The sequence below is a fragment of the Ahaetulla prasina genome, chromosome 1 (assembly GCF_028640845.1).
Source record: "Ahaetulla prasina isolate Xishuangbanna chromosome 1, ASM2864084v1, whole genome shotgun sequence".
NCBI classification, from domain to species: domain Eukaryota; kingdom Metazoa; phylum Chordata; class Lepidosauria; order Squamata; family Colubridae; genus Ahaetulla; species Ahaetulla prasina.
The window spans coordinates 770514-909366 of NC_080539.1; the positions used below are offsets into that span (position 1 = coordinate 770514).

The window sequence follows — 138853 nt, forward strand, 5'->3', positions numbered from 1 at the left end:
AGCTACTAGCTAAAAACTCTGTATGGGCTGGGGGCAGGGGTGAGGCTAAGGCATTTGAAGGCGTTAAGAGACTTTTGTCCAGCGACAGCCTTTTAATACAGTATAATGGGACAATGCCATTAGTATTGGTGTGTGATGCCTCACCCTACGGGGTAGGAGCTGTTCTCAGCCACAAGTTACCGAATGGTTCAGAAGCCCCTATTGCATATTTTTCCCGCACGATGTCAGCAACTGAAAGGAACTATAGCCAACTAGACCGGGAAACGCTTGCCATAGTCTCTGGGGTAAAGAAATTCCACGAGTATCTGTTTGGGCGGCGATTTGAAATAGTCACAGACCACAGACCTTTATTGGGACTCTTGGCGGGGGACCGTCCAACACCGGTTGCATTATCGCCCAGGCTGACCCATTGGACTATTTTCCTGGCAGCATACTCGTACCAACTGTCTCACCGACCGGGCAAGGACTTGGGACATGCGGACGCTTTAAGTAGATGCCCATTGCCAGAGACTATTGAAGACCCAACCCCAGGGACACCTGTATTGCTCATTGACTCTCTGGACTCTGGCCCGGTCACATCCACAGAAGTGACTAGGGCATCCTACAAAGATATTAGGACTGTAATTGGCTGGGTGCAGAGGGGATGGCCAACTGCACCGGGAGAACGATTTAAGGAGTTTACCAAAAAGCGTTCAGAACTGTCGGTACAAGGGGGTTGTTTGTTATGGGGGGATAGAGTGGTTATTCCAGAGAAATTACGAGGGCATGTGTTGGAACTATTGCATGTGGGCCACCCAGGGATTGTGAGGATGAAAAGTCTAGCGAGAAGCTATGTGTGGTGGCCACAAATGGACAAAGACATTAGCGACCGGGTGGGGAAATGCCAAGCTTGCCAAGAATCAAGACCACTACCCCCCACAGCCCCCATAAGGGAATGGGAAAAACCCCAAGGACCTTGGTCTAGGATCCACATAGATTTTGCCGGGCCTTTCCATGGGCAAACCTTTTTGATTGTGGTAGATGCCTACTCGAAGTGGTTGGAAATTATACTCATCAAAACCACAACAGGTGAGGCCGTAATAACAGTTTTGCGGCGACTATTTGTGACACATGGGTTGCCCGACACCATAGTGTCTGATAACGGCCCACAATTCACGGCCACCCAGTTTGAGGGATACTTGGCCGGAGAGGGCATCCGACATGCCCTCTTGGCACCTTTCCATCCGGCGACGAATGGACTTGCAGAACGCTTCGTGTGCAGTGCCAAGGAAGCGCTATCCAGAATTAGCCCAGGAGATTGGCAATCCAAAATCGACACCTTCCTGGCAGTCCAACATAGAACACCCTGTGTGGCCACTGGCCGCAGCCCATCGGAGTTATTAATGGGGAGGAGACTCCGGTGCCCCTTAGATTGGTTAAACCCAACATACTCCCCTGATGGGTACCAGAATACGTGGGACAAAACTAGAACAATGACCACGGACGACCTGGTATGGACACATGACTACAGTGAGGGTCCAGCATGGCTAAAGGGAACAATTGTGGGAGTGACAGGCCCAAAATCTTATTTAGTGGACATGGGGGATGGCCGAGTGTGGAAACGCCACATAGATCAATTGCGAAAAAGAGTGAAAAACAATCCAGAGACCAAACAGCCAGACCCTGACTACCAAATATTTGAACCAACAGCTAGCTCAATCCCGAGGCGATTGGAGGACTTAGCTGAATCAGAGGAAGTCCAGCGACGCCAACCGGCTCTTCCAGAGGACAGCAGGGACAACTCTGCCAATAATCCAGGGCCGGAGGGCCCAGAGGAGGAGCTGGGAGGAACAAACAGTCCCTCTGACCAGCTCGACTCCCTCCCAGGGAATGATTTGCGCAGGTCAGAAAGAGAGACGCCCTGTCTACCTGCGTGACTATGTGGAGAAATAACATGCAAATTTTATGTAAATAATGGGCTAAATGCGTTCTAGGAGGGGAGGAGTGTAATGTATTTTATACCCGCAGCTGACTGTTGGGGGCGAGTTAGTGGCCCCAAAGGAGGTGGTTCGCAACTTGGGCGTCCTCCTGGATGGCCGGCTGTCCTTTGAGGAACATCTGGCGGCCGTCACCAGGAGGGCTTTTTACCAAGTCCGCTTGGTTCGCCAGTTGCGTCCCTTCCTTGACCGGGATGCCTTATGCACAGTCACTCACGCTCTGGTTACGTCTCGGCTAGATTATTGCAATGCTCTCTACATGGGGCTGCCCTTGAGGTGCACCCGGAGGCTGCAGTTAGTCCAGAATGCAGCTGCGCGAGTGGTAACGGGAGCCGTTCGAGGCTCCCACGTAACACCACTGCTCCGTAGTTTGCACTGGCTTCCTGTGGTCTTTCGGGTGCGCTTCAAGATCCTGGTTACCACCTTTAAAGCGCTCCATGGCTTAGGACCCGGGTACTTACGGGACCGCCTGCTGTTACCGTATGCCTCCCATCGACCCGTACGCTCTCACAGAGAGGGCCTTCTCAGGGTGCCGTCCGCCAAACAATGTCGGCTGGCGGCTCCCAGGGGTAGGGCCTTCTCTGTGGGAGCACCGACGCTCTGGAACGAACTCCTCCCTGGCTTACGTCAAGTGTCTGATCTTCGGACCTTTCGTCGTGAGCTAAAAACATACTTATTCACTCAAGCAGGACTGGCATAAATAGTTGATTTTAAATTGGGGTTTTAGAGATTTTAAATATTTGTAAATTTTTAAACTATCGGCCATTTATTAATAGTCTCTTTTAATTTCTTTTAATTGTATATACTCTGTATTTTATTTCGGCTGTACACCGCCCTGAGTCCTTCGGGAGAAGGGCGGTATAAAAATCTAATAAAATAAATAAATAAATAAATAAATGTATTTGAAATTTTGGGGGGAAATTTAGGTGGGAAAATACACGTTGCTGATTGGCTGGTGCCTCAGCCAAAATACTATATAAAGAGAGATGTTTGCCTGTTGTCTTTGCTGGGTTTCACAATAAACTAAAGAGCTGTTGTCACTTGCATCATCTCCTGCCTCTTCATTGCCCAAACTTAACAATTAGGGCAGACAGTTGTATGGATATATCATTGGTTCAGGTTTTCTTAGGCCTCACAGCCGGGAGAACTTGACTTGACTTTTTTCAGTGCTACATGACAGACATGATTAATAGTACCCATAGTTTTGTTTTCCCTGAATTAGGTTTCTATTCCGCTGAACATTCCCTGAGTTAGATGCATAGTTATGCATAGTTTTGTTTTCCCTGAATTAGGCCCCTAACTTTCCCTGCTTTCCCTGAGTTAGGTTTCTATTCAGGTAAAATGTATAATTTCCTGAAAAACACGTGGTATTTTGCTAATACGTATACTCTAAACGCTCGCTGATTGGTAGTATTAACTTTCTATATGCTAATTCCCTCCTTGCTGTAGTTACCCCTCCCTGCTAAAACTGCATAATAAAAGAGACTGTTGCGATCTAAAGGGGACGATTCCTTTTACAACCCCTTTCTTCGTGCTCTCTCATCTTGAAAAACTCCTGGTGTGGTGTCTTTTATTTGGCTTCTTTCGTCCTTGCGAGGACCCACTAAATTGTCTCAGCGAGGGCTGAGACCCGTTCCTGCGGGAACCCAGGACAACATCAACAGGGAACCTTGGACTACAAATAAGTGTTGCAGACCAACAGCAACATCTGGGGGATCGTCCGGTCCTGTTGTGTTGTCCAGAGGCGCGATCGTTGTCTAGCGGTGCGTCACCTTCACCCTCATTGCTTACCCGTCGGGACGCGACACGTGCACACGTAAGTAATGGGCTCCTCGAACTCGAAAGTCTCATCATTGCATTGGATGAGCTTTACTCTCTGGTGAAGAAGGCTAATTGTTTGCAAAAGGTTAATGACACCACTGTCTATCCTCTTTCCAAGAAATCTCTTACCTCTTTTCTAGTCTCCTACTGTCTCTGTAGCTGCCTCTGCTCCCCCAGCAGACACAGCTCTTTCTCCTGCAGCGTCTCCCCCTCCACCGGAGGATACAGACACGGCTGCAGGCACTCTTTCTGCCTTGGTTGCCTTTTCTTCTCTTTCTCTAAGAACTGAACCCCCGATATCGGCTTACCCTTTAAGCCTCAATCCAGCAGGAGGGGGACAGCCGATACATGAGAACATCAATGTACGGGTGCTTAAAAATTTAAAAGACGCTGTACTTCCTACGGCATTTACTTTCCGTTCCTTCAGTTCCTATGCCTGCTCATTCCTTTCCCTCCTCCTCCCTTTCCCCCCACTCTGAACCTTCAAAGCATATTGAGCTAGAAAGCGTATTGTACCAAATGCCTGTTTCTTCCATCCCTGCTTTGAAAACTGCCTCCTTTCCCCTGCCTGCCTCCCTTCCCCCAGAGCACCCCTTCCTTTCCCCCATGGGTGCGATCGCTCAGACTAAGAGAGCATATGCACCAAGACAAATTCCTCAGCGACTACATGGGAAACATTGGGAACTTTTTTCCATGAAAGTCCAAGAGCCCCTGTAAAAATTCTGTACATCTGGCACATGATCCTTGAATGCCTCATTTTACTTGCAGACGTCACTTAGATCAAAAATGACTTAAAAGGATCCACAATCACAGTCATGATTTAAACTGCTGAGTTTTCTCAGACAAGTTCCCCAGGTCTGTAAATGTTGTTTGATGATGTGTGTGCTTGTGTATGTATGTATGTGATCATTTTCAGACCTGCATAAGAATTGTAGAGATAATTGTGATGCTTGATTTGCATGGAATGTGTGTATGTGCAAAACTCATTGAGAAGGTGTGAAATTTCTGTGTTGTCTTTTGGATTTGCAAGAAATGTGTGCATGTGTGAGAAATTGTCTCTGCATGTGTGTGTGTGTGTCTGTGTGTGTATCTGTCTGCATAAATTCCGTATGCAAGCAGCCAGGTACTTTTGGAAAAGAAATAAAACATTTTTTTTTCCTTTTGCAAGCAAGTGAGTTACTTTTGGACATTTTTTTCCTCTTTATATGCATGAGAATGTCTTTCCAGTGAGTTACTTTTAACTTTTTTTCTCTGCCCTCTGGCTTATCTTAACTACTCCCCCCTTTGTTCCTTGCTGTGCCAGGGAAAAGGGTGGGCTACGGGGGATAACCATCCACCCCCACTCCATTTTTTTTTCTCTCTTCTTTCTTGTCTGAGAAGGGAGGGACAATTAGGCTCTCTGGAAGCATTGCTTTTGCAAAGAGCTATGTAAAAACTATGCAGATATATTTTCTTTTTCACCATGAAAACAATTTTGATTTTAATTTTTAATCATGCATACAATTTTGATTTTGCTTTTAATTTTTATTTTTTATCTTTTCTGGAACTTTTTGAGGTTTAACCTGCCTGATTAAACCTATACCTTTATAAATGTTTTCAAAGCACTGAGTTGACTAAAAATGTTTCATTTAGCTTTGTATTTTTGCAGCTGTTAACATACATAATAAGAGTTGGAAGGGACCCTTGGAGGTCTTCTAGTCCAACCCCCTGCCCAGGCAGGAAACCCTACAGCATTTCAGACACATGGCTATCTTCTTATGTATGGATGCATTTTTTTTTAAGCGTAAATCTGTTTTTTGGAAAATGCATTTAGGTTTTCCACATAAACAGACTCACCCTAAAGCTTCCGCCATGTTTTTCTTTTTTGAATCTGACTCAGTGTGCCCCTTATTTGCTGTTTGTATTGTTTCTTTTTCTTTTTTAGCAGCACAATATGTGCCCTGTTTTAGGAACTATTTCAGAGGTGAGTTAGAAAGTTACAGGATGTGATAAGTTAGAAGGTTACAGAATGTGAAGAGAGAGTTACTAGTGCTGAGAAGGTTTTAGGAAGTTAGAAAAGCAAGTAAGACAGATGGTGATTTTGCTAAGAATGTGGTTTGTTTTTGGAAGATTTTGATAGCATGGATTTGTTAGTGACCAACTTCCACACATGAATAAAAAGGGTGGGAGTTGGGTTTTTATTGATTGATTGTCTTTTTCTCTGTCTTCCACATAGTACCTTTCAACCTCATCTTAGACAGTCTATATGTTACTCAAATAGTAAAAACTATTTTTCAATCTTACTTGTCCCCTTCTCTTGATTCTAATCTCACTTCTCTTTTCACAACTTTACAGTCTCTCATTTACAAACGTACACATCCCTATTTTGTTATGTAGCAGACGCTGCGGCCTCTGCCTCCTCTCTTTTGACACTTTCTCCTGTCTCTCCTTGGGACAGTCACTCCTATTTTCATCAAAACAAAAAGGCGCTCATGAAACAATTTGGCTTCACGGCTGCTGAGGCATCTGATCATACATCAATGCCCTACTTGCAGCCGCCAAGGTAACTCTCTTCCGATGGGGTCAACCCCAGAGGAACAGTAACCTGTCAACTATGGCAAATGGATGTAACTCAATATCCATCCTTTATACATATTCAGGTTTCATCATGGCAACCTTGCAAAGGGTGAAACCGCAAAACAAGTTATTAATCATTGTATTCGGACTTTCGTAACGTTGGGATGTCCAAAACTCTAAAACTGACAATGGACCAGCCTATACGAGCTCTGCCTTTGCACAATTTTGCCATCGCTGGTCAATAATCCATAAATTCGGCATTCCTTTCAATAGCCAGGGCCAGGCCATTATAGAAGCGAATTTGACTCTTAAACAGGCCTTGGACAAACACTTGGGGTCAAAAGGCATCAGCCCCCCGACACTCCTGGCGTTACAAAATGTATTAAATGTTTGCTTGTATTCATTGAATTTTCTTAATCTAACCGGATCTCCTGCCTCCACTGCTGCCTCGAGACAGTTTTCCGCTCCTCCCCTCCCCTCTTCTCGTCCTCTGGTATATTATAGGCATCTTCCGGATCCAGCTTGGAAAGGTCCAGCTCAATTGATTACCTGGGGAAAAGGCTACGCTGCAGTTCAATTGCCTGATCGAGTCCTGTGGGTTCCGGCTCGCTGTGTTCGCCCCTGTCATCTCAATCAACCAAAAAAGAAAGATGAAGATCCTTCTGATCCTATCACTGATCTCTCTTGCCTCTTCTGTCTCTAATGCCTCTTCCTCTCTTCCTAAATGTACTTTCCTTGAACGTTTAAGTGCTTATATAAGAGTTCCTCATTGTAGAGTACAAACCCCTCTTGGGGGTCGTGCGGAACTTGTTTGCAGACAACGCCATCCCTTGCTGCATCCAGCTCAGTGGACATGGCTAAAGAATGGATATCCAATCCATCCCTCTAACAATACTTACATTATATCTTCTCCCTGTTCCACTTCTCTGTTAATTTTTAACATCTCATCTGAAGACTACAGCACTTATGTATGCTCCCTGTTTTTCCCAAAGCAAGAAAGATCTTTTGACATGAAAATTTCTCTTCTCTCTGCTACTCATTTTTCCTCTGGCGTACTTCGCTCCTTGCCCTCTTCCCACGTTTCTACCCCTGCAGCTATCCGTTCGCAGCGCTCCTTATCCGGAGCACAGCAGAACCTGCATCGTCCCGCGAATTATACTTGGACTATTTTGGACTTCCAAGGAAGCGTCCTTCATTCCATCTCTAATCGAACTCTGTGGCCTTGGTTTCCTGCACTCTACTTTGACTTTGCTGAAATGCTGGTCGGCGCCCATGGATTTAAACATAAAACAAAATGTAATCCTTCCCCTCGGGACGTCTGGGCAATTGGTCCAGGCCTGTATATCTGCCCAGGACATCTTTCTGATCTCTCCCACCTAGATGAATGTGGGACCATCTCTGATTGGTACTGCAAGTCCTGGCAATGTGTGTCAACCGGAAAGATTTGGTGGACTGCTCCCTATACTACTGACTATATCAAAGCTGTACTAGGCCCTGATAACAATTTGCCTTGGAATTCCTGCTCCAATTGGGCCTGCTGCGGCGTTCGCCTCAATCCTATGACTGTTACTTTTACATCTCATGGAAGGAGTCTTCCGATTACTGAATGGCTTAAAGGGAAAAGATGGGGGGGAAGGTCGAGAGATAATTCCGATTACAGACATCCAGGAAATATATTCATAATTCGTCTTACCATGTCCTTAGAAACATCCCCACCTGTGGGCCCAAACAAACAAGTCAATTCGCCCTTTTTACAGCCCTTGATTAAAAGCAACAATCCATTGGTGTCCTTGGTCTCCTCTGCGCATGATGCCCTTGTGGCAGCCCGTACTTTTCCTAACAATGATAGTAGATGTTGGCTGTGTCTGTCTTCTCAACCCCCTTTTTATGAGGCCATAGGTTCCGCCCTACCTTTTACCAATAGCACCTCAGATACCGGTTGTAGGTGGTCTAACTCTTCTATAACGGTATCCTCAATTGAAGGTCAAGGTTGTTGCCTTGGGTATGTACCCTCTAACTTTTCTCACTATTGTATCAATGCCTCCTCGGATGCCTATACTTCCTGCACAATATACTTGTCCAAAGAAAGGCTAGGACTTGACACTGGAGGGTGGACTATAATACACACTACTCTATCAACTGCAGATCTTTCCAAACGTTTAAACGGTCAGTTTTTTATTCCTTCCAATGGCTCTATTTGGGCCTGCTCTACGGGTGCTACTGCATGTGTCAGTGGAGACATTTTACACACAAAACACGCTTTTTGCATTCAGGTTTATCTTCTCCCTAAAATGTCTGTTTTTTCCAATAATGAGTTCTTTTCTCGCATAGAAACACCCCAATACCTTCCACGAACCAAACGGGAGGTGGTTACTACTATGACTTTGGCCCTTCTCCTGGGCCTAGGAGCCACTGGTGCTGCAACTGGAATCGCAGGAATGGTTGTGGCTGACAAAAACATCCGCAGGCTCAGTATTGAAATAGATGCTGATCTCAAACGCATTGAGCAATCTATGGTTGCCCTCCAAAATTCCCTGACCTCTCTCTCCGAAGTTGTGTTACAAAATAGAAGGGGTTTGGACTTGCTATTCTTAAAACAGGGCGGTCTGTGTGTAGCTTTGAAAGAAGAATGTTGTTTTTACACTGAAAGTTCTGGTGTTGTGCTTGACTCTATGGCAGAATTAAATACCCGATTGAAAGATAGAGAAAAAGAGCGTTCTCAATCCCACACGTGGTATCAGGGAATGTTTAATCTCTCTCCCTGGTTGACCACCCTCCTCTCTGCCCTAGCTGGTCCTCTGATTTTGTTGCTCCTTGCATGTACAATTGGCCCATGTGTCATGGGGAGAGTTCTAGCATTTTTGAAACAAAGACTAAACAGTATTGGAGATGATGTCCTCTTGCTAAGAAACACTGTTGAAAATGAATATAAACAACCTCTTTTAGAATTAGCCTCTGAGGCTGATGAAGACTCTGAATCGGGAACCATTCCTTTGGAAAAGTGTACTGACTCCCTGCGGGGTCTCCCGGAGGGGGGATCCACTGGGGATGTCATAGCTTTAGAAGAATATTACCCATCTTAAAAAATAAAAACAGAGGACATATGGATATATCATTTACCCATCTTAAAAAATAAAAACAGAGGACATATGGATATATCATTGGTTCAGGTTTTCTTAGGCCTCACAGCCGGGAGAACTTGACTTGACTTTTTTCAGTGCTACATGACAGACATGATTAATAGTCTTTCCCTGAATTAGGTTTCTATTCCGCCTAACCTTCTCTGAGTTAGATGCATAGTTTTGCTCTCCCTGATTTGGGCCCCTACCTTTCCCTGAGTTAGATGCATAGTTTTGCTCTCCCTGATTTGGGCCCCTACCTTTCCCTGAGTTAGTTTTACATTCCTGAGTTGGGTTTCTATTCAGGTAAAATGCATGATTTCCTGAAAAACACGTGGTATTTTGCTAATACGTATACTCTAAACGCTTGCTGATTGGTGATGTTAAGTTTCTATATGCTAATTCCCTCCTTGCTGTAGTTACCCCTCCCTGCTAAAACTGCATAATAAAAGAGACTGTTGCGATCTAAAGGGGACGATTCCTTTTACAACCCCTTTCTTCGTGCTCTCTCATCTTGAAAAACTCCTGGTGTGGTGTCTTTTATTTGGCTTCTTTCGTCCTTGCGAGGACCCACTAAATTGTCTCAGCGAGGGCTGAGACCCGTTCCTGCGGGAACCCAGGACAACATCAACAGGGAACCTTGGACTACAAATAAGTGTTGCAGACCAACAGCAACACAGTTGTTAAATTACTTGAATCCCACCACTGGTCATAGGCAATATAACATTATATATAATATTGAGGTTGCAATATTGATGTTGCTCACCCTGAAAAAGAGAACAAAATCTGAACGTCTGGCTACATCAACAGTTTGATTCTTTCCAGCTTTTTTTAAGGAAGGGGCTGCCTTTGTATCGATTTATTTAACTAAGAAAATGTCTGGGGCCACCCAACTCGCTCACGGTGACTGTGAACAGCTTATAGAAATAAAACCGAGTTCAAAACCCAATGAGCCCCATCTACCCCCTCCGGCAACAGCAATCAAACCAACCACTTGGTGGGCTCTGTACGTGCCTGGGGTCTCCAGGCCTACTGGCAGAGTCTCATCTTCAGGGCTTTTTGGAAGAGTGACAAGGGGGGACCAGTCTTATCTCTGCAGGGAGGATGTTCCACAGGGAGGGAGCCACTATGGAGAAGGCCCTTCTTCTCAGTCCCACCAGATGGACCTCCTCAAGGGAGGGTAACTGTAATACCCCCGGCCTGCCTGCCTGCCTGCCTGCTCTTCTGGGTCAGCTGGATGCGACTGGGAAAAGACCCCCTTTTGGATAATCCCAGGCCACCTGGGTCTTTAAAGGTGACAGCCTGCACCTTGAATTGGACCTGGAAGCAAATCAGCAACCAGTGCAGCTCCCACAAGAGAGGTGACCCGTGTGCAAATCTAGTCTTGGACAAAACCATGAGGGCCGTGACACTTTGAACCAACGGAAGCTTCCTGGGTAAATCCTGCCAGACTTTATTCCATCCCCATCAAATGGTTTTCCAACCTCTTCTTAACAATTTCAAATGTTGGAGCACCCACAAAGTCAGGAGGCAAATTGTTCCACTAGTTGTTCTCCCTGTTAGGAAATTCCTCCTTAATTCCAGGTTGCTCCTCTCCTTCCTGAGTTTCCATCCATTGCTTCTTGTCCTGCCTTCCGGGGCTTTGGAGAAGAGGTTGACCCCCTCCACTTCTTTGGGGCAGCCCCTCAAATACTGGAATGCTGCTATCGTGTCACCCCTCGTCCTTCTCTTTGTTAGGCTAGGCAGGGTATCGATGGGGCACAGGGCCCTTCTCCTCCACGGCACAGCAGGGACTCCCCTGGAAGCAAAGCCTTTTCCTGCCAATTCTGGCGGCTTCAGGGTTTGCTGCCATGAGCCCTTCCCGGCTGGCCTGGCCGATGAAGCCTTTTTCCACCTGGCTGCTCAGGAACCTGAATTCCTGCCAAGGAGAGGACAGAGAGGTGAGTTCACCACATTTTATGATTAAATATTGTAGGGCGGATTTCTTGTTTATGCCTTTATGGTCTTAAGTAATGCGTGAGCTTTGCCCATTCTCCTATTGAGCAGCAGCAGCAGCAGCCGATAGCAGTGATCCCTGACCAAGATGCAAGGCTCCTCTGGATGGGATCTGGTGGGCTCAATTTCCACTTCCGCCACCCCCACCCCCAGCTGTCTTCTCCTGCCAGCAGGGCCTGGTGCAGAAGATACGGGCAGCTCAACTTCCCCCTGGCATTGAGCCATGGAGGAGGAGAGCCCGCAAATCTTGCCCACCCCTTTGAAGAGCAAGGCTGCTATTAAAGGCCCAGGAACTTCCCACAATGTGTTTGGCAGGTTGTGCGTGTGTGAGAGTGTGTGTGTGTGTGTGTTGCAGCTGATCCTTACTCTGACTTCCAGGAACAAGGAGGAGCAGGGAACTCAGAGTTTCAGCATTTCTGGCACGGACAGTTTGCTCTTCCTTTCTCTGCTGTTCTCCTGGGCATTGAATGCCACCCTGCCCTTCTTCTGCTGGCATCCAGAAGTGCCAGTGGTGCCACCTCCCTCTTTCTCTGCCCTTTTGGGTGCCCCTTTCCAGACACATGACTCTGCTGAATGCTGCCCATTGGTGTAAGCAGGGATGAGCAGAACTCGCTGCATTTAACAGAATAACAGAGTTGGAAGGGACCTTGGAGGTCTTTGAGTCCAGCCCGCTGCTCAAGCAGGAGACCCTCGACCATTCCAGAGAAATGCCTGTCCAGTCTCTTCTTAAAAGCCTCCAGTCAGGGAGCACCCACGGTTTCCAGAGGCAAGTCGTTCCACTGATCAATTGTTCTCACTGTCAGGAAATTTCTCCTTAATTAGATTGGATTTTTCCTTGGTTTCCATCCATTGTTTCTTGTCCTGCCTTCTGCTGCTTTGGAGAATAGGTGGAACCCCCCCCCCCCACCGCACCTTCTCTATGGGAACAGAACGGGACGACTCGCCTTGGCCAGCTTGCCATGGACAACTCACCACCGAACAACTCACTGCAGGCCAATTCAACCATTTTCTTTCATTGTCTAAAATAATTTTAAACATTATTTTTTGTTATTCACCTTTCATTTTGTCCCTCCTTTTGCATCTTTTCTTTAATGACTCTCTTTCCCCATTTCTTTGATATTCAGTAACTTTTTCCCTACAAGGAGTCGGCCTTGGTGAGTTGGCCGTGGCCAATTCTTTAATCTTTAATCGATCGCACAAATAAATAAGCCCCCCATCCACGTCGCCTTTACGCTTTTCTGCGGGATGGGACATCACTGAAGTCACAATTTTGCCAGATTGCATCTACGCGGCTGCAGGCGAGACCAGCGGTGCACAAAGACAATAGACTCGGCTGGCGTGTTGGGACGCGTGTTTAAAGAACAGAGCCTGTCCCGGGGATGGCGGGATGGACTTGGGGTGCGGGGTCCATTCGAGTTCGCTGGAAGAGGCTGCAAGAAGGGGGTGTCAACAAGTGCAAGAGGTGTTGGCTTCTGAGTCATTTGAATGCCAGGGAGGAGGAAGGAGCGTGTGAGCCGTGAGCCGGGGAGGCACCGGGGATTAACATAGCAGCTGCCAGACACTGGAGCAACTTCCTTCTGGGCTGAGAGATTTCAAATCAAATTCTTCTTTAACCCCTCCCGCCTTGGGCTCCTGCCTCCTACCTGGTCATGGAAGGCGAAGCCGCAGCAGCCACCGCCAAGGGGCCAAGGTCAGCCCCGTGTGCAGCAGAGCCTTTATATAGCCTGGGAGAGCGCCTGGCCTTCCTTTGACACCTCGGCTGGCTGGGCACCCTTTCCATCATGTGGCAGGCGCTTCTGGCATACAAGAACTATCTCATTGGCGTACTGACGCCCCTGGTCTTCCTCCCTCTGCCTCTGGCCCTCCCTTACAAGGTAGGTGGCTTTCTGCATTCCAAAGAGAGCATTCCTAAGAGTTCAAACTTTTTTTAAAAAAAATAAACCCATCTTCGTTGGCTGGCATTCCAGTGGTGCGTTGATGCTTTCTTGGAACAGAAAAGCACAAAATGGCTTTGGGTTGTTGTTGTTGTTTTGTGGGTAGGGGGGTCTCCCAAGTGCAGTGGAAGAGAAGCGAAAGGGCTGGCAGATAAATGAGCCACAACTTCCTTGAGGTTTCTAGTTTTACATGTAAACCGGCTTGCCTTTTTGGACTGAATGAGGCCGAAGAGGCAAACCAGTTTACATTACAAACTGGGTGTTGGAAAGTGGTTTTGTTTCTTCAGCAGGATGAGAAACTGGAGGAAGAAGGCAGGTTTTCAGTTCATGGTTTGCTATTCTTCAAACCACGGTCAAGGGGGCAATTTGGGAACTTTCTGGGCATCTGGTGCCAGTGCCTGTGAAAAAGAACATGGTGCCAGCAAGAACAAACAACCCATAAACGCAGCGAAGTTTGCCAAACACGCGTTCAAGCTGCCACAACCCCCAGTGCCAATGTTTACGTTTCAGTTCACCGGTTTAGGTAGTCAGCGTGTGCCACCCACTTCCAACGTGCAGGGAATAATAATTATCCTTGTAATCAATAAACAGCTTGGGAGGCACAAACCACGCAGGTTGTGGGAACCACTTTTGTAAAACCATCTAAAACCACAGAGAGACAAAATGAGAAGACTAAATCCGAAGGTAAATTTAAAAAAAGGTAACCTGTGGTGTTGCAGAAAAAAACTGGCAGAAGGATGAAGAGGGAAGCCAAGCCAGGCAGCAAGAAGAAGGGATCCTCAGGGTTGGGGCCACTGCCGAAAGGGCCCTGCAGTCCCCACTGCTCCAGGTGGGCTTCCTGAGGTCCCGACTGGCAAAGCAATGGGGCAGGGAGGATTCCTCCGTTGGCAGCTGCTGCTGGCTGACCTGGGAGCCCCGGACCATTGCAGCTGTTTCAATTCTATCAGGAGAAGCTTTGCAGCTCAGGGTTGAAATGAGGGGTCCTGGGGGCTCTCGGAACTTGCTGGTTTTCTTGCAGACATTTCATGACCCAAGCTAGCTGTGCTGGGAGGGGAGGGGGAGGAGGACTTTGGGTCTTTCGTGCTCTCTGAGCTTAGCTGTTTTCTTGCAGTTGTTTCATGACCCAGCTAGGGAACATCATCAGGAGGAGGAGGAGGAGGACTGTGGGGTCCTTGGTGCTCTCTGAACTTGGCGGTTTTCTTACAGATGTTTCATGACCCAACAGGGTAACATCCTCAGTACTAGTAAGGAATAGTACATTGAGGGCAGCCCTCCTTTCCTTCTAGCACTGATGATGTTCCCTAGCTGGGTAATGAAACATCTGCAAAAAAATAACCAAGCTCAGAGAGTACCAAGGAGCCTACCCCCCTTGTTTCAATCTTGACACACACACACCTCAAAAAAAGACCGACAAGAGGGAAAGGCACCTGCAGCAGAACCAGCTGTGACCCAGACTCTGCATATCTCCCTAAAGCTCTGCTGTAAAGCCTCACTTTGTGACTGATGGAGGAGAATGACACACACTTTCCTTGGCATGGGGTGGGGGGTGAGAAGCTGACCTGTCTTTAAAGCTGCCCTGGTACTAACTGCTTATCCTTGGTGACTCCTCCTCCACAGACAGGCTCCTCTGTGACTTTGCAAGCCCCATTGCTCTAGGTGAGCCTTGGTGTCAACGTTTCGTGTTTAAAAGCAGCTTCCAGGTTGGGGGAAGCCAACGGGCTTGAAGTGGGGCTGAGGGGCAGGTTCTCCATAGATTTGCAAGGCAAGGAGGAGAGTGTGGAGCATGTCCACCAGGTGGGGATTCAACTCCCATAATCCCCAGCCGGCAAGTCTGGGAACTACAGTTATAGTTGAGGATCAAGGCTGGGGGGGGGAAAGGCCCACTAAGTGAGTTTAATTCATAGATATGTCAGCTTATTAACATTATTGCTGCTTTTCTAGTTTTCAGTGAAATCTAATATTTTTCTCTTCTTCCTCCCCCTCCTCCTCCTCTTCATTTTATTTATTTATTTATTTATTTGATTTGATTTTTATACCGCCCTTCTCCCGAAGGACTCAGGGCGGTGTACAGGCATAATAAAACCGACAATACAATATACAAGTTTAAAATACGATTTAAAAAACTTATTTAAATTAGCCCAGTGATTAAAATTTACCATACTAAAAAACCCCGTTTAAAATTAATAAATTTAACATTAAAATCCCAATTTAAGCCAGCCCCGCGTGGATAAAAAGATGAGTCTTGAGTTCGCGACGAAATGTCCGAAGGTCAGGTATTTGGCGTAAACCCGGGGGAAGCTCGTTCCAGAGTGTGGGAGCCCCCACAGAGAAGGCCGTTCCCCTGGGGGCCGCCAGCCGACATTGTTTGGCGGACGGCACCCTGAGAAGTCCCTCTCTATGGGAGCGTACGGGACGGTGGGAGGCGTGTGGTAACAGCAGGCGGTCCCGTAAGTACCCAGGCCCTAAGCCATGGAGCGATTTAAAGGTCATAACCAACACCTTAAAGTGCACCCGGAAGGCCACAGGCAGCCAGTGCAGTCTGCGCAGGAGCGGTGTTACATGGGACCTACACGTAGCTCCCTCTATAACCCGTGCAGCTGCATTCTGGACTAACTGAAGCCTCCGAGCGCACTTCAAGGGGAGCCCCATGTAGAGAGCATTACAGTAATCCAAGCGAGAGGTAACGAGCGCATGAGTGACTGTGCATAAGGCATCCCGATCAAGGAAGGGGCGCAACTGCCAAACCAGGCGAACCTGGTGGAAGGCCCTCCTGGAGACGGCCGTCAAATGATCTTCAAACGACAGCCGATCATCCAGGAGGACACCCAAGTTGCGCACCCTATCCTTTGGGGCCAGTAACTCGCCTCCAACAGCCAGCCGCGGCTGCAGCTGACTGAATCGGGGTGCCGGCATCCACAGCCACTCCATCTTGGAGGGATTAAGCTTGAGCCTGTTTCTCCCCATCCAGACCCATACAGCTTCCAAACACCGGGACAGCACTTCAACAACTTCATTGGGGTGGTCCGGGGTGGAAAAGTACAGCTGGGTGTCGTCAGCGTACTGCTGGTATCTCACCCCGAAACCACTGATGATCTCACCCAACGGCTTCATGTAGATGTTGAACAGCAGGGGCGAGAGAATCGACCCCTGTGGGACCCCACAAGTGAGGCCCCTCGCGGTCGACCTCTGCCCCCCTGTCAACACCGTCTGCGACCGGTCGGAGAGATAGGAGGAGAACCACCGATATACGGTGCCTCCCACTCCCAATCCCCCCAACCGGCGCAGCAGGATACCATGATCGATGGTATCGAACGCCGCTGAGAGGTCTAATAGGACCAGGGCAGAGGAATATCCCCTGGCCCTGGCCCTCCAGAGATCATCCACCAATGCGACCAAAGCTGTCTCCGTGCTGTATCCGGGTCGGATCTCTCTCCTCTTCTTCCTCTTCCATTTCTTCATTTTCCTTCACTTTTGATGATTTTATTTTTATCTTATTTTTGCCTGACCTGGCTCCTTAAAGGAGAAAAGTATAAATAAAATACAAAATTAAAAGACCGGTCAGAGAAAAGGCATAGGCAATGTTTTAAAAACTGCATTGAATTTGGAGCATAGAGAGTTATTGAAGAATTAGAAGGGATTGTAATCTAATCCCTGCATAGAATGTTCTCTGAGGGTTGATTCCAGGTTAGGGAATATTTAGAAATGATATTTATATTTATTGATGTGGAGATACGTTATCTTGGAAGATTGCTTTCCTTTGACCAAGGGTTCAGGTAATCCTGGCTTCCTTTTACCGCTAACTCTTAGAATAAATAAAAGGAGAGGAGAGGAGAGGAGAGGAGAGGAGAGGAGAGGAGAGGAATGACAGAATCAGAAGGGACCTTGGAGGTCTTCTAGTCCAACCCCCTGTTTAGGCAGGAAACCCTACACCACTTCAGACACTTCAGTGTTGGAGGTTTCTTCCCAACATATTGCTTTCTCCACCTTTTATTCAGCATGTCGTGATTCTTTCTCATGTTTCCCCCCCCCCCCAACGTAACCTGTAAAGGAGGAAGAGCTACGAGAGCCCAGGCAATATTAAATAGATCCCAGGTCAACATCAGGAGTCATGATAAAATATCAGAAATTCAGAAGAGGAATCTTGGAAGGGAATGGACCGTACAGAACATCTAGTAATATGGACTTCAGTTCCCCATTTCTGCCCACCCTCTTTAAAGTTGCCAAAAATGAAAAGTATTGATCACATTCAACCACCGGCTCAGTGGAGGAATAGAGTCGTTGGTTGGTGACCCTCCAACTTCTGCTTCAACATCTCCAGCCAAGGAACGTCCACCACTCCTCTGACACCCACTTCCACTGGAGATCGGCTCCTCCCACTAGGAAACTCTTCTTGGTGTCCAGGCAAAGCCCATTCCCTTCTCCTTTATCCCCAGAGCTTCGTGTCTGATCTTCTGGGACAATTGGGCCTCCGTCTTCTAGTCCACCTTCATCTGGACTAGAGGAGCTCCAAGGTCCCTTCTAACTTCTGTTTTATTCTGGGTTATTCTGTATTTATTCTATTATTCTGTTATTGCTCTAGTCTGTTATTCTATTATTCTGTTGTTTTGTCCCATTTTTTAACCTGCCTTGCAAAAGTTAATCCCTGCAGTTCTTAAGTGAGTCACACATTGTTAAGTGAATCTGGCTTCCCCATTGACTTTGCTTGTCAGAAGGTCCCAAAAGGGGATCAGGGGATCACTGGAACTGTCATCAATAGGAAGCAGTTGCCAAGGATTGGATCTTTGATCACGGGACCATGGAGATGATGCTGCAACGGTTGTAAGTCTGAAAAATGGTCGCAAGTCCCTTTTTTCAGTGCCCCTTGTAACTTTGAAAGGTCTCTAAACGAACTGTTGCAAGTCAAGGACTCTCTGCACTTTTATCTTGGTGGCTTGTTTTTACAGTCAATTAAATCTGAAATAAATTCAGGAATTTGTTTTCTGAAGAATCCTAACTAAGGTGATCCAACCACCCCCCGAGGTTGCTGAAGAGTTTCCAAAAAGCTTCACGCAGGATTTCCCCACCCAAGGAAAGAGATTCCCTTTTCATGAACACCAGAGAAACTTCCCTTCATGACCCCTGGGCTGTTTTCACCTGAGAGGTTGTTTTCCTCTGGGATGAGACACCACCAGGAAACCATCAGGCCATTCTAGGCAAGACAAGGAAGTCTAGGAAGGCAGATGGCCTGGATGAATCAGAGTTACAAAATCATTGGTTGGAAGAGACCTTGGAGGTCCTCTAGTCCAGCCCTCTGTCCATCCCGGACCCGTGACTTCAGGAGGGAGGCTGCCCCACAGCTTCATGGTTCCCACAGTCAGGAAATTTTACCTTAATTCAAGCTTGGTTCTTCTTTTCTCGCCATCGGTCCTTGTCTTACCCTCGGTTCCTCTGGAGAATCAATTCACACTCTTTGCCCTGGGACAGCCAGAAAAAGGAGGAAATTTCTGACAGTGAAAATAATTAACCAGTGGAACAGCTTGCCACCAGAAGTTGTGGGTGCTCCATCACTGGAGGCTTTTAAGAAGAGACTGGACAGCCGTTTGTCTGGAATGGTAGAGGGCCTTGATGGCGAACCTGTGGCACATTGCCCCAACTCAGCTCCACTGCGCCTGCACACCCGCCCCCCACCGGCTGGCTGGTTTTCGGGTCTCTGCTGGGCACGCATGGGAGGTGGGCTGCATGCAGGAGGGGTGATATGGCAGGCCCCCCGTGGCCCGTTTTTGGTTCCAGGCGGCTGCAGGGATGCCTGCTAGGCCCAAAATGGGGTGGGGGGGCGTACATGCATGCACGGGGAAATGCGGGGAGTGCAGAGGTTGCATGCAGATGTGCGGGGTCGCACGGGGTCGCATGTGCATGCGGGGCGGGTGGAGTGCACAGGGGAGAGTCATGCGCGCATTGCATTATGGGTGCCGGGACTTTTGGCGCGTGATGACAAAAAGCTTAGCCATCAGTGGTATAGGGTTTCCTGCCTGACCAGGGGGGCTGGACTAGAAGTCCTCCAAGGTCCCTTCCAGCTCTCTTGTTCTGTATTCTGTTATTCAGTCGCCTCCTGCATTTTGCACAGGTTGGCTCACTGCTCCTCAGTCCAGAAATAATTAACTGCAGATCAGGAGCCAAGGAACTTTCAGCCGGCCTTTGCATGTAAAGTCGTGTCTGACATAAACTGGGACCTCCGTGATTCTTCTTCTGTGGATCGGCTGGCGCAGTTTAAGTGTCCGGTGCAAATAGCCAGGCGTGTTTGCTGAGTTCACAGCGTGGAAGACTTTATTTGTGCAACTTGTACACAGGACTCTTGTTAACTACAGGCAGAGTTATGGACACAACTGAGCTCAAAATTTCTGTTGCTAAATGAGTTTTGCCCTTTCTTTCCACCGTTGTTAAGTGAACCACTGCAGCGGTTAAGTCAGTCACACGGTTGCTAAGTGAATCCGGCTTCCCCGTTGACTTCACGTGGGGGACACTGCAACCGTTATAAGTACCTGCCAGTTGCCAAGCCTCTGAATTTTGATCACGTGATCATGAAGATGCTGCGACAGACGTAAGTTGAAAAACAGTCATGTCACTTTTTTCAGGGTGATTGTAACTTTGGACAGCCGCTAAGTGAATGGTTGTAAGTTGAGGATTACCTATAATGATGAAAGCCAAATTGGCAGTGGATCAGGATCAACAGAATCCAAAGGGGGCCGGATTGGGCTACGCAATGACTCCAAACTCATGACACACTTAACACTCCCTCCCCCCCCCTGTTACTCTGCTGCTTTAGCCCAGTTCTGACCAGCTTCTCCGGACTCCCCCGCCCCCCCCAAACCCCCCCCCCCGTCCTGGGAGAGCCAGCAGGGAAGCTTCCTGGGGAGTTGCTGCTGCTGCTTGCAAAGGTGCTCGGGAGCTCTTCCAAACCAGGAGAAGCCGGTCTGGCCCAGCCAGCGGGAAGTTCTGGCCTCAGGACGGAAATCGGGACTTCCAGCTCCTGGTCATGGGGGACACCGGCAGCCCCTCCAAGAAGCAAAGTTCCGGCAGGGATTAGGCTCCCTCCAGCCCTGCTGGCAATCTTTAAACCAGGCGGTGGGGGGGGGGATTGATTGCAGGAACCCCAGGGCAGCAGGAGGGGGAGGGGGGGAGAGCCAGGAGGGGCAAAGGGCATTCCTTGGCCGACTTCAGGATCTGCTCTCCCTCCCTCCCTCCTTTCTTTCTTTCTTTCTTCCTTCCTTTGTTTCTTTCTTTCTTTCCTTCCTTCCCTTCTTTCTCTCTCTCTCTCTCTCTCTCTCCCCCTCCCTCTCTCCTTCCTAACTTGCTTGCTTGCTTCCTCTCTCTCTCTCTTTCTCTCTTTTCTCCTCCTCCTCCTCCTCCTCCCTGGCTCATGAATTCTGGGACTTGAAGTCCACAGGATGTCATAATGCTGCTCTAGTCTCCCACCCCTGACCTGGAAGATTGCAGGGCCTCTTGTCTGATGCTAAATTTGGCCTGTCTGGACTGGAAGTTTTCCTTTGTCCCAGGACTGGAAGACCTTTTATAAACCTCAAACAACTCCCACTAATTCCACTAATGCACATATTTGCAAATATCCTGAAAGCACAAAGGATGCTTGCATGTCCACTGAGAGCACTGGAGACTCCGGGCAGCTTAACGAAGTTTTTAAAAATCCATCATATAATAATCCATCTGTGGCTCAGGCTGCTAATGCAGTCTGTTATTAACAGCAGCTGCCTGCAATTACTGCAGGTTCAAGTCCCACCAGGCCCAAGGTTGACTCAGCCTCCCATCCTTTATAAGGTAGGTAAAATGAGGACCCAGATTGTTGGGGGGGCAATAAAAGTTTACTTTGTATATAATATACAAATGGATGAAGACTATTGCTAACATAGTGTAAGCCGCCCTGAGTCTTCGGAGAAGGGAGGGATATAAATGCAAATAATAAAAAAAAAACCATAACCCCCCCACCTCCCCAGCCCTGTGGCAGCAATCAAATTGGCCACTTAATTGGCTCCCTCTGCATTGGGGGTCCCAGGCCCATGGGCAAAACCATGTTTTTGGGCCCTTCGGAAAAGCAGCAGGGTCGGGGGGGGCAACCCTATCTCAAGGGGAACGAATGATGTTCCAATAACAGAACAGAATAACAGAGTTGGAAGGGATCTTGAAGATCTTCTAGTCCAGCCCCTTCTCAGGCATAGAGAAGAAGGGGCCACCACCGAGGAGACCCTTCCTCGTGGTTCCTCCAGGTGACAGCCCATAATCAGTGGGGCCTGTAATGCCCTCCCTCTCCCTCCTGTGGACCCAATGACTTTCATAGGAGAGAAGGGGTCCTTCAAACAGCCTGGCCCCATGGATTACGTGGGGAAACGCAAAGCAGTTACAGCAAAACAAACACCTGAATGGTGGGGCATCTTTTCCAAACTTTTTCAAGGACCCATTTCCAGTCAGGAGGAGGAAGAAGGCAGCCTGGCCAGGAACCAGGCAGCCTCATCTCCCCTCCCTCCCTCCCTCCCGCTGGGATAGGCCCTTCGGAGGCAGTCACAGGGGCAGAGCTGCGGTTACCTGCCTAATTACAGGTCTGGGTTGCCCAAGATGCCAAAGTGGAAGCGGCCCAGGTGCTCCACCAGGAGCAAACACACCCAAGATCTGGGCATCGGTTCCTTACAGCCGAAGAAATGGGTGCTTTTGAAACCAAGCAATCGCGTGCAGGCATACCCAGGTACACTCAGGTGCAGCCTTAGAGTCAGGAGGAGGAGAGGACTACCACAAAGAGAATCTGACAGGTAGACCAGGGCTATCCCGCTGGTCTTGAGCAATTTTCTCTCTTTGCCCATCCTGGGGGCTGCTTCAGTTGTGGGTCAAAATTTCGATGGCAGCCGAGGTGTTTTTTGACGTGGGATGCCTTCTTGACCACGTCAACCACCCGCTGTGGACAACCCTGGGGCTGCTTCTTCTACCATACCAGCAGCTCTGGTGTTCCTCATGTGTGACTCAGAACAGAATAACAGAGTTGGGAGGGAACTGAGAGGTCTTCTAGTCCAGCCCCCTGCTCAAGCAGAAAACCCTAAACCGTTTCAGACAAATAATTTGTCCAATCTCTTCTTAAAAACTTCCAGTGTTGGAGAATTCACAACTTCTGGTGGCCAGCTGTTCCACTGATGAATTGTCCTCACTGTCAAGAAGTTACTCCTTAATTCCAGGTTGCTTCTCTCCTTGTTTCCATCCATTGCTTCTTGTCTTCCCTTCTGGTGCTTTGGAGAATAGCTTGACTCCCTCTTCTTTGTGGCAGCCCCTGAGATATTGGAACACTGCTATCATGTCTCCCCTAGTCCTTCTTTTCATCAAACTAGACGTATCCATTTCCTGCCATTCTTCATCCTATGTTTCAGCCCCCAGCCCCTTAATCCTCTTTGTTGCTCTTCTCTGCACTCTTTCCAGAATCTCAACGTATTTTTTGTATTGTGGTAATCCAAACTGGATGCAACGCCTGGTCCAAGGGTCATTCTGGCTCGGACCAGGGGCTGTCCTGAGCACTCAGCGTTGCCCAGAGGGGCACATAAGGCTGGGTGGTGCTGCCCAAGGCTGGCCAATAGGCCTAGGAAGGGCTAAGGGCTCTTCTGGGGGGTGACCTTGGCTTCAGGGAGAACTGCAGCCTCCTTCTTCTGTAAGTGTCCCTTGGATGATTTAACTTCCTTGCAAAGTGTGGGCTTTCCTGGCATCCTCCCATCAATGACCTGGCCTGGTTCAATCCTGCTTAGCTTTCTGGGATGGTTCAAGGTGCTACAGCCCAGCTTGGCCTTTTGGAAACGGTCCCAACACGAAGATACAGAGCAGAGTTTCACACGCCTGGGAATGTACAGGTGTTGTTCCCATGTCAACTCTCCAAGTTCTTCCAATGGCCTCGTTCTCTGGGAGGTTCCTGGGGTTGACGCCCTCATCTGGGGGTGCCCAGGTTATGCAACCCTGCAGCAGCCAAACCCTCTTCCTGGTTTCTTAGCTCCAGGCCTGCCTGGAAGCCTGGGAGTTGGACCTGCCAAACTTCTGAAGAACCTCAGTTTGGGGTTGGGTGCTTGTTCAGTCAGAGTTTCTCAGCCTTGACAAATGCTTTAAGAGGTGTGGAATTCCACATGCTTCCTGGGGAACTCTGGGAATTGAAGTCCATCGAGTTCAAAGTTGGCCTAGGAAGATCTAGATAAAGGAGGAGTCCAGTGGCATTTTATTAAAAGGCGGAAGAAGCCTTGGTGGGCAGCCCCTCATCAGTGGCCAGACTCATACAGCACTTAAATCCTATTTTCTTATTACAGTTTGTTCACTTTATGGTTCTTTTGGTGTTTGCAAAACCCTGGTGGTGTCTTTTCCCTCTTACAGATGTTATTGAAAGAGAAGTGCCGCTGGAGAGCAGGTGCCCACCCAGGGAGCTCCTGCCCACTTGGCGCCCTCAGTGCCCGAATCCTCTTCTTGACCGTCTTCTCTTCTTCCCCCAGGAAGCCCAATGTGGCTACACCATCATCGTGATGGCCGTCTTCTGGTGCACGGAAGCCCTGCCCCTGGCGGTGACTGCTCTCTTCCCCGTCCTCTTCTTCCCCCTCATGGGCATCATGGACTCCACCACGGTATGCCAGGCAGGGGCATCGGGTGGGCTGAGGTGGGCAGGGAAGAGGGAAGGGACCAGAGGTGGGTTTCAGCGGGTTCTGACCACTCCTGGTGAACCGGCAGCGGAAATTTTGAGTAGTTCGGAGAACTGGGAGTAAAAATTCTGACTGGCCCCGCCCCCATCTATTCTCTGCCTCCCAAATCCCAGCTGATCGGGAGGAAATGGGGATTTTGCAGTATCCTTCCCCTGGAGTGGGGTGGGAATGGAGATTTTACAGTATTTTCCCCCTGCCACGTCCACCAAGCCATGCCATGCCACGCCCACCAAGCCACACCCACAGAACCGGTAGTAAAAAAATTTGAAACCCACCACTGGAAGGGACCCCACACACACACACGGCTGATGCTGGCCTTGCTTGGCACGATAGCAGAGTTCCAATGTTTGAGGGGCTGTCAAAGAGAAGAGGGGGTCAAGCTATTCCCCAAAGCACCTGAAGGCAGGACAAGGAACAATGGATGGAAACTATCTCAAGGAGAGAAGCAACCTGGAATTCAGGAGGAATTTCCTGACAGTGAGGACATTAACCCGTGGAACAACTTGCCACCAGAAGTTGTGGGTGCTCCATTACTGGAGGTTTTCAAGAATAGACTGGACAGCCATTTCTCAGGAATGATATAGGACAGCGGTCACCAACTGGTGGTCCTTGAGAAAATTTTGGTGGTCCCCAGAAAAATTATTTGCATTTTTTATATTGCACTAAATCAGGGGTCCTCAAACTGGGAGCCCTGGACTGGATACATGCAATGAATGCTTGTGTTGCTGCAGAGAGTTTCCCCCTTCAGGGTCTTTTTGTATGGGTTGGGGTCTGCTTCAGCCTCCTGGTGTGGGGCTTTGGGCAAAGGCTGGAGGGAAGTGCTGCTGGTGGCAAAGAGCCAGAGGGCCTCGTTCCAGTGGGACTGCATCATGCCCTGGAACTGGCTGACCATCTCAGCCCACTGAGCCTCCAGGCGCCGGTACCTGTCCTTGCACTCCTGCAGGTCTTCCCTCTGCTTGGAAAGCCTATGCTCCTAGTCCTCAGTGAGGTGGTTCTGCTGAGCCTCCTTCTCGGCCAGATCCAATTTGAACTCTTTCTCATGGTGGCTGCTTAGCTCCAACAACTGCTTCCTGTTGGGGCCCTAAGGAGCCCGGGCAGGCAGGAGGGGAGGGGTGAGTAGAGGCCGGCAAGGTGCCCGTTGATGTGAGTGACATCAAATTGGTCATGGCCACCCAGTCACATGACTTCCTAGCCACACCCACCCAGCCGGTCATTAAGCAGATCATATTAGTGGTCCACAGGATTTAAAATTATGAATTTAATGATCCCTGACATCTGAAAGGTTGGGGACCCCTGGTATAGGATAAGGGTGTCTAACCTTGAGAACTTTTTTTTTTTATAAAAAGTTTTATTTTAACATTCATATCCAATAACATATTTAATGTACCATCATATACAATTAATCGGATCTGCCCGGTCACCACCCCCTTCCTTTAACTCTCTTCCTTCTCTACCTTCTTCTACTTTCCACGACCCTCCTCCCCCTCTCTTATCTACATCCTCTCCTCCTTCCTCCCTACTCCTTTCTTCTCCCTTTTCTATCCCTCTTCCTTCCTTTCCTCTTCCTCCTCTTCTCTTTCCTACCTCCTTCTCTCTTCTACTTCCTTCCTTCCCATCATTCTGAATTGGTAGCCAGGCAGCTCCGATCTTACATTGATTATACATCTTCAATCATCTCTGTACATTAACCATCAATCCATTTTCTACCTCATCCCCCCTCCCCCTCCCTTCCCCTCCCTCCCCCCACCCCCCAGGACTTCCCAGAACCGAATACAGGGTATAAAACTAACAATCAAAAATTAAAATATAACACAAATCATAATCCATAGTCACTCCTTAAAACCTCGACTCCCTGATCTCAGAAATTTCCAGTTGAGTTCGTATTTGTTCTTCATGGATATATTGTGGAGATAATATAGGATTGATAATAATATTTGTAATCTGATTTGATGTATGTAAATGATACCGAAGATATGAAAAGATGGATTATTGTTTATCCTCGGAGGCTGGACAGTAAAATTTAAGAAATTAAGTTGGAAATATGAACTATTCTTGAGAGACTGCTTAAGGAAGAAAGACATTTCAGAAGAATCCTTGGTGAATATTGGAAGATGGAACATTGTTTTGGTAGTGATTGATGAAGGTTGGATATTAACCTTGAGAACTTAAAGTTAAGATTTGTGGACTTCAATTCCCAGAATTTTGGGGGATTTTGGGAGTTGAAGTCCACAAGTCTTAAAACTTCCCAGGTTGGACCCCCCTTTGATCAAACAGAGGGTTAGACTAGAAGACCTCCAAAGTCCCTTCCGACTCAGTCATCCTGTTCCTTGGCTTCCCTGCAGGTGTGCATGGAGTACCTGAAAGACACCAACATGCTCTTCATTGGGGGTCTCCTGGTGGCCATCGCTGTTGAGCACTGGAACCTCCACAGGCGCATCGCCCTGCAGGTCCTTCTCATTGTCGGAGTCCGGCCTGCCTTGTAAGTACTTCCGGACAGGGGCTCAGGGCTGGGACCTTCCCCTCCCCTTGTGCCCCTCAGAAGAAGAGGCTTGTGGGGGGGAGGGCTCCTGCCAATGGGCTGGTGAGCATCCATCAGGGCAGCCGTGATGGGGTCATCTGCATCACTGCCTGGAAGGGACTTTGGAGGTCTTCTACTCCAGCCCTCTGCTCAAGCAGAAGACCCTCTACCAGGGATGTCTACCATTAGAACTTTGAAACTTGTGGACTTTAATTCCCAGAATTCTGAGAGTTGAAGTCCACAAGTCTTACAGTTCCAAGGTTGAACACCCGAACATCTCCCGTTCTGGACAAATGGCTGTCCAGCCTCTTCTTGGAAACCACCAGTGTCGGAGCACTCACAACTTCTGGAAGGAAGCTGTTCCGCTGATTGATGGTCCTCTTTGTCAGGAAGTTTCTCCTTAGTTCCAGGTTGCTTCTCTCCTTGATCCCTTTCCATACATTGGATGTCTATGGAGATTCTCAATCACCCAGGTCGTGGTTGTCCCAAAGTCCAGTTGCCTCTTGAAAAAGCCCCTTTGGGGTTTCCATCCGTGGCTTCTTATTCTGCCTTCAGGAGCTCTGGGGAATAGCTTGACTCCCTCTTCTTTGGGGCAGCCCCTCATACGTTGGAAGACTGCTATCACGTCATCCCTAATCCTTCTTTTCAGTAAACTAGACATACCCAGTTCCTGCAACCGTTCCTTCTATCTTTTAGCCTCCGGTCCCCTAATTCTCCATGCCAAAAGTCACGATTAAATTCTCAGCCCTGACACTTGGCTTGGGGCTAGGAAGCCGCCCTGGCGCCCTGGGCTCTTCACCCCAAGCAGCGCAGCTCCTGGAGGAGCTCTGGGGCTCCATCCTGGCCAGACTCAGCCGTCCCCTTCCTCCTCCTCCTCCTCCAGGCTCCTGATGGGCTTCATGGGCGTGACAGCCTTCCTCTCCATGTGGATCAGCAACACGGCCACCACGGCCATGATGGTGCCCATCGCCCAGGCCGTCCTGCAGCAGCTGCAGAAGTCGGAGCTGGAGCAGAGCGCTGCGGAGCAGGGGGTCACCCAGAACGGGACCATCAACCGGGCCTTCGAGATGCAGGAGGCCCCCCCACAGCAAGGTCAGGGTCCCACTTCTTCCAGGCTTGCAGGGGCTCCCAGCAGGAAGCTGGACCAAGAGGGGACGATCTCGGTTTGGCTGAGGCTTCCTCCTCCAAGCTCTGGGGCGTTACAGGCAGTCCTCAACTTATGACCACAATTGGGAGCAGAATTTCCACTGCAAAGCAAGGCCGCTGTTAAGTGAATCATGTGCTCATTAAGTGAATTTGGCTTCCACCGGTGACTTTCCTTGCTGGGAAGGTTGCAAATGCCGGTCATATGACTCCCGCACACATGCCGGGTGCCAAGGCCCCAAATTTTAATCACGTGACGGTGGAGATGCTGAAAATGGTCATAAGTGTGGGGACTGGTCATAGGTGACTTTTTTCAGTGGTCACTGGAACTTTCAGCGGTCACTAAATGAAGGGCTACAGAAAGACCTCAAATTTCGAGCTTGGCGATTACGGTCATAAGTTGTAACAGTGGCAAAGTGGCTCGCCACATGACTGGATCCGATTTTATGACCTGTTTTTGTGGATGTCGTTAAGCGAACCCAATGTAAAAACCGGTTTCTGGCAAAAATGTCCCCCATCGCGGTCACATGATCAGGGGGGCTGCAAACAGCTATAAATGCAAGTCAGTTGCTGAGTGCCAAAAATGTGGTCACGTGTCCATGGGGGTGTTTGTGACACTGACGCTTTGAAACTGGGTTGTCAGTAGCTTTTGGAGGGTCTGTTGTAACTTCAAATGGTCGTCAGTTGAGGACTCCCTAGTCAGGAGAAATAGCACCTCCCCTTAGCTCTGAGCAGTGCTGGAGAGAAAGAAATGAGAGAAGGGGGAGGAAGATTTCTCTGCTATGACTTTGGGTTTTTTTTGGGGGGGGGCAAAATCCTGTAGAATAGCTTAAGTAAAATGGGACTTGGAGTTGAAGTGGTTTAAAAAAACCCTTAGAACAAGCCCTCCTGTGACTGTCTCAAAAGGAAGCCAATGCAAGAACATCTGAACCAGGAGACCTGTGAAAATAATAAGGGGAGGGGGCAATGCTCAATCCCACTTCTGCTTTGGATGCCCTTCTGAGCTGCGGAACCGTAGCTTTGTCTCTTCAATCACACTTGGCCAATAAAGAATATTGTACTGTATTTTAAGATATTTCGCCCCTGCTTTGGAAGACTTCCTCTCTAGGGACAGCCATGCTGGCTGGGGGATTCTGGGAGTTGAATCTGGACACCTTAAAATGGAGAAACGCTGATCTCTTGGTTAATGGCACTGAATTAAGCGGGCACCAACCAAGGGCAGCCTTGGCCACTCCCTGGCCTGAAAAGCAGCTTCCCATGCAGGGAAAGCTGTCTCTACATCGCCCCCTGCTGGTGTGGCACCTCAAACGATGGTGGCGCAGGCCCACTGGGTGATGTGCCCAGTGCCAACCCCTCGCCCATCTCCCTGGCTGCTAGGGCAGACCATGGTTTTCATAAGACTGGCTGCCTCGGCCTTTGCTGGCCTTGAGGGGTCCTGGGTGCTCTCTTTGAGCCTAGTGGTTTTATTGCAGATTTTTTCTGACCCCACTAGGGAACATCATCAGTGCTAGAAGAGAGGTGGGTTGTGGGGAGGAGGAAGAGAGGAAGAGGAGGAGGAGGACTGTGGGGTCCTTGGCGCTCTCTGAGCTTGGCGGTTTGTTTCTGGACATTTAACTACCAGACTAGCATTGATGATGCTACCTAGTTGGGTCATGAAACGTCTGCAAGAAATCCGCCAAGTCAGGGACCCCACAGTTCCCCCCTGAGCCACAGAGACTCCCTTGGTATCCACCACCTCCTCATCTGAAGCTGCCAGGCTACTAAGAGGCTTCCAGAGACGTTCACTGGGCATCCAGAGGCCTTTTTTTAGAGCCGGGCCAGGTGCCCTCCGAGCCTCTCTACAACAGGGCACTGCCAAGTCCGCCCCCCCCCGTGTGGCTCTGGGTGGTGCCTCAGCTGGGTGGGGGGTCTGCCCCTTGTTCTGTGAAACGGGGACCCTGGGCAAAGCAGCAGAGTCCAGGAGCCAGGCAGGGCGTGGTCTGTCTCCCGCTTGCCCGCTGCCCTCCCGCCAGTTTGCTCATGGATCCCTCCCCCCTCTTGTGAACCCCCAGCCAACGGCCACCTGCAGGTGGTGGTGAAGGAGAAGGTCCCCGAGGAGGCTAAGCAGGAGCTGGAAGAAAACCTGCGGCAGCTGCAGCAGAAGCACCAGACCTTCTGCAAAGGGATGAGTCTGGCCGTCTGCTACTCTGCCAGCATCGGTGGCATCGCCACCCTGACGGGCACCACCCCCAACCTGGTGCTGAAGGGGCAGATGGACGAGTGAGTCTCCCCGGCATCCCTGGGGGGTGGGGGCTCCTACATGGCCCAGTCTCTCCGGGTTTCTTTCCCAGAGTATTTAGGGGTGGGGGGTCCAGAAGGGTCTCCCTCCTACTTTCCCCATTGCTCCTTCCCATGTTCCAGACGGCGGGTCTATGCCTGCTAGCAGAAGCCCCTCACTAAGGGCTGAAGGATGCTTCGCTCACGGAGCCCCCTCCTCCCCCCGAAAAGGGAAGAGAGGGTGGGGCACGTGTGCGGAGAGGGTGGGTGGGTGCTTTTTTCCTTGAATGCTTGAGCAGGGAGCTGGACTAGAAGGCCTCCAGGGGCCCTTCCCGCTCTGTTATTCTGTATGCTAAAGCTTTCATTGAAGTGCACCAGCTGCTGAAATAGAAATAGAATCCTAGGGCTGGAAGGGACCCCAGAGATCTTCTAGTCCAACCCCCTGCTAAAGCAGGAGACCTTATCTTATGCCATACCGGTCAAATGGTTCTATTTTTGACAAGTAATGGAGCACCTACAACTTCTGGAGGAAAACTATTCCACTGGTTAATTGTTCTCACTGTCAGGAAATTGCTCAATTCTAAGCTGAATCTCTCCTTGATCAGTTTTCATCCATTGCTTCTCCTTCCTTCCTTCCTTCCTTCCTTCCTTCCTTCCTTCCTTCCTTCCTTCCTTCCTTCCTTCCCTCCCTCCCTCCCTTCCTTCCCTCCCTCCCTGAATCATAGCATCCTAGGGTTGGAAGGGACCTAACCCCTACTGAGGCAGGAGACCCTAGACCATTTTTGACAAATGGTTCTTCTTAAAAACCTCTATTGATGGAGCCCCCACAACTTCTGGAGGGAAGCCGTTTCACTGATCAATTGTTCTCATTGTCAGGAAATTTCTCCTTCATTCTAGGTTGCTTCTCTTAGTTTTTCCCCAAAAGGGAGATGGTCAGCTGAGGATGGCACATTTCCTAGCATTGCCATTATTTATTTATTTATTTATTTATTTATTTATTTATTTTATTAAATTTTTATACCGCCCTTCTCCCGAAGGACTCAGGGCGGTGTACAGCCGAAATAAAATACAGAGTATATACAATTAAAAGAGATTAAAATAAAATATTACTAAATGGCCGGTAATTAAAAGATTTAAAAATTTAAAATATTACTAAAACCCCAATTTAAAATCCACTATTTATGCCAGTCCTGCTTGAATGAATAAATATGTTTTTAGCTCACGACGAAAGGTCCGAAGATCAGGCACTTGACGTTATGCCACCTGTAGACCAGTTTTTCTTAGCCTTGGCCACTTTAAGATGAGTGGGCTTCAGCGGCCAGAATCCCTGACCCAGCAGACCATCAGAGGCTGAGAAATGCTGCTGTGGGCGGTTTCTGGAGCTGTGGGGGGGGGATCCTCCAGAGGGCACAATGACGGGACTCTCTCCTCGCCAGGCTCTTCTGCCGCAACGACAACGTGGTGAATTTTGCCACCTGGTTCACCTTTGCGTTCCCCGCCATGCTGGTGTTATTGATCCTCTCCTGGCTGTGGCTCCTCCTGATGTTCCTGGGCTTGGAGTGAGTCTCTGGGGGAGGATGCTTGTGGAAGAGGCCACTGGGTTCTCTCATGCCCCCTTCTTTGAGTTGGGGGCTGCCCTTGGCCTCCAACAAAGGGGTGCCAGGCAGAGGGATTCGGTCACTCACCAGAGACCCTGAGTGGACGGAGTGAGAGTCAGCCTCTCCAGAGAGACCTCCTGCCAAGTGACCCTTATAGGACAAGGCACCAGGTGTGGGGGGGGAGAATCCCCTTTGCTGGCTGCCCCACATCTTTTCTCCTTCGACCTCCCAGCTTCAAGAAGAATTTCGGCTGCGGCATAAGTGAGGCAGAGAAGCAGAAGTCCAGGCAGGCCTACAGCATCATCAAGAGCGAGTACCGGGCATTGGGCCGGATGAAGTTCTCTGAGGTGGCCGTCCTCATCCTCTTCATCGCCTTGGTGGTCCTTTGGTTCACCCGGGAGCCCGGCTTCATGCCCGGCTGGGCCAACACCCTCTTCAGCCAGAGGGGCAAGAGGTGAGGAGGAGAGTGTCCAGCTCAGGTGGAGGTCTATGAGCTCTGGATAAACTGCCTTTGGGTCCTCTCCTCGCCCCCCATCCCCGGCTGCGTTTGAGGCAGCCAAAGACCCCTCCCCCTCCCCCCCCATCCTTCAGGCCTCTCCCTCCAACCCCGTCTCAGCCGGAGGGGGCCGAGTGATGCTGGACTCCCTCTTACAGCCACATCACGGACGCCACTGTGGTCATTTTCATCTCATTGCTGATGTTCCTGATCCCCTCCGAACTGCCCAGATGTTCTTCCGGGGCCCAGCAGGAAGGTAAGAGGAGAGTGCCAGGCTGGCCGAGGGAGCAACCTGGGGGAACCTTCCTGGCAGAGCCCCTGGGAAGGCTCATGCAAGGGGCCTGGAGCGCCTGCACTGCGCTGGCACCTCACTTTAGGAGCCCCGAGATAACATTCAGGAGGGACCTGGTGGAACAACCTCTTCCTCCTTCAACATCTGCCATTCTTTTTGGAGGTCTACATTCCCGATCAGCTGGGACTTGGGAGGTAGGGAATAGATGGGGGCGGGGCCAGTCAGAATTTTTACTACCAGTTCTCCGAACGACTCAAAATTTTCGCTACTAGTTCTCCAGAACTGGTCAGAACTTGCTGAAACCCACCTCTGTTTGGGTGGGGAGGCAAAGTGGGGTGACTGGTTCCATCTTGGGAGGAAGACCCCCTCCTCAAGTTAACACAGCACCACCAGGTGGGAAGGTCAAGAAAAAACTGGTTTGAGGGTGGGGGGTGAATGGCCTCCGCAAAAGCTGGATTGGCGTCCCCCCCAGAGTCTCTGGAGCAGAGTTCCGGGGGAGCCATGGGGCTCCGTCCCTCAGATCTACCTGTGTAAGCATCGAGTCTGCTGGGGGGGGAGCTTTAAAAGTCCCCCCCAGGGGAGGGGGACTGGAAAGCGGCCTTTTCGCTTGTCCTCTTCAGCCTGCGGGAGGGGTTGCTTCCTGCCCGCTCCCACTCCCCGCTTCTCTTGCAGGCAGCCCGGGACAGATCCGCGCGCCCCCCGCCCTTCTGGACTGGACCACCGTCAACCGGCACATGCCCTGGAACATCGTCATCCTCCTGGGAGGGGGCTTCGCCTTGGCCAAAGGCAGCGAGGTGAGGGGTTGGAAGCGCAGCGGGCGGGGGTTGGGGGGCCGCTTCTTTCCTTCCCATCGTCGCCGGCGGCAGAGACCTGGCGCCCGCGGGCCTCTTGGTGGGCACCCGGAGGAACCCCCAGCGGCGCCCGCGTTCGTCCGGCCGGAGAAAAGCCCTTTCCCGCCACCAGGGGGCAGCCTGTCATGTAGTTGGGTTCTCGGCGGGTGGGAAAGTGCGGGCGACCCGGGGCTGGTCTGGCTTCCCAAGGGAGCGGGGCTGGCACCGTGGCACCCTCTGCCCGAAGCGCCTGGCATGTGCGCAGTTGCGGAGGCGCCTCCGGTGCCCGTTTTGGAGGCGCCGCGCTGCAGAGTCGGCCCGAGGGGGGAGGCGGGAGTGGGGAGGATGACCTTCCTTTCCTTTTGACGGCTCCTCTCGGGGCTTTGCAGGTCTCCGGCCTGTCCAGCTGGCTGGGGAACAAGCTGACCCCTCTGCAAAACATCCCCCACCCGGCCATCACCTTCCTGCTCTGCCTGCTGGTGGCCGTCTTCACCGAGTGCACCAGCAATGTGGCCACCACCACCCTCTTCCTGCCCATCCTGGCATCCATGGTGAGAGGGGGGGTGGCGGGTGGGCACACACAAACCCCTCCCCCGCCCCCTTGGACAGAGGCTCCCTGGCTGCCCTAAGGGATTCACGAGGGAGGGGGAGAAAGGAAAGGGAGGAAAAAGGAAAGGAAAGAGGGAGGGAGGAAGGGGAGGGGAGGCTTCCAGACCAGTCAGGCAGACACCCCTCCCCCACCACGCCGAGACCCTCTCTGTGCCCGCAGGCCCAGGCCATTGAGCTGAATCCCCTCTACGTGATGCTGCCCTGCACCCTCGCAGCCTCGCTCGCCTTCATGCTGCCCGTGGCCACTCCGCCCAACGCCATCGTCTTCTCCTACGGCAACCTCCGCGTCATCGACATGGTGAGCCCCGTCCCTTCGTGAAACTGGGGTCCTTTCCTGGCCTGGCAGAAACAGCCGATCCTCCACCCTCAGCAGGGCCCAGTTAGCCGGGCTTGAAAGCCAAAAACTGGCCCTGTCGCTTCCTTATCCATGGCTGCAACAACCCGGAGCCTCCAGTGATAGGCAGCTTCTCTCTGAATACCAGATGCCAAAGCTTTCCACAGGGGAGAGAACTTTTCCTGTCCGGCTTGTGGGCTAGAGCAGCTGCCTCCTTTCCTTCACAAAACAGCCTGAGGTAGACTGCCCTTGGATATGGAGGCTCTACGGGCCTTTTCCTGCTGGATTCTTAAGTTGCTGTTTCTTGCCCCCCCACCCCAGGTCAAAGCCGGGTTTATGCTGAACATCCTGGGCGTCCTGACTATCATGCTGGCCATCAACACCTGGGGCTTCCCCATGTTCAACTTGCACCAGTTTCCAGCCTGGGCACACGTCAATGCCACCCACTGCTGACAGGAGGAAGAGGGTCACCCGAACTCAGAGCAGCTTGCCCAGCCCTGAGCTGGTTTCTTGGGCATCCCGTTGCCTCGCCTCTGGGGGCACAACGTAGCTCAGACTGGCCCGGCCCTTGAGGATGGGCATGGGTACGTTGGGCACCTTCGAGCACCAGCCTCCCTTGCCCTGAAGGATGTCCGGCCTGCCGTGTGCCAGCGAGTGAGAATTTATTTCCTGTCTAAGCAGCAACCCTGGAGGCTGCCTGGCACAAGGCTTGGGGGCTGCCAGTGTGCCCACAGGTGGAGCAGCTTCTGCAGAGCATCTCTGTGCCAGCCACAATCATTCTCAAAGTGCCCCCTACGGGCCAGGCCCCCAACATCTGCATGCAGCTGCATGCCCAGAACCCGGCCTGGCGTTTCCCTCTCAGCTGGGCTGCAGAGTCTCAGGCCAAGGCCAGGGCCGGCCCCTGGGCTCCCTCCGGACACAAGGAGACAGGAAGGCGGTCAAATAAACCGGTTTTCAGCCAGACCTTCCTGGGCAGATGCCACTTTGTGGGAATTTCAGGGCCTAGAAAACACAGGCAGTTCTCGATTAACCACAATTTCCATTGCTAAGCGAGACAGTTGCTAAGAGAATTCTGCCCCATTTTATGACCTTTTTTGCCACAGTTGTTAAGCGAATCCGGCTTCCCCATTGACGTTGCTTGTTAGAAGGTCGCAAAAGGGGATCACATGACCCCCTGGGACACTGTAACTGTCATACATGTGAGTCAGTTGCCAAGTGTCTGAATTTTGATCCTGTGATCGAAAGAATGAATAATGGTCATAAGGAAACGTGCTGGGGAGGGGGGTCTCTAGCCCTGCAGTGGGAAATCGGCCCCTGTTCAGGAAAGAGAATTGCCATTTGCACCCCCAACTCCCTATTGGGCAGGCATGGGGCGAGGGCTCCCCCCAGGGAAGCAGCAGGGGCCTCCAACCCTGGGCACCTTCAGAAGTCCCACTACCTGTTAGAAGATCAGCCGCCTCATCCAGAAGATCCCAAAAGGTTTGGGGTGCAGGATGAGCCCCAGCATTCAGTTCCTCCCAAGGCCTCAAATGCCTTCAAAGAACAGCATCCCAGGGACCTTGGAGGGCATCTAGTCTAACCCCCAGCCCAACAGGAGACTTCCCAGGCAAACGACTGTCCAATCTCTTCTTAAAAACCTTCAGGGAGGGAGCTCTCACAACCGTCCACGGAGTAATTTTTAATTACTAATCAATCCATCAATCAATCAATCGTTCCCATGGCCAGGAAATCCCTCCTTAATTCTAGATTGGATTTTTTTCTTCCACCCATTGCCTTTCCTTCCTTCTTCCCTTCCCTTCCTTCCTTCCTTCTTCCCTTCCCTTCCCTTCCCTCCTTCCTTCCTTCCTTCCTATCTCCCTCCCTCCCTAAATCCTAGTCTGCCTGTATGTCCTAGGGCTGGAAGATACCTCGGAGGTCATCCAGTCCAACCCCCTGCTCAAGGCAGAAGTCCTCATACCATCCCAGTTCAAAATGCTATTTTTGAAAGCCTCCAGTGATTTGATGCTGGGCTGGAGAACATGAGAACTGGGGCCGTCTGCCAAACCCACTTTCACCAGGAGGGGGTGCTGCAGAGTTCCCAGGCACCCCATACAGAATCTACAATGGGTTGTAGCCCCAACCCGCCTCTCTGTTTCCCGTTGTAAAACAGCAGGATTGGGAGGGGGCCTTAAGTCCATCCCTGTTCTGATCCTTCCCCCACCCCCCAGTCATCTCCAGGAAAGAAATGCACCTGTGTCCCTCACGCCACACATCTAGATTGCAGAAAATATGACTTCTCTAACAGAATCATCAGTGCTTGGAATACTTTACCTGACTCTGTGGTCTCTTCCCATAATTCCAAAAGCTTTAATCAAAAACCTTCTAATATTGACCTCACCCCATTCCTAAGAGGACCATAAGGGGTGTGCATAAGCGCACAAACGTGCCTACCGTTCCTGTCCTATTGTTCTTTTTTCTTTTCTTCTTCCTATATATATATATTGATGCTTATACCTCCTAATATTTACTCATATATATGTTTATATACTATATAATCCTTTTTATATGATGTTGTGACAAAAATAAATAAATAAAATAAATAAATAAACACATCAGAATAACAGAGTTGGAAGGGACCTTGGAGGTCTTCTAGTCCAGCCCTCTGCTCAAGCAGGAGACCGTATACCATTTGAGACAAGTGGCTGTCCAGTCTCTTCTTTAAAACCTTCATTGTTGGAGCACCCACAACTTCTGGAGGGAAGCTGCTCCATTGATTAATTGTTCTCACTGTCGGGAAGCTCATCATATGTTTTAGCCTCCAGTCCCCTCATTATCCTGGTTGCTCTTCTCTGCACTTTTTCTAGAGTCTCAACATCTTTTTTACATTGTGACCAAAACTGGATGCAGGACTCCAGGTGTGGTCTTATTAGGGCTTTATAAAGTGTTAACACTTCATGTGATTTGGATTCTATGCCTGTGTTTATACAACCAAGGATTGCATTGGCCTTTTTGGCTGCTGCCACACACGGCTGGCTCATATTTAAGGGATTGTCCACTAGGGTCCGTCTCACAATTACACATCCACCCACGAGACCGAAATGAGGACCCAGATTGTTGCCGGCAAGAGGCTGATTCTGTAAACCGCTTAGGCAGTGGTGAAATCCAATTTTTTTACTACCTGTTCTTTGGGTGTGGCTTGGTGGGTATGGCAGGGGAAGGATACTGCAAAATCCCCATTCCCACTCCATTCTGGAGCCAGCAGTTCTCTGAACTGCTCAAAATTTCCACTACTGGTTCTCCAGAATCTGCTGGATTTCACCCCTGTGCTTAGGGCTGTGAAGCACTGTGAAGCGGTATATAAGTCGAAGTGCTATTGCTATTAGAGTTTGGGGCACAAATTGGCTCTCTGGGAAATAGCTCTCTTTGAGGAAGAAGAGGCTGACATGCTTAGTGGCGGTCATTGGGAACCCCTAAAGGCTGCAGGGGCCATTTTTCCCTTCACCCTGGAAATGCCGCATCAGTTTCTCCCCTTCATAAGTATGCAGACCAAGCCTGTGTATCCTTCCTCCCTAGATGGTGCTGGGCACGGATGTGGCTTCACTCTTCTGCAGCCTGTAAAAACAGTCCTTGACTTACAACCATTCATTTAGTGACCAAAGTTATGACGATGCTGAAGAAAGTCTTTTTTTTTCCACACTTATGCAGCATCCTCGTAGTCACGTGAATTCAAAATCCAGGTGTTTGGCAGCTGGCATGTACTTATGATGGTTGCAGCGTCCGGAGGTTGCAGAATCCCCTTTTGCGACCTTCAGACAAGCAAAGTCAATGGGGGAAGACTGATTCACTTAAGGACTGCACAATTCGCTTAATGACTGCATCAAGGAAGGTCATAAAAGAAGCGAGGGAAGTCCTAAGCAGAATTGTCAGTCAGCTCAGTCTAACAACAGTCTTGCTTAGCAATGGAAATTTTGGGGTCCCTTGTGGTTGCCAGTCGAGGACTACCTGTCCCACTTCAGGGAAGGGAAGCGGTCAGGAAGAAGGAAGGCTCTGAGGGGAGATGGAGGGAAGGGCAGGAGCCTCTTTGGAGCAGCCTCTGCCAGGCCAAGGGCAGCAGAGGAGTTGCAGGGGCCTCCCGCCACACACAGCCCCCCACAACAGCCCTGGGCTGCAGAGCCCGTCCTGACGAGACTTGCAGAGGATTCCAGAAGGTTCCCTCAAGTCGCTGTGTATCCCCCAGAGCGCCCTTGGCTTGTGTCTCATCTTCTGAGGCTGAGGACTCCCCCCCCCCCGTGCAGAAGACAGGCCTCCATCCATCATCCCTCTCCCGGGAGCAGCTCCCACCCACCCCCCACCCCCACTGGCTGGCCCCACTTCTCTCACCGGGCGCTTCCCTTCCCTTTATTCATGGCACTCTGCTCTCATTAAGTTTTTAGATTGGTTTGTATTGCAAAGGTGACACCGGATGGTAACAACACATTAGAGCAATCAAACAAAGAGTTCATATTAGCCAAGAGTAGTAGAGTTGCTTTGGGTGCATTATAAATTAAATAGATATAGATGATATATGGATGGATGGATATAGATATAGATAAGAGAGAGAGATACAGAAAGGGATGATATATAGATACAGAAAGGGATGATATATAGATGATAGATAGATAGATAGATAGATAGATAGATAGATAGATAGATAGATAGATAGATAGATAGGATATGCCAAGATAGTTATAGGTAGTTTTATAGAGAGAGGGAGGAGGGAGGGAGGGAGGGAGAGAGAGATACAGAAAGAGATGATAGATGATGGATGGAAGGATAGACAGACAGACTAGGAGAGAGAAAGAGAGAAACAAACCTCATTCTCTTTCTTCTCTGTGCCCCCCCCCTTTCCCCCCCAACAGAGTGTCAAGCTGCTAAACCTCTGAGGACATAAAAGTTCCCAATTGACTGCTGGCTCCTTTATATTTATGTTCCTCCCTGGGTTAGTTTTATAAATAAATCTGGGTGGTGAACTTACCTAATACTCCTCCCCCCTTATTTTCCCTATAACAACAACCCTGTGGGGTGAGTTGGGCTGAGAGAGAGGGACTGGCCCAAAGTCACCCATTTGGCTTTTGTGACTAAGGTAGAACTAGAATTCTCCATCTCCTGCTGATCTTTCATTCCTAAGGAAGGACTAGAGCTCCCGGTCTCCTGGTTTCTGGCCTGTGTCTTAATGAGTAGACCAAACTGGCTCTCATTTTAGGTTCGCTCCGTCTTCCCTTGCAAGGCTGGGAGGGGCTCTTGGTTCTGGGGTGGGTCCTCCACAGCCTCAGGGACAGTTGGAGGGAGCAGCCTGGGAAGTCCTCCCCTTGCCTCTTAAGCCCAGTTCGAGGTGGTCTTCCCACTCGGCCTCGAGTTTGTCCTGAGCTGCTCCGGGTTGGAGCCCCCTCACCCTGCAACCCACCCACCCCGCCCCTCTGTAGTGTGGCAATCCAGGGCTCCCCAGCAGCAGCCAGGCTGGAAGGCAGTTTGGAGTGGGCCGGGCTCCCTCCGCTCTGCAGATCCCAAAGGTGCTTTTCCTCCTGGGCTTTCTTGGTTTTTTCCTTGAAAAACTGAAGAAGCTTCTTGGATGAGAAGTGAAACGTCCTGTTGCCTTTTGGAGAGAAAAAAGCACCTTGGGGCACCATGGCCTGGAGGGCTGAGGCTCTCAGTAGGTCTTCTGCTGTGCTCAGGGGCAGCGGCTACGGGAGCTGGGGGAGGAGCACCGGGGCAGCAGGGCCACCGGGCGCTACCAGGCAGTGCAGAGCCCCGCTTGGCTGCGGGAGGGGGAGGGGGAGGCTGAGCTGCACTTTGCGGTGGAGAGGTTCACCTGTTGCACCAGAAAAGCAGCCGGGCAGGGCAGGGCAGGGCCGGGCAGGGCAGGGCAGGGCCGGGCAGCGGGGCCGGGCTCCTCCCGGCAGGCATTTAATCACAATAATTGCAAAGACAAGAAAGTGTTTACTGAGAAAATAACAAATTGCCAGCTCTTCGGATGTCATTGCGCTGGCCCAGGCAGCCACACCAGCCCCCCAACCGCCCGCATGGGGTCCTTTGAGGACTAGGCGATAGGACGGCTCTGCTCTCTAGAGGGGGTGCTGGGGGGGTCTGCTTGCAACTCCCATACAGTCAGAAGCCCCCTTCCCAGGAAGGGATCAAGGAAGGAGGGAGGGAGGGATGAGAAGAAGGAAGGAAGAAAGAAGAGAAGAAGGAAGACTAAAGGAAGGGGAAAAAGGAAGGAAGAAGGAGGGAGGGATGAGAAGGAAGGAAGGAAGGAAGGAAGAATGATGGAAGGAATGTAAGAGGGAGGGAGGGATGAGAAGGAAGGAAGAGAGAAGAGAAGAGAGGAAGGAAGGAAATGAAGGAAGGAAGGAAAGAGGGAGGGAGGGATGAGAAGGAAGAAGAGAAGAGAGGAAGGAAGGAAGGAAGGAAGGAAGAAGGAAAAGGGAGTGAGGGATGAGAAGGAAGGAAGGAAAGAGGGAGCGATGAGAAGAAAGGAAGAATGGTGGAAGGAAGGTAAGAGGGAGGGAGGGATGGATGAGAAGGAAGGAAGAAAGGAAGGAGAGAAAAAGGAAGACTAAAGGAAGGAAGGAAGGAAGGTAAGAGGGAGGGAGGGAGGGAGGGATGAGAAGGAAGGAATCCCCTCTGGGCCCTGCACAGGGCGAGGCTGAAAGGACCAGAGTGACTCCAGAGTGCCTTGCCCTTCATGCTTCCGGTCCTCATCGTCTCCCTTGGTGCCTCCTCCCTTCTTCTCCCCTCCCGCAGGCAAACCATCTGAAGGATTAATTTTGATTCATTAAGAGGAGCAGAATTTCTCAGGACGGAGGGGGTGGGGTCGCCTCTCTTTTTCTCGGGTCTAGCAGTTTGGCTAATTCCTCTGGCAGAGCCTCACACGAAAAACACCCTCGCAGGACAGTTGTCGAGCGGGCTCCGAAGCCAAAAGGCCCGGGCGCTGGAGAAGGAGAAGGAGGAGATGGCTTCATCCAGCATCCCCCTGGGAAGGAAAGCCCCTCTCTGCAGGTCCATATATTCATCACACAGGGGAGGTAGACTGCCTTGGTAGCTGGAGGTTCCACACCTCCGGCTCCACTTCCACTAAGGTTCACCACTTAGAACAAAGAAATGACCTCCCAACTTAGAGTTAGACTCTTTGCGGGGTCTGACGAGGGGCCCGGCTCGGCCCACCTCAGACCAGGCAAGCGTCCTTGTCTGGCCCCACAAGCCAGCATTGTCCAGGATCAAGAATCACAGTTGAAGACAACTGGCAGGCAAGGCAGAACCTGACACGTTCCAGAAATGGTTTGCAGTGGTTGGAAGGACTGTCCTTTGACGCCCCACCCCCTCCACTCTCTATTTGGAGGATCTGTCTCCACCCCAGGCATTTCTTTCAATGCTGGAAAGAAAGGGGGGCACCCCTCCCCCCACCCAGCTCCAACGACTTTAGCTGCCTCATCATCAGCTGCAACCTTTTCCAGCTCCACAATGGCCTTCCTGAAATGGAGCCATTGGGCTGCAGAAAGTGGAACTCACTGCCACAAGATTGAGCAATGCTGCTGCCTTTACAGTTCATAGAATTCTAGAGTTGGAAGTAACCTAAGAGGGCATCTAATCCAGCCCTCCTCTTCAGGGCAAGATCCATTTCTGGCCGATACCACTTTGGCATCCTCTAGCAAAAGACAGAAAATCTGACCGTTAGTGACTCAGAGATTTCAGGAACCGGACGGCACAGAGTCAATCTGAAGTAAGCCCACCCAAGACCTATGCACCAGTTCACACTCACAGCCCCTCCCCTGCACCACGAGGGCCCTCCTGCCCAGCTAGACACCTACCTCTGGGGGACCTTGGAAGCATTTGGTCTTGATTCCCCCCACCTCAATCAACCCTCCCCAAATGTTAGGGTCCCCACCTGGGCAAGGATTGTTCCCCCTCTCTGGGGCTGGGGACTTGTGGGTGTAGCGGGAGCTCAAGGACAGATTGAGGAGCCAGCGTTATGCAGCAACAGCCAAAAAGGCCAACGCAATCCTGGGCTGCATTAATTTCCTAACAGTTAGAACAATTAATAAGTGGAACGACTTGCCTTCAGAAGTTGTGAATGCTCCAACACTGGAAATTTTGAAGAAAATGTTGGATAGCCATTTGTCTGAAGTGGTGTAGGGTTTCCTGCCTGGGCAGGAGGTTGGACTAGAAGGCCTCCAAGGTCCCTTCCAACTCTGATGTTACGTTATGTTATGTTATGTTAACAGAGGGAGAGAATCAAGATCATGTGAGGTGTTAATACCGCTTTATAAGGCCTTGGTAAGGCCACACTTGGAATCCTGCATCCATTTTTGGTTGCCAGGATGTAAAAAAGATGTTGAGACACTAGAAAGAGTGCAGAGAAGAGCAACAAAGAAGATTGTAGGAGACTGGAGGCTAAAACATATGAAGAACGCTTGTAGGAATGTCTAATTTATTAAAAAGAATGACCAGGGACAACATGATAGCATCTTCCAATATTTGAGGGGCTGCCCCAAAGAAGAGGGGGTCCCCCATTCTCCAAAGCACCAGAAGGCAGGACAAGAAGCAACAGATGGAAACTAATCCAGGAGAGAAGCAACCAGGAATTAAGGAGAAACTTCCCGACAGTAAGAACAATTAACCAGTTTGCCCCCAGAAGTTGTGGGTGCCCCATCACTGGAGGTCTTCAAGAAGAGACTGGACTTCAGCCACTTGCCTGAAATGATATAGGGTATCATTCTAGTTGGCCTAGAAGACCTCCAAGGTCCCTTTGACTCTGTTACTCTGTTATTCTGAGGTGCGCCCACCTGAGAGGCCAGGTGCCATGGGAACCACAGCGGTCAGGGTGCCCACAGCTGCCTTTGGTGTCCCCATCTGGCTGCTCTGGGCAGGATCAAAGTCCAGGAGATGACCAGGCTCTGGGTTCAAAGGAAGCAGCAGTTTGGAGTCTCTGCGCCCCCGTAAGGGGTCCAGCCTCCCTTGAGGTCCTTTGACTCTTATCTGGCACTAATTCGCCATGACCGTTAGTAGTTTTGTGTACAAATTACATGGAATAAACTTGTACAGGAGTCCCCCGCTTACAACGATTCATTCAGTGACCGTTTCTAGTTATAAGGGCACTGAAAAAAGTGACTTATGACCAGGTTTCACACTTACAACGGTTGCAGCATCCCTGCAAGCACGTGATCAAAATTCAGACTCTTGGCAACTGACTCATATTTATGACGGCCGCAGCGTCCAGTGGGTCAGGCGATCCCCTTTTGTGACCTTCTGACAAGCAAAGTCAATGGGGAAGCCAGATTCACTTAACAGCTGTGGGACTCGGTTAACAACTGCAACAAAAAAGGTTGTAACGTGGGGAAAAAATTCACTTAACAGCTATCTCGCTTAGCAATGGAAATTTTGAGCTCAATTGTGGACGTAAGTCAAGGACTAGCAAAAGTGGCATTTTAAACTCTGCCTTGGCTCCTGATTTCTTGCAAGTGACACGACGGGAGAGACTCAGGGCTGGCCCAGCTGCCAAGACACTCTCAAGACCAGGCTTCCCCCATGGGAGTTTTACCGTGGTCGAACGTTGGCATCTCCCTGGCGGGATTGGCACCTGGAGCCCCAGAGCTGCCCTCGGCCTCCGGTTGTCTGCTCCTCCTCCTCTCCCCTCCCAGCTCCTTGATTTATCTGTCCTGTCTCCACATCCGAGGGCCGGGTACCCAGAAGGAGGCCAGGTAGAAATTAATAGGAAGGAAACTGAGAATCTCAGCTTGCTGGCACAGACACAAAGGCAGCTGTGGTGGAATTAAGTGCCAGGAAGAAAGATATACGTTGGCAGAAAAAAAATGCAAGCTTACTAAGTTAGACTGGATCTGGTTATTTCTGTTAACAGCCTTGGAGGGTAATATTCAGGGCGGAAGGGGGTGGGGTGGGGGGGACAGGAGAACTGCTTAGCTAGATGCAGTTCTAGCTGAGTCTAACGGGGCAAGGATGTTCCCTGCCTAGGGGTGGGGAGGGGGCTCCGCGTTCTCAGTGGAGCAGAAAAGCAGGAGAGGAATGGCAAAAGGGCATCAGAGAATGGATCTCTCCGGGGCAGAAGCTCCTGGGGAGGGGGCTGTGAGGGGCAGGGGAAGAAGGGGAGCCAAGGATCCCTTTTGCTCCCCATAAATCTTTAGTGGCATGTCTCTTTTAAAGAGGTGCCTTTCTTTTTTTTACGAAGAATTTGTCTAAAATTATCATAATATAAAATGACAGGAAAGGGGGAAAGAGAGGGGTAGGAAGAGGGGGGAAAGGGGGAAAAATTGACTGCCAACTTTTTTCAGTGCAGCTCAGAACAGAATTACAGCCTCAACTTCTTATTTTCTCGACTTAGCAAAGACTAACAACAAACCATACGAAGCAGCAAAACCCACCACCACCATTTTTTTTCCTGTTTTGAGGCCAAAATCTACAAGTGGAAACAAAACTGAGGGATCCTTGGTGGCTGGGTGGATTTCTTATTTCATTACCCAAATAGGGAACATCATCAGTGCCTGCACTAGCACAAGGTCAACTGATGGTGTTCCCTAGTTGGGTCATGAAACGTCTGCAAGAAAACAACCAAGCTCAGAGAACGTCAAGATCCTCTCATTTCAATCTTGAGCTACAAATACTTCTGTTAGAAACAAAACTGGATCTACATTTGTCTTTCCTTTGATTAAACCTGTCAATTTTGCCATCTCTGCAAGTCTCATCAGTTTTTCCAGCTTTCATTCATTGTGGGAATTAATGTATTTTTCCATTTTTGTGCATATAGAATTCTTGCTGCAGTCAATAACAAATTTTCACATCTTTTTTCCAATTTCTTGTCTCATAATCCCCCACCACCAAAAAAAGTTTTAGGTTTCAATTTTATGTTAGTTTTAAGAATCTCCTGCATTATAAGATGGATCTGGGCCCAGTATTTCTAAGACGATAAAAAATATTTTCTCAGGGATTTTATTTCCAATGTGTCTTTCAAAGACCTTCATGCATCTTTTGCCAGTTTTTCAGGTGTTAAGATTAAAGAGGTGCCTATCCAGGACATCACTGGAACAGGTGAGAGGACAACCTTACCCAGGTTGGTGCAAAGTGGCAAAGTTTCCCAGGATGCACAAAGGCACCAGGGAGGAGACCGAGGTAGGATTAACCTGGGGGATGGTCAGTTGCAGATATAGATTCACAGAGTCGGAAGGGATCTTGCAGGTCAGCTGGTTCAACCCCTGTCCAAGCAGGAGACCCTACACCATTCCTGACCGATGGCAGCCCAGTCTCTTCTTGAAAGCCTCCAGTGATGAAGCTCCCACAACTTCTGAAGGCAACTTCTGTTCCACGGGTTGATTGTTCTCACTGTCAGGAAATTTCTCCTTATTTCCAGGTTGAATTTCTCCTTGTTCAGTTTCCATCCATTGTTCCTTGTCTGGACTTTGGGTGCTTTGGAATTTGATTTTCCCACATGTCCATGTGAGAAAGTAAGTCTGCTGTGCAGGACCGCACCAATGGGGCTGTGAAGTTATGTAGGCACCCACATAGGCACATACTAAATTAAAAACCAAACATAGCAGTTGCCTTCAAAATATAGGTAGTCCTCGACCACAATTGAGCCCAACATTTTTATTGTTAAGTGAGATATTTTTTAAGTGAGTGTTGCCCCATTTTTAAGTATATAGTTGTTAAGTGTATCACTGAGGTTCTTAAGTGAGTCAGATGGTTGTTAAGTGAATCTGGTTTTCCCTTTGACTTTGTTTGTCAGAAGGTCACCATAGGGGATCACGTGATCCCAGGACACTGTGACCCTCATAAAACACGAGTCAGTTGTCAAGCATCTGAATTTTGATCACATGAAAACTGAAAAACGGTCAAAAGTCACATTTTTCAGTGCTGTTGTTACTTGGAATGGTTATTCAGTGAAGTGTTGTAGGCTGTCTACCTGTACAAGCAATTTACTGTCCGGACAGGGACAGCCAAAGAGCCAGATGCGGCCCCGGTCCGGATTAACAGAACGACCGAGTTGGAAGGGGCCATGGAGGTCGTCTAGTCCAACCCTTGCTCAGGCAGGAAATATTAACTTCAAAGCCACGCAGACGGACAGAGACATTCAGAAAACGGACTCGGTTCACTGCGGAATCGGAACTGCTCGGAGTCCCCGTTTCGGCCGCCCCACTCTGCAGTCCCATAAGCGGAGAGCAGTGCAGACCCTGTTCCAGGGGCCGTTCAGGGTGGGGACTCGGGGCCGCGAGGAAGGAAAGGCGTCCGCCTGGCCTTGGGAGGGGGCTCGGCGGACGAGGCTGGCCGGGGGCGGATCAAGCGTCCTCCTTCTCCGGATCCTGATCGGCGCTCCTGCCCTCGCCGTCCCTTCTTCGACCGGGCGGGGAGGGGCAGAGAATGAAGGGCCACCCCCACCCCCATTTCGACCCCCTTAGATACTCTGGAGCTACGGGGAAGGGAGCTTGGGGGGGAATCGCCGCCCATCCGGATGTCCCAGCTGGAAAATGGGGAGACACTTAGCGAATTGCGGCTTTCATTGAAAACCGAGCAAGCCCGCAGTTAAGGCTGGCGAAATACTCAACTGGATCGACCCATGTGGGGTTGGGAAGGGTCTGACAAAGAGAGGGTCCCCACCTGCTGTGGGGTGGATGGAGATTTTTATTATGTGATCAATTCTCTTGACCCCCTGCCTTGACCCAATGCAAGAGAGGGAGCAGTTCGCAATGTGACACCATGTCAGATTCCCAAGGGAGATAGGTGGTCCCTCCAATGGCTGGGCCTTATTCCATGTTGGGTCTCCCCACTATAGCCCACTCTCCCCATCACATCCGAAAGCAAACTGGCAATCAGCGCAGCTCACCAAGCCCCCAACTGCCCCCCTAATCAGCCTCCTCAAGCCCTCATTTCCTGCCCAAGGAGGCCTGAAAGCTCACTGGCTGGCCAGCCCACCCACCCACTCCTGCCCAGGCACCAGTGATATCCAGGTAAGACCACCTCAAAGCCCTCCCCTGAATCCATATTGTTTTTATCCTTGCACCCCTTGTGCAAGAACAGAGAGCTGGAATCGAAGGACTTCATGAGTTCATAGGCCACAGCAAAAATGAAACTTTTTAAAAGATTCATTTCTATTGCAAAGATGTGGCTAGTGCAGCTGGCTGGGAAGGACCCTCAAGTCCTGGTCCACACTGGGGTTGCTCCAGCCTTAAACCCTGAGCTGCTTCCAGTTCCACCAGCAGGACCCAGTGGACAAAGCACTGGTTTGATATGATTTCCTGCCTCTCCTTCTGTTCAGGGGCCCTTCGTTTTCAAATGATTTTTCGAGTCACCTTTCTGCCCAGACAGAAGATCCCCCAAGGATCTTCTAATTGCAAAATGTCTTTTTTAATGTCTTAAATTATCGGTTGTGAACCTCGAGGACTAGAACCATGCTTTTCTAAAAGATTCAATTTCAAGCCCTGGGAGCATCCGCAGTGAGAAAAGGCTGGGATCCTGGAGGGCCTGGCTGCCATCCTGAACTAGCAATTAGGAACTTACAGACAGAAAAAGAGATCAGCTCAGCTCTTTCGGGCAGCAACAGAGGAGAACCACCTCGTGGTGCTTTCTTTTGTCCCAGAAGGCCTTTCATCTCCTCCGCTTTCCTTACAGTTCTGGGATTTTCTGGAGGTCCCTTCCAACCCAAACTAGACTTTAGAGATGAGGCGAAACTGGGGGTCCTCCTGGACGCAGAGAGGTGGGAGCTCCAGCCAGGAGACTTGGGGGCCACCTTGGCAAGGGTCCTTTCCTGGCCAGGATGCACCGAAGGTGGGAACTTACATCTTGGTTGGACTACACTAATTACGTGGGGCTACCCTTGGAGATGGTTTGGAAGCTGCAGCCTGCTTGTCTGCTGGTGTTAGCTCAGGGGAGTCTCCAACCTTGGCAACTTGGCAAATCTAGAAAAAGTGCAACCAGGATGATTAGAGACTAAAACATATGAAGAACGGTTGCAGGAACTGGACATGGCTAGTCTAGTGAAGGGAAGGACCAGGGGAGACAGGAGAGCATCTTCCAATATTTGAGGGGCTGTCACAGAGAGGAGGAAGGGGGTCAAGCTATTTTCCAAAGCACCCGAAGGCCAGACAAGGAACAATGGATGGAAACTGACCATGAGAACCATCAACCAATGGAACAGAAGCTGCCTTCAGAAGTTGCGGGAGCTTCATCACTGGAAGCTTTCAAGAAGAGACTGGACTGCCATCGGTCAAAAATGGTGCAGGGTTAGACTAGATGACCTACAAGGTCCTTCCAACTCTTAATCTGTAAACTTTAAGACTCAGTAAAGCTGGCTGAGGAATTATGAGAGTTGAAGTCCACAAGTTTTAAAGTCGCCAAGGTTGGAGACCCCTGGTTGTGTGAAAGACCTCCTGCTCTGTGAAGCTGCCCAGACTGCTGGTGGGTTTCACGGATCTCTCTGAGAGGTTGGGGAGGACCCCTAAAAGCTTCTCCTGCTAGGCCCCCTCCCCATGGAGAATTTGCCTGTCTGCAAGGTTCAGCTGGGAAAAGATGTGGGGGGGGGTCCCAGCTCAGGAGAGGTCTGCACGTCAGCGATGACGGCTCAGTGACAGGCAGTGCCCCCTCCTCTGAAACAGAGGAGCCCCCCTCCCCATTCACCTGTTGGAAATTGGTGGCAATGGCCCTGTGTGTAGAACTTTGGAGAAGGGAGCCTTTGACTGGGTGTGTGGGTGGGAGCAAAGGACTATCTGGGTGCTGGAATGCTGTTCTAATCTGCCTCCAGTCTGGTAAGCCAGCAGCAAGCAGTTAGTCCTCGGTTTACAACAGTTCATTTAGTGACCATTCAAAGTTACAACAGCACTGAAAAAAGGGACTTATGGCCGTTTTCCACGCCTACAGCCGCTGCAGCATTCCCGTGGTCAAGCTGGGCAACTGACTCACATTTATGATGGCTACTACTGCAGTGATTTACTTAAGAACGGTGGCAAGGAAGGTTATAAAATGGGGCAGAACGCACTTACAGAACTGTCAGGCAGAACCACCTGGGATAACAACAGAAATTAGGGGCTCGGTTGTGGCCGTAAGTCGAGGACTACCTGTCCAAATTGCTGAAAGAAATCAGTGGCTCCATCCAAGGCCTGACTAGCCTGCCTGGCCCTTTTTAGCTCTGACCAGGTCCAGATTCTCTCCAAAGCCTCCACATCTGGGCACCCCGCGGAGCTCCACTGCTCCCAAGGCTCGGGGATTGCCGGCGACCCCCGCCCAGCCGCTTAGTCACCGTTGCGCGCTGCCTTCCCTCTCGCGGCCCGCCTAGGCGCGGGATGGCCCGAGGCGCGGCGGAGCTCCTAATTAGGGCTGCCCTGCCTCGCCAGGTGCCTGCCCGCCTCCCGGAATGGGAAGCGCAGGCAGCGCTTGGCCAGCGTCCTCACTGCGCACCAAGCCTCCATCCGCTGCCCGGCCCCGCGTGGCCCCTCCGCGCCTGATTCGCCGCACCGGGACCCCCGCCCTCCCGCTGCAACGGCAGGTAGGAGAGAAAGGGGCGCCGCGGCTCGCAGGGCGGGAGAAGGCGGCCCTGCGAGGGAACCGGGCAAGAGAGGGCAACGCCACCGCTTGACCCTCCGGCTTTCCCCGACCTGGACGCGGAGGGCGCAGCGCAGGAACTCCCGGTGGGAGCGGACAGCCCTGAGCAGCGCGGATTGGTAGCAGCAGCGGCAGCAACGCCGCTGTCTCGGGAGGACAGTCCCGCGGGCTCTGAGCTGCTGGTCGGGAGTCCGCAGCCGGCAGGCAGACATGCAGAGGGCGGGCGGCGGCGGGCGGGAAGCGGAGCAAGGAGTCCAGGGTTCCGCCAGCAGCGCAGGCAAAAATCCTGCTGGCAGCGGGCAAAGGCGGGGGTCTGCCGGGAACGTCAAGAGCGGTGCCCGAGGGCCGTCTGAAGCGCTCGCCAGCCAGGAAAGGGGTTGGAGCCCCCTCCTTCCCTCCCTCCCTCGCCTTTGCCCCCCAGAGAAGAGGCGTGGCAGCTCGGCCCGACTGGCACAAGCGAGCGCCAAGATGCGGGGGCATCTCTTCTGTTGCAGCGCGCCAGAAGCCCCTGTGGAGCCCCGAGGGTCGGTTTTCGTCCCCAGCCCAGTCTTTCCGGACGGGGCGCACTCGGACATCCCTTCTTTGAACCGGCTTCTGCGCGCCCGCGGCTGAAACGACCTCAGCAGCGCAAAAGAGCGCGCGTGAATTTGACTCTGAGCGCCGCGGTTTGTCCGTTTTCCCGCTGCCCTGCCCCGCTTGTGCAGGGATCTAGCCACAGGCTCGGTCGGTGGAGCCCCAAAGGGATGTGTGGGTATGTGCGTGCGTGCGGCATCCCCCTTTGCTGGGCTGCTTTGCTCAGAGTGGGGAGGGGGCAGATTTCCCCACTTTGAACAGCGGCCTGCTCCTGTCTGAACCAAATGCAAAGCAGAGGAACCGGTCAGGCTTGCAAGCCTCTTCTGCAGCCAGGCCAAACCGTCAGAGCTTGAGCCCCTAGGAGCAGAGCCACTCCTGTTTGATCCTCTGGGGGGGAGGGGAGCAGCAGTGGGGCCAGGCAGCAGAGAAAAGCCTCAGGTGGAGAAGACCTACCCTTGCAGTTGCTTTGTTGTGTTGTTTTGCTTCCAGAAGTCGTGGCTGCTCCAAAACTGGTGTTTCTAAGAAGAGAGTGGAGCGGTAGAGGGCAGTGCCTCACCCCCAACCTTTTGGGCACCAGGGACGGGTTCCAGGGAGAAAGTTTTTTCCATGGACGAGGTGGGCGGGTGTTGTGCGTCCTGTGGATGGGGCTTTGCTTCTTTGCGTGGCCTGGTTGCTTGCTGGCCTGCTGTGGACTAGGGGTTGGGGACCCCTGATATAGGGTAAGAGCGCCCAACCCTGGGAACTTTAAGTTTAAGACTTGTGGATTTCAGCTGTACTGGCTGAGGGATTCTGGCAGTTGAAGTCCACAAGTCTTAAAGTTCCAAGGTTGGACAGTGGTGGTATATAGGGTCTCCTGCTCCAGCTGGGGGTTGGCCTAGAAGACCTTCCAACTTCCAAGGTCCCTTCCAACTCTCTTATTCTGTTCTTTGGAATCGGGCAGAGTCAGCATCAGACAAGAGGCTACTTTGAGGGGAAAAGTTGAAAGCGGGTCACCATTTGTGAAATTAAGACGGGGTGGGGGGGTGGGGGAAGGCGTAACCCAATCCCCTGCCTTGTGTCGCTGGCAAAACGCCCTGCCGACTGCAAATGCCAGACTCCCTCAAAGGGGAGAAACCGCAGCTGCATTTCCTTCCTAGAGAGCCAGTCGCCTTCCTTAATGGCCTTGGATTTTCCGCCTGGCTTATTCCAGGTAGTCCTCGAATTGTGCCCAAAATTTCTTATTACTGAGTGAGGCAGTTGTCAAGTGAGCTTTGCCCCATTTTACGACCTTGCCACCATTGTTAATTGAATCCCTGCACTTGTTAAGTTAGTCGCTCAATGAATCCGGCTTCCCCCTTGACTTGGCTCATCAGAAGGTCGCAAAATGAGACCAGGGGACCCAGGGGACGCTGCAACCGTCATAAATATGAGTCAGTTGCCAAGGGTGTGAAAATTTTGATCACGTGACCAAAGGGGTTGTTTTAATGGTCATTAAGTATGAAAAGTGGTCATGTCACTCTTTCAGTCCTGTTGGAATTTTGAATGGCCACTAAATGAATTGTTATAAGTTGAGGATTACCGGTAGTGTTACAGCTTCCTCTGACCCATCCTCCATTGCTGCCCTCTCAAAGTGCTTGATGGGCGCGGAGGTGCCCCCAAATCTGGAAGGCGGCAGGTCATGAAAAGATGGCCTCTTTTGTGGAATTGAGCCCTATCTGTAGGCAAACTGGATTTTCCTGGAGGAGGGGAATAGACACCTGCCCCCAGGTCTCGGCTTCTGAAGGGGCTGCAGAGATGCTTCCCGGCTCTGGTCACCCGTCCAGGCAGAGAGCGGGTCCTGTTCTACAGAAGGCTTTGTGGAGTGGAGATGGGAGAGCTTTGCTTTGGCCCTTCACAGGTGGGGCCAGGTGGGGCAGGCAAAGCACAGGTGTGTCTCTGTGGCCTGGGCTCAGCCGTCTCCACTGGGCGTTGGGGGAGAGCTGGCCTTGCCTGGGTGCAGGGCCTGCCAGTGGGATCAGGGTGGGGCTTGGTCCACGCAGCACTTGGGGGTCCTAGTGTAAATTCAGCTCCTCCTCCTCCAGACACGCATAAGTCAAGGGGCAGAAAAGTTTGGGAGATGCGATAGTCTGGCCTCTTGAGAGTCTTGATAGAAGAGCCCCAAAGTGCCTGCTGCTTTCTGACTTCAGGGTCTCCTCCGGTGGGATCTCTGGATGCTTCGCCCTTCAGGGCCTCTTTTGACTGGATGGGGGCCTTCAGGTAGGAGTTTCCCAGATGCTGGACTGGAACCAGCAGCCCCCCCCTCCCCACGACCCTGGCGCTCTGCTCCCATCCAAGAGAAAAGGTGTGCAAGAGGCTCAGCAGACCCAGAGCCTCCAGCATCCATCCCTGCACCCAAGACTCAAAGACCCTCAGGGGCGGGGAGGGAGGGGAGGAGGAGGAGGAGGAGGAGGAGGAGGGAGGACAATGACTGTAAGGTCCTTGGTGCTCTTTGAGCTTGGTGGTTTTCTTGCAGTCATTTCACGACCCGACTAGGTAACATCATCAGTACTAGAAGGGAAGGAGATTTTCAGGGAGGACTGTGGGGGTCCTTGGTGCTCTCAGCTTGCTTATTTTATTGCAGACATTTCATGACCCAACTAGGTAACGTCATCAGTGTTAGAAAGGAGAGGGGTTTGTGGCAAGGAGGAGGAGGAGGAGGCCCTGCTGAGGCTGGCAACTACAGGAGGTGCCAGGGGAATCCTGTGCCCACAAAATCCATGGCACAGATGAAAACCAGATTGCTGGCTTTGCTATTCCTGCACAGAAGGGCCCGTCTTTCCCAGCCTGCCTTCGGGAAATCTGACCTTGCAATGCACAAAAACAGACCATGATTTTCATAGCTTTCACCAAGCCTTCATTAGCCTTTCTGCTGGAGGCAGCCCTTTTGCTCCCGTGCCTCAACTTACCCAAAGGGGATCTTGGTTGGAGGCGGAGGGAAAGTGCTGAATAGATGGAAATTGTCCCATCCCGAAAAATAGCCATAGCCATAGCACTTAGATTTATATTCCGCTTCATAGCCCTCTCTAAGTGGTTTACAGACTCAGCCTTTTGCCCCCAACAATCTGGGTCCTCTCTTGGACTCCCCCCCTCCCCCACTGGGCTCTAGGGCAGGCCTGCCAAGAGAAAACCAGATGCCCCACATAGAGAAAGGGAACCCAGCAAGGGGGCTGCGTGACTCCCACCACCCCACTGACTCTGCTCTGTGGCAGTTCGGCTTCCTGCCCTCCTGGTGCCAATCAGTGCCAGTTCCTCAGGCTTGCTGAGGCAGGCCCTGGCAGCACTCTCATGCCCTGCATGAGGGGCAGGCAGGACTTGAAAGGAGGAACCTGTTCTCCCAGGAAAAGTGCCAGCCTTTCCTTCCAGGGCACCAGGCTCCGTTCACCACCTGTGAGAATCAGAGAAGTTCAGTTAGGCTGCCCCAGGAGAAGCCAGGACCAGAGAACAGCCCCCCCCACTTTAAACTACAAGAAAGGTCCCATCAACAAATTCTGACCCAAAGGCTAATTTGGCAAGAATGAAACAGACCCTCCATCGTTTCTGATGCTCCCAACCAACCTCCCAAAAGGGACTTTATCTTTGCAGAACCTTGGCACGACTCTGCAGGTCAGCTCTCCTGCAGCTCTGGAGTGCCCAGGGGTGTCCCATGGCCAAGAAAGCTCCCTGCACCAGTCCCCTGTTGATGGCATGATGGCGGCGGCAGCAGAGGTGTTTCCCTCATTAAAACAAGAAGAAAATAAAGCTTTGAAGCCACCACTTTCCCTCCAGCCACTCTCCGAAGGGAGGAAGCCTGCTTTGGCTTACTCACCCGGCCGGCCAGGCTTCCAGCTCCTGCCATCCCTGGCGTTGGGGCCCTTCTCTCCTTCCATTCCTCCCCGGGAGAAACTGAGGCCGAAGGAGCAGGGGCTTCCCTGGCAGGCATAACAGGAGGGTCCCTCCCCAGCAACATCTCCAGGGCAATTCCACTCCCGTCTTTCCTGGACAACCATGTCCAGTTCAAGCAGGACCCAGGGAGACCAGAACCGGCTCCGAGAAGGTCAATGAGGAGGATCAGGGCAAACATTCCCAATATCGGGGGGGGGGCTGCCCTAAAGAAGAGGGGTTCTTCTATCTATTCTCCAAAGCACCAGGAGAAGAAACAACGGATGGAAACTGATCAAGGAAAGAAGCAACCTGGAACTAAGGAGGAATTTCCTGACAGGGAGAACAATTAACCGGTGGAACAGAAGTTGCCTCAACACTGGAGGTATTTGAGAAGAAACTGGATGGCCGTTTGTCTGGAATGGGAAAGGTGAAGGTGTCCGACTTTGACAACTTTTAAGTCTTGTGGATTTTAACTGCCAGAATTCCCCGGACAGTCAGCCAGTCAGACTGGGGAATTCTGGGAATTGAGATCCACAAGTCTTCAAGTTCCAAGGTTGGACAGCCCTGGCATGGGGGTTCCTGCTCAAGGAGGGGATTGGACAAGAAGACCCCCAAGGTCCCCTCTGGCTCCGTGGTTCTGATTCCAGGGTGCCCCTTTCTATGCTGCTCCAGACCGGGTCAGAGACGAAAGGCCCCTCTGCACCAGAAGGGACCCCCGGCCTTTGGTGACCAGATCTGCGGTGGCTTCAGCTTCCCTGCTGGAAAGGGATTCCTAGGCCAGGTGCTCTGTAGGGAGACGGAAGGCAGGAGCCATGGAAATGGGGCTGGAAGGGAGTGGGGCCCCACGCACCACTGAAAAGCATCACCAGTGTCTGTTCCGTGCAACTGAACCGTTTGCACGACAAGCGCACCCTGGCAGTGACCCTGCTGGGGCGGACACCTTCCTCTGGCTTTGCTTCATCCCTCAACCGGTTGCCAACCTTCCCTGTGCCGAGGTCTTGTTCCTTGCTAATGGTGCGTGCCGGACCGACACTTGGTGAGTTTTGTCTTCTTCCACCTGCGGAACCAGGTATGCAAGAGGAGAAGGGAGGGGCCCCTCCTGAGATGCTTTGGGGGATGCCAGGACACGTCCTCCAAGACCGGCTCTCCTCTTTGCGTGTCCTGGAAGCCTTGACTGCAATCAGAGACAGTGGCGACCGTGGGACCAGCTTGTTCGGTCACTAAGTCATCTCCAAGTCCTTGTGGCCCCATGGACCCCAGCATGCCGGGGTCCCTTGTCCCCCTTTGCCCAAAGCCATGGTTTCATGACATTGTCCAACCACGGATGGAAGCTAATCAAGGAGAGAAGCAACCTAGAACTAAGGAGAATTTCCCTGACAGTGAGAACAGTTAACCAGTGGAACAGCTTGCCACCAGATGTGGGTGCTCCAACACTAGAGGCTTTTAAGAAGAAACTGAACAGCCATGTGTCTGAAATGGGATAAGGTCTCCTGCTTGAGCAGGGGTTGGACTAGAAGACCTCCAAGGTCTTGTCTGGTCTGGTCTTCCTTTTCCTCTCCTCTCCTCTCCTCTCCTCTCCTCTCCTTCTCTTCTCTTCTCTTCTCTTCTCTTCTCTTCTCTTCTCTTCTCTTCTCTTCTCTTCTCTTCTCTCCTCTCCTCTCCTCTCCTCTCCTATCATTCTCTCCTCTCCTCTCCTCTCCTCTCCTCTCCTATCATTCTCTCCTCTCCTCTCCTCTCCTCTCCTATCATTCTCTTCTCTTCTCTTCTCTTCTCTTCTCTTCTCTTCTCTTCTCTTCTCTTCTCTTCTCTCCTCTTCTCTTCTCTTCTCTTCTTTTCTCTTCTCTTTTCTCTTCTCTTCTCTTCCATTCCATTTTCTATTCTATATATCCTCCCCTGCCCTCCCCTTCTGCTTTTGCCTTCCCTCGTTCCCAGCCTCGGGGTCTTCTCCAAGGAGCCCTCCCTTCTCAGTTGGTGGCCAAAGCATTTGAGCTTCAGCTTCAGGATCTGTCCTTCCAAAGGACAATCAGGGTTGGTTTCCTTTGGGATCAACTGATTGGATCTCTTTGTGGTCCCAGGGAGGCTCAGGCATTTTCTCCAGGACCCCAATTCAAAAGCATCCGTTCTTTGGCACTCGGATTTCCTTCTGGTCCAATTCTCACAGCCATTTATCTCTCCTGGGGAAACTGGAGCTTTGACTAAAGAAAGCTAGAAAGTGGCATATTTTATCCCAGCCAGAAAGAGGGAAGATAATTGGGCATCGATGCTTGAATCCAGGAGGAAGGAGCTGGTTTGTATGCTGGGGGCTCCTAAGAAAACAGGGCGCAGAAAAGTGTCAATAGCACAAAAACTCACAACATGGCAAAGTCCAGACAATCAGAAGATGCAGCTGCAGCTTCTTCCTAAGCTGAGCACCCCTTCCCCACAGCCTATTGGAGGGGTGCCCCACTGGCCTTCAAAGAAGGGGGTCTCCCCTGTGCTCAGAACGTCCTACCCATCCTCGTGTACTGAGAACGAAAACTTAGCATGGACACGAAGAAAAGAATTCGGATTAGAAGGGCAAGAATCGGCCTTGGAAGTATCTTCCCAAATGCTTGGCTGGCACCCCAGGTCTGGCATCAAGTAGTGGCACCATCTGGTCTTCAGCCCCCTGCCCCAGCTGCCCTCCTCCTGTGGATCCACTGGATTACTTTTTGTTCCTGGCTGGCTGAGATTCCCTCCCACTCCTGCTCTGCTGCTCTGCCCCTCCCCCCTCGTTTCCCCAAATGTGGATCTGGGCATGTGCCACAGCTGGCCCCAGTGGCCTGGGGACGTGCAAGTCCTCTGTGTCACAGCTGCAAGGGCTAAAAGGTGCTACCCATATGAGGGTGACCTGAGAGCCTGTGGGTCTTGGAGTGCTTTGGACCAGGATGCTGCTGTAACCCACCAGAGCCCAGACTCTGGGCTCCTCCCTTGTTCTTCTGGCCACACATCCAGGAATCAGGGGGCACGGGGGTTGGGGGTTGGTTCTGTGAGACAGAGATGGGAAGTAGAACTGGAGGTCCAGGGAAGTGGTGCTTATGGTGGGTGCCAGTCAGAAAGATTGATGGAGGACCAAAGTCTGTGGACCCATGAGATGAGCGAGGGACTTCCTTGTCCTCTGAAGCAGCCCCTCCCCCCCCGCATGCTCCTGCCAGTCTCAGCAGAGGGGGGAGGGTAGCCTTCCCCTCCCCACCGCAGATCTCTGAAGGGATTTGAGGTTCTCTTATTAGGCAAAACGGGTCTTTACCTGTGGGACAAAGGATCAACAGAGCCTTTCAGATAAGCTTCTGCCCCCCTCCCGCCCCCAAGGCAGGGGCTTATGGGGCAATTGGGACACCCTTAAGTAGTAAGTTGGGGTCCTGGGTCCTTGGACCAGCCCTGACGATGTTACCTAGTTTGGGTCATGAAATGACTGTAGTAAAATAACCAAGCTGAGAGGACCAAGGACCCCAAAGTCATTGCTGCAAACCTCCCTCCTTTCTAGCACTGATGATGTTACCTAGTTGGGTCATGAAATGTCTGCAAGAAAACAACCAAGCCCAGAGACCACCAAGGACCCCAAAGTCGTTGTTGTTGTCCTCCTCCTCCTCCTCCTCCTCCTCTTTGCAACTCCCACTCCCTTCTAGCACTGATGATGTTACCGAGTTTGGGCAATGAAACACCTGCAAGAAACCCACCAAGCTCAGAGAGCACCAAGGAGCCCTCATTTCCACCCTGAGCTGCAAATATTCTCCATCAGTAGCAATGTCTTTAGTCAAACCCAGCTGGAAGGCCCAACTCATAATTTCATGTTCGGTGGGTGCTTGGGTTACCTACTTGTAGCAGGGAGAGGGAGAGAAGCATTCTGCACATGCTCAAAGGTTCCCTGTCCTTCCTACACTCAAGCCTTCCCTACCTGCAAGGCTCAGCCTTCCTAGCTGGGCACCCCCCCAGCCGCCCCCATCCCCCCCCCCCGTCTGCTGCTCCCTGAATCAGCCGTCCATTTCTACCTACTCAGCTCCTTGCCCATAAAGTTCCCAAATCCGCCCCACAGATCAAATGAAGGTAATTACAAAGCTCCTTGTGGGCGAATCCCAGTGGGAGGGAAGGAGTGGCCACGGGTGGGGCTCCCCAGAGGAGGCAGCGAAGGCCCCACGCCCAGCCAGAAACAAGCCAGGAACAGAAACCATCTGGGCGGGTCACCCACACGCCTTCCTCGTGAAAGGAGGAACATGGCATCAGCCCAGCAGCTACGGCCGTGCAGAAAAACAACGGCACCCACGGCGGCTGTGGGGCAGGGGGTGTCCTGGCTGGAGACCCCCTCAGGGCAGCCCTGGACCAGGTCTGGCCAGGTCTCTCCTTGCCCTGTTTATTGGGACGCTGAAGGCACTGGGTTTACGGTGGGGTCAGCTCCAGAGCAACCCTAGAAATTGACTGGTGAGTAGGAACAAAACCCCAGTTCTTCCCTACTGGCTCTCTCCCGCTTTGCATGGAACCTGACCCCCTGCAGACCAGGGCTGCCCACTGGCCTCCCCCCTCGGCCACACCCAGGAGCCCCCCTGCAAAGAAGCAAGACCCAACCACCCCCAACCCAAGAGGTCAAGGAGAGACCCCTGCTAGGTCTGTCCCTGAATACCTTCCCTTCTCTTGTCCCAGAGGCGCTTCCTCCAAAAGGCAACTGGAGTTTCTTGGGTATTTTTCCTTTGAAAACATTTCAATTCTCAATCGATTGATCAGGATAGAGCTGGAAGGGACCCTGGAGGTCTTCCAGTCCAACCCCCTGCTCAGGCAGGAAAAACTATACCAACAGACAAGACAACAGCTGTCCAGTCTCTTCTTAAAAACTTCCAGTCTTGGAGCACCCACAACTTCTGGTGGCAAGCTGTTCCACTGATTAATTGTCCTCACTGTCTGGAAATTTCTCCTTAGTTCCAGGTTGGTTCTTTCCTTGGTTAGCTTCCCTCGGTTGCTTCTTTTCCTACTCTCAGGGGCTTTGGAGAGTAAGTTGACCCCCTCTTGCCTGTGACATCCCCTCAAACATTGGAATGTTTTTCAATTCTTGGGTGAGAAACAAAAGGGTTTCCAGGAAAAACCAAGGAAGTCCAGTTGCCTTCTGGAGAAGCACCTTTGGGACAACCATGACCTGGAATGGTTGAGAATCTGCATAAACCTTCCGTTCTCTTCCACTCTGAAGGCCACTTCTGGGGCAGTGATGCTTTGGCAGAGATGCCCACTGCACCAAAGGGTGCAGAGGGCTGCCTAGGCCAGTCTTACAGGGCCTTCCCTTGCTCACTCACCACAATTAGGAATTTCTTAAGGTCACCCTGGGGGTCACGATGGCTTTGATCTCAGGGGGCTTCTGGTTCTGGGGGGTAACCAGAGAGGCAGAAGATGCAGCTGGAATGGGGGTCGTCCAGGGGTCTTCTGATTGGTTGCGACTAAAAAACTGAGTTGATTCTGTCCTGGTTCTCTGGTATTTGGGGGCTGTTTAAATGTAGAATTAAGCATAATTAATCAGTGGAACGGCTTGTCTCCAGACGTTGTAGGTGCTCCGTCATTGGAGGTTGACCTAACTCTAACCTTGAGAACTTTAAGACTTGTGGACTTCAAGTCCCAGAATTCCTCAGCCAGCACAGCTTCCGGGAGTTAAAGTCCTCATCTTAAAGGTCCAAGGATGGACATCCCTGATATAGGGTCTCCTGCTTGAGCAGGGGGTTGGACTAGAAGACCTCCAGGGTTCCTTCCCACTCTGTTATTCTGTATGATGCTCCCTGCCTGCCTCCTCCCTGCCCATATCCCACAAAAACCTCCCGTTCAAAACTGGCCTGGCCATCTGCAGCTGGGCCCTCCAGATGTCTGGTCTTAGTGGGGAAGATGGAGTGAGTTTTGGTGGTTTTCTTCCAAGCCTGTCCTGGTGGTCAAGGCCCTCTGTGGTGCTCACGTGGCAAAGGAGGTGGTGGGGATCAGAGCAGCTGTCCAGTGGAGACCTCAGAGGAATGAGAAAGGATGCTGCAGTGCAACAGCTGGGCAGAGGTTTTCCCTGAGGTATGCAGATCTGGGGCCCAGATAGCGCCCAGGCGTGGCCCTCTCCTGGCTGTGCCATTCTGGGCAGCAGCCCCAGCAGCTGGTGGCCTCCTTATTCTGCAGAAGACGGTGTGGGTGGGGCTGCCTCCAGAGGACACACCCACCCCTGCAGGACCAAACCTCACTTTCAAAGCCAGTCCTTTGCTTGGGGCATCTCCACAGGAAGAGTTGGGTGACCAGATCCTGTTCCAGAGAAGCATCCCAGGGCTGAGTCAGAAGGCCGGGCCTTCAGGGGCCACCCACTCACTGCCTGCTCATTTTAGCAAAAAACACCTGGACAGACATCTCCTCACCCCCACCTGGGTCCACGAGTCTTAAAAGTCCCAAGATTGGACAGCCCTGGAACAAGGTCTGCTGGTCAAGCAGAGGATTGGACTAGAAGACCTCTAAGGTCCCTTCTAACTCTTGGAAGGGGAGGGATCAAGGATAAATAATGCCCAACTTGGCTCCATTTGTTGTGAATGTTCCAACACCGGCAGTTTTTAAGACGAGATTGGACATCCATTTGTCTGGAATGGTATATGCCTGTGCAGGGGGTTGGACTAGAAGACCTTTAAGGTGCCAATTCTGCTATATTCTGCCAGACGCGAGAGCAGGAGAGGTCCTGGAAACCGAATGGCAGTTAGAAATCAGACCAGCTATTTTCTCTCTAGGATGTCTATGGAACGTCTCCACCCTCCAAGTTCTTATGGTTGTTCCAAAGGTGATTTTTCCCCCCAAAAGTCAACTGGACTTTCTTGTTTATTTTTCCCTCAAAAATGTTTCCCTTTTCATCAGTGGTGGGTTTCAAATTTTTTTACTACCAGTTCTGTGGGTGTGGCTTGGTGGGCATGGCAGGGGAAGGTTACCCGCAAAATCCCCATTTCCTCCGGATCAGCTGGGACATGGGAGGCAGAGAATAGATGGGGGCAGGGCCAGTGGCCTTCCACGGCTTCAGGGGCTGCAGTTCCAGTGCCCCAAATTTGTTTCAGAAGTTAATTCAGGATCTTGTTGTGTGAACATTACTATTCTCTAACAGGGCTTAGGACTTCACTACAGGAAGCAACCAGAATAACAGAATAAGAGAGTTGGAAGGGACCTTGACGGTCATCTAGTCCAACCCCCAACCCCCACCCCATCCAAGCAGGAGACCCCACACCATTTCTGACAGATGGCAGTCTCATCTCTTCTTGAGGGCCTCCAGTGATGAAGCTCCCACAACTTCTGAAGGCAACTTCTGTTCCATGGGTTGATTGTTCTCACTGTCAGAAAGTTCCTTCTCATTTCCAGGTTGAATCTCTCCTTGGTCAATTTCCATCCATTGTCCCTTGTCTGGCTTTCAGGTGTCTGGAAAATAGCTTCTCCTCTCTGTGGCAGCCCCTCAACTATTGGAAGATGCTCTCATGTCTCCCCTGGTCCTTCTCTTCACTAGACTAGCTATGCCCAGTTTCTGCAACCGTTCTTCATATGTTTTAGCCTCCAGTCCCCTCATCATCCTGGTTGCTCTTCTCTACATTTTTTCTAGAGTCTCAACGTCTTTTTCATGGTGTGGTGACTAAAACTGGATGCAATATTCTAGGTGTGGGGCGCGGGGAGGGGGGGCTGGAAGGGGAGAAGCGTGCGCCAAGCTGGGTCCCGCGGGCCGCAGCGCAGGGATCCTGGACAGCTGGGGAGACTGTAGGGCATTACCCACCACTTCCAGGTATGCCAGCCTTGGGCACCCGGCAGCGGGAACGGAACGCTCCTGCACCCCGAAGGCCGGGCGAGCGAGCAACCCGGGCGGCGGGTTCTTGTGGTCGAGGCCCGGCGCCAGCCAGGCCGGTCCCCGCCCGTCAAGCCACGCTGAGCCCGGGAGAAGGGCGGCAGACCTCGGCTGCCGGGACAGAGATGGTCGCGCATCGGTTGCGGGGCAGGGAGGCAGCAACCCCGCCCGGCGCTTAAGGAACCCCTGGGGAACCCCGGGAACTCATCTCTCCTCCGGGGTGGGAAGGAAAAGCGGGGGGGGGGGTCCTGTCTAAACCGTCGGCCGAGGCGGGGTTAGCAGAGGCTCACCTTACCCACCCCGGCGCCGCCTCCCAGGTGCTGCGGGGGCAACGGGGCATCTAGGTCCCTGGGAGGCGGGGAAGCCCCCTAAGCGCAGGGAGCCGCATTGAAGCCCCGGGAAGCGGAGGGGCGACTCTGCTGCACCGCCGGCGGTCTCTGAGCGCCGGGCCAGGGGCTGCCCCGTCCACCCGCCCTCTCCGAACCTAGGTCCGATCCCGGCTGCCCTCAGTCACCGAAGGATTCCTGTCTGGGGTGGAAGAGACCTCGGCGCGAAACCCGCTTAGCTTTTGAAATTTAATTTTATTGATGAAATAATTAGGCCGCCGAATCTGACTTTCAAGCGACACCCGGTGGCTTTGAGCCGAAGCCACGGAGCCCCATCCCGCCTCTCTTTCTGGGGCTTGGAGCTCGCCCGCTCCCGCTCAACCCACGAACCCTTCCCGTTTTTCCGATGCCCAGAGTAGGAGACAGTTCGCCGCGGCGTCTCCTCCGGGATAGCAAAGCGGTTTCTGCAGATGCGCTCGCGTTTTATCTCCTTCCCGGACAAGTAGAGGGGGAAGCCCCAATTCGCGGAGAAATCGACTGATCGCCCGCTCTCTTTGATCGCTGTCCCCCCCCCCCGGTTCGCAGACAGGTGTCCCCAAATCGGTCCTCGCCGCACACCTTTACCCGGTTTATGTTCCTAGGGCTGGATTAGCCCAGCTGGTCCACCAGGTGAGCTCGGCTCCCTTGCAACTGCCTGCCGAGAAAACGGGGCGGGGGGGGGGAGCCGCTTTTCATCCCCGCCAGCCTTGTTGGCAGGAGCTGGATCCAGGGCCGAGACCCCACACATCCCCCGGCAAGTGGAAGCGTGTGCTCACCCACCGCCGCCAGCTCCGCCAAGCAGCTGCGCGCAGTCCCTGCGGGTTTGGAATGCGCCCCCTCCCACGGCTCTCTTTCGGGGGGCTTGGCGCGTGGTTTCCGACTCGATCCTCACCTTTTGAACTACAAAAGCGCCCAGGGGAGCAGCAGCGAGCGGAGCCCCAGGACTATTTCGTGTCTTCTCCGCTGTGCCCCTCGGACACTTGCGGAGGGCTCACGCTCCCCCCTCGAAACACGCTTCTCTTCCCGGGCCTACGTTTCTCCAGGTGTTAGAGGGGAGGCGGGAAGTCCCGGCCCAGATGAAGGATGGAAATCCGAGGGGGGAATGCCCCCTTGGGGAGGGGGGCTTCCATAGGGGATTTCTTTTATGGTTTTTTTTATGCCCTAGAACAGTGGCCTCCTATAAGTCAGCGTTTCTTCAACCGTGGACTTCAACTCCCAGAATTCCCCAGCCAGCATGCCATGCCTAGGACAGGATTAGAACTCAAAGTCTCTCAGCTGTTGCCTTCTGACCCCCTCCCTGCGACACCCCCATCGCTACCTATCATTTCCGGACTTCTTTCCTTCCTGCTGCCCTCCGTGGCACTCAGCCCTCCCCACGAGGGTGGCGAATTGGGGGAGGGGGCTTCTCTTTTATTTTATTTATATATATTTAGACGTCCCTCATCTCCGTCAAGGAGGAGCTCTGGGCAGTCGCTTTGCCAGAGGCTTGGTGAGAGGATGGAGAGAGACTGAGCCACAGCAATCATAGTGCTTTGACAGCCTTCTCTCCGCGGTTTAGAGTCAGCCTGTTGGCCCCCAACAATCTGGGTCCTCATTTTACCCACCTCGGAAGGATGGAAGGCGGAGTCGACCTCGAGTCTGGTGGGATTTGAAGGAGCCTGCAGTGCTGCTCTCTAACCTCTGCGCCACCCTGGCTCGTAGATGGGGGCGTCCAGTCAGCTGAGCTGAGCCTAGTGGTCAAAGCCAGAGGCATTTTGCCTGGAAGGGCCTTGCTCTGGCCCCTTCAAAAGCCCCTTCCTCTCTTTGCCCCCCAAATCGAATTTCCTTCCTGGATCCCAATCTGTTTTTTCATTGCCACAGATTCCCGGCTGAGTTCGGCAATGGTTTCCTTGCTCCAGGATCAAGCTAGGATCAAGTTTCCTTCTCTGGATCCCCTGGAGAGCAGCCCATGCGGTGACCGAATGCAGGCCTGTGAAGAGTCAGGGTCCCCCGCCCGGCAGGTGAGGATCACTGCTTGGCCACCTTTCCAGACAGCCCAGGGATGGAGGGAGGGAGGGGCTTGCAGCCCCCATCCCGTTCTTCATCTGAGCTGGAGAGGGAGAGGGGGCTCCTGTAGTTGGGGAGGGGGCTGGGAGAGGCTGCTCCTCTCTGGGAACCAGGGGTGTTGGTGGTCCCAGATTGAGACCCTGCAAGGTTCCCCCAGCTGCCCACCCACCAACACTTGTGCCCTCCTGTTCTGCAGCCCCATGGCAGAAAGGGGACTGGCAGGCAAGAGGAGCCAGCAGAGGTGGGGACAGCTGGATTGTGCCTTGGTCAACAGGCAGAAGCCCCCCCCCCCGCTGTTCTAAAGGGGACTGGCCATCCGAGGAGTGATTGAGGTGGGCTTCTGCTGAGCCAGGGAGGGTCTCTGCCTGCCTCCATGTCCCAGATATTGACCTGGATCCTTTCGGAGGGGGGGGCTCCACCAAAGGATAGAGGGCTTGTCCTTTGAGTTCCAAGTTCGTTTAAAATAAGTTTTTAAGAAGAGATTGGCAGCCATTAGTCTGAAATGACATAAACTCTCCTGCTTGAGCAGGGGGGTGGACTAGAAGACCTCCAAGGTCCCGTCCAACTCTGTCTATTCTATGCTATGCTATGCTATGCTATGCTATGCTATGCTATGCTATGCTATGCTATGCTATGCTATGCTATGCTATGCTATGCTATGCTATGCTAAACTATGCTAAGCTAAGCTACACTACGCTACGCTCTGCTCTGCTCTGCTCTTCTCTTCTCTTCTCTTCTCTTCTCTTCTCTTCTCCTTCCCAGGGGGTCCATCACACCCCACTGTGGCTCTTCCTCTCGACAGGAGCATCCAGCCTTCCACTGTCAGCCTCCCGATGGACAGGGCCGGCCGGACCGAAACCCTCCTGGATCGCCACCCAGCTGCGGCGCTTCTCCCCCCTGTCCCGAGCAGCTCTTCGCCCGCTTCCCAGCGGGGCAGCAGCCCCTTCCCCGGGAGATGGCCGCTTACAAGGTCCCGTCGTCGGGCGAGAAATTCCGGCGCTCGGCCTACGAGGAGGGCGCCCCCCGCGGCCGCTTCCCCAAGAGCGCCCTGCGGACCCCCTTCCATCCGTACCAGCGGCAGGTGCCGGAGGAGCCCTTCCCCGCCGCTGCCCAGGAGGGCTTCGAGGAGACGGCGGGGCTGCCGGGCACCTATCCCCCACCGCTGCCCCACCTCGGCCCCGACCCGGCCTGGAGCAACGGCATGCAGTACGGCCGTCTGGGGCAGGAGCCCCACATCCAGCGGGCCCTGGTGAGTCCTCTGGAATCTGGATGTCCGGCTGAAAGCCAGCGCTGGGGATGATGGGCTTGGTTCTTAGTAGTCCCAGCAGCCTGCAGCTCAACTTCCTGGTCCCCCAGCCAGGGTCTCTCTCTACACCCCCCTCCAGAAGACCTCCCCCCTCCTGTGCCCCAACTGCTGAACCTGAGAGCGGGCAGGAGCCTGGAGAAGTTTCCTAGTCTTTTTAGGAAGTTCCTTGCATGAATTCAAGAATCCTAGGGTTGGAAGGGACCTCAGAGGTCTTCTAGTCTGACCCCCTGCCTCCTTATTCCATCCTTATTCCATAAGTTATTATTCCAAGTTTTTTGGAGTGTTACATGACATTTTCTTATGCTTTCCTGAATGCTTTATTCTTACTCCCATATACGTCCTCGACTTACAACAGTTCATTTAGTGACCATTCAAAGTTACAACGGCACTGAAAAAAATTGACGTATGACCGTTTTTCACACTTACAGCTGTTACAACATCCCCCCACAGTCACGACTCATATTTATGACGGTTGCAGTGTTCCTGGGGTCATGTGATCCACTTTTGCAACCTTCTGCCAAGCAGGAAGCCAGATTCACTCAACAACCAGGTTACTAACTTAAGAACTGCAGAGATTCACTTAACAACCGTGGCAAGAAAGGTCATCAAATGCAGCAGAACTCACTTAACAACTGTCTCATTTAGCGACAGAAATTTGAAAGGGGATCACGTGACCCCGGGACATTGTATCCGTCATAAATATGAGAGAGTTACCAAGCTTCCGAATTTTTATCAGGTGTCCGTGGGCGACGCTGCAACGGTCGTAAGTGTGAAAAATGGTCCTAAGTCCCTTTTTCAGTGGTGGTGTAACTTCAAACGGACACTAAATGAATGGTTGTAAGTTGAGGACTTCCTGCAAAGTTATGCTCATTGTGTCAGACAGTCCTACAAGAAAGGGTAGGTGGGCATCGATCTCTGTGCCCCTTCTGGGTTGAAGGACCCTCAGAGCCACATGGAATAGTGGTAGCAAATAACCCTTGGGCAGTGGATGATGGAGGACGGAGTCCAAAAAGCAGGGTAGGTTTTCTCCATGTTCCAGGGCCCTTGCAGGTCTGGAATGGGCATCCATTTCCCCAACTCCCTGACCAGTGCAGTGGGGAGACCTCAAGCACCCACCCCCACATTCTCTTCCCCACAGGAGGCAGATGCCAGGCTGAAGGAGCAGCCCAGCCCCTTCTGCTGCCAGCCTCACGGACCACCAGAGTACTGCGCCTCCCACCCCTTCCACCAGGTAAGGGCAGAAGTGAAGATGGCAGCCTGGGCCATCTTGGGGGTCCAGGAAAAGACTTGGTACCCCTGTGCCCAGTTCCTTCTCAGCCAACCCAGCCAGAGGCCTGGTTTTGGTGGGAATCCAGATTAGACAGAATCATAGAGTTGGAAGGGAGCTTGGAGGTCTTCTAGTCCAACCCTCTGCCCCTATCAGGAATGTCCAACCTTGGAACTTTAAGACTGGTGGACTTTGACTCCCAGAATTGTGGAAGTCGAAGTCCACCAGTCTTAAAGTTGCCAAGGCCGGACACTTTTACCCTATACCACCCCAGACAAATCTCTGTCCAGTCTCTTCTTCAAAACCTCCAGTGTTGGAGCACCCACAGCTTCTGGTAGCAGGTAGTTCCACCGGTTAATTGTTCTAACCATCAGGAAATTCCTCCTTAGCTCTAGACTGGCTCTCTCCTTGATTAGTTTCCCTCTGTTGCTTCTTCTCCTGCCTTTGGGTGCCTTGACCTGGGCTTCTCAGCTGTGGGGTGAGGAAGTTATCAAAGCCTTTTGATGAATGGCCATTTTGCCCTGCATGGCCTTCTTCAGTCTGGGGTCTCCTGAATTCCCTTGGATTCAACTTCTGCAATTCCAGGGGAGTGGGGCAGGCCAGGACTATACAGGCTGGGGATTATGGGCCATGAAAGTAAGGGTTTTGCAGGGCAACGAGGTTGCAGAAGCCTGCTCCAAAACCCACGGGCAAGTTGGTATCAGCTTTGGAACTGGTTTGGTTAGTCTTGGGCCATTGCTCCACCTGATGAGCCCATCGCTTCTTCCCGCTGTGATGATCCCAGATACCGATACAGATTAACAGAGTTGGAAGGGACCTTGTAGATCATCTAGTCCAACCCCCTGCCCAAGCAGGAGCCCCTACACCATTTCTGACCGAGGGCAGTCCAGTCTCTCCTTGAAAGCCTCCAGGGATGAAGCTCCCACAACTTCCGAAGGCAACTTCTGTTCCACTGGTTGATGGTTCTCACTTTCAGAAAATTCCTCCTTATGGATCAGTTTCCATCCGTTCTTTCTTGTCTGGCCTTCGGGTGCTTTAGAAAACAGGTTGACCCCCTTCCTCCTCTCTGGGGCAGCCCCTCAAATATTGGAAGATGCTCTCCTGTCTCCCCTGGTCCTTCTCTTCACTAGACTAGCCGACACATCCTTCCCAGGTCCTTGCTGGCAGACGCCAGCCAACCAAGGCTCAGCTGCCTTGAGACCCCCAGCCCTCCTGCCCCTCTTCATCATAGTCTCCGCACAGAGTTGGGAGGGGTCTCAAAGCCCAACTACAGACCTGGGTATTTTCCCAACCACATCCCTGCCCAGGCCTTATGGATTGCTTTTATTCTAGTCCTCCACCTATGACCACAATTGAGCCCAGAATTTATGTTGCTAAGTAAGACAGTTGTTAAGTGAGTTTTGTCCCATTTTGCCACCTTTCATGACACAGTCATTAAGTGTATCACTGCAGTCATTAAGTTAGTAACACAGTTGTTAAGGGAAACTCCCCTGTTGGCTCCCCTATTAATCTTGCTGGTCAGAAGGTCGCAAAAGATGATCATGCGACCCCTGGACATTACGCCCGTCATAAATATGAGTCAGTTATCGTGGCTGAATTTTGAACATGTGACCATGGGGGTTGCTGCAACGGTCGTAGGTGTCAAAAATGGTCATAAGTCCCTTTTTTCTGGTTCAAACAGTCACTAAATGAACTGTTCTAAGGTAGTCCTCGACTTATGACCACAACTGAGCTCCAAATTTCTGTTCCTAAGTAAGACATTGAAGTTTATCTCATTTTATGAAGTTGCAATTAGAGAATCTCCTGTAATGTACAGGTGTGCGTGTGTGCGTTTCTGGGCATCTTCACAGCCATATTAGTTCGGCCCTCCACAACAGCTCCAGTGGCCCCATGAGAAGATGAATTGCCCCCCTGCCCAGGTGGGTTGTAGGCCAAATGTGGGGCCACGTGGCTGAACGTCACACATTCCCTTAACCAGCATGGCAGAAGCCTGGCTGTTGTGTCTTGTCCGCTCTCACCGCAGCCGGGGTCTGCTTATCTGCTCCCGAACACGGAGGAATGTATGCCTCCCGGCCCCAGTTCTGGCTCCATGCCCAGACAAGCTGCAGAGGAGGAGGCACCTCCCGGCCCCAGCCCTGGCTCCATGCCCAAGCAGGCTGCAGAGGAGGGAGCATCCCCCGGCCCCAGCCCTGGCTCCATGCCCAGGCAAACGGAGCAGCTAGACCCCTCCCCCTCCTCCACAGCATGTGAGCCTGAGGAGGGTTTATTACCAACAGCTGATTGGAGTGATCCTCGCATCAGAAGATTGGATAGGCGGAGGCAACAGAAGGAAGGGAGGGGCAGGCCTTAATGAGTGCTGAGTCATGGAGCCACACCCCATGGCCTATATAAAGGATCTGCTTTCTGGCAGTCTCTGAGTCAGGCAAAGTCGAACTTATCTTGCTGAAGCCACTTACTGGTCTCCTGCCTGCTCTGAGGACTTTGCTAGGACTTTGGGCAGAGCTGCAGAGGCAAGCCTGATTCGGATTTCCCTGACCCGGCCGTCAGCGGAGGAGTGGGACACGACACTGGCAGATGTTAGAGCGGGGCAGCAGAAAGAGCCATGGTTGCAAACCAGGGGCTTGACCCTCTTTGTGTGTGTGTGTGTGTGCAATTCCCTTTTAAACCCAGCCTGTTTAAGCCCACAAATTCCCCTCCTCCCCTCCCCCCTTTGGCTTGTAGCAGCTGGGAGTTGCTTTCATAACTCCACTGACAACCTCCCCATTGTTGCCAAATGTTTGTCTGTTTGAAGATGGGCCATCAGGTCCACATTGGCTGTTTGTGACCTCATAGATTTTTCTCCAGGGCAATCAGTCCCTAACCTGGACCTTTTTTGGGGGTCCAATGATGCCCCCGTTGCTGCTGGCACTGAGTCCCTCCTCCTGCTGCTAGTTATCCCCTTCCTCTCTTTCCTTCCAGCACATTTCCCCCCCCAAGAAGTAGAAACTACACTTCAGTCGTCGCAGCCGACAAATATCTGCCATCTGTATTCTGTGCTATCCGTATGGTGACAGACTAGGTGGCACAGAACATAACCAACCTACCAACCAACCAACCAATCAATCAGTCAGTCAATTAATCAATCAATCAATGTCCTATACCTATGCAACTAAGTAGAGTTTCCCAAGGGCAAAAATTTGAATTTGATTTGTGTCTTCTAGAGCCATGTTTCTCAATCCTGGCCGCTTTAAGACCTGTGGACTTCAATGTGTTAATGTTCACTGGTCTTAAAGGGGCCAAGGTTGAGAAACACAGGGCCAGGGAATTCTGGGAGTTGAGGTCCACACGAGAAGCGGCTATTCAGCACGTTCTGACCAGTTCTGGAGCGGAAATTTTGAGTAGTTCAGAGATCCAGTAAATACCACTTCTGACTGGCCCCACCCCCATCTATTCTCTGCCTCCCGAGTCCCAGCTGATCAGGAGGAAATAGGGATTTTGCAGTAACCTTCCCCTGGAGTGGGGAGGGAATGGGGATTTTGCAGTAACCTTCCCCTGCCACACCCACCAAGCCATGCCACGCCCACCAAGCCACGCCCACAGAACCAGTAATAGAAAAATTGAATCCCACCACTGGTCCAGACGTCTTCAAATGGCCAAGATGGAGAAACACGGCTCTAAGGGACTGCCTGTCCCTCCCAATTTTGGACCATTGACAGATCTGACAGACATTCCAACTCAGCTCTTCCTCCAAACAGTTATAAACATATGAAACAGGGTTCATTGGACTGGGGGGGGTGACATGATTGCAGTGTTCCAATATCTCAGGAGCTTTGTAGCTTCACTTGTTCTCCAAAGCACCTGAGGGCAGGACAAGAAGCAACGGATGGAAACTCATCAAGGAGAGAAGCAACCTGGAATGAAAGAGTGAGAATTAACCAGGGGAACAGCTTGCCACCAGAAGTTGTGGGTGCTCCATCCCTGGAGGCTTTCAAGAAGAGACGGGATAGCCATTTGTCTGGAATGGCATAGGGTCTCCTGCTTGAGCAGGGGGTTGGACTAGAAGACCTCCAAGGTCCCTTCCAACTCTGTTATCCTGATATTTATGTACTGCTATGTCCTCTAGTGACCAGAACATCCCTGCATGGCCCTTTCTAGCCAGCCATGGCAGCTGTGGATTCTGGGAACTGCAGCACCAATGGACTCTGAGGGCTGTTAGGGCCAGGCGTGGTTACAAAAACACTGGAAAAGTGATTTATGGCTAATCCTCACACTTATGACCATCTTGGCATCCCCATGTCACGAGATCAAAATTAATTTGGCCACAGGCCCCTGTTTAGTATAGTTGCAGGGTCCAGGTTCACCATTTTCTGACCTTCCCGGACAGCTTCTGACAAGCAGTGGGGGAAGCTTGATTCACTTAACGACCACATGACACACTGAGCAACTGGGGCGATTTGTCAAAAAAGGTTGTAAAATCAGGAGCAACTCACTTAGCAACCGTCTCACTCAGCAACAGAAATTCCAGTCCCAATTGTGGCCGTGTGTTGAGGACTACATGCATAGGAGAGCAGGAGGCTGAGAGGAGAACACCACGGGGTAGGGCAGGGAGGTTTCTTTGCAGGGTTTGAGAATCCAAGAGAAACTTCCCACAGCTAAATCTTTTAGTTAGTTATCCTTAAAAAGGCTGATCACTGTTTGACCGTAAAAATCTGACCGAGAAAGCAAGCCCAGCTGCATTTCTCCTTTTCTTCTTTCAGTATCACGTCAGCGGTGCCCGTCCGCTCCCCTTCCTCTCGGCTCCCCACCACCCCTACCAAAGGATGGGGCCCCCAGGCCACCAGCAGCAGCCACCGCCCCTCTTTCCAAAGCCCATCTACTCTTACAGGTAAGTGCTCCCCAGCATTCTCACTCGCTTCCTCTCGGCTGCTGCAGGGAATTTGGTTGGGGCATCAGAGTTTGGCTCCCAACTGGCTGGAGCCTCTTTGGGAACGTCTCTCAGTTCCTACAACAGGATGGGAAGGGGAGGTGGGGGGGGTCAAATTGGAAGAATGTCTGCTTCAAACGGCAACAGGGATGTACAGACAATAGCACACAATGTTGTGACTCGGACAATGAGAAGGTTGGGGAAGAACTTGGGCCAGTTCTGGAGCCCAGGGAAGGCTCTTAGGGATGCTCAGCGTCAGACGCAGAGGTAGAGCCAGGGCTGTCGGGCATTTCCCAGCCAGAGAGACTGGAAAGCCCTTTGGAGTCAGAGATGAGTGAGGAGGAGGAACAGCTGGGGCCTGTTCCAGGTGTGCGTATACACAGAGCAGATAGGAGAGGTGAACAACGGAGGACAATGAGCCGGCTCAGGAAGCAAAACAAACGTGGACGCTGAATGGCCCCTCCCTGGCTGGGGAATGAATAGGAGGAAAAGGGAGGGGTGGTTGTAGCAGACAACCGCTGGCATTTCTGAAACATTTGCTTCTGGTGTGTTTTGCGGAACAAAGACTGCCTTGCCAGAACGGAGCTCACAGCCTTCTTGCATTTATCATAACAGCTGATAAGGACTATTGCTTCCCTTAACTCCTTGTAGGACTCTTGCCTGGACTTTCTGTTGGTGAAGGCAGTTAATTCCCAAGGTGTAAATAAAGAAGGTTTTTTTTCTTTGCTTCTGCGAAGGAAGGCCGGGTCAGAACACGCAACCTCTGGAGAAAGGAGGAGGCCAGCCCGCAACAGAGGCTGAGGAATAGACCCTGGCTCTCCGGGACAGAGCTTCACCGATTGCGGCTGAAATGAAGATTTTGTAGGAAATGCGGGGCGGAGGAGGATGATCTGGTGGTTTTGCCAAGAAAAAAAACCTCTATCAGTCTATAATGGCCTTGGGAGAGAGGGACAAGGGCCACACTCTGCTAAGAGGCGGCTGAGTCTGCAGAAGGAAAGTGGGAGGGCACAGCGAGTTGGGTCTGATGGTTCAGGCAGCAGGCTAGAGATCAGGAAACTGTGAGTTCTAGTTCTGCCTTTAGTTCCTCTGGATGCCAGCTGGGTGACTTCAGGCCAATCACCAGGAGACAGACCATGAGTTCTCATCTCATATGAGACACAAAGGCCTTTTTGGCAGGGGTGGCATTCAGCCGGTTCGGACCGGTTCACCTGAACTGGTAGCGGAAATCTCGAGTGGGCCTGCCCACCCACCCATTCCGGCTCTATGCCATCCTATCTGGGCACATTTTTGAGGGCGGCCATATGCGTGGAAGGAGCACGTGCCAGCAAAATACCTGCGTGGAAGGCTGGGCGCGTGCTCACATTGGTGAACCGGTAGGGAAAGTAAGTGAATTCTACCCCTGCATTTAGGTGACTTTGAGCAAATCACCCAGAGATGGTGAGTTCTAGTCCCGATTTAGGCCTGAAATTCAGCTGGATGACTTTCAGCCAATCACCAGGAGCCGATGAGCTCTGGTCCTGCCTTAGGGGCGAAAGCTGCAGAGGTGCGCAAAGGCAGTAAACAAAGGCAGCCCCTCTTTCTGCAGGTTACTGGCTTTGCCCATTCCTGCAATCCCATGGAATCTCCCTCTGACAGGGACTTTTCGAGAAGGAGCCGGCTGGGGAAACCTTGTGAAGTCCCTCAGAGGAGTTGGGGCTGTGGCCAAAGCAGCCTCCCCCAGAAACCCTGGTCAGAAGAAGAATTTGGGGTGCGGAAAAGAGCTTTATTTCTTTATTCCCAAAAGCAAAGAGGTCTCCGTGTGAGGGAAACCTGAGCTAGACAGGAAACGAGGCAGAAAGGGCTGCTTTGTAGGGGAGCTTGGAGTAAGTCTTGAGGCTTGGTGTGGATGTGTATACCAGCTGGTTCTAGGGTGAGACTTCAGGGGCAAAGGTCTGCATGGCTGTTGACCCCCGAGAAAGGGTTGATTAAATTGAGAGATGTCGATTGAGTCTCTTCTTTGGAACTGTGGTCATAATGATGTTAAATTGTGTTAATTGAGTTTTGTGTGCTTGCTTGTGTGTGTTTACAATTTGAAATAAGCATTTAACCAATTTTTATGTTTGCTGTAAGTTTAAAAGGATTTTGGAGGCTGTTAAACAGTAACTTTGTTGGAGGCCTGGATTAGCAAGCTTATGATTCCATACATAATATTTCTAAAGCAGTTATATAAATCTATCTATATATATATATAAAAAAGCAAAATACCACTCACACATCATCACAAAATCTCCAGAACCGTAAAGCCTACGAACTTGAAATTTGCCACGTATGTTCCTCTTGGCTTCTAGGTGCTCACTATGAAAGGATTTTTCGAAATGACCACCAGAGCGTTAGTATATCCTATATTACTATTAACACGCTCTGATGCTAAGGAGTTCTACTCCCCCTCCCCACCTGAAAAGAAATCTGTTCCAGATGCAAAACACAAGCAGAGGAGAGGAGTTTCAGTTCCAGTTTTACTTTCACAGCCGCAAGCAGGTGATAGGATAGGGGAGGCTTCTATGAGGCAAGCCTGGGGGAGAGAAGGGGATAGGATAGGCTTCTATGAGGCAAGGCTGAGGGAGAGAAAGGAATAGGAGAGGAGAGGCTTTTGTGGGGCAAGGCTGAGGGAGAGAAGGGGATAAGAGAGGCCGATCATAACTAATTTTCAAGCTGTGTCAATTTATCAAGCCTGATCACATAGTTTTGTAGCGGAGCACGGGTATTCAGCTAGTTATATATATTCTTCCCAAATCCTGGACCCTCTGCAGGCTGAGAGGTGGGTCTGTGTTGCCCCGTTCAGTCCCAGAGTCTAAGACCTCAGGTGCCCAACAGGTCTTCTCCACCATGCCGGAGTCCCTCACCTGCCGGAGTCCTTTCTCCTATCACCCCCTCCCCACCATCCATGTAGCAAAACAAGGAAGACGTCCATCCTAACCTTGGTTTCTTCCCTCTTCTCTACAGCATCCTCATATTTATGGCACTCAAGAACAGCAAAACTGGGAGTCTACCTGTCAGCGAGATTTACAACTTCATGACTGAACACTTCCCTTACTTCAAGGTGAGTCACCTTGTCTCTGGAGGTGCTTCTTCTCATCCACAGAGACACCAGCAACCTGGGGTTGGGAGCCAAATTCAATTTGGTGGTGAGAAAAGTAAGAAAAACCAAACGTACAGATTAGGTGAGAGACCTGGCTCAATGCCAGTAACTGTGAGAGGGATCTTGGAGTCCTAGCGGACAACCACCTAAATAGGAGCCAGCCGTGTGCTGCTCCAGTCAAAAAAGCCAACACCATCCTAGGCTGCATTAACAGAGGCATAGAATCAAGATCACGTGATGTGTTAATTACTTGATAAAGCCTTGGAATATTACATCCAGTAACCTAAAAAAGATCCGTGCTAGATTGCTGGCTGGGGAATTCTGGGCATTGCAGTCCACAAGCCTTAAAGTGGACAAGGTTGGTGACCCCTGAGATAAACCTCAGGCAGACAACTGAACAAGCGGCTAAGCCCCTCCTCCCTTCCCCCAGCCCGGCCCCAGCACTGGGCAAGGACGGGGACACCCAGTGGGAGGGGAAGCAAAGAGAAGGGACCCCTAATACCTTCCCTCTCCCCCCTCCCCCATTAAACCCCCAAAGACCAGAGTGGTCGTGAGTGAGGGAAAACAGCAATTGTGAGTTTTGATGGCAGAGTGCCAGCCTGCTTTTCGGCTGCCGGCTGCCTTTTCCCTGGATGCCTGGCCTGCTGCTCTCTTTCTGCGGGATACATGCGTGTTTAAAGCATGTCTCCCGGGCGCAAAGGGGGTCTGCTTCTTTTCTTCCAAAATGGCAGAGATCCTAGGAGGGCCGCAAGTGGCTCCCAGAGAGCAGCGCCAAGGGGTGGAGGCACAATTCATTGGCGCGAGAAGCAAAGATGCCGGGGGGGGGGGAAACACCCCAATGACACCAAGAGCTCCTCCCGGCTGCCTGGCCTCCCTCGCAAGGAGGGCGGTGATGCAACAGGCTGCTCAGCTCAACTCCTACATCCGTCCAGCAGCCTCTTTGAAGCGCCCAGCCCTGTTCTTCGGAATGGGGGTGCGGAGGGGCCTTGCGCAAGAGAGGACACTTTCTGAAGAATCAGAGGTTGCCGCTGCTTAGAGGGCGGAGGGAGCGACGGGCAGGAACAGCTGTTCTCAACCTTAACATGCATGGGCTTCAACTCCCAGAATTCCCCAGCCAACATGCTGGCTGGGGGATTCTGGGAGTTGGAGTCCACCCCTTTTCAAATGGGGAAATAACTCCTCCCTGGCTGGGAAGGGGATTCTTCCTCTCGTCCCCTTTCCTTGCACCGCTGAGGGCTGGAGAGCCTGCACGGGTGACAGTGGCTGACTTGATGCCAGGCTGCAGTGGCTTGGTGGGCAGAAAGGCACCCAAAGACCAGGCTGAATTGGGGGACGGGCATCAGTCCTTCTGCTCCTCCCCTCTTGGGCGGCTCCCACCCTTTTTATTTATTTATTTATTGGTCAAACACAACAGTATAAGCATGAAAGAACCATATGAATTGGATACAGTCAAAGGGAACATTGGGACAGGAACGGTAGGCACGCTGGTGCTCTTATGCACACCCCTCTTGGTGTTTTGCTGGCAAGGTCAGCCAGGACTTCCTTTGGGGTCCTGGTGGGGAATTCAGCCTCCCTCTTCCGGCTTCTCACTGCTGGGGAGGGGAGAGAGACAATCTGACCCTGGCACATTGGCAGCGTGAGGGGACCCTCCCCACTCCCAAGACCCCGTCCATCCTCGGCTCTTTCCCTGCAGAAGGAATGTCTCCCCCAACCTGAATCCCAGCCGGACAAAACACAGGAGGGCTTTGCTCTCCCTCCAGCCAGAAAAGCCAGGAGGGGCTGCAGGCAAACGCAAAACCCCTCCATTAAGCTGAGACAAGACCCACAAACACACACACACATTATGCAGACACATCCCTGGATTTTCCTCAGCCGTGCAGGAGAAGAAAGCTTCACACCCTAGAAGGCAAGGGTTGGAGGGAGCCAGAGACCGACCCCTGTAAGGGCAACAGAGATTCTCCCCCACATTCCAAACCCGTTTTATGCTCCCAGGCCTTCCTGGTGGCCTCCCATCCCATTGCAAACAGCTCAGACCCAGCTGTGTCTTCCCGAGGGACCCCTCCTGCTTGCTTCCCTGTGCTGCTCTTTGGGAACGACCGAGGCTCAGCTCTTACCCTCCGAGGCCTCGCCCAAATGGAGGACCATTCTGGCAGGCTGCCTCTCTGAACGCGTGCCAACGGCCCCACCCTGCGTGGAAAAAAAATCCCCTGGGAATCTCTGAAGGGCACCGCTGGCCGCCCCTCCCTTCTCAGGGATGAAACACCCAATTATCCGGCTGGCTAAGCCGTAATCCTGCTTGGAATAGGGAGACACCTCTGCCTTGGCAGGAGCTTCTCTGCTGGCATCGGAAGGGGCAGGAAGGGGCTGGCTAAGAAGCCTCAGCCAGCTTTGCTTGAAGATTTGTGGCCTTCAACTCCCAGAATTCCCCAGCCAGCTTTGCTTGGAGACTTGTGGCCAACTCCCAGAATTCCCCAGCCAGCTTTGCTTGAAGATTTGTGGCCTTCAACTCCCAGAATTCCCCAGCCAGCTTTGCTTGGAGACTTGTGGCCAACTCCCAGAATTCCTCAGCCAGCTTTGCTTGGAGACTTGTGGCCTTCAACTCCCAGAATTCCCCAGCCAGCTTTGCTTGGAGACTTGTGGCCTTCAACTCCCAGAATTCCCCAGCCAGCTTTGCTTGGAGACTTGTGGCCAACTCCCAGAATTCCCCAGCCAGCTTTGCTTGGAGACTTGTGGCCTTCAACTCCCAGAATTCCCCAGCCAGCTTTGCTTGGAGACTTGTGGCTTCAACTCCCAGAATTCTCAGCCAGCTTTGCTTGGAGACTTGTGGCCAACTCCCAGAATTCCCCAGCCAGCTTTGCTTGAGACTTGTGGCCTTCAACTCCCAGAATTCCCCAGCCAGCTTTGCTTGAAGATTTGTGGCCTTCAACTCCCAGAATTCCCCAGCCAGCTTTGCTTGGAGACTTGTGGCCAACTCCCAGAATTCCTCAGCCAGCTTTGCTTGAAGATTTGTGGCCTTCAACTCCCAGAATTCCTCAGCCAGCTTTGCTTGAAGACTTATGGCCTTCAACTCCCAGAATTCCTCAGCCAGCTTTGCTTGAAGACTTGTGGACTTCAACTCCCAGAATTCCTCAGCCAGCTTTGCTTGAAGACTTATGGCCTTCAACTCCCAGAGTTCCTCAGCCAGCTTTGCTTGAAGACTTGTGGCCTTCAACTCCCAGAATTCCTCAGCCAGCTTTGCTTGAAGACTTGTGGCCTTCAACTCCCAGAATTCCCTGGCCAGCTTTACTTGAAGGCTTGTGGGCTTCAACTCCCAGAATTCCTCAGCCAGCTTTGCTTGAAGACTTGTGGCCTTCAACTCCCAGAATCCCTCAGCCAGCTTTGCTTGAAGACTTGCGGCCTTCAACTCCCAGAATTCCTCAGCCAGCTTTGCTTGAAGACTCGTGGCCTTCAACTCCCAGAGTTCCCCAGCCAGCTTTGCTTGGAGACTTGTGGCCTTCAACTCCCAGAATTCCCCAGCCAGCTTTGCTTGGAGACTTGTGGCCAACTCCCAGAATTCCCCAGCCAGCTTTGCTTGGAGACTTGTGGCCTTCAACTCCCAGAATTCCCCAGCCAGCTTTGCTTGGAGACTTGTGGCCTTCAACTCCCAGAATTCCCCAGCCAGCTTTGCTTGGAGACTTGTGGCCAACTCCCAGAATTCCCCAGCCAGCTTTGCTTGGAGACTTGTGGCCTTCAACTCCCAGAATTCCCCAGCCAGCTTTGCTTGGAGACTTGTGGCCTTCAACTCCCAGAATTCCCCAGCCAGCTTTGCTTGGAGACTTGTGGCCAACTCCCAGAATTCCCCAGCCAGCTTTGCTTGGAGACTTGTGGCCTTCAACTCCCAGAATTCCCCAGCCAGCTTTGCTTGGAGACTTGTGGCCTTCAACTCCCAGAATTCAGCCAGCTTTGCTTGAGACTTGTGGTTCAACTCCCAGAATTCCCCAGCCAGCTTTGCTGGCTGTGGAATTCTGGGAGTTGAAGTCCACAATTCTTAAAGTTGCCAAGATTGGAGGCCCCCTTGCTTTAACTCATCAGTGAAACAATGAAATAAAAAAATATATCCTAAATGTACAGCAGGTCCTTGTCTTACAACCACAATTGAACCCAGCATTTCCGTTGTAAAGCGAGACAACAGTTAAGTGAGCCATGCCCCATTTTACAACCTTTCTTGGCACCATTGTTAAGTGAATCACTGCAGTTCTTAAGTGAGTCACACTTAAGTGTTAAGTGAATCCGGCTTCCCCATTGACTTTGCTGGTCAGAAGGTCGCAAAAGAGGATCGCGTGAGCCCGGGACACCACAACCGTCGTAAACACGAGTCAGTTGCCGAGCGTCTGGATTCTGATCGTGCGAACACAGAGATGCTGCAATGGATGTAAGTGTGAAAAATGGTCATAAATCTCTTTTTTCAGTGCTGTTGTAAGTTCGAGCGGATATTAAAACAAAGGTTACAAGTCAAGGATTACCTGTAATACAATGCAATGCAATCCAGGTGGTCCTTAACTTATAACCGTTCGTTTAGTGACCATTAGAAGTTATAATGGTCCTGAAAAAAGAGAGTTACGATCGGTTTTCACATTTACGACCCTTGTAGCGTCCCCACGGACATGTGATCAGACACTTGGCGACTGACTCCTAGTTATGACCATCGCAACCTCCTGGGGGTCATGTGATCCCCTTTGGCGACCTTCTGACGAGCAGGCTTACTTAACGACCATGTTATCAAATTAACAGCTGCAATGATTCACTTAACAACTATGGCAAGAAAGGTCCTAAAATGAGCCAAAACTCACTTCACAGCTGTCTCGCTTAGCAACAGAAATCTGGGGCTCAGTTGCGGTTGTAAATCGAGGACTACCTGTACGATACAATACAATGCAATACAATACAATGCTATACAGTGTAATATGATATAATTAATATGATTAATGTAATATAATAAAAAAAACCTAACCACAAATTTGGGGACGAATCTTCAGTGGGGCCAAATTCTCCCGGGGTCACGTGACCATCATTTGCAATCTTCCCAGCAGGCTTTCACTTAATGACTGCATGATTCACTTAATGACTGCATGATTCATTTAACGACCGTGTGATTCACTTAACCATGGTGAGTAAAAGGCCCTAAAATGAGGTTCCTGGCTCACTTAAAATGCCAGGCTCAATTGTGGCTGTAAATCAAGGACTTCCTGTTTGTTATCCTAAGGATCTGGACCTTCTCGGCCGGCGGCTGCTGGCCTTCCTTCATCTTTCTGCAGACGAGGTTGCCTCTTTGGTGACTAATTGCCTGTGGGATTGTGTTCAATCGTCAGCTCCCCAGAGGGGAGGGGAGGGGAGCCTTTGCAGCTCTCATTACCTGGGAAGAAAGCGCACTTGCAGCGGGAGTGGCCATTGGGCAGGAGAGGTGTAATTAGCACACCTTTTCCAGCAAAAAAAAACCAAAAAAAACCACACAAAAACCACCTCCTGTTTTTGCCCTGAAGGCAACCACTGAGCAGGCTCTCCTTCCCGAGATTATCCCATCTGCTGCACAAACACTGCCAGCCTTTGAGAACACTTGGCAGGCAGCAGGCGGAGGCCGGAGAGCTTCTGCGCCTGGAAAAACTGTTTTCTCGGCTCACCAAACGGCAGCCTCTCTGTAGAGAAGCAGGGCGGCTCCATGTCCCCAGTGGAGGTCCTGGCATCGCCCGTTGAAAGGGGCCCCCGGGCACAGAAGGCCCCGGAGCTGCATCAGGACCTTGGCATCTCACGAGCCTGCAGTGGAGGCCACCGGCATCCCCACCCCAGCTGGTCTGGAAGGCCTGCCGCTGCCTAAGGGAGCCTGGCCCCCAACATTCAGGGCCACTGGGTCTGATTCTGCACTGAGAACCCATCCTGTGATCTGGCACTGATCGAAGATTCCTAGCTCGAGGTTGAAATGAGGGGTCCTTGGTGCTCTCTGAGCTTGGTGGTTTGTTTCCAGACATTTAATTACCTAACTAGGTAACATTATCAGTGCTAGAAGGGAGTGGGGTTTCCAGAAAGGAAGAGGAGAGGTCCTTGGTGCTCTCTGAGTTTGGTCGTTTTCTTGCAGACATTTCATTACCAAAGCAGGTAACATCACCAGTGCTAGAAGGGGAGGGGAGGTTGCTCCCTGTTTATATGCAGGCAATTTGCCCTGTTGGTGGGAGTATTGTTGGTGGTTCCTTGAGTAGGCTGTTGTTTACTGTTAACTTGTTTGTCTGAGTTGGCAGTTCCTTGATTGGGATTTTGTTTACTTCTTGATGGTTGGTCTAAGGTAAATCTTGGTTTTCATCTCTGCTTATCTGGGTGTCGATCGCAGGTAAGGAGGTGTTTTAGTTCTTCGGTTTCCTTTCTGCTTCTTTGGAATGGTATGTAAATGTTGTTTATCTCTGTGTGCCTGTGGATAACCGATTTGTCTGAGGGCCAGGCTTCCAGGAATTCTCCAGTCGACTTGATCTAAGACGGTTGCTATTTCCTGGCTGAAACTATGGTTAAATCTGTCCAAGTGTGGTGAAATGAAGGAGTTTTCATCATATCTTCAGAGTCGTAGTTCATGGATGTGATTTATAACAGAATAACAGAGCAGGAAGAGACCTTGCAGGTCTTCTAGTCCAATCCCTTGCTCAAGGAGGAGATCCTATACCACTTCAGACAAATGCTTGTCCAATCTCTTCTTTAAAAGCCTCCAGTGTGGTACACTGTATGTTGTAGATGGCTTCTGTTTTTTCCTCCTGGAACTTCTTGGTGCTTTGGTTTACTTAGGAGGCTTTGGAGGGCTTTTGTTGCCGCGTGGTCAGTCTCTTGGTTGTTTCTGAGATACTTTTGATGTATTTCAGTTTGTGTTGGTTGTGCTACAGTGTGTTGAGTGGTCAGGCATTTTCTGATCAAGCTGCAAGGGATCTCCTCCACTTTGTTGAAAGATGTTCGGGGTTGCTGCCGTGTGTTTGTGCTCATTGGAATAGTGTTCTGGCACAGCTTCTCTCGTGGAGAACCTTCTCAATGCAACTTGCTACCAGTTGTAGCCTTTGCTCTTTTCTTGGCCTCGCTGTGAATCCTTCGCTTTTTCAGAGAATCATAGAGTTGGAGCAGACCCTAGAGGTCATCTAGTCCAGCCCCCATCTCAGATTGGACCCATCTGTTAGTATGTTGTCACCTTGTTTACCCAGGAGTGTTCACTAGCTCCGTGGCTTTTAAGACGGCTTGGTTCTTTGATTCATCAGCAGGTCCTGCCATGCAAGCTTTTATCTTACCATCTGATGACTTTCTGTCTCAGAATTCTGCAATTCTGCCTTCTTCCTTGTTATTGTGAGATTTAAAAAAAAAAAAGCCGCAGGGACAATCTGTATCAGCAAAATGACAACCTCACCGTCGTTAGTTCGACCTGGGCGAGCATTTTCATGTCCCAAACGATGCAGACAGGTGTCTCTTTGGGAGTAGCAGAAGGTGCAGCTGCTGTTTTTAAAAGCATCCTGGAAGAGAGTCCAGAACAGGAGGAGGAGGAAGAGGAGGAGGAAGAGGAGGAGGAGGATTGTGGGGTCCTTGGTGTTCTCAGAGTTTGATAACTTTCTTGCAAACATTTCACGACCCAACTGGGAACATCTTCGCAATATTGAATAATGAAAAGTTGGCAAGTTCAGAGAGCACCAAGGACTCCACAGTCCCTCTCCTCCTCCTCCTCCTCCTCCTCCTCCTCCTCCCACCTCCTCTTTCTCCTCTTCTTCCTCCTCCTCCTTCCTGCAACCCTCCCCCTTCTAGCACTGAAGTTGTTTCCTAGCTGGGTCATGAAACATCTGCAAGAAAGGCACCGAGCTCAGAGAGCCCCCCCAGATATTCTCTTCTCTTGGAATTCCTCTCTAGCTGAGGAAAACCTTGTGTGGCTCTTCCCCTGAAGGAGTCTCCAAGCAGGACCCACAAGAGTGGAAGATTTGGGAATGCTTGTGTCCAAAAATGGAGTTGCACAAGTGGAAGCCAGTTTTAGCTCTGACAATTGCGCGACACCAATCTCTCTGGCAGGCTGCCTTCTCTGCCCCCATCTCCCCTTCTCCTGCCCCATTTCCCCCCCAGGACTGAGGGCTCATGTTTAAGAGACGGCCCCCCTGCCAGAGTATGCTCTGCGCACCTCCGACCCTCCCTGTGTGGGGCATGGTCACCAGGCAGGGGAAGCCCTCATGCTGACTTTCCTTGCAAGCATTTGGCAGTTGCAAGAATAAAATCCGGGTTAGAGCGAGGCTCTCCTTGGGAGGGGAGGGGTTGCAATTCACTTGAGGAGATCAATTTTTATCCAGTTTATTTGACTTTTGTAGGAACTTTGTATACATTCTATACATTGACAGAATCTTAAGAGACACAAACACAGAAAGACACAAATTCCCACAACTAAAGATTGGATGGTAAAGGGAGTGAGCAGAGATGGTGATATTGACTGTTTTAATTAAATAAAATAATTTATCTAGGTTTGTTTTTGCTTGCAAATAAATCCTGGACTTTTGCTTGAAATTGAAAAGAAGGAGAGAGTGACTAGCCCAAAGTCACCCAGCTGGATTTTGTATACGAGGTGGAACTAGAACTCACTATCACCCAGTGATTGGCTTAAAGTCACCCATCTGGTTTTCATAGCTAAGGCGGACTAGAACTCACCGCTCCTGGTGTTAGGGCCAAAGAAACCCAGTAGTCTTTCATGCCTAAGGCTGGACTAGAACTCACAACCACCTGATTCCTAGTCTGGTGCCTTTCCTACATAACTGCTAGACCAATTTTTCCTCAAACTGCAGCTGTCTGAACGGTGTGTTTTGGCTCTGTTGCTCTAGACGGCTCCGGACGGTTGGAAAAACTCGGTCCGGCACAACCTGTCTCTGAATAAATGTTTTGAGAAAGTGGAGAACAAGACAGGCAGCTCCTCCAGGAAAGGTTGCTTGTGGGCCCTCAACCCAGCCAAGATTGACAAGATGCAGGAAGAGCTGCAGAAATGGAGAAGGAAGGACCCCGTGGCCATCCGGAAAAGCATGGCCAAGCCAGGTAGGGACCCATTGGCAGAGCCGGCCTCCGTGCCCCGGGTACCAGAAGGCCCTCGCTGGGAAGAGTGCCAGGCGCCAAGGCAGAGAGAGGCAGGAGAGCTCCCCGCCCCCTTAGCAGCCCCTTTTGCGGCAGGTGGGAAGGCGAGAGAAACAGGTGGTTCCCCATCAAGTTTTATTACTTATTTTTCCAGGAGTGGCTGGACCGACTTTCACTCCCCGGGCAAAAGAATTATAGTTATATAACGAGGTTCAAGCTGGGGGGCAGCGGGGGGGGGGCAGCCAAGAGGAACCACAAAGTAATCCAAATTTTCTGAGAATGCCTCTCGCATCGTCAATCAGGGAGTTAATTTGATAATGTAACCAATCTAGGAATTAATCCAAGCAAGCAAAGCAGAAAGAGAATTCATTCGACAGGTAACCCAACATTCTCTACAGAGATTCCCCCAAAAGACAGTCCGACTTTTTTCAGTCGGTTTCTTTCCCTTAAAGAAGTTTCGCTTCTCACCAAAGAAGCTGCTTCTTCAGTTCTTCTTCAATTCCATTCTCCACCCTTCAGTCAGAACTGAAGAAGCTTCTTGGATGAGAAGCGAAACGTTTTCAAGGGAAAAAAAACCCCAAGAAAGCACAACTGCCTTTTGAAAGAGCAGCCAGCATTGTTTGAATTGTGACTTGGTTAAGATTCGACAGCTGAAGGTGTTTGGCTGCAGAAGTATAGATAGCAGTACAAGGGCCCCCTGCAGAATGCAGCCCAGGACCCTGAGCATCTAGTCGGTCCTTGGGCTGTGCATTTGTTAAAACCATTGGAAGAAAAAAACCCTTCGGGTGATTAGAAGCTTTTCAGCATCAAAGAAAGGCCGGTCAGGAGGCTGAATGACCCCAATTCCGGACAGGGTCACCCAGAGCTTCACACACCCCCGCCGGGTGCTTCTGAGGGGTCTCAGGCAGAGGAGCAGGAGGCTTCGAGGGGGAGAAGGGGACAGATTCACCCTGAAAAGTCTTCTTTGATGCTGATGTTTCCTTCCCATTTTTTTAGAAGAACTCGAGGTGCTGATAGGGGACAAGGCAGAGAAACTCCTGTCCTGCAGTCCAGCTGGGGCCGCGGGTCCCTCCGTCTCCGGCCAGATGCCGCTCCAGCCACTGCCTCTCTGTGAGCCTCCATCCCATTGCTGCTCCCCCCAGCACAGGGAGTGGATGGGGGGGGAGCAGCCCCAACCTTCCTCCGAGAGAGTGGGCCCTTCCATCCTTGGGGCAGTGGGGAGGGGGAGCAGGGGACTGGGCCCCCCCCATCGTCTGGGGAAGTGGGAGAGCAGGGGGCACGGAGCGGGTCCACCCCTTTCAGGGAAGCAGGGGGTCAGGGAGGGGCCCCACACCCCAACCGTTGCTGGATACTCACTGCGTTCTCGCCCATCACCACAGATGCCCAGAATGGGCAGGGGGCGCTGCCCTCCCCTCTGCCAGCCCAGAGCCCCCCGGCATGCGGGATGAAGATGCTGGTGCCCTCCCGGCCGGAGCTGCTGCTGCTAGACGGCGACCTCAGTATGGATGTCGATGCCTTGAACCCTTCCATCACCGGGTTCGACCTGCAAGGTAGCCCTTCGCTCTGGATGGGCCAGAGGGCTCTCCCCGCCCCTGAGTCTGCTTTTCCGCTCCACTTCCTTCCAAAAGCAGTTCGTGGGAGCGGCTGAGAGAAAGGGGGGCAGCCCATCTCTGCTGGGGGACTGCCATCCGGTCAGCCCTGGCAAGGGCAGCCATGGGGGACGGTGGCATGATCCAAACTCTCTTTTTATGGCTGGCACAGATGCAGGGGACCCCAGGCATGGCTTCGCTCTCTCAGAGGGCTGTTCCCAAATGCGCTTCGTCCCCAAACGAGGACTGCCAGTTCTCCCCTTTCTCCATACAGGTAGTCCTCGAGTTACGACCACAATTCAGCCCCACAATTCAGCTAAGCGAGACAGTTGTTGAGTGAATTTTGCCCCATTTTATCACCATTCCTGGCACTGGTTGTTAAGTGAATCACTGCAATTGCTAAGTTAGTAACACGGCTGTTAAGTGGATCCGGCTTCCCCATTGACTTTGCTGGTCAGAAGGTTGCAAAAGGGGATCACGTGACCCCAGGACACTGCAACCGTCGTAAACACGAGTCAGTGGCCGAGCATCTGATCACGTGACCATGGGGATGCTGCAGTGGCCGTAAGTGAAAAACGGCCATCGGTTGTAATTTTGAACGGTCACTAAATCATCATCATCTTCTTTTAAGGACCTCATAATCCCTTGCAGGGTGGAGTCTGGGCAACTGACTAGAGCTAGCAGAGTGTTTTTTACTGGCCGGATGCCCTTCCTGTTCTCAGTGCGGAGTTTTGTTCACCAGATACATTCTCATTGTGCCCAGAGAGTGTATCGATCTCTACCTAGGATCGAACTCATAATTCATAGATTGCAAGGCGAGAGCTTCACCTCTAGGCCACCGCACCACTCCTTTTTTTTTTTTTTTGAATTTATATCCTGCCCTTCTCCGAAGACTCAGGTCGGCTTACACTATGTCAAGCAATAGACTTCATCCATTTGTATAATTATATACAAAGTCAACTTATTGCCCCCAACAATCTGGGTCCTCATTTTACCTACCTTATAAAGGATGGAAGGCTTTGAACAGTCACTAAATGAATGGTTATAAGTCAAGGACTACCTGTACTGTATGCCCCTTTCCCCCGCCCTTTCTGGCTTTCTTGGGGGAGGGAGAGGAAACTGGTCCCCCCACCCCCTGCATCTGGTCTCTTGTCAACCCCTCCCCCGCAGGGAACCTTTGGGAGGCGCTGAAGGACGATAGCCTGGCGGTGGAGCCCCTGGGACTCATCTCGGCCTCCCCGACAGCTGCCCAGCCGGACTTCCTGGCCCCCTGCCTGGCGGATGCCAACCACAGCAGCGGTGACAAGCTCCCCCAGCACCAGAACTTCCCTGACGTTCAACTGACCACGCTTTACTCTGCCTTCCTGGAGCTGGACACGGGACTGCCGCCCCCCTACCTGAACCCTCCGGGCTCCAAACCCGTTGCTCTGGTTTAGGCCCTGAGCCAGACCGAGGGGGGAGGGGAGGGCACAGTTTGGCTGAAATCCTTCACCAGGCTGTGCCAACCAAAAGCCGGCTTCCCACCAGATCCTCCAGCCTTACCTAAGTGCCTCTTGAAATGCCATCATCCTGCATCAGCTCGTGATGCCAGGGACCAAGGAATGGCTCGCCACCAGCCAGGATCATCAGGAAGCACTTTGGCCGAGACTCCAGACCAGACCTGGGCATTTGACAGCTCTCTGGCCCTTTGGCTGTTCCTGTTCGGCCCCGGGGATTGATTGCTTTTATTTTTGAAGGCAACTGTTTTTTTTCCCCTTCAATTTACGTATGTTCAGGTGTGCGTGACTACACACTTTCCCAGCCCCTCCACAAGAGTCCCAGATGCTCATGTGGCACCCTGGAAAAATTAACTGGCCACCCGTCTTGCAGACAAAGGACCGAGACCACCAGTGACGCTGTTTGCAAAACAATGTTCAAATTATGCTCCGAATGGCTTTCTCAAAAACTAGCCCAGGGAGGGGAAGATAAGGGGAAGGGAGGAAAGAGAGGCTGCCTTACCCAGGTGGTGCCAGGGCTGAAGACTCAACACAACTCACTTGGGTAAGGCTGGCATGGAAGAAGACGTAGCGCCAGGAGGAATCCAGGCGCCATAGCCTAAGAAAACTCACCCCTACCCAGCACCCGGTGCTCCAAAGACAGGCGACGGACGGGGGCAAACCTCCCAGGAGACCATGTTTGTCAAAAGCAATTTTTATAAAATGTTCTTATTAATGTACAGATTAGGATTGTAGAACTTTGGACCAAAGTATTCACCCTCTGGGCCATTTTAATCTTACAAAGACAAAAGTAGGTTTGAAGGTGGTGAAGAAAGGAGCAAAATCTTTGGGAAGACCTTCGAATGAATTTTATTTATGCAACTCGCATCTCCAAGATGCGTTTACCCCAGGAGTGGCTAAGACGGGCCACTTGAAGACCTGTGAAGTCCACAAGCCTTAAAGTTGCCAGCATTACACACCTTTGGTCCAGCTAGCTGGGGAATTCTGGGAGTTGAAATCCACAAGCCTTCAAGTGGCCCAGGTTAGACACCCCACCCCCGTTTGACACCCAAGTGATGCTTGATTAATGTACAACAACCTCAATTTTCACCTTTAATGAAACCCTGCAAAGGGTATTCATCTCACAGCTTGTTTTCTTCGACTTCCGAGCACTCTGAATTTTATCAAAACTCAGCACAATAAATTCTCTATTTGCACAGTTCATTTTAAAGGGAAGGACGCCCTCTAGTGGAGCTACTGACCGGTGAGGCTGCGGATGTCACTGGGGTTGTTCCTTTGACGCCATCTAGTGGCCTCTTTGAGGGATGTGGTGGCTCAGTGTTTAAGATGCTGAGCTTGTCGATCAAAAACGTTGGCAGTTGAAATCCCTAGTGCCATGTAATGGGGTGAGCTCCCGTTCCTTGTCCCAGCTTCTGCCAACCTAGCAGTTCGAAAGCACGTAAAAAATGCAAGTAGAAAAATAGGGACCACCTTTGGTGGGAAGGTAACAGCATTCCGTGCGCCTTTGGCATTGAGTCATGCCGGCCACATGACCACGGAGACGTCTCCAAACAGCGCTGGCTCTTCGGCTTTGAAATGGAGATGAGCACCACCCCCTAGAGCGGGAACCACTAGTACCTATGTGCAAGGGGAACCTGTACCTGTACCTGTAGTGGCCTCTTTGGGGAGGCGCTACAGAGTTAGAACAGAATAGAGCTGAAATGGACTTTGGAGGTCTTCTAGTCCCACTCTCTGCTCAAGCAGGAGACCCTCTACCATTTGAGACAAATAGCTGTCTGCTCGCTTCTTCAAAACCTCCAGTGATGGAGCACCCACAGCTTCTGGAGGCAAGTAGTTCCACTGGTTAATTGTTCTCACTGTTAAGAAATTTATCCTTAATGCCAGATTGCTTCTCTCCTTGGTTAGTTTTCATCCATTGCTTCTCGTCCTGCTCTCTGGAAACTAAGTTGACCCCCAATTCTTCTTTGGGGAAGCCCCTCAAATACTGGAACCCTGCTATCCTGTCCCCCCTACTCCTTTTCTCTCCCCTGGCCAAACCCAAGTCCTGCAACCATTTCTCATGTTCTAGTTTCCGTATTTGCTTTTTTTGGAAGAAAGCAGAGCGGGAGGGAAGTTTCCCTCTGGAAGGAGCAAAGGTCCCGTCCTGATGTTCCCTCTGGGGGCCCCTTCAGCCTCTACCCTAAAGAATCAAGAGGAGGCAGAGGGCAGCAAAGCATGGTGCCAAGGGGCCAGTTTTCCTTGACCTGCTGGTGCCCCTCTGCCCCGAGGCATGCAAGGAGTGCTCACTACAAAGGAGCTTCTGGCTCAAGCCAAGGGGGCCGAGAAATGGGACTCAAGGGGGCTCAATCGACCCTGTGTTTGCCCAGGCAGTGAGGACAATTAACCAGTGGAACTGCATGCCACCAGAAATCGGTGCTCCATCACTGGAGGTTTTTAAGAAGAGACTGGACAGTCACTTTTCTGAAATGGTATAAGTTCTCCTGTTTGAGCAAAGGGCTGGACTAGAAGACCTCCAAGGTCCCTTCCAGCTCTATTCTATCTTATTCTAAGACCGGCTATCTCCCCCTCCCCCGATACCTTGGCATCCTCCTCTTCAGGGTCCTCAGCAAACCGAGGGGGTCTCGGCATTGACCGAGAGCGAGAAGCCGTGTAAGCCCAGCAGGATTCCAGGCGTCCATCAGAGGCTTTGCAAGTCACACAGGGACAAGCAGTTCAGAGCCTAAAAGCCCCCCTCCCCCCCCCCCCCGTTAATCCTGTGAACTGGATTTATGCAACGTGTGAGGTCATCGGCAGCAGCCCAATGCATTGACCCACAAACTAGCCAGTCCCTAAGCAGCAGCAACTGCCCCCCCCCGCCCACCACATGGACAGCCGCCCCACGGCACTCAGGGGTGAGGGAGGCCCATCCCTTCACCCCCAAACGAAGCAGGGCACCCCAACCCCCCACCATCATGTCTGAGCAATAGGTTCATGAACAGGTTTTGGGGCTCCTTCACTATCAAAAGGATTGGGGTCTGTCAGCAGTAGAGTGTCCCCATTTGAAGGGGGCAGATGTTTGGGGGGGCAGATGTAAGGATGGGCAGAACCTCTGCCGTATCTTACATCCTTTTTTCCCCCAAGTACTACCTGTTAGAAATAGCCTGCCTAGGTGGTTCGGTGGCTAAGACGCTGCGCTTGTCGATCAGAAACGTTGGCAGTTCAGCGGTTCAAATCCCTAGTATAGGTCTCCTGCTTGAGCAGCGGGTTGGACTAGATGTCCTCCAAGGTCCCTCCCAACTCTGTTAGTGTTACTGAAATGTGTACTTCCCTTGGCATCTGAAGTTGGGGGGTGGGAGGAGGAGGAGGAGAGAAGGAGGAGGAGAAAGAAAGAAAAGGGAAGGAGGAGGAGAAGAAGAAGAAGGGAAGGAAGGAAGGACAGAAGAAAGAAAGAAGAAAGAAAGGGAACAAAGGAAAGATTGTTCTGTCCAACATTCTTAAACTTTTCCTATTTGCCTTGAAATTCATTAAGCTCCTCTTAAGATGGGATGCAGCCAGGGGGTCTCATGGCCCAACCAAACCCAAGTCTCACTCCAGACCCATAAGCCACAGCCAACACAGAGGTTGTGGGGAGTGGTGGATAGCAGCTGATGGGGGCACCCACCCGGTTCCTTCTTTAAAACCAAACTCCAAGCACAGGATACCCGGTGGACATGCTTCTTTTTATTACAGCTTTAAATATACCGGTATATTAATCTTTTCTGTAAGAAAATGGTCTTCGCCCAAGTAAAACCCACCTCACCTGGGAGCAGAGGGAGGGAGGGAGGCAACGGAGTCCAGTCCTGAGAGAGGAAATACGAGATCCGTGTATTATCTCGGTTGTGCTTTTAAATAACTATGCAGAGGGGCAGACTTTAAAGCAGGGGTCTCCAACCTTGGTCCCTTTAAGACTTGTGGACTTCAACTTCAGCGAAGCTGGCTGAGGAACTCTGGGAGTTGAAGTCCACAAGTCTTAAAGGGACCAAGGTTGGAGACCCCTGCTTTAAAGCACCATCAGGGTTTTTTTGGGGGGAGGGGGGCGTCCTAGGCTGAGGAGGGGGCTCAAATTCCCATACAGATGGCAACCTATGATAGGTTTTAGATGTTTTTCAGGCCGTGGAAGCCCTGATTAAGAGGCAAAAGTCCCAGGAGGGTTGTAGTTTGAGAAAAATATTTATTTAAAATAAATAATTTTAAAATAATTTTTAATTTCATTTGGATCTGCTAAAAGATGCGTGGGGGGATTTTTGTGGGTGCTCGTGCTGGAAATGCTTTTAAACCTTGGGAACTTGAAGACGCGTGGACTGCAACTCCCAGAATTCCCCAGCCAGCAGAGCTGCTCTCTCTTTTTAGCCTATTTTCTCTGTGATCTCTCCAGCCTCAAAGATCTGGGCTTGGGGCCAGCCCCCCTTGGCAGATGCCCCCCCCCCGATTACCCACTTCCTTTCGATGACCTTCAGGCATCTTTTCGATGACCTTCAGGCTACAAAGGAGACCTCTGCTCCGGGGAACATCCAGCCTTTCTCGAAGAGCGAGACCTGGATTTGAAAGACCGGAGGCTCCCTCCATTCCTGTTTCCAAATAAAGATGCTCCCATCCAGCCGGGCTGCTGTGGCCCATTAACCACACCACCAGGAGCAAAAAGGTCCAACATGCACAGCCAGACAAGGGGGAGTTTCCTCCCTGGCACAATAAAACAAGTTCAGTCAGTCTAGCTAGCAGAATATTCATAGCTCAGGAGTGAATTGGGGGCCCTTGGTGCTCTTTCGTCTCTTGCAAATGTTTTATGACCCAACTAGGTAACATCATCAGTGCAAATGGGACAAATGTTTACCACAGGGGACTAAAAACAGACTGGACGGCTGCTTTTCTTATTTTGCCTGCTTGAACTTCCAAGGCGATGCTTTGTTCATGCAGGTCACATTTGGGGAGGGGTGAAAAACCCTCCCCGCTACTCAGGAGGGGGAGGGCAGCCAAGGTTGTTTTGCACGCCTGGCCTGGTTGTATTTTTGGCTCTCACACCTTGCACCCCCCCTGCAAGGAAGGTGGCTGCCCATCAACTTTAATCCTGATTTAATTATCCTCCCTCACTGGATTATCTGTGCATCCAGCTGGCGAAGGTTGTCTGCTTTAGAGGGGGTCAAGATGGGGCTTCCTGGTACCCCAGAATCCAGCAATGACCACCTGACCAGCAGGGCTGAGAGTGGGGGACCACAGGCCTCTCCTAAATCCAGGGCATCACTGTGGCCCTCTGCTTGAAGGCCCCCTCCTCAGCATCCCACTGGACGGTCCGAAACCCTCTGCAACCAACACATAGCAATTCCCACCCAATGTGTGCACACAACAATAAATCACCCAGAGCACAACTGATTCTATCACTGAGATTGGACAGCCATTTGTCCAGAATGGTAGAGGCTTGAGCAGGGGGTTGGACTAGAAGACCTCCAAGGTCCCTTCCAACTCTGTTATTCTGCTATCCTTCCTTTCCTTCCCCATCTCTGGAGGTTTTCAAGAAGAGATTGGATAGCCATTTGTCCAGAATGGTAGAGGGTCTCCTGCTTGAGCAGAGGGTTGGACTAGAAGACCTCCAGGGTCCCTTCCGACTCCACTTTTCTGTACCTTCTGCTGACTCAGAATCTGGTCGTGGGGGGTGGGGGAGAGAACATCCTCACACAGCAGCAAGGAGGGTCTCAAAGTTAACCCACCCCAGACAGCCCTCAGCTAGGAGTCCTCCCATGGATATTGGCTTTCTCATCCAAGCCTGTCCCAGCCCTTAAGCAATGCCAGGACCTCAACACCTCAACGCCAGGCAGCAAATGTCTGAAATAGGGAAACAAGAGGTCCTCGGACTAGGAGGAAGCCAGCTGGACAGCCGGTGGCCACCCAGGGTCCACCTGGCTCTTGGACCACCACCCCTTGGGCATCAGCACCATCCGACGGTCAACTGGGCAGGACAGGCTGGACCAAATGGATGGTTCCCTCCTTGTCTTCAGAGAACCAAAGACCAAGCCTCCTTGCCCGCCTTCAATGCCACCCAGACTGAGGCTCCCAGTTCTCCCACGGGCTGTTTTCTATTCACTTCCATTCTGGTTGGTTTCCAAGCCCTCTTAGGGTACAGAATAAGGTGATGTCTTTGAATGACTTGGCACTTCCATCTCTCTCTCTCTCGGAAGGTTGTTTTTAATAAACTGGCAAGTGAGGCTCTCGGACCGGCGAGGGATCTGGCGAGCTGGGATTGGCAAGGCCGTGCCTGGCACCTGCCTGGGTGACCCACAACCGCAAGCGGCCCAAGATGGCTATTTTTAGTCCCTCCCTGCCTGAGCCTCTTAGCTGTCCGAGAGAAGGGAACGAAATGTAACGGCCGTAAATTCCTCCCAGCTCAGCCTGGGATAAAGAATTGGGCTACCTGCTCAGCCACCTCTCCAGGAAACAAGCATGGCAAAAATAAACCGGGTTTTTGCAAGCCACCATCGGCAGCACAGCGACAGAAAGTGAGGAGTGGAAGGAATCTTTTTTTTTCTTTTCCTTTTCCTTCCTTTCTTCCTTCTTCCCTCCCTCATTAACAACTTTGGAAAGAACCTTGAAGGTTTTCAAGTCCCACCACTTGCTAAAGCAGGAGACCCCACGCCAGTTCAGACAAGTGAAAGACCAATCTCTTCTTAAAAACCTCCCAAATCCACCCTTTCTTTCCTTCCTTCCTTCCTTCCTTCCTTCCTTCCTTCCTTCCTTCCTTCCTTCCTTCCTTCCCTCCTAGCACTGATGGCATTACTTAGTTGGGTTATGAAACATCTGCAAGAAAACACCAAGCTCAGAGAGCACCCAGGACCCTACAGTCGTTTCCTCCTCCTTCTCCTCCTCTCTACAAACTCCAGTCCTTTCTAGCACTGATAGTGTTACCTAGTTGGGTAATGAAATGCCTGCAAGAAAACCACCAAGCTCAGAGAACACCAAGCACCCCGCAGTCTTCCTGGCTGAATAATCTCCCCCTCCCAACCATTCCTGCCCATTTGCCTTTCCTGGGAATGAGCCCCCCCACCACAACTCCAGAGTTGCAGTGCACCAACTGATCCTGGAGCTGGGCAGAAGCAGAGACAGGTCCTAGCAACAGCCAGAGAGAAATTGAGGAGGGGGGTGTGTTGATCCGTTTTCCCTGATTGGGGGGGGGGCTGTGGGGGCAGTCAAAGAGCAAAATGAGCTGCAAGGAAAGGATTCCTGCTTGCATCATTTTGTGTGCCGCGTTTTTGGGGACACTCCAGATTCTATCCTATTCAGAATAAAACAGAGAGATTTACAATTTCAGTCTCAATCTGATAATGCTGGCTAAACTTTCGAAGCAGGACACAACCAGTAAAAAGCTCCTTTTTCCCCTTATCTATCCCTTCAGTCTCTGCTTTTACAGCCAAAGCACATCAGCTCCCGGGGGGGGGGGCGCGGAGGATGGCAACTTCCAGAACTTGGTGGCACAGAGTCCCCCTGCCCCCCCCCCGCCCTCAGGGGCACTTTGGGCTTCCTGCAGCCCAAGGCTGCTGCCCAGTGGAGAGGAATGCTGAGCCTGTCTCCAAAGGCATCTGAAGGTTGCCTGAAACTGTCTGAAGACTGAATCATTGCAACTGGACTAACTTTTAGTTGCAGAGAGTTGCAGCCCTCAGGTGACCCTGAGGACACAGACAATCTCCAAGTGGCCTCAAGGACCCTCTAAAAAGGATGCAAATAACCAGCTGTCTGCAAGGAGTAGAAATCCTTCCCTTCCCCCCCACCCCACATCCAGTCAGACTGAAGAAGCTTCTTGGGTGAGAAGGGAAACATCTTCAAAGGAAAACCAGAAAGTCCAGTTGCCTCTTGGAAAAAAAGCCCCTTTGGCATCTTTTCAGAGACGTTTTGCTGCCCATCCAGTCAGAGCAAGGCGGGTAGCCAGAGAGTTGTTAAGAGTGGACCAGCTCCTGCCACAGCAACCTCTGGGGGTCCTTCCCCCAAACTCACTGCAAAATGCCCCTGAAGACTCTCAGTCATCCAGGCAAAAACCTCTGAAGGCTGTTGGAAGGTCTAAAAATCAGTTGAGTTGCAACGTTTCAGCCTTCAGGCAACCTTCATACATCTTCATGGGATTTTGATTCAGAATCAGAATAGAGCTGGAAGGGACCTTGGAGGTCTTCTAGTCCAGCCTCCTCCTCAAGCATGAGAGCCTAGACCATCTCAGATAAGAGACTGTCCAGTCTCTTCTTAAAAGCCTCCAGCGATGGAGCAGCCATAACTCCTGGTGGCCAGCTGTTCCACCAGTTAACTGTCCTCACTGTTAGGAAGTTCCTTCTTAATTCCAGGTTGCTTCTCTCCTTGGTTAGTTTCCATCTGTTGCCCTTCCTTCCTCCCTTCCTTCCTCCCTTGCAGAATCCTAGAGTTGGAAGGGACCTTGGAGGTCTTGTAGTCCAACCCCACTGCTCAAGCAAGAGATTCTAGAGCAGGGCTGTCAAACTCACGGCCCGGGGATGCACCATAAACTGGCCAAACCCACCCCCGGTTTAGTGAAGGGGGGGAAATCGCCATACGTCATGTAACACCACCATGACGACGTGAGTTTAACACACACACACACACCCCGCCCTCGACCATTTCAGACAGGTGGCTGTCCGGTCTCTTCTTAAAGGCCTCCAGTGACGGAGCAGCCATAACCTCTGAAGGGAAACCGTTGCACCGATTAATTGTAATTGTCAGGAAATTAGTTCCAGGTTGCTTCTCTCCTTCCTCAGTTTCCATCCATGGCTTCTTGTCCTGCCTTCAGGGGCTTTGGAGAATAAGTGGGCCCCCTCCTCTTTCTGGCAGCCCCTCAAACACTGGAAGACTGCTACCGTATCACCTGTCGTCCTCCTTTTCTCTAGAAGGGCCAAGCCCAAATCCTGCAGCCGTTCTTCATAGGTTTTGGTCACCTCTGCCTGGATGATGAAGAATCTTCATGGACATTTCTAAAAGTTCCAGTTGACCCACAGCCAGGCTGTACCTTTAACCCCACAGGCGTCAGACCCAGCATCTCCCACGTATTGACAAGCTCCCCTTGCAAGAGGCTACCTGACCTTTGGGGGGGGGGGCTTCCTTTGCCCAACTGGGGGTTTCTCAGTGCCCCCCACACACACAGAAGAAAGTGGCAGCTTCTCAGCTTGTGCCACCCGCCCCAAGGGGCCCTTCCCCTTCTCGCACCCCCCCCCCCAAATTCACAGGTTGCCTCTGTCTAAGAACCAAGCTCAGCTTTTACGGGAGATGCGCACATGCAGATTGTGTCGGATGTGACACAACCACAAGTGTCGATCACGGGTGTCTGCAGGGGATGGAGACAGTCACACTTGGATGGCGTGATTGAACTTGGGCATGGTTTTTACGCCTGTTGTGCTTGACCGCATTGCGGTGCCCGCCAAATGGACTTAAATCACACCCAGCAAATACCCATCACAACACACTCCAGAACAATCACACTCCGAATGCAACACACAGCAGGGCATAAACTAAAGCACCCCCCAACCTGCCCAGTGAAGGGGGCAGGGGCAGTGAAGAGCTGTTCCCCCCGCCCACTTCAGAAGACCCTTCCCCAGATGCAAGGCAAGAGGGGCTTAGCTTAGGGAGGTGAACCATGCCTCTTTCTCTAAAGAAAGGCAGACACCCCAGGGCCCCCCCAGGAATGAGAGGGGGCAGAACTTGCTCCTTTCTGAAGACAGAGGACCACAGAGCAAGGCCAGGTATTTTGGGGGTCCCCAGAGATTTCGGGGGAGGAAACGTCCAATGACAAGGGTTGGAGAAAGCACGTCTTCTATTCACCCACCACCACATCAAACATGGTTTCATGAGCCCTTTTGCAGCAGCAGAAGCCCCCTCCCCTTTTCCCACCGAGACGGCAAAGGGGGCCCACCAGGAGAGACCCTCTCAACAGAGTCTTCGGCTGCCCCCACCTGGCCCTTGGTCCCCCCTGGAGAAGGACTGAGCCGAAAATGGCAAGCAAAAGAAATGGGTCTGGGGTCTTTGCCCACTCCAAAGGGCGTTTGGAGCTGGGAACGAGGGGGGGGGGCTGTGTCACTCTGGAGTTCCCACAATTCCGGCTGATCTTCTTGGGTGGGGGAGGGGGGAGTAGAATCCCTACCAAAACGATTCCTTCCCCAACAATAGGGAGACAAGGAGCTACTGGGAGAGCCTCAGTGCCCAGCAGCTACGGAGGGTGAGGGTCACCGTCTCCCCCCCCCACAAGGCAGGGGGTGAGGGGCACTGCCTCCAAAGTCTGGGGGGGCACCAGGGGGGAGGGAAAGCTTCAGCTAGTCAGTCTCAGAGGCCGGTTCCATCCAGAGTCCAATCCGGCTGCCCCCCTTGAGGCTCCCGGACCACCATCGGGGAGGGGAAGGGGGGGGTCAGGGCCCCCCGCTGTAGGAGTAGTCGGCCTTGTTGTGCATCACCAGCTTGTTGTCCACAAAGTAGAAACTGTCCGACTGAGTCTCGTAGGGGTGAAGGATCATCTCCTGGACTGGGAGAGAAGCCGGGAGGGGGGGGGGAGAGGTCAGCCCTGGCTGGAGGTGGCCCCAACCCCCCCCCAAGGGCCGCGACCCCAACCCCCCCTCCCGCCTCCCTTACTGAGGTCCTCCGAGAGCTGCGGGAACTCATAGATGTGCTCGCAGGAGTTCTTGCTGGTGGGGATGCAGAAGCCGAACTGGAAGTCGAAACTCTTGAGCAGCTGGTCACGGAAATAGTGCCTCTCGATCATGCGGAAGTTGCTGATGGGCTTCTCCCCCACGGTGAACTCCACCCTGCGGTGGGAGGGAGGGGGGGAGGATATTACAAGAGAAAGAAAGAGGGTGGAAGGGAAAGAAGGGAGGAAAGAAAAAGAAAGGAAGAATGGAAGGGAGGGGAAAAAGGAGGGAGAGAAAAAAGAACAAGAAGGATCTTATTCCCAGCTGGGATTACTTCCCACAGTTGCCCTATTTTGCACATCGGGAGAAGGGCAGTATAAAAATTAAAATATTATTATTATTATTATTATTATTATTATCATCATCATCATCATCATCATCATCATCATCATCATCCCATCCTAAGGGCTCAGACCAGAGCGGAAACAATCCCTGGCAGAGCTTTGCCGCGCGACACTTGCACTCAGAGTTGGAATTGGGCCCTGTCAGGAATCGAGCTGGGGGCAGATGGGAATGATGGGAACTGTAGTCCAGGACCCCTAGAAAGCTCCAGGACCAAAAAGTCGTGGGTTCCCCATCCCCATCCCTGGAGGTTTTCAAGAAGAGACACTGGACAGCCATTTGCCTGGACTGCTCTAGGGTCTCCTGCCTGAGCAGGGGGTTGGACTAGATGACCTCTGAGGTCCCTTCCAAGTGTGCAGTGCTGAAACACCGGCCTGGGGCGGGTGGAATAAAAAGCAAGACCATCCTTTTCACGTCCAAAATGTTTCTCTGCAGTAACGTCCCAGCACTTACGTGGCTCCCACCTGCCTCAACCGTAGAAATGCCGGGGTGAACTGGTACCGCACAAATCGTCCGGCGTTGGGGTCGCCCTCTTTCTTTTCGTTGCGCTCACGTTCTGGGAGGAGACAAGAAAGCAGCCCAGTTGCCCCGTGGCCGGATGGCGCCTAAACCTCTTTTGGAAAGCCATCCTGACCCTTGACCCCTTACGGATCTCCCCCAACTGATCTACACACGCACATGTCTGCAAAATGTGATGCCCTGGCATGATGGGACTGGCACGCCTTCTTTGTGGCACCAGAGATGAAGCCAGCAGGGAAGAATGAGAGCCTAAGACAGGGCTGTATAACCCTGTGGCACTTTAAGGCTCCTGGACTTCAACTCCCAGAATTCCCCAGCCAGCTGGTCGTAAGTCGAGGACTACCTGTAATTCCTCCTACACAAAGTGACGGAAGTCACCAGCTGACTCCAAAGCGGCCGGAATGGCAACTCTAATTGCGTAGTTGTGTGTCTTGTTTCAGCCCTTCCCATTTAAGAAATCGAAAAGTTTCAGAACATTGCAGAACAAGAACAGCGGTGCAGGAGATCCATCGTTTAGTGACCATTCAAAATTGCAACCGCACTAAAAAAAAAAGTGGCTTATAGCCAGTCCTCAGACTTACAACTGTCATAGCATTTCCCCCAGTCACATGATCAAAATTCGGTTGCTTAGCAACTGGCATGTACTTATGACGGTTGCACTGTCTCTGGGTCACGTGACGGCCGTTTGCGTCCCTTCAGTGCTGGCTTCCGGCAAGCCAAGTCAAGGGGAGAAGCCGGATCTGCTTAATGACCCTGTGACTCACTTAAGAACAGCACATGTTCTCATCCCAATTCTGGTTGTAATTTGAGGATCACCTGCGTTGTTGATTTTGCTCTAATTTGAAAGAGGTCTGGCAGGAGAAGGAAAATGGTCACCATCAAAAATTGGTAAAGAAGGGGAGGGGGAGAGAAAGGGGAGCAGGAAGAGGGTCTTTCCATCTACCGCAATCTCACCTGAAGCGGGGGGCTTGGTGATCTCAAAAAGGACTGTGCCGGATTCCATATCCCGGATCTTAAACCGGGTGAAATCGATCTTGTAAACATTCTCCTCCGGGCTGCACAGGTAATCTGCATAAAATATGAAAAATGTCACCATTCAAAATTACAACGGCACAGAAAAGAAATATCCAGTCCAGCATCCTCACAGGCATGTGAGTAAAATTCGGACACTTGGCAACTGGCAGGCATTTACGAGGGTTGCAGCGTTTTACACCTGGACAGGGAAAACCAAAGGCCCAAGTCCAGATCAGGTGAGACCTGGCTCAAAGACAGTCCCTGGGAGAGGGACCTTGGAGTCCTAGTGGACGATCACTTAAAGACAAGCCAGCCATGTGTGGCAGCTGCCAAAAAAGCTAATGCCAATCCTGGGTTGTATAAACAGAGGCATAGAATCAAAATCACGTGAAGTATTAGTGCTGCTTTATAAAGCCTTAGTAAGGCCACACCTAGAATACTGCAACCAATTTTGGTCACCATACTAAAAAAAAAAGGGAGTTGACTTGGAAAAGGTTCAGAGAAGAGCAACCAAGATGATCAAAGGCCTGGAGACTCAAACATTACAAAGAACGGCTGCAGGATTTGGGTTTGGCCAGTCTAGAGAAAAGAAGAATTAGGGGGGACATGATAGCGGTCTACCAATCCTTGAGGGGCTGTCACAGAGAGGAGGGGGTCAAATTATTATCCAAAGCACCAGAAGGCAGGACAAGAAACAATGGGTGGAAACTGATCAAGGAGAGAAGCGACCTGGAATGAAGGAGAAACTTCCTAACAGTGAGGACAATTAACCAGTGGAACAGCTTGTCACCAGAAGCTGTGGTTGCTCCAACACTGGAAGTGTTCAAGGTGAGACTGGACAGCCACTTGTCTCAAATTGTGTAGTAGGGTCTCTTGCCTAAACAGGGGGTTGGACTAGAGGACCTCCAGGTCCCCTCCAGCTTTGGGATTCTATGTTCTATGAGATTAGCTTCCCCTTGGCTAAAAGATATTATCTGGCCATAAAGTCCACCATGTTGGAGGGAGAGGGAGAGGAAAGGGGTGTCCAGATTGAAATAGCCGCTCAGGATTTGCAATCCCCTGGGATTGCTTGGGGGCCTGCTTCAGAGCCTCCCCCACCCCCCCACAAGCGAGGGGAGCCAGAGAGAGGAAGCCAGCTGACACGGCCCTGTGGGCAAAGCTGCAGAAATGCCATCACACTCTGGGCCTGCATCTGCGGGGGTGTGGGGGGTGTGGGGGGCATGTCAGAAGAGGGGCTGGTGCTGCCTCCCTTGGTTGCCTGCTCTGGAGGGGCTGCGACAACCCCAAAATCCCAGCCCAGTTTCAATACACACACCTGGTTAGGGCTCCCTCTTGGTGTTGGGCACGCCTGCCTGCCAACCGGCTGCTGGTGCCATTCTCACCCACTGCCATGGCAACGCTCTTCCCCTCCCTTGGCAGCAGAATCGCCATAGCAACCACATGGAGCACTGCCCAGAGGTGTCAGAGGGGAGAGATGCTCAGGTGCCAGGGCAGCCCCCCCCCCAAGCCCTTTAGCCTCTGAGCTATCCCCCAGGAGCAACCGGCAGCCCCCCCCAGGCTCTTCCAGCTGTGGCTGAAACCAGGGAAGGAGCCCCTTGGGCTGTTGAGGGGGGGCTTCCATGGGGCAGCAATGGCCCCTCACCGAGGTCCCAGATTCCTCATTGGGACTTCCATGGTGCACAGCTGGGAATGGACAGGCTGGAGAATGAGGAGGAGGAGGAGGAGGAGATCCCCAGACCCTACACCTGGCAGGCACAGGTGTCATCCAGGGTGGCCTTCTCCAAGTCAGTTGGGCAGAAAGATGGAAGAGGATCAGCAGAAAAGGTGGGGGGAAGAGACCCGGCTCAGCTCTTGGGGGCTGGGAGGGAGGGAGGGAGGAGAGGAAGGGGAGGGAGAGAGGGGAGAAAGAAAGGAGGAGTGGAAGGAAGGGAGGGAAGGAGGAGAAAGAGAGTGAGAGAGGAAGGATGGAAGGAAGGAAACAACGGAGAGGAGTGAGAAAGGAAGGAAACAGGGGTTGGAGGCGAAGGAAGGAGGGAGGAAGGAGGAAGGAAGGAAGGAAGGAAGGAAGGAGAAGATGGGAAGAAGGAAGGAAGAGAGGAAAGATGGATAGAAGGGAGGGAGGAGGGAGGAAGAAGGGAAGAAGGAAGGAAGAGAGGAAGGAGGAAGGAAGGAGGAGGGAGAAGAAGGGAGAGAGGGAAGAGAAGAGGGGAAGGAAGGAGGGAGGATGGGAGGATGGGAGGGAGAAAGACAGGGAAAAAGGAAGAGAGGGAGGAAGAAGGGGAAGAAGGAAGGACAGGAGGAAGGGGACAGGAGGAAGGAGGATTAGAGGACTGGAGGCTAAAACATATGAAGAACGGTTGCAGGAACTGGGTATGTCTGGTTTAATGAAAAGAAGGACTAGGGGAGACATGATAGCAGTCTTCCAATATCTCAGGGGCTGCCCCAAAGAAGAGGGAGTCGGGCTGTTCTCCAAAGCACCTGAAGGCAGGACAAGAAGCAACGGGTGGAAACTAATCAAGGAGAGAAGCAACTTAGAACTAAGGAGAAATTTCCTGACAGTTAGAACCATTAATAAGTGGAACAATTTGCCTGCAGAAGTTGTAAATGCTCCAACACTGGAAATTTTAAAGATGATGTTGGATAACCATTTGTCTTAAATGATATAGGGTTTCCTGCCTGGGCAGGGGGTTGGACTAGAAGACCTCCAAGGTCCCTTCCAACTCTGTTATTATTATTATTATTTTGAAGGATGGGAGGAAGGAAAGGAGGGAGAGGAGGGAGGGAAGGAGGAAGGAGGGAGAAGAGGGAATGGAGGAAGGGAGGGAGGATGGGAGGGAGGAAGGTGAAGAGGGGAGGGAGGAAAGATGGGAGGGAGGGAGAGAGGATGGGAGGAAGCAGTAGGGAGGAAGGAAGGAGGAAGGAGGAAATGAGGGAGGGAGAAGAAGGAGGAGGAAGGTGAAGAGGGAGGGAGAAAGACAGGGAAAAGGAAGAGAGGAGAGATGGATGGGAGGAAGGGAGTAGGGAGGAAGGACGGGAGGGAGGGAGGGTTCTGGCCAATGGGGTTGCTTCCTTAAACCAGAGGCTCTGGCTGGATCCCCCCCCCCCTGCCTGCATCCCTGTGTCCCACTCAGCCCCTCCTCCCTACAACCAGAACGTCCAGTGAGCGGCCGCAGAAACAGCCTGGGTCCACCTGGCTGGCCAACCGACTGACCGCCAGCCTTGGAAAAAGAGGAGGGGCTTCCTCCAGGCAGAGCCATGGGGGGGTGGGTGCTGAAAATGCCCCCTCCCCAAGAATGGAGAGCCGGGGTCTTTTGCAAGCCAGAAGAGGAAGCGAGGCCACCGCCCAGGACTGAGCCAGTTGCAAGCCCTGAACAGCTCCAACCGCCTGGGAGGAAGAGAAACCAACCCTGCAGGGCATCTCCCCAGGAATCTGGGTGCCTGTTGGGCCGCCACTGCCTCACATTGCCACTGCCCAGATGAGCAGCTGAGCCCTCCACGCAGATGGGCAGCCTGATGTAAGAGAGAGCCCCCCCCAGAAGCTGTCGAAGTGCTGTCCCGGTGTCTGGAGGCCGTACGGGTCTGGATGGGAAGAAACAGGCTCAAACTCAATCCCTCCAAGACGGAGTGGCTGTGGATGCCGGCACCCCGGTACAGTCAGCTGCAGCCGCGGCTGACTGTGGGGGGCGAGTTATTGGCCCCAATGGAGAGGGTGCGCAACTTGGGCGTGCTCCTGGATGGACGGCTGTCTTTTGAAGACCATTTGACGGCTGTCTCCAGGAGAGCTTTTTACCAGGTTCGCCTGGTTCGCCAGTTGCGCCCCTTCCTAGACTGGGATGCCCTATGCACGGTCACTCACGCTCCCGTGACATCTCGTCTGGATTACTGCAATGCTCTCTACATGGAGCTTCCCTTGAAGAGCACCCAGAGGCTCCAGTTAGTCCAGAATGCGGCTGCACGAGTGATAGAGGGAGCCCCTCGTGACTCCCATGTGACACCACTCCTGCGCAGACTGCACTGGCTGCCTGTGGTTTTCTGGGTGCGCTTCAAGGTCTTGGTAACCATCTTCAAAGCGCTCCATGGCTTAGGGCAGGGTTACCTACGGGACCGTCTGCTGCCACCAACTGCCTCCCACCGACCCGTGCGCTCTCTCAGGGAGGGACTCCTCGGGGTGCCGTCCGCCAGGCAGTGCTGACTGGCGACACCCAGGGGAAGGGCCTTCTCTGTGGGGGCTCCTACCCTCTGGAACGAACTTCCTCCGTCAACTTCCCGACCTTCGAACCTTTCGCCGCGAGCTTAAGACACATCTATTTATTTGCGCAGGACTGGACTAGGATTTTAATTTTAATTTAGTTTTTAACGGGGTTTTATTATTTTAATCATAATTTTAAATTCGGCCTTATTCAGTAAGTTTTTTAATTGTGTTTTACCTTGTATTTATATCTGTGTTTTTAATAGGCTGTAAACCGCCCTGAGTCCCTCGGGAGATAGGGCGGTATAAAAATGTGATTAAATAAATAAATAAATAACTGCCTAACCCAGCCCCGATCCAGACTGCAGAACGTCTAGTAAAAGAGCAGGCCAAAGACACCGCCCCCCCCCCACACTTCTAGGGAGCCCCCAGGCCACGAAAGGCTGCCCTGGTGCCCATGAGTGACTCCAGCACCCAAAATCGGCTCAGGGACAGGAGTTGCCTTGAGCCCCTTTGATTTGTTGCTTGAGACACTCGCTGGGGGGCAGCCCAGGGCCCTTTCGGGACCCAGAAAGACCTCCCACCCCCACCCCAGGAATCCTGAAGACCATCCGCAAGATGGCCTCAAGGGCTGCAAGAGGCCTTTCGTAGACCTAATCTACCTTCAAGTTTAAGTAGCTTAAGGTTTTGCAACCGTGGACTTCAACTCCCAGAATCCCCCAACTGGGGAATTGAAGTCCACAAGTCTTAAAATTAGCCCAGGATTTGGAACCCTGACTTTTTTTTTAATAAAATTTTTTATTTTATACACATTAAAGACAAAAGGCAAGACATACAACATTCATATCACTATCACTGAGTCCTTCGGGAGAAGGGCGGTATACAAATTAAAACATTATTATTATTATTATTATTATTATTATTATTATTATTATTATTATTATTATTATTATTGTTATTGTTATTATTATTATTTATCAGCTATTTTAAGGTGGTCCATTCCTATTATTTATACATATTTTAATTCTATCTTATTTTACTCTTATTCATCTATTGTTCTTTATTTCATCTACATTTTACTTTATTGTTCAGTTTTCTTATCTTGCCTATTTTCTAACCATTCGTACCATTTGCACCAGATCTTATAGTAGTCTGTTTCTTCTTTCTCCTTAATTTCTTTTGTAAGTTTGTCCGTCTCAGCACATTCTAGTATTTTTTTGATTAATTCTTCCTCTGTTGGTGGGTTTTCTTTTTTCCAGTTTTGAGCGTAAGCTATGCATGCTGCTGTAAGTACATGGAGTATTAAGTATTGCGTATCGTTTGTATGATTTTCTGTCGGGATCCCTAATAAAAATTGTTCTGGCTTTCCTTTTATTGGTTCCTGTATTATTTCCTGTAACCACTTTTTGATTTTGGCCCAGAATTGTTTTGCCACTCGGCAGGTCCACCAGAGATGATAATATGTTCCGTAGTTGCTCTTACATTTCCAATACTTTGGTGAGTTGTTGGGGAACATCTTTACTATTCTAGCTGGTGGAACCCTGACTTAAGTGGAATTTGGACACATTCAGCCAAGGGGAGCTCACCTGCCCTCAAGATCTGACGTCCTGCCTGTGGACACAGAGAGAGACAAAGCAGATGCTGATCTCCTTTGGTGTGACACCCTCTTAGTTCTCGAGAGGGCAGTTCATCTCCCCTTGGTCCCCCCCCCCATTTTTTTTTGCATTTATATCCCGCCCTTCTCCGAAGACTCGGGGTGGCTTACACTATGCCAAACAATAGTCTTCATCCATTTGTATATTATATACAAAGTCAACTTTTATTGCCCCCAACAATCTGGGTCCTCATTTAACCTACCTTATAAAGGATGGAAGGCTGAGTCAACCTTGGGCCTGGTGGGACTTGAACCTGCAGTAATTGCAAGCTGCTGTGTTAATAACAGACTGTCTTAGCAGTCTGAGCCACCAGAGGCCCTTTCCTCAAGCTCCCTTCCCTCTTTTCAGCACTTTGTTACCTGGTTATCCTGGATCCTTCTACCCTCTTCCGGATGCTCCTCCGGACATAGGATTTGGGGAGGGGGGGGTCTGTCCAAAGAAAAACCAAATAGAGCCACAATTTTGATCTGTAGACATTGGAGGGAGAACCCTGTGTGTTAGTCTATGGCCGGTGTCGCCAAACATGGCCCCTTTAAGGCTTGTGAACTTCAACTCCCAGAATTCCCTCGTCACATTGAAGTCCACAAGTCTTAAAGGGACCACGTTTGGAGACCCCTGGTGTAGAGGAAGAAGAAAAGTCACCTTTTCTAGATCAGGGGTCTCCAACCTTGGTCCCTTTAAGACTTGTGGACTTCAACTCTTTGCTGTCTGAGGGACTCTGGGAGTTGAAGTCCACAAGTCTTAAAGGGACCAAGGTTGGAGACCCCTGATCTAGATAACTAATTTTATTGAAATTTAATACAATAAATAGAAGAAATGTAATGACATTCATTAGCCGGGAAAGATGCTCCTGATTCGGAAATTGTTCTTCTGCTGAGGGAACTAAACTGCCTTTCCTCTTTCTTCAGATTTCTGTGTGTTGCCACAGCTAAGCCCCCCGCCCAGCCATCTCCCACCACCCAGGAGCGCAGAAGCACAAGCAGGCCAAAGCCACAGCTCTGAAACTTTTCTTTCACGACATTACGGGCCTTCTATTTTTATTTATTCAGCTGTATCCCATCTTTATTATTTTTATAAATAATAATTTATAAAAGCACACCTAATGCGCCTTTTTTCTCCTATTTTCCCACAACAACAACAATTACAACCCTTTGAGGTGGGTTGGGCTGAATGTGAGGGGTTGGTCCAAAGTCAGCCAGCCACCTTTTGTGCTTAAGGTAGGATTAGAACTCACCATCTCCTGGAGATTGGCCCAAAGTCACCCAGCCTGCTTGCTTTCATGGCTATGGCGGGACTAGAACTCCCTATCTCCTCCTTCTAGCCTTAATCACTAGACCAAACTCTCTTTATTTTCTCTTTACCATCCTTCAGTGAGCCCTGAAGGGGACCCCTCCCCATAGCCAAAGCAGCAAAAGAGAACGTTTGTAGGAATTGGGAAGGTCTGGTTTACTGAAAAGAAGAACTAGGGGTGACATGATAGCAGTCTCCCAATATTTAAGGGGCTTCCCAAAGAAAGGAGGGGTCCACCTGTCCTCTAAGCACCTGAAGGCAGGGCAAGAAGCAACGGATGGAAACTAATTGAGGAGAGAAGCAACCTGGAATTAAGGAGAAACTACCTGACATAATTAACCAGTGGAACAACTTGCTACCAGATGTTGTGAGTGCTCCAACACTGGAAGTTGTTATGAAAAGACTGGACAACCATTGGTCTGAAATGATCTATGATCTGAAATGCTTGAGCAGTGGGATGGATTAGAACAGGGTCTCCAACCTTGATCCCTTTAAGACTAGTGGACTTCAACTCCCAGAGTCCCTCAGCCAGCAAAGCTGGCTGAGGAACTCTGGGAGTTGAAGTCCACAAGTCTTAAAGGGACCAAGGATGGAGACCCCTGGACTACATGACCTCCAAGGCCGCTTCCCACTCTGTTATTCATCACAGAAGCTCCTTTGCCGAGGCAGAGGGTGGGCCTGGTGCCAATTCACATAGCCTACCTCAACCCTCATCGTCTCCCTGACACCCACCATCACCGTCTGGGTTGCAAGCACACAAGGAAGGGACAACTCCAACTGGTTGCGAAACCACCTCCTCCGAGCAGCAGCCGTGTCCCACCAGCCGCCAGTCATTTCCTCTGCCGAAGCCACAAACTCTCTGGAGACTTTCAAGGGGTCTGGGAGGGGCGGGCGAGGACCTCGCGCCCAGGAAACGGGGACGGGCAGGCCAAACGAAATCTTAATGCAATTCAAAACACAGACTAACAGAGTCGGAAGGGGCCTTGGAGGTCTTCTAGTCCAACCCTTTGCTCAAGCAGTACACCCTATAGCAGAGGGGGTGTCGAACTTTGGAACTTTAAGACTTGTGGACTTCAACTCCCAGAATTCCTCAGCCAGCTGGGGAGTTCTGGGAGTTGAAGTCCACAAGTCTTAAAGTTCTAAACGTTGAACATCCTTACTCTGGTCTATACCGTTCCAGAAAAAATGGCAGTACGAGAAGTTTCAAATTCAGTTGTGTGAATAAGATCCCCATTTTGAGAGGCAACTCTGCGTCCCAAGCCAGAATTTTAATCTTTAAATTTAATTTGGTCACAATTTCCGCCGTTTGCACGTCTTCGGCTCGAAAAGTGACTTGAGAAGAGACTTTTCCTCAGTTCCAACTGAGCAGCAGAGAAATTGTGCAAAACTAGGAAATGCCTCACAGCTATTTCTGCTTCAAGACAAACGTCATTTCCGGACAGAGCAGACCGAAAGCGGCTTTGTTCTAAACAAATAAGTTTCATAGTTTTAAAAAATTAAACGGAGTAACAAGTGGAAAATCATTAAACAGAGACCAATACTAGAACGAAGGAGAAACATCCTGACAGTGAGGACAAGCAACCGGTGGAACGGAAGTTGCCTCCAGGAGTTGTGGGTGCTCTGGGAGTTTTTAAGAAGAGATGGACTTGTCTGAAATGGAATAGGGGCCCCTGCTCAAGCAGGGACTAGAGGACCTCCATGGTCCCTTCCAGCTCTGTGTTTCTGTTATCAGTGGGCACAACAGAATAAACCCGAAATCACCACAAAGGCTTGCAAGTTGTGTTCCACCAAAAACTGGCAGGAAAAGAAATACACAATAAGGAGACAGACCGCCTTAGACCTGAATTCTTTGCCCTCCGCTGGCACCTCTTGGCAGCTGCTGGCTCCAGAAGATGCCCCCCTCCCCAGGCCCTGGTCAGTGCCCCCACCTCAGGCAGAGAGGATTACGTCCTACCTCAAAGGGATTTGGGTAAGATAAGTTCATTAGCACGGCTGAGGGACAAGGACAAGAGCCTCAAATAGACAGCTGATCTGTCAAGGAAAAACAGCCGGGCGGGGGAGCAGGAGTAGCCTCAGTGCCACCAGCCCTTCCAGAAATTCAGGGGGCATCAGGTTTGGTTGCCCACCTACCCACCCAGGGACTGCATGCCGGAAAGTGTGCATCCCCCCCCCAACAAGCCATCTTTTCAATTCACACATTCTGGCTGGCTTCTACAGCAGACCTGGGTATTTTTACATCCCCTGGGCCATATCTGGCCCTTTGGCTATCCCTATCAGGCCCACCTGTACAGGTAGTCCTCAACTTACAACGGCTCGTTTACTGACCGTTCAAAGTTACAACAGCACTGAAAAAAGGGACTTATGACTGTTTTTCACACTTACGACCGTTGCAGCATCTCCATGGTCCCGTGACCAAAATTTGGACGCTTGGCAACTGACTCATAGTTACGACGGTCACAGTGTTCCAGGGTTATGTGACCCCGTTTTGTGACTTTCTGACCAGCAAAGTCAGTGGGGAAGCCGGATTCACTTAGCAACCGTGTGACTCACTTAACAACCATGGCAAGAAAAATCGAAAATGGAACAAAACAAATGTTTTACTTAGGAACATAAATTTTGGGCTCCATTGCGGTCGGCGACTACGTGTATTGCTTTTATTTTGAAGGGAGGATTTTTTCCCTAATTGATGTAGGTGTGAGTGCAGGCCGACACACCTTCACAGCCCTCCACAACAATCCCGATTTCTCAAGTGACTCTTTGGGGAAATTAATTGCCCATCCCCGTTCCAGGACGGCACAGCCAGGCAACAGGGCAGGGGGCACAGCCACGGAGGCCATCAGTGACCTCAAGTAAATGACACAAATTGTCACCTGTGTCAGAGCGGAACAAGTGACGTCATTTCCTCCCCCAAGGGGAGAGGAAACCAAGGACAGAAAGCTGCTTGCACAGAATGAAGCAAGACAAAAAATGAATATTCTGATTTTAGGTGGCAGGTGAGAATTCACCCTCAGGTTGCATCACACGTGCTCTGGACTTTTCTCTGACAGAGAGTGTGAATTTCTCCCCACAATTATCATACAGTAATGTTTCCCAACCTTGGCAGCTTTAAGAGGGGTGGACTTCCACTCCCAGAATTCTCCAGCTGGTATGATTTAAGATGAATGGACTTCAAACTCAGCATGCTGGCTGGGGAATTCTGGGAGTTGAAGTCCACGCATCTTAAAGCTGTTAAAGTTGGATCCAGAATGGCAATCCTTATGATTTATATTGACCATCATTTGTGTTGTAAATGTTGTACCTTGATGAATGTATCTTTTCTTTTATGTACACTGAGAGCATACGCACCCAGACAAATTCCTTGTGTGTCCAATCACATTTGGCCAATAGAAAATTCTATTCTATTCTATTCTAAAAAAACCACTGTCCTAGAGTAAACTAAGCAGCCAAACGCCCAGAGACTCTCTTGAAGTCTCCAAGCCTGCTTATGAACTGGCTTAATTTGGGGGCAAAGTGATGCAACTCGGTGCCCGCTGGGTGTCCTTTGGGGCCAGGGCCCCTCTAGCATTTTCTGGAAAGGCCTTTGCAACCAGCGGGATTAAGGATTGGCTGAGATCTGTTAGGATGATTCTAAAGACAAGGCTCACCACTAAATAAGATGCTCTTTTGCTCCCTGATCCACATCCCCCTCCTCCTCAGCCCCCAGTAATCTTGGCTGATCAGAGTGACCTCAAGGCGCAGGAAAGCTGCACATGGAGGGGCACCTGCTGCTTCAGGATCAGCAGTAAGGGGGAGGGGGTTAAGCCAGGGCCATGCCAGGGCTTGGAGGGCAGAGCTGCCAGGCTCAGGGAAGGTCTGTATACCAGGGGCAGCAACAGCTAAGCTCATCTCTCAGGGCTGGAGCCCCCAGGGGCCTGTCTTCAGCAGCCTTTCCCTTGTGTGTGTGGGGGGGGGATGATGATGGGGGGGATGGTCCCCACCTGTGGATTCTCCTTTTTCAAAACTGGGTCGATCTTTGCACTGGAGGGGGGGGGGTCCCAAGGGCCACCTCGACCCAACACAAAGAGTTATTCTCTGGGTTCACACAAAGCCTGAACCACAGCTTAATCCTGGTTAAGACTAAGGCGCTTAGCAAGGGGTCAAGGCAGCCGAAGAGCACTTGGGAAGAGGAGCCCTGGGAGGGAGGGAGGGAGGAAGGGAAGGTGGGGGGCTGCAGGGCAGGGGGTCCCACCTTTGGGGCCAGCCTCTGCCCGGGCTCGGAAGGGGAACCGGCCCGGCACCCCCAAAGGACCTTGGAGACGCCTAAAACGCCCCACTTCGCCCTCGGCCGCTCCACCCCGGAGGAGCCTCTTCCGCGGGGCCCGGTGGCAAGGTGCCCCCCTCGCCCTCCGGCCCTTCCCTTCCCATCCCCGGGCAGGCCAGCCCCTCCGCTCCCCGGCCACGGACTGGCGGAGCCAAGCCCACCCCGGACGCCCCCCGAATCCTGGCGGGGCTGGGAGGCAGCGGACGGGGGGCCCGAGCAGCTCCGCGCGCCCGGCGTCCGAAGCGGCTTCTCCATCCTGGGGGTCCCCGACTCACCCGAGGTGATCTTGCCCAGCCCCAGCACGTCCTCCGGGCTGATGGCCGCCTTGCGCAGCAGCTCGTCCTCGCTGCACAGGCCGACAGTGGCGGCGGCTGCGCCCGCTCCGGCTGCCCCGTTGGCCGCTGCGCCGCTGCCCTTCTTCACCTTCATAGCCCCGCCGGAGGTGCCGCTGCCGGTGCTGCTGCAGCCGCCGAAACTGGAGCCGCTGGAGCTGCGCGAACCCCGCCGCCGCCGCCGCCGCTCCTCCTCCCTGCCCGGCCAGGCCCCGCCGCGCGCCCTAAGCCCTGGGCGGCTGCGAGTCCCCCCGGCCCGGCTCCGCCCCGGAGGGAGGACCAGGGCGCCCCGGAGCACGTGCAGAGCGCCGCCCACCGGCTCGCCAGCTGAGGAGGGGCCACGCCCACCAGGGATGGAGGGACAAGGCGGCACCTGGCCATGTGCAGAGAGCTCGGCTTGCGGGAGGCTGGGCGGGCGAGCAAAGGGCAGAAGCGCTCCTCTTTGGCCGGGGCTCCTCGCCGCTCGCAAGTAGAATAGAATAGAATAGAATAGAATTTTTATTGGCCAAGTGTGATTGGACACACAAGGAATTTGTCTTGGTGCAGATGCTCTCAGTGTACATAAAAGAAAAGATACCTTCATCAAGGTACAACATTTACAACACAAATGATGGTCATAGGGTACAATTTAACACTTAATGATAATCATAGGTACAAATAAGCAATCAGAAACAATATCAATATAAATCATAAGGATTACCAGCAACAAAGTTACAGTCACAGTCATAAGTGGAAGGAGATGGGTGATAGGAACGATGAGAAAATTAATAGTAGTGCAGATTTAGTAAATAGTTTGACAGTGTTGAGGGAATTTTTTGTTTAGCAGAGTGATGGCCTTCGGGGGAAAAACTGTTCTTGTGTCTAGTTGTTCTGATGTGCAGTGCTCTATAGCGTCGTTTTCACGGCCCTCTTCTTGATTCGTGCAGTATACAGGTCCTCAATGGAAGGCAGGTTGGTAGCAATTATTTTTTCTGCAGTTCTAATTATCCTCTGAAGTCTGTGTTTTTCTTGTTGGATTGCAGAACCGCACCAGACAGTTATAGAGGTGCAAATGATAGACTCAGTAATTCCTCTGTAGAACTGAATCAGCAGCTCCTTGGGCAGTTTGAGCTTACTGAGTCGGCGCAGAAAGAACATTCTTTGTTGTCCTTTTTTAATGATGTTTTTGATGTTAGCTGTCCATTTGAGATCTTGTGATATGATAGAACCTAGAAATTTGAAGGTTTCTACTGTTGATACTGTGTTGTCTAGTATTGTGAGAGGTGGAAGTATGGAAGGGTTTCTCCTAAAGTCTACCACCATTTCTACGGTTTTGAGTGTGTTCAGTTCCAGATTGTTTTGGTTGCACCACAAGGCTAGTCGTTTGACCTCTCGTCTATATGCGGATTCGTCATTGTCTCGAATGAGACCAATCACTGTTGTGTCATCTGCGAACTTCAGTAGCTTAACAGATGGATCATTGGAGATGCAGTCATTGGTATACAGAGAGAAGTGGGGAGAGCACACAGCCTTGGAGGGCCCCTGTGCTAATTGTACAGGTATTTGATGTGATCTTGCTTAGCTTCATCTGCTGCTTCCTGTTTGTTAGGAAGCTTGTGATCCACTTACAAATCTGTTCCGGTACCTGTAGCTGGTTTAGCTTAGTTAGAAGAATGTCTGGAATGATGGTATTGAATGCTTAACTAAAGTCTACAAAAAGGACCCTTGCATAGGTCTTTGGAGACTCAAGATGTTGTAGGATGTAGTGCAGAGCCATATTAACAGCATCATCTGTTGATCTATTTGCTCGGTATGCAAATTGCAAGGGGTCTAAGAGCGGATCCGTGATGGTTTTCAGGTAGGAAAGCACTAGCCTTTCAAAGGTTTTCATGACTACAGATGTTAAAGCAACTGGTCTGTAGTCATTCAGTTCCTTGATGGTGGACTTCTTCGGCACTGGGATAATAGTAGAGCATTTGAAGCAAGAAGGAACATAACACATCTCTAGTGATTTATTGAAAATATGGGTGAAGATGGGGGCCAATTGGTCAGCACAGACTTTTAAGCAAGAAGGAGTTATCTTGTCTGGGACTGGAGCTTTTCCTGGCTTGTCTATGAAATAGGTCCTGCACTTCCTTTTCTGTGATCACTAGAGGTTGTGAACCCAATGAAATGGGGTCAGTTGTAGGAGGCTTGGCTGTTTTTGGTGTGTCTGAGATGGGGGTTGTGGAGATAGGTGGCTGTATGGACCTCAATTCCCAGAATTCCCCAACCAGCTGGGAGTTGAAGTTCCCAGGCCTTCACATGGCCAAGGGTGCGTTCCCAATCTAGACTGTAAATCTCAGTTTGCAAATCCTTATTTCTGGATCCAAGTTACTCCAACGTGATGTAAGCGGGACCATCTCTGAAGAGCTGCCAAATGCCATTCAACAGCCAAAAGGCTTCTGGATGCCCGTTTTAGCTGGAAAGCCCCGTGTGGCATGGGGTGAAGCTGTTTGCGGCTCCACAGATACAGCCAGGAAGGCCTGCTCCGGGCCCCTTCCATTGAGGAACCCCATTAAGTGGGACCCTGGAGTGGTGTCCCTTCTGTTGGCAGCACCCGCCCCCTGCAACCCCGAGAAATGTAGGTGCCCCCAATCTGTTGGCATCGAAGTCCTGAGCTTTTTCCCAGCTCAGTTCAGGCTGTTTCTGAACTTTGGGGGTAAAGTCAGTCGAGGTCAGTCTGGGATGCTATTTTATGAATAGGGTGTATCGTTTCTCCATTGTTGGGCCCCCGAATCACTGTTAGGAGATGGGAGCCACATTGTCTTTCCACGATTGATTAAATTTACAGGACAACGAAGTTTCTGGCTGGGATGGATCCCCCAAGATAGCTGTGTTGGAAGAGAGCCAGTCTGGTCTAGTCCAGGGTGGAAAGCAGGAGACGGTGAGTTCTAGTCCTACATTAGGTATGAACATCGGCTGGGTGACCTTGGGCTAATGAGTTCTAGTCCCGCCTTAGCAATGAAAGCCGGCTGGGTGACTTAATCTCTCAATGTTGCCCTCAGGTTCTTTATTGTGCTGTTTGCCCCTATGGGAAGGAAAAGGGAGGCCGTCTGTGGGCCTAATTGTTTTGATGTTCTCAGCCACATCCTTGAGTTTTGCTCCAGGGAGACAACATGCCCCCCTAGACCAGGGGTCTCCAACCTTGGTCCCTTTAAGACGTGTGGACTTCAACTCCCAGAGTCCCTCAGCCAGCAAAGCTGGCTGAGGAACTCTGGGAGTTGAAATCCACACGTCTTAAAGGGACCAAGGTTGGAGACCCCTGCCCTAGACTGTACGCAGATGGCCGGTTCTGTTCCCCTGAGGATAGAACCTCCTGTCTCCCACACTCGCCTTCTCTTTGTTGGGGGGAGGGAAGGGGAGGGGCAGTCTGGGGAGCTTTTCTCTTTATCACAGGTGTGCTTGAGGTTGTGGTTTTTCCAGGGACATTTGTTGATGTCTTAAGTTTCTAGGTGTCAGCATGTTTTCTTTGAGGGGGAGGCCGTGTGTCTGTGGGTTTTCATCGATTGCTCGGTTGTAATGGTGCTGCGTCACAATTGGGCAAAAGGGCTCCCTCCGCTAGATGCACGCGGCTCCTTCCTTGGATCGTGTGTGACTGGCCTCCATTGCTCTTCCTCCAAAGGCTCATCCACAGGGCCCAATCCTCCGGGAGTCGTTTGTCCCTTTCGTGGTTCAATTTGAGTGCAGCCTTCTGGCGTAGGTGGGAGTTTTGCCTCTAGATCAGGGCTGTCAAACTCAATTTCATTGAGGGCCACATCAGGGTTGTGTTTGACCTTGGGGGGAGGGGGGGGCGTGGCCAGCTTGACATCACTCCAGTCCGGTGGAGGGGGGCACCTGTGATGGCCCGAGGGCTCCTGCAACTCTCTGCCAGGGAAAAGGGAGCTTCCAAGGGCCGTGGGAGACCCTCCCGAGCTCCCTTTTCATTGGCAGAGGCACTGCGGGCCCCTCCTTCACCCTTTCCAGGTCAGCCCAGTGGGCCTTGAGTGTGACACCCCTCCTTTAGATCCTTTACTTTTTCTTCTAGTAATTCATATAGTTTACCTTTAATACATTTATAATTTGGGTGTCCTTTGGGCCAATCACCGGGAGACGGTGAGTTCTAGTTTTGCTTTAGGCATGAAAGCCAACTGGGTGTCCTTTGGGCCAGTCCCCGTCTCTCAGGGTTGTGGTGGGAAAAAGAGGAAGAGGTAGGTATTGAGTTATTTGTAAAAAATAATCAATGCAAAATACAAATAAATAAATCAAATTGTCCACAGGCCTTAAGCTTGGACATCCCTAGAATCTCCTGGGTTGCTTAATACCCAGCATTTTTGTTTTACTTTTTATATTGTAAGACATCTTTTGTATCAGTGAGCTGGGCGGTATAGAAATTTAATAAACAAACAAACCAACCTACTAAGAATAGAACAGAATAGAATAGAACAGAACAGAACAGGAATAGAAGTTGGAAGGGACCTTAGAGGTCTTCTAGTCCAACCTCCTGGTTAGGCAGCATTCCCTATACCACTTCAGACCAATGCCTGTCCAATCTCTTCTTAAAAACTTCCAGCGTTGGAGAATTCACAACTTCTGGAGGCAAATTGTTCTACTGGTTAATTGTTCTGTCAGGAATTTTACCCTCAATTCCAGGTTGCTTCTCTCCACCCATTGCTTCTTGTCCTGCCTTCAGAGAACAGGTTGACCCCCCTCTTCGTTGGGGCAGCCCTTCAGGTACTGGAAGACTGCTATCTTGTCCCCCCCCAGTCCTTCTTTTCATCAAATTAGACATATTTTAGCCTCCTCACTGGCTGCCCCACCCACCGAGAAAACACGGTGGAGCTGCAAAGCAGGCTCAGCGCTTCCACCAGTCAGCCAGCGCAACTTTAATGGAAGATCAATCCAACACTTGCTCAGGAGACAAAGGGGGAACCTCCCCATTCTGCTTTTGGGGAGGGGGGAGGATTGTGCCCTCCAAGTGGCCTCATGTGCATCAGCTGGTTAGATTTCATGAGAGGGAAACTCCCCCCCCCCTTGCAGCTGAGCCTTGAGCCGAAGTTGTCTCTCCATCCTGCCTGGCCAGCAAAGGAGTTTCTGAAGTCCTTCTGGGCTCGTTTGCAGCAAAAGGGATGTGCTCTTTTAAAGAAGTAGACAAGTGGAAACATCAGCTCCTCTCCTCAACAGGGAGTCCGCCATGCTGGCCGGACCTACCATTAGGGCAGATGCCCCGCCAAGAGTCAGACACCCGCCTGGGTGTCCAGAGACCCCTCAGTCCATCTTGGTGGGCTCCTTGTGCTGTTGCTTCCTCTCCCAAACCATCTTTGCCAGCGAGAGAAGGATGGGGACAGCCATGGGGAGGAAGAGCGGGATGTAGATGGCAAACTTCTGGTCGTCGGGGAAGTAGAGCAGGTGTAGGAGGGAGGGGTCGAAGAAGGCCCGCTCGGACGAGCTGGCTGCAGCCTTGCTGGCCTGGAATGCCGAGTCCAGATGACCCAGGCTCAGCTCCGTCATTGCCTGCCGGGCAGACTCCACGGCGCGGTAGACCTGCAGGGGAGGGCAAGGCACCGACATGGCATCCTGAGGAGGGCTGGGACCCCTGAACCCCTGAACCTCCCGGAAGGCCACTGACCCTCAGGTGCCCAGCCTTGTACCTCCGAAGCCACGTCGTCCTTGATGACGATGTTGCTGATCTTGTCCAGCAGCTGGGCCAGCGAGGTCAGCGTGGTGGAGACGGTGGCCACGTTTTCCACCGTCCTGCTCCACAGCAAGCGGTCCAGCTCCCAGTCGGTCAGGCCCTCGTTCCCGGGGGTGTCCAGCAAAGCCCCTTCTGGCAGAGGCCCGGAGGAGATGCTGAACAATAATCTGGGGGAGGGGTGAGCAAAACATCACGTGGGGGCTGAACCCAGCCCGCTGTGCCCCAGAGCTTTTGGGGGGAGCGGCAGAGCCCAGAACTGGCCGGTCATCTTTCTGGCCAGTGGTCAGGTGGGCTAAAGAGGTGTCCCCGAGGAGCTGTTGGAGATGCTGATATGGGGAGAGGGGCAGACCCAGAACAATCAACCTGGGCCCTCCATGCAAGCTCACTGGGGTGGGTGGGGGGGAGGGAGGATGGGACAAAATCTTGGTGCACCACCTACCCAACCCAATACAGGTAGTCCTCGACTTATGACCACAATGGAGCCAAAACGTCTGTTGCTAAGCAAGACATAAGTGAATTTTGCCCCATTTTACAATCTTTCCTGCCACATTTGTCAAGCGAATCACTGCGGTTGTTAAGTTAGTAACACGGTTATTAAGTGAATCCGGTTTCCCCATGGACTTCGCTTGTCAGAAGATTGCAAAAGGGGATCACGTGACTCCAGGACACTGCGACGGTCATAAATACGAGTCAGTCGCCAAGCGTTTGATCACGTGACCATAGGGATGTGGCAACGGCCATACGTGTGACAAAACGGTCCCGAGTTACTTTTTTCCCGCCCGTTGTAACTTCGGTCACTAAATGAACTGTTGTAAGTGGAGGACTACTGCACTGGCTTCTATTCCCCAGTGGAATGTCAGACCTCTATCTGGGGAGGGGGAGGGAAGGGGAAGCAACCCCCAGAAGGCCAGAACTAGGGATGAAGAGCAATTCCTCTCTGCTCAGTCTTTAACCAGATTCCCTGCATTCAATGGGGTTGGACTAGATGACCACTAAGGCCCCACCCTCCGAGTGCATTAAACCAAAGGGAGAAAGAAGGCTGCGTTTTAAGAATAGAATAGAATAAATAACTGTAGCTTTGAATGTATACTAATCAGAACGCATTAAAATGATTTTTAGTTGCATAGAGATCTCAAAGGGTCCCCAACTTCTCCTGCCTGAACAGAGAGGTAACCATGACAGCCCCCCCAAACGCTCACCGCAGCTGGGCCAGGAAGACCTCCATGGTGCCCACCATCTCCACCTCAACTCTCCTGGGCAGGGAGGTCTCGTTGCCGGCTTCAGGCTCAATATTGTAGACCTGGCAAAAAAGGGGCAGCAGCTCAAAAGGGAAGCGGAGTCTGTGTGTCCCCCTCCCCCCCTCCCGATGCCACCGAAGGACCCCCCTCTGCTGCCCTTTGCTGGGGCAGAAACCCGGTTCAATTTCCCCCCCCCCCCCAATTAATTCTGACGGGCAAGACGCCACGCTCGCTCCTCACCATGATCCCACCCCAGCGGGGGCTGTGGAAGGCGTTGGTGGGCACCGGGGCACCGTCCTTCCCGCGGATGTAGAGGGGCGAATGCAGCCGCTCGGGGACGTAAAGCAGGAAGTTGAGGACAGGATACAGCGAAGCAGCACTGGAACCTGCGAAGGAAGGAAGCCGGAGAGATTGGGAGCCGCGGGTGCCCGAGGGCAGAAAGGCTGGCAAAGGCAGTTGGATCAGAGGGACAGCTGGACTGAGGAGGAGGAAGAGGAGGAGGAAGAGGCCCCCACGAGTGATGGAACTTCCCTCTCCCTGGAGGGTTTCAAGGCGAGAAAGGCATCTCTCTGGCAGGGCCTCCGGGAGCGTTTCTCAACCCTGTCCCAAAGGAGCGTTATTTTCCCAAGAGGCAACCGGACTGTCTGGTTTTTCTTTTGAAGGCGCTTCGCTTCTCACCCAAGAAGCTTCTCCAGTTCTGACTGGGTGGCGGGAAGGGAAAGATTGATATCCCTTTGCAGACAGCTGGTCATTTGCATCCTTTTTAGAGGCCACCTGGAGGTCTGTCTGTCTAGACCTGCTCCAGTCCGGCTTCCGGCCCGGATACAGTACGGAGACAGCTTTGGTCGCTGGTGGATGATCTCTGGAGGGCCAGGGATAGGGGTTATTCCTCTGCCCTGGTCCTATTAGACCTCTCAGCGGCTTTTGATACCATCGACCATGGTATCCTGCTGCGCCGGTTGGAGGGTTGGGAGTGGGAGGCACCGTTTATCGGTGGTTCTCCTCCTACCTCTCTGATCGGACGCAGACGGTGTTGACAGGGGGCAGAGATCGACCCAAGGTGCCTCATGTGTGGGGTGCCGCGGGGTCGATTCTCTCACCCTCCTGTTCAACATCTATATGAAGCCGCTGGGTGAGATCATCAGTGGCTTTGGGGTGAGATACCAACTGTCGCTGATGACACCCAGCTGTACTTTTCCACCCCGGGCCACCCCAGTGAAGCTGTCGAAGTGCTGTCCCGGTGTCTGGAAGCCGTACGGGTCTGGATGGGGAGGAACAGGCTCAAACTTAATCCCTCCAAGACGGAGTGGCTGTGGATGCCGGCACCTCGGTACAGTCAGCTGCAGATGCGGCTGTCTGTCGGGGGTGAATCATTGGCCCGATGGAGAAGGTACGCAACTTGGGCGTGCTCCTGGATGGCGGTTGTCCTTTGAAGACCATTTGGCGACCGTCTCCAGGAGAGCATTTTATCAGGTTCGCCTGATCCGCCAGTTGCGTCCCTTCCTGGACCGGGATGCCTTATGCACAGTCACTCATGCCCTTGTTACCTCTCGCCTGGACTACTGCAATGCTCTCTACATGGGGCTCCCCTTGAAGAGCACCCGGAGACTTCAGCTAGTTCAGAATGCGGCTGCGCGGGTTATTGAGGGAGCGTCTCGGAGCTCCCACATAACACCTATCCTGCAGACTGCACTGGCTACCTGTTGTTTTCCGGGTGCGCTTCAAGGTATTGGTTACCACCTTTAAAGCGCTCCATGGCTTAGGACCGGGCTATCTACGGGACCGCCTACTGCCGGCTTCTATCTCCCATCGTCCGGTACGCTCCCACAGAGAGGGACTCCTCAGGGTGCCGTCAGCCAAACAGTGTCGACTGGCGGCCCCCAGGGGGAGGGCCTTCTCTGTGGGAGCTCCGACCCTGTGGAACGAACTTCCCCTCGGACTCCGACAATTACCTGACCTTAGGACCTTTCGCCGCGAACTTAAAACTTATTTATTTCATATGGCTGGACTAGCCTGATTTTTATTTTTATTGGATGGGTTTTTAAAATTGTGTTATTTTATAGGGGAGTATGTTTTTAACGTTTTGGGCATTTAAATTAGTTTTTTAAGGGTTGTTTTAAATTATTGTGTGTATTTATATTTTATCTGCCTGTTCACCGCCCTGAGTCCTTCGGGAGAAGGGCGGTATACAAATTAAAATATTATTATTATTATTATTATTATTATAAGATGGGTAGACTTCAACTCCCAGAATTCCCTAGCCAGCTTTACTGGCTAGGGAAATCTGGGAGTTGAAGTCCACCTGTCTTAAACATGCCCTGGATGAGAAACACTGGATTATAAAATTGACCCAGGTTTAGGAGTTCTCCCAACCCACTCAAAGGAGAAGAAGGCTGGGCTGAATTGGGAGCAAAATTCATTTTTTATTGTTTTTAACTGTTTCTAGTTTCAGAATTGCAAGCCACCCAAAATCTCTTGGCTGAGAGATGGGCAGCGATAGAAACTGGATAAATGGGTGGGTGGGTCCAGTGGTGAAATCCAATTTTTTTTACTACCGGTTCTATGGGCGTAGCTTGATAGGTGTTGCAGGGGAAGAATGCTGCAAAATCTCCATTCCCACCCCACTCTGGAGCCACCCAGGTGATATTTGCCGGTTCTCCGAACTACTCAAAATTTCCGCTACCAGTTCTCCAGAACCTGTCAGAACCTGCTGGATTTCACCCCTGGGTGGGTCCTTCTCTGAAATCGTCTTGCAACTGTAGGCAAGAGGCCTTTCCTTCACAGCCTAACCTTCAACTCCAGATCTCCTAGTGGCCTCCTTTCCATCCATTCTTGCTCTTTTTAATTAAACCAGAAGAAATAAATTACTTTCTGATCCAGCGGTGCAGCCACCAACCCACTTCCCAAGGCCGCCCCTCTGCCTGAAACCAGGGGTCCCAATAGGGGCCTGGGGGGGGCGGCTAAGCAAGCCCCTGATCGAGATGGCATCGCCCTCACTTACCCAGCCGGGCTTCCACGGGGTTAATGACATGCGGGAGGCTATGCACACTCAGGGTGTAGCTGGCGGAAGTGGGGTCAAAGCGAGGCGTGACTCCCAGTGCTGCGTAGTAGAGGATCTGGGGCAGGGGAGAAACAGGGCCCATCAGCCTGGACCTGGCAGAAGGTCCGACTCCCGCCACTGACCCCACGGCCTCTGGCCTCACCCACTTGAGAGTCCACCGAGAATTCGGCCAGTGGGCTCAGCTTCTTGAGCAGGGGCTTCACGAAGCGCTGGAGGGCTCCCTCGATGTCCCAGTGCACGTCGTGGGCTTTGGGGTCAGGGTTTAGCAAACTGAAGGTGATCTCGTATCCTGTGGAGGAAGCAAGAGTGGGGTTGGGTGGGTCAGGAGTCTCCCCAGGCCACTAGGAAGGGGCCTCGGCCAGGTGAGGAAGGTACACCTCACCTGTGAGGACTGGATCAGGCCAGGTCTTCCAAGGACCCCAACAGCATTCACACGTGCCCCCCTTCCGAACTGCCCTGTTCCCTAGGCCATCCGCCTAGCAAACTCGCAAGATTCCTTTTTCTCGCCTTGTACATGGATACCTCCGAACTAGATTAAGCTGTTTCTCTGTGTCACATAATATATGTGGGTATATGCATCGTTTTGTATTTTATTTCTTTATTCTGACCTGTTTCTGTAGTGGTTATTGGACAGGGTGGCCCTTTAAGAGCTGTCCCAATGCACGTCAATTTCATTTTAATGTATGCCGATTACCGTACATTCAAAGTGACCATAAAGTTATTCTAAGTCTGTTTTCAGCCCTCTCTGCCAGTCATGCACCAAGGAGGTTTTTAACCAGAGATTAGACAAACATCTGTCTGAAATGGTACAGGGCAGAGGTCTTCAAATTTGGCAGCTTTAAGACTTCTGGACTTCAACTCCCAGAATTCTCCAGCATAGCATAGCTGGAGAATTCTGGGAATTGAAGTTCACAAGTCTTAAAGCTGCCAAGGTTGAAGATCTCTGGTGTAGGACTTCCTGCTTGAGCAAGGGGTTGGACTAGAAGACCTCCAGGGTCCCTTCTGACTCTGTTATTCTGTTACAGGTAGTCCTCGACCTACCACTACCATTGAGCCCAAAATTTCTGTTGTTAAGCGAGACACTTGTTAAGTGAGTTTTGCCCTGATCTTTCTTGCCACTGAATGACCGCCGTTGTTAAATTAGTCACATGGCCGTTAAGTGAATCTGGCTTCCCCCTTGACTTTGCTTCTCAGAAGGTCGCAAAAGGGGATCACGTGACCCCAGGACTCTGCAACCGTCATAAATCCAGTCTGCTAGTCCAGGGGTCTCCAACCTTGGCCACCCAGAATTGGAGTTGAAGACCGCCAGTGGCCTAAATTGGCCGAGGTTGGAGACCCCTGTTCGAGTCCTACCTCCTGCTCAAGCAGGAAGCCCTCCCCCCTTTCAGACAAATGGCTGTTCAACCTCTGGTGGTTGGGGCTGAAAACAAGCCAGCTTGGGAGGGAAGCACCTGTGAACTCACTTAACAACTTCAGAACAGAAACTTTGGGCTCAATTATGATTGCAAATGGACGATTCTCTGTATTTTTATTTTTATTTTATTGAACGGATGGCATCCACAGGGGTTGGGAAGGGGGAGAGGTTAACCCTTCAGGAGAAAGGCCTGATGCACAGTGGGCCTCCTCGCCTTCAGCTCCCCCTACACAACACACACACACCAGGGTTTGGCCGTACCGAAACTGGACTTGAAGGGGCGTTTCCACTCGGCTCCTGGCTGGCCCAGCGGGACCCGGTCGGCCAGGGCCTCCACGAGGGTCTCGGTGGTGAAGGACATGGCCTGGATCAGCTGCTGCAGCCGGTCATTCAGGGCTCCCAGGACGTCCTTTGCCCCTGGGGGGGCTCTGAGGATGGCGCTCCGGCGCTTCCCGATGAACATCTCTGAGCCCTGCCGGAAGATGACAGGCGGACTTGCAAGAGGCCTTCGGCCCTCAGCCAGCCGGACGGGGCTGAATGATCAACCGCCCCTCCAAGGGGAATTTGCACCAGCCCAACCCTGGCACTGAAGTCCGAGCGTTTCTAAGGCTCCGTTCCAACCAGGGAACACTTCCATCTTCAGCAAGGTTGAGGCTTTTCTGCCAAACTCTTGTTTTAACCGTTTAAAAATCATACAAGCTTTTTCAAAAATTGTCAGAGGAAATGCCGGAAGGAATGCCAGGAAGGCTTTTGGCCCATAAACACAAAGAACCATCTTGTTTAATAACCGAAATTCTGTTCCCAACTGTGGTTTGTAAGTCAAGGACCATCTGTAAATTGAATGTCTATCTGTCTGTCTATCAATCATCTTCCAAACTGAGTTGCCCTGTTACGCCATGGGGCATCCTTCTAGGACCTTTCTAGACCCCCCCCCCCGAAATTAAAACATACATTTCTGTCCGTCCATCCATCCGTCCACCCATCCATTCATCCTCCCAGATTTCAGTTGGATTGCCCTGTTAAGCCATTCTAGAGTTTTTCTAGACCTCCCCCCCTCCCCCGGCAGAAGCTGCAACAGAGCCAAGAATGCCAGCCTTCTCCTCCTCTAGAGCTGGGTGGGGGGTGGGGAGAACCCTGGCCACCTTAAGACCTGTGAACTTCCTCCCAGAATTCCCTGGTCAGATGTGCTGGAGGAGGAATTCTGGGAATTGAAGCCTACCAGTCTTAAAGCAGCCAATCTTGGACACCCTTGCTTAACTGTCCCATCTGTTTGGAGTCTGAACCTGCTTCTACTCCTCCCCTCTCAATTGCTGGCAGTGGGGGAACGTCCAGCTTCGTCCTTCCCCACCCGTCACCCCACCCCAAAAACAGGCTACCCGGAACCAGAGCTGGAGCCAGAAGGGTGCCAGGCAGCCTACCTGGGGCAGGAGAAGAGAGCCGGCGGGGATCACGTAGATGGCGAGGGAGCCCACCGGCAGGCCTTCCACTGGCTGCAGCCCCTCGTCTGCCTCTGGAAGGAAAAGGAGGAGGCGACACTCAGTTACACAGGGGGACCCAGCCCTTAAGCGCCCCTTTCCTGACCCACACAGAACTCTGGGGAAGCAGGTCCGATAGCCAAGAGCTGGCTCCAGTCCCTGGATGTGGTCATGCAGGAGCTGGACAGCACACCCACCCCGGCCGGAATCAGAGCCGTAACTGTCCCACCACCCTTGGCTGTTACCTTGGACCGAGGCCTGCGACAGGAACGCCTGCTCCTGGGAAGTGGCGAGGCGAAAGGAAAGGTCGTAGCGAGCAACCACACCTGTCTTGGCTGAAATAAAAAGTGGGGGGGGAGACTAAACACCTGGCTACGAAAAGGACAGGTGCTGTGTCCAAGTGGGAGGAGGCTGCTCCGTGTAAAAGATCCTGCAAAAGGTGTGTCAAAGGACCCCCGTGTACGTCTCCAGGTGAGACGAGGGCAACGGACTGCAGAGGCCAGTGGGAGCGTCTCTGGGGTGAGACTCTTTCATCTGCTGTCTGTTGCACTGTCACCAAAACTATGTTTTCCCTGCACCTCTGGCACCCTGGATGTATGTGCCCACACTGACTGGTGAAGCCCTTCCCGTTGGCAGGGAAAGCTGCACACGGCACAGGTGAGATGGAAGCAGGTAACCTATTCTGGACCTTCTCTCTCTCTCTCTCTCTCTCTCTTCCAATTTCTGTCTTTATTTCTCTCTTTTTTATCTGCCCTCTTTCTCTCCTTTCTTTCTCTTTTCATCTTTCTTTCTCACCCTTTTTCTTTCTCTATTTATTTCTCTTTAGGTGCCTTAATTTTTTCTCTCTTCTTTCTTTTCTCTCTTCTTTCTTTTCTCTCTTTTTATCTGCCCTCTTTCTCTTCCTTTCTTTTCTCTCTTCTTTCTTTTCTCTCCCTCTTTTTCTTTCTCTTTTCATCTTTCTTTCCTTCTTTCTTTTCTCTCTTTTTGTCTTTCTCTCTCTCTCTCTCTCTGTTGGATGGTTGACCCCAAAACTAAAGTCCAGGTGACCCAGCCATTTCGTGCACCAGAGTGGGACAGGGGAGCCTGGCCTCAAAGTATTGCTCAGCTCTGGAGCTCTGGCTGAAGGCCAGCCTGGATGCCTGTGTGCCACGCCAGCCCCAGCCCAGAAGCAGCAGCCCCCCCACCACGAACCCCTTACCATTCAAGGGGATCTCCGTCTCCTGCACCTGCTTGAAGGGGACCTTGCGCTCCTGGTCTTTTGGGAGGACCCCTTTGACAAGGACCACTGAGACGGGCACCGTCAGCTGGAACTGAATCAGAGAGCAGCCATTAGCCAGAGAGAGGCACAGCCCCATGCGAAAGGCACTTGGGGTCCCTGCCCTTAGACCAACTGGGAATCCTCGGAACTGCTGGCCAAGACATATGGAAGCTCCGGGATGAGGAAATTGGGTCTAAACAAGGAATGTGGCTTCAGACAGAAGAGGGGAATCGGTGGTTTATTGGGGGGGCGGGGGGCGGGCGGTCCAAATTTCTCCATCTAAAACCACAGCCGGAAGGGGTGAGTCCAGGGCCCCTTTCTTTGGCTTCCCAATTTCTTCTTCTGCCCCAAAGGGGCTTTTTTTTCAAGAGGCAACTGGACTTTCTGGTTTTTCTTTGAAGACCTTTCACTTCCCGTCTAAGAAACTTCTTCACCTCTGACTTGATGGGTGGTAGTGGGAAGGGAAGGATTCCCCCCACCCCACCCCCACAACTTGCTGAACAGTGCATTGTTTGGGTCAATTTGCTTACATAATATTTACCATATTTTTCGGAGTATAAGACACAGCTTAGTTTTTGGGGAGGAAAATAGGGGGAAAAAAATCTGCCTACCAGGTATTCATCTGGCTAGCGTCTGGTCAGCTTCAGAAACATTAGTTCGCTGATTTTGAGCACATGGGCTTTTTATCCCTTGCTTGGGGGTAAAGAACGGCTTCTAAAGCAGGGGTCTCCAACCTTGGTCCCTTTAAGACTTGTGGACTTCAATTCTCAGAGTCCCTCAGCCAGCAAAGCTGGCTGAGGAACTCTGGGAGTTGAAGTCCACAAGTCTTAAAGGACCAAATGAGACTGCTAGAGCAAAGCTGGCTGAGGAACTCTGGGAGTTGAAGTCCACAAGTCTTAAAGGGACCAAGGTTGGAGACCCCTGTCTAAAACACAGCTGATCTTTGGAGAGAGAAGCAGTGATTGGAAGATCACTCGCTAGCGCCTCGTTAGGGCTGAAAAACAGCTTCTAGCACAGCTGAGAATCGGAGGGAGCAGGCAAAGCACAGAGATTGCTTCACTCGCTAGTTTTATTAGGGCTGAAAAAAAGCTTTGAAAAAGCAACATTCAGAGTATAAGACACACCCAAATTTTCAGCCTCTTTTTTTGGGGTGGGGGAGCGCGTCTTATACTCCGAAAAATACAGTATACAATTTCTAATCTCTACTTATTATCAAGCCATTGATAAAACAAGTTCCATGGTTTTTTTTTGTTTTTATTTGCATTTATATCCCGCCCTTCTCCGAAGACTCAGGGCGGCTTATACTATGTTAGCAATAGTCTTCATTCTATTTGTATATTTATATACAAAGTCAACTTATTGCCCCCAACAATCTGGGTCCTCATTTTACCTACCTCATAAAGGATGGAAAGCTGAGTCAACCTTTGGCCTGGTGGGACTAGAACCTGCAGTAATTGCAGGCAGCTGCTGTTAATAACAGACTGCATTAGCAGTCTGAGCCACAGAGGCCCTAACCTCTGAATGTTAAAAAACATTCCGTATCTTTTTTATCCTTTCTGGACAAAAATGCACACATGGTTAGGAAAAAATGTTAAAGCAACACTTAGAAATATTTTTGTTAGGCATAGTACCAGAAAAGTATGATAAAGGGAATATATACTTAATATTGCATGTCTCGATAGCAGCAAGGATTGTATGTGCACAACACTGAAAAAATGAGGAAATACCTACAGAAGAGAGTGTCATTAGGAAAATGCTACGGTAGATTGTTCAGAAATGGATAGCTTGACATTAGAGATAAAGGGAACGGAAGGATTTATACTCCTTGCAGACAGCTGGTCATTTGCATTCCTCCTCCGAATGGTGCAGAAGTATGAGTGGATTTTCAGAAAAACTGCAGAAAAATGGAACCATTTGCACTTCAGTTTGAGATGGAGACTTCAGCGGCTCTTAAAAAGAATGGAAATGACCAGCTGTCTGCAAGGAATCTAAATCCTTCCCTTCCCCACCATCCAGTCAGAGCTGAAGAAGCTTCTTGGATGAGAAGGGAAACGTCTCCGAAGAGAAACCTGAAAGTCCAGTTGCCTCTTGAAAAAAAAGCACCTTTGGGACAACCATGGCCTGGGTGATGGAGAATCTCTACAGACATTCTTCTCCTGACCTTTTCCTGCAGCTCTGGCCTCACCTCCCTGACAAGGAGCCAGATTGCTCCGTCTTGCACAGGTAGCTTGCCCAGCCCCTTTTCAAATACAGGGATTCCTTGACTTACAACAGGTTGTTTAGTGATCGTTTGAAGCTACAACAACCCTAAAACATGAGTTACAACCACTCCTCGCATTTATAACCGATGCAGCGTCCCAAGGACACTTGGCAACTGGCATGTGTTTATGACGGTTGCAATGTCCTGGGGTCATAGGATCAACATTTGCAACCTTCCGAGCTGCCTTCTGACGAGCAATGGGGGAAGCCGGATTCATTTAACAACGGTGTGATTTGCTTATTTTCCAAAGCACGTGAGGGCAGGACAAGAAACAATGGCTGGAAACTCATCCAGGACAGAAGCGACCTGGAATTAAGGAGAAACTTCCTGACAGTGAGGACAATTAACCAGTGGAACAGCTGGCCACCAGAAGTTATGGGTGCTCCAACACTGAAGATTTTTAAGAAAAGACTGGACAATCACTTATGTGAAATGATATAGGATCTCCTGCTTGAGCAGGGGGTGGACTAGAAGACCTCCAAGGTCCCTTCCAACACTATTCTGATTCTTGGGCTTAACTGTGGCAGAAAAGGTCGTAAAATAGGATGCGACTGACTGCATTGCTGAGCCACAGAAAGCCTGTGATCCCAAGTGTGGTCGCAAGTCGAGGATCGGCTGATATTTTTGGGGCCCATGGCCACAACCTCAAGGGCCAAAGAGCCGGGGGCCCTTGGGAGATGGCTTGCAGCCAGGGGCTCCGCAGCAAAGGGCAGGAGGAGCAATGTTGTGGGGGGGGGGAAACACACATAAGACCTACCCCAATTCCGCCCCTCCCTCACACCCTCCTTTCAGTGCCGTTGCAACTTCGGTCGTTAAACGAACGGATGTTCCATCGAGGACCACCCCTGGTCAGTCCTTCGAGGTCAAAGGGAGCAGAGTTCGAAAGCTGCCCTCCTCTAGCACAGCCAGCCCCAGAAGTTCCTGGACTACAACGCCCACCGCCCACAGCCACCGAAAAGGCTGGGGATGATGGGGTCGGGGGTCCCTTCTCACCAGAAGCGCGTCCAGCTCGGCGATCTCGGAGTCCGGCAGCGCCGCCCGGTAAGTCTCGGTCGTCTTCCACCAGAGGGGCAGCCCCACCAGAACGGCCATGGCGGCGAAGGAGAGGGCGGCCTGCTTGCCCCGCGCCTTCTCTGCAGGGAGAAAAGGGAAGCCTCCCTTCGTTCATTCATTTCCAGCCCATCGCCCGCCTCTCCCGTGGCAGGGAGTTCCGCAGGACGCCCCAGGCGGGGCAAGGGGGGACCCCAACGCGGGGGGATCAGTGGAGCTCCCCCTCCCCGACTCCCCACCCCCACCGTGTCGTGGCGGCCCCCCCCCCCCGGCTCGGCCCCGCACCTGCCGCATCCCGGGCCGCCGCGCCTCTCGCCTCGGCCGCCATCGCTCCGCGCGGAAGTCGCCTTCGAGCCTGGCCCGCGCGGGGTCGGAATTACGAGCCTTGGAACGCGAGCCAGCCAATGGAAACGAGCCTCGACTGATCGGCAGAGAGAACGCCCAATGGAAGGCTCGAAAAGACACACGCCGCGTGAAGGAGCGCTTGCCCATATTAAGGCAGGGCAGCGGGGGAAATAGACGCGGGGGGGTTGGTCTCAGAGGAGCCTATCAAGGCTTCCTCAGACCTGCAGTAGCGCCGACCAATGAGCAAAGAGAGGACCTGCCTTCCCTACGGCAAGGGAAAAGGGATAAATCAAGCAGTCTCCGATGCGCGCTTTTTTGTTTAACCCTCTCCTGTCCGTGAGTGAGAGGGAGGCAAGTGTTTTCCCACGGGAGGGAATTTATTTATTTATTTATTTATTTATTTGATTTCTATACCGCCCTTCTCCCGAAGGACTCAGGGCGGTGTACAGGCAAAAATAAAACAAACAGTGCAATATATAATTTAAAATGCAATTAAAAAACTTATTTTAAAATTGGCCTGGAAATTAAAATATACAGTGAGCTAAAAACCCCATTTAAAATTAGTTCATAAGAATTTTAAAAATTTGATAAAATTCAATTTAAGCCAGCCCCGCGCGAATAAAAAGATGCGTCTTCAGTTCGCGACAGAATGTCCGAAGGTCAGGTATTTGGCGTAAACCCGGGGGAAGTTCATTCCAGAGTGTGGGAGCCCCCACAGAGAAGGCCCTTCCCCTGGGGGCCGCCAGCCGACATTGCTTGGCGGACGGCACCCTGAGAAGTCCCTCTCTGTGAGAGCGCACGGGTCGGTGGGAGGCATGTGGTAACAGCAGGCGGTCCCGTAAGTACCCGGGCCCTAAGCCATGGAGCGCTTTTAAGGTAGTAACCAAAACCTTAAAGTGCACCCGAAAGACCACAGGTAGCCAGTGCAGTCTGCGCAGGAGTGGTGTTACGTGGGAGCTACGTGAAGGTCCCTCTATCACCCGCGCAGCTGCATTCTGGACTAACTGAAGCCTCCGAGTGCACTTCAAGGGGAGCCCCATGTAGAGAGCATTACAATAATCCAAGCGAGAGGTAACGAGCGCGTGAGTGACTGTGCACAAGGCATCCCGATCAAGGAAGGGGCGCAACTGCCGGACCAGGCGAACCTGGTGGAAGGCCCCCCTGGAGACGGCCGTCAAATGATCTTCAAACGACAGCCGTTCATCCAGGAGGACACCTAAGTTGCGCACCCTATCCTTTGAGGCCAATAACTCGCCTCCAACAGTCAGCCGCGGCTGCAGCTGACTGAATCGGGATGCCGGCATCCACAGCCACTCCGTCTTGGAGGGATTAAGCTTGAGCCTGTTTCTCCCCATCCAGACCCGTACGGCTTCCACTTACTGAGGAAGCCGGCCTGGGACTTGCGTGACAGCAAAATATTGTCCAGCGTTTCCAGTTTGAAAAAAGTACAGGTAGTCCTCGATTTATGACCGCAACTGAGCCCAAGATTTTTGTTGCTAAACGAGACAGTTGTTAAGTGAGTTTTGCCCCATTTTACGAAATTTCTTTCCACAGTTTTTAAGTGAACCTCTGCAGTGGTTAAGTTAGTCAGACGGTTGCTAAGCGAATCTGGCTTCCGCCATTGTCAGATGGTCACAAAAGGGGATCGCCTGACCCTGGGACACTGCGACCGTCATAAATACGAACCAGTTGCCAAGCAGCTGAATTTTGATCATGTGACCATGGGAATGCTGCAACAGTCAGAAGTGTGAAACATGGTCATAAGTCTTAGGAATGGTCACTAAATGAACTGTCATAAGTTGAGGACTACCTGTAAACCTCTGTGCCATCCCTGCCTGGAGGGGGGAATCTGAGTGGAGGAAGGGGCTTCTCCACCTTCACCTGCAGCCTCTTCATCCCTCTGAACTAAGTCCTTTGTTTGAGTACAGACGCAACTTTGGTCACTAAATGAATGGTTGTAACTCGAGGACTACCTGTAAAATTCTCCTTCCCGGCAAGCTGAGTTCCTGGAGAGGACATAGAATCAGTGTTTGAGGGTTTCCCAGAGGTCATCCAGTCGACCCCCTGACTGCCCACCAGAGCAGGGTTTCTCAACCTCACTAGTTCAAAGTTCAAAGCCTTTATTGTCATTTTACATCGTGTATGCAATGAAATTGGTTTAGCCTCTCCTGGTGCAGTCCATACAAGACAACATGAAGACAACATGAATAATGTAAAGGATAATCCTTTATGCAAGTAGTTAGGGATAAAAACTAGTCATACGTTTCCATACGTAAATCATATTCTGTGCAACATGTATATTACTCTGGTGTATGATCTTATACCATGGTATATACATATTACACACTACACTGACACCAGTGAAATTCGTCATATTAATCTGTGGTGCTATATTGTGTTTCGGAGTTTGACAGCCCATGGGCAGAAGTTAAACCTGTTTGTCCAGCTGGCTATATGGATATACTTCCGGATGGTAAAAGTGAAGAGAGACCCTGGCCAGGATGTGAATCATCCTTAAGTATCTTCCTTACTCTGCTGAAGCAGCCAGACCTGATGATGTCATCCAGTGGTGTTAGGGGGCAACCAATGGTTGCTTATCTTGAATTACCTTGAATTCTGGGAACTGAAGTCCCATTTTCAAGTGGCTGTTGAGAAGCACTGGAGCATCTTAGAACTGAATGATAGAATAGAATAGAATTTTTATTGGCCAAGTGTGATTGGACACACAAGGAATTTGTCTTTGGTGCAGATGCTCTCAGTGTACATAAAAGAAAAGATACCTTCATCAAGGTACAACATTTACAACACAATTGATGGTCAATATATCAATATAAATCGTAAGGATTGCCAGCAACAAGTTATAGTCATACAGTCATAAATGGAAAGAGATTGGTGATGGGAACTATGAGAAGATTAATAGTAGTGCAGATTCAGTAAATAGTTTGACGGTGTTGATGGAATTATTTGTTTAGCAGAGTGATGGCCTTCGGGAAAAAACTGTTCTTGTGTCTAGTTGTTCTGGTGTGCAGTGCTCTATAGCGTCGTTTTGAGGGTAGAGTTGAAACAGTTTATGTCCAGGATGCAAGGGGTCTGTAAATATTTTCACGGCCCTCTTCTTGATTCGTGCAGTATACAGGTCCTCAATGGAAGGCAGGTTGGTAGCAATTATTTTTTCTGCAGTTCTAAATATCCTCTGAAGTCTGTGTCTTTCTTGTTGGGTTGCAGAACTGAACCAGACAGTTATAGAGGTGCAAATGACAGACTCAATAATTCCTCTGTAGAACTGAATCAGCAGCTGCTTGGGCAGTTTGAGCTTACTGAGTTGGCGCAGAAAGAACATTCTTTGTTGTCCTTTTTTAATGATGTTTTTGATGTTAGCTGTCCATTTTAGATCTTGCGATATGATAGAACCTAGAAATTTGAAGGTTTCTACTGTTGATACTGTGTTGTCTAGTATTGTGAGAGGTGGAAGTATGGAAGGGTTTCTCCTAAAGTCTACCACCATTTCTACGGTTTTGAGTGTGTTCAGTTCCAGATTGTTTTGGTTGCACCACAAGGCTAGTCGTTCAACCTCTTGTCTATATGCGGATTCGTCATTGTCTCGAATGAGACCGATCACTGTTGTGTCATCTGCGAACTTCAGTAGCTTAACAGATGGATCATTGGAGATGCAGTCATTGGTATACAGAGAGAAGAGAAGTGGGGAGAGCACACAGCCTTGGGGGGCCCCTGTGCTAATTGTACAGGTATTTGATGTGATCTTGCTTAGCTTCACCTGCTGCTTCCTGTTTGTTTGGATCTGGAAGGGACCTTGGAGGTCTTCTAGTCCAGCCCTCTGCTCAAGCAGGAGAACCTATATTATTTGAGATAAGTGACTGTCTAGAGAATAGAATAGAATAGAATAGAATAGAATAGAATAGAATAGAATAGAATAGAATAGAATTTTTTATTGGCCAAGCGTGATTGGACACACAAGGAATTTGTCTTGCTCTCAGTGTACATAAAAGAAAAGATACATTCATCAAGGTGCAATATTTAAGAGTAGATTCTTCTTAAAAACATCCAGTGATGGAGCGCTGGATGTTCTCTGACACAATATGGGACCTTGGAGGTCTTCTAGTCTAACCCACTGCTCCAGCATGGAGCACCCACAGCTTCCGAAAGCAAGCCATTCCACTGATGACAGACGTCACCTAGCCTCTTTGAAGCCCTCTAGTGAGGGAAAATCCATTTCCTTTCATGGGGCAGCTCGTTCCTCTGGCCAGCAGCTCCCAAGTTAGGAAATTCTTACTAGTGTGCAGCCTGAATCTCCCTGCCCTTGGTGCCCCCCCCACCCCCGGCTCTGCTCCCACTTTCTGGGGCCAAAAGAGAACAGATCCCTCCGTCTTTCCTCTAATAACAGCTATTCTATCTCCCTTCTTTGGGGACTAGGAAGTATTTCATAACGCTGTTTAGAAAATCGACCTAGAAAATCGACCTCTTTAGGAAGGAGCTCACGGCCTCTTGGCTTGGACACTGTGCTCTGGGACTGGGTTCCCTGTAGTTTGTTTATTCATTCATTATCCCAAAGGTTCTTTTTTTTTCAGGAGGCAACTGGACTGTACTTTTTCTTTGAAGACGTTTCGCTTCTCATCCAAGAAGGTTCTTCAGCACTGACTGGATGGTGGGGAAGGGAAGGATTCATACTCCTTGCAGACAGCTGGTCATTTGCACCCTTTTTAGAGAGTCGTTGAGGTCACCTGGAGGTTTGTCTGTGTCCTCAGGGTCACCGAGTGGTGCAAATGGGTGTGGAGCCTTCTTGGAGCTGCTGAAAGTTGTTGGAATGGTTAGCAACCATACCTTAAGACCAGGGTTTGGGAGAACAGGAGCACCAGGGACCATCCAAACAGTGTCTCCTCGAGCTTGCTTGGAGGGGTCCCCATGCCCCCCAGCCATGCTGGCCTGTGCAGAGGTCACCCCCTGCTCTGAGCTGATCCGTCCGGTCATTTTGTGCCAGGAGAAGGAAAACCCGGAGGCAAAATTGTGATGGTATCTCTATGGTTTATTAGTTAGGAGGCTACTGGTACATCAGGTGCAGAGAGAGCACACGGGCCCCCTCCCCTCCCACTGGCCAGGCTGCTGCGGGGAAGGGGCAGAAAGGCTGCACCACAAAGCCACAATTCACAGTGCGCAGCCAAACAGGGTTGGTTATTGGTCCTCAAAGAAATGAAAGGCGCGCGGGGGGGGGGAGGTGGAGGGGTAGAGATGACCACACAGCAATGACCCCAAATCTCTAGGCCGCCAAAGCCCTTCCCTCTGCAGAAAGACCCCTGCAATGGATTCACCCCCATGCCTTCCTGTGTGGTGACACAAAACCTTTCCAGGGATCGTTTAAGAAAACGTTTAAGACTTGTGAACTTCAACTCCCAGAAGTCCCCAAGTCTTAATGTTGACTATGGAATTCTGGGAGCTGAAGTCTCCAAGTCTTAAAGCAGTCAAATTTGAAGACTTTTGTTCTAGAGGGATTGTTCAGCTTTGAATCCGTGCTGAGGCTTTCATGCTCAAAACATCCCTGCGAGGGAGGCCTGGGCTCTCCTCCCATCTCCCTCCACTTGCAGGACTCGTGTCCCCCCCACTCCACCCAGCATATAACACTCTTCTGCCTACTTTGCTGCTGTCACGGCTACGCTAAAAAAAGCTGGGAGTGACAGGGGGGCCGGGATGGAAAGCAGTGGAGGAGCCAGGGGCCCGGTCATCGGGACCCAAGACTTCTGCCGGGGCTAGTAGGCATGGTTGGCCACGTAGAGAGACTGTCCGGCCGCCCCTGAGCTGTCCTCGCTGGCTTCGTACTGGCCGAGAGCTGCTTGACCGTTGACCTGCAAGACAGAGAGGGATGCTGAGGGCCACAGCTATCCTTTGGGGCCCTCCCCACAAGGGTCCACATCTGAGCTGGGCAGAACCAGAGGGGCCTTTTGCAATTTGAAACCAGCCTGGTTTGTGCCCTGCTGTTCCTCCCCGGCCATCAACTGGGCACCCCAGAAGAGACCGAGGGACCCCAATTAGGACCCCCCCCTCCTGGGCAGTGGGGCGTACCCCCCCTCCCCCCTCCCAGGTCACCCACCTCGGCTCTCTTAAGAAACTCCTCGGTGGCCAGCTCCTCGTTCTCCCGCTGGCCCCGCCAGGTGTTGAGGGCCGATGCTTGCAGGGCCCGGCCGTAGGAGAAGGTCAGGGCCCATGGCCGGGGCAGTGGGCAGTTGTTGATGGCATTGAGGTTGAGGGAGGCCTCCTCCTCACTCTGGCCGCCAGACAAGAAGGTGATTCCTGCAGGGGCAAAGGGAAGAACTGAAGCCTCAGACCCTGTAGTGCACAGGTCTCCAACCGTGGCCACTTCAAGGCTTGTGGACTCCAGTTCCCAGAATTCCCCAGCCAGCAGAGCTGGGGAATTCTGGGAATTGAAGTCCACAAGCCTTCAAGTGGCCCAGGTTGGAAACGCCACTGATCTAGAAGCATCTCTGGCCCTGGCCAGCCCTTCCTAAGCCTTCAAAGTGCCCGGCTGGATCTGGCCAGACTGGCCGACGGATCTTGAACAGCATCTGGTGACCCACAAATCTCTCAGCCTCCCTGGATTTCTCTCGGTCCCTTTGAGGCCTCTGAGTTGGCAGCTGTCCCATTCATCATCCTATGGCAGTGAGTTCCAGGGATTCAAACTAGAAGCCGTATGGCAAAATCCTGGGGGTATAATACAGGCTCGACCTACGACCGCAAGAGAGTCCAACATTTCTGTTGCTAAGCAAGACAGCCGTTAAGTGATTTTGTCCTCCTTTTGCGACCTTTCTTGCCACCGTTGTTAAGTGAATTGCTGCGGCTGTTAGAAGGTTGCAAAAAGGTATCACGTGAGCCCGGACACTGCAACCGTCATAAATATGAGTCAATTACCAACAGGCTGAATTTTGATCAGTTGACCACTGGGAGGTTGCCGACAGTTGTAAGTGTGAAAAATGGCCATAGGTCGCTTTTTTCAATGCTGTTCTAACTTTGGGCAGTCACTAAGTGAATTGTTGTAAGTCGAGGACTACTGTTGTGGTCCGCCAGCAGCCTGCGGATCTGGCAATGGAGTCGGACAGCGATGAGGCTGAGGTGGGGCCAGGGCCATCGGGGAGTGAGGTATGGACTCCAGAGCCTCCAGAGGCTGATAGTAGTGAGGCAGAGGAACAGGAAGAGCCTGTTCCTAATTCACCCATGAGAAGAGCTGCCAGAAGGCAAGAGCAGCTCAAGCAGAGAGGACAACTCGGGATAAGGGCCAAGAGATGATTGGCCCCTCCCATAAAACAACGTTGGTAGCTTCGTCGTCTTCTTCATCTACGTCTTGCATTTATTTCTGTGACTTCTGAACGTTTGCCAAGAAAGGCCTTTGGCAGTTTGCCTAATTGGACCAAGGTTGGTGATAGGACTGAGGAATTTTTTATTTTTTTTTTGGTTTACATTTATATCCCACCCTTCTCCGGAGACTCAGGGCGGCTTACAGTGTGTAAGGCAATAGTCTCATTCTATTTGTATATTTACAAAGTCAACTTATTGCCCCCCCAACAATCTGGGTCCTCATTTTACCTACCTTATAAAGGATGGAAGGCTGAGTCAGTCTTGGATTTGTGTTGGGAGGAATTTGCTTTAATTTAGCTGAACTACGATTTATTTATTCAAATTTATGATGGCAGTGAAGTAATTCTCAGCTGTTCGAATAGTTTGTTTTTTCACTGACTGAGTTTCCAACCACCTACTGGGGCCTCGGTCACAACAACTACCTGATTTCTCTGATCCCACCTGGACTGGTCATGATTCTCAAGGAGAAGCCGAAGCAAAACACAATTGTTCCGGAATAATTGCTTGCCAGGATCCGGAAGCCTAAGACGGGTGACCTTCTCTGGACAGGGGACAGGTGTGTGAGCTTACCTGGTGGTCACCTTACCTGGCACGGCAGGCGGCACGGTCCGGCGCAGGGCAGTGACGGTTGCCATGGCGATCTCTTCTGGGCTGTACTTGGTGGGGCAGGCATGGCCGGGGGTCACCATGTTGGGCTTCAGCAGAGTCCCTTCCAGGTAGATGTGGTGGTCACTCAGGGCCTTGTAGACGGCAGCCAGAACCTGGGAAGAGAGTCAGAGCCAGGCTGGTCAACCTCGAAGGGACCGGCCGTCAAGGGAGCAGGGTCCACCAACCACCACCAAGTAATTAAAGGGAATCACAGAAAGGGAAGAGTCACACAAAAACGATTTCCTGTTAAGCACATCTGTTAATCCAGCATCTGTGCAATAAATGACCAAGGGCTTCAGCCTTGTTGGCATTTTACTTTCTGCTTTAGAGCAGGGCCATTTTAAGCCTGGTGGACTTCAACTCCCAGAATTACCCTGATAGCTTTGCTTTGCTGGCTGGGGAATTCTGGGAGTTGAAGTCGGCCAAGCTTAAAGTGGCCAAGCTTGGAGAGCCCTGCTTGAGAGAACTGCACACTGGTTAATTCCACCTTCTAAGAACCCCGAGCAGCATCACTCCCTTCGGTGTATCCCGCCAACCACTCCACTACCAACGGTTGGGCTAGAGAGCCATTGAGCTACCATGGATTATTATTATTTATTTATTTGAATTTATATCCCGCCCTTCTCCGAAGACTCAGGGCGGCTTACATTGTGTTAAGCAATAGTCTTCATCCATTTGTATATTATATACAAAGTCAACTTATTGCCCCCAACAATCTGGGTCCTCATTTTACCTGCCTTATAAAGGATGGAAGGCTGAGTCAACCTTGGGCCTGGTGGGACTTGAACTTGCAGTAATTGCAAGCAGCTGTGTTAATACCAGACAGACTTAGTCTGCTGAGCCACCAGAGGCCCTAATTGGGATTGGGAGGGACCCCGGTCGCCCCAGACTGTGACCAGGACTCCAGCCTGGCTCTGAGTGAAGAGAGCCAAGAGTTCCCCTGCCCTCCTTCAGGCCCTCTTCCCTGTGTTCTTATGGGCAGCCCACCAACTCTACGGCGACCCCCGTAATCCACAAGCCGAGGCAGCCCTACCTTCTCGGTCACATACTGGCAGCGTTTCAGATCGTGTTCCCCGTCCGGCAGGATCTCCGGTTCCACGATGGGCACGATGCCGTTCTGCAGGGAAAGGACAGCAAAGCACTGAGACCCCCGTGGAGCCCAAAAACCCAGAGCAAAGGGGCGGGGTGGGGGGAGGTGCCTCACCTGCTGGCAGATGCTGGCATAGCGGGCGAGCACGTTGGCGTTCTCCAGGATGGCCAGGGCGGAGGGGGTGTTCTCGCTGATCTTCAACACGCAGCGCCACTTGGCGAAGTCTGCGCCATCCTTCTTGTACTGGGCACAACGCTCTGCCAGCCCATCCAGCCCTGGCAGGAAGGAAGGAAGGAAGAGAAGGGAGGGAGGGAGAAAGTAGGAATTGTGGCAGGAAGGGAGAAAGGAAAGAAGAAAGGAAGGAGGTAAGTAAGGAGAAGGTGGGAATTGTGGAAGGGAGGGATGAAAGAAGAAAGGAGGGAGAGAGGAAAGAAGGAAGGGAGGAGGGAGGAGGGAGGGAGGGAAA

At 51.5% G+C, this 138853-nt stretch overlaps 5 protein-coding genes across 7 annotated transcripts in view; 2 read left to right on the forward strand and 3 right to left on the reverse strand.

The window, feature by feature from the left end:
* The first annotated feature begins 13023 nt into the window (after positions 1-13023).
* Positions 13024-36765, forward strand: SLC13A2 (solute carrier family 13 member 2). The gene is made up of 12 exons (XM_058163916.1): positions 13024-13341; positions 23895-24023; positions 26441-26577; positions 27500-27708; positions 29811-30018; positions 31452-31574; positions 31846-32067; positions 32268-32365; positions 33074-33195; positions 33621-33782; positions 34001-34138; positions 34496-36765. Exons 1-12 carry the CDS (start codon positions 13249-13251, stop codon positions 34625-34627), a joined length of 1773 nt encoding a protein of 590 aa, XP_058019899.1. The 5' UTR covers positions 13024-13248; the 3' UTR covers positions 34628-36765.
* A 12770-nt stretch (positions 36766-49535) lies between these two features.
* On the forward strand, positions 49536-89885 carry FOXN1 (forkhead box N1). 2 transcript variants are annotated; one of them, XM_058164247.1, is made up of 10 exons: positions 49536-49673; positions 64229-64368; positions 65217-65663; positions 66859-66951; positions 71724-71851; positions 74873-74969; positions 83855-84062; positions 85095-85208; positions 85478-85648; positions 86858-89885. In XM_058164247.1, the coding sequence occupies exons 2-10, from the start codon at positions 64249-64251 to the stop codon at positions 87121-87123; spliced, it is 1644 nt and encodes a 547-aa protein (XP_058020230.1). In that variant the 5' UTR covers positions 49536-49673; positions 64229-64248; the 3' UTR covers positions 87124-89885. The 2 variants fall into 2 exon arrangements, with proteins under 2 accessions (XP_058020230.1, XP_058020232.1); XM_058164249.1 differs by lacking the exon at positions 49536-49673 and adding an exon at positions 58448-58615.
* A 263-nt stretch (positions 89886-90148) lies between these two features.
* UNC119 (unc-119 lipid binding chaperone) lies at positions 90149-111747 on the reverse strand. The gene is made up of 5 exons (XM_058163952.1): positions 111441-111747; positions 99672-99785; positions 98652-98754; positions 97801-97973; positions 90149-97693 (listed from the first exon to the last, which is right to left on the reverse strand). Exons 1-5 carry the CDS (start codon positions 111592-111594, stop codon positions 97581-97583), a joined length of 657 nt encoding a protein of 218 aa, XP_058019935.1. The 5' UTR covers positions 111595-111747; the 3' UTR covers positions 90149-97580.
* Positions 111748-115442: 3695 nt separating this feature from the next.
* On the reverse strand, positions 115443-129377 carry PIGS (phosphatidylinositol glycan anchor biosynthesis class S). 2 transcript variants are annotated; one of them, XM_058163918.1, is made up of 12 exons: positions 129231-129377; positions 128889-129028; positions 125576-125687; positions 124623-124712; positions 124321-124412; positions 123164-123374; positions 121635-121777; positions 121429-121543; positions 118668-118813; positions 118389-118489; positions 117146-117356; positions 115451-117038 (listed from the first exon to the last, which is right to left on the reverse strand). In XM_058163918.1, exons 1-12 carry the CDS (start codon positions 129271-129273, stop codon positions 116763-116765), a joined length of 1680 nt encoding a protein of 559 aa, XP_058019901.1. In that variant the 5' UTR covers positions 129274-129377; the 3' UTR covers positions 115451-116762. The 2 variants fall into 2 exon arrangements, with proteins under 2 accessions (XP_058019902.1, XP_058019901.1); XM_058163919.1 differs by lacking the exon at positions 121429-121543 and having other exon boundaries at positions 115443-117038; positions 121631-121777.
* A 4946-nt stretch (positions 129378-134323) lies between these two features.
* The window catches only part of ALDOC (aldolase, fructose-bisphosphate C), an 11069-nt gene continuing 6539 nt past the window's right edge, over positions 134324-138853 (reverse strand). Inside the window, exons 5-9 of the mRNA XM_058163924.1 lie at positions 138502-138662; positions 138331-138414; positions 137236-137410; positions 135391-135590; positions 134324-135145 (exon numbers count right to left, since the gene is read on the reverse strand). Of these exons, the coding sequence (XP_058019907.1) occupies positions 135050-135145; positions 135391-135590; positions 137236-137410; positions 138331-138414; positions 138502-138662 (716 nt within the window). The 3' untranslated portion in view covers positions 134324-135049. The remainder of the gene's footprint in view (positions 135146-135390; positions 135591-137235; positions 137411-138330; positions 138415-138501; positions 138663-138853) is intronic.

What these genes read in the sequence shown, in the direction of transcription:
- UNC119 (XM_058163952.1), bottom strand. Translation starts at nt 111,594, where the DNA reads ATGAAGGTGAAGAAGGGCAGCGGCGCAGCGGCCAACGGGGCAGCCGGA. An exon ending in CACCAAGCCCCCCGCTTCAG is followed by an intron (nt 98,755 to 99,671) that starts GTGAGATTGCGG and finishes GTCTCCTCCCAG; the next exon opens with AACGTGAGCGCAACGAAAAG. An exon ending in TTGAGGCAGGTGGGAGCCAC is followed by an intron (nt 97,974 to 98,651) that starts GTAAGTGCTGGG and finishes CTCCCACCGCAG; the next exon opens with GGTGGAGTTCACCGTGGGGG.
- PIGS (XM_058163918.1), bottom strand. Translation starts at nt 129,273, where the DNA reads ATGGCGGCCGAGGCGAGAGGCGCGGCGGCCCGGGATGCGGCAG. An exon ending in CCGAGCTGGACGCGCTTCTG is followed by an intron (nt 125,688 to 128,888) that starts GTGAGAAGGGAC and finishes TCTCTGATTCAG; the next exon opens with TTCCAGCTGACGGTGCCCGT. An exon ending in GTCTTCCTGGCCCAGCTGCG is followed by an intron (nt 117,357 to 118,388) that starts GTGAGCGTTTGG and finishes CCCCTCCCCCAG; the next exon opens with ATTATTGTTCAGCATCTCCT.
- FOXN1 (XM_058164247.1), top strand. Translation starts at nt 64,249, where the DNA reads ATGGTTTCCTTGCTCCAGGATCAAGCTAGGATCAAGTTTCCTTCTCTG. An exon ending in CCTCCCACCCCTTCCACCAG is followed by an intron (nt 66,952 to 71,723) that starts GTAAGGGCAGAA and finishes TTCTTCTTTCAG; the next exon opens with TATCACGTCAGCGGTGCCCG. An exon ending in GCTCCAGCCACTGCCTCTCT is followed by an intron (nt 85,209 to 85,477) that starts GTGAGCCTCCAT and finishes CCATCACCACAG; the next exon opens with ATGCCCAGAATGGGCAGGGG.
- SLC13A2 (XM_058163916.1), top strand. Translation starts at nt 13,249, where the DNA reads ATGTGGCAGGCGCTTCTGGCATACAAGAACTATCTCATTGGCGTACTG. An exon ending in TTCAGCCAGAGGGGCAAGAG is followed by an intron (nt 32,068 to 32,267) that starts GTGAGGAGGAGA and finishes TCCCTCTTACAG; the next exon opens with CCACATCACGGACGCCACTG. An exon ending in TGCCCATCCTGGCATCCATG is followed by an intron (nt 33,783 to 34,000) that starts GTGAGAGGGGGG and finishes CTGTGCCCGCAG; the next exon opens with GCCCAGGCCATTGAGCTGAA.